Source organism: Hermetia illucens, chromosome 5 (assembly GCF_905115235.1).
Source record: "Hermetia illucens chromosome 5, iHerIll2.2.curated.20191125, whole genome shotgun sequence".
NCBI classification, from domain to species: Eukaryota; Metazoa; Arthropoda; class Insecta; order Diptera; family Stratiomyidae; genus Hermetia; species Hermetia illucens.
Window position 1 is genome coordinate 93,951,515 of NC_051853.1, and position 144,179 is coordinate 94,095,693.

At 37.9% G+C, this 144,179-nt stretch overlaps 1 protein-coding gene across 1 annotated transcript; it reads right to left on the reverse strand.

Moving 5' to 3' along the window:
- Positions 1-14,556: 14,556 nt before the first annotated feature.
- On the reverse strand, positions 14,557-115,333 carry LOC119657818 (protein hedgehog). The gene is made up of 3 exons (XM_038064932.1): positions 113,680-115,333; positions 50,500-50,761; positions 14,557-16,554 (listed from the first exon to the last, which is right to left on the reverse strand). Exons 1-3 carry the CDS (start codon positions 114,037-114,039, stop codon positions 15,914-15,916), a joined length of 1,263 nt encoding a protein of 420 aa, XP_037920860.1. The 5' UTR covers positions 114,040-115,333; the 3' UTR covers positions 14,557-15,913.
- Between the last annotated feature and the right edge of the window lie 28,846 nt (positions 115,334-144,179).

Sequence of the window (144,179 nt, forward strand, 5' to 3'; positions counted from 1 at the left end):
TTAGATTTATTTATTGACTTTCTGAAAAAAAGCATCCAGGAGAATCATCAGTTGTTTACAAGTTTAAAAAAGTAAAAATGTACACGATAGGTTCTCCCACCAACACAAAGCAGCCCCTTCGAGACTCTGGTCGAATAATGTGCATTGAACCGGTATTAGTAGACCGCGTTCCCCAAGCGATCGCTAATCCGTCCGCGAGTTCCGGGACCAGCGTTGATCAGGCCTCAGGGAATTGGGAATTCCTCACTATTGCGGCGCGCTCCCTTGCACGTATCGTGGTAAAAAATGAAATGGAGAATAAAGGCAATATAAATGGGGAGACGGTGGGAATGGAAAATGAGTTGACTGCGTTTGTACGCAGCACGGAAATGCGTCGTTCGCCGCAGCGTCCAGAAAAGAACTGAAATGCCCGACGAGGCATCGGGATGTGCAAACAAAGAAGAAGACTCGCAAAGTAATGCGGCACCTTGAACAGAGACGGTAGCCCAGAGAGTCCCACGCATAGTGGAAACTACTGAAATTGACCACATGGCTTCAAATGTAAGTGGGGTGGGTGCCCAGTCGAATATTCTTGCGAAAGCCCAAGAGGAAAGGCCTATCGCAAAATACACGTCAGTTATGAAGCGCATGCGGTCTGCGACGGTCCTCCAGAAAAATGCAAGCAAAGATGTGAAAAACCTGCTGGGCTGATGAAACATGTAGCTGGAGGAGCTCCTAGAATCAATTTCGTACTACAGGCGGACATTGAGAGTAACAGAAAATGCGTGAAAAGCAGAAGCGCGACGAAGACGGCAAGCGCCAAACCAAGCGCAGACAGCCTGTTGCAGACCGAACTAGGAAACAAGTCGGGAAACCGGAAACTGGCCGCTTCAGGTATGAAAGGTTTTGTTTGCTTCTTGTATGAGTATATTTAAGTGTAGAACTATCCCATTTGCACGTAGCCCGTTAAGAATATGCATTTAGCATATCAGATTTAGTACTTCGGGTTGTAAATTTACACGGTAAAGACAACTTTGAGCTACGGTAACTTCGTTACTAATAGTATGATTTTGATCAAACTTAGAGATAATATGTTTCATATTATATTTTATACCACTATTAACTTTTATAACTCTGAGATAAACTTGAGGGGGTTACACTCAATTTTCACAAAAATATGGTAATATACTATTATTAACTTAATTTGAACAGATATCGATATGGAGAGTATTTTGATGCCTGGGCACCGTATAGGGGCAGCTTCATGATTTTTTTCAGATTTTTCGGTTGGGTAGTTTCTGAGAATGGGTCCGTTAAAGGAACCATCACTTTGCACCCCTCTCACTCCCCGCCTTTTCAACAGCCACCGTAAATCTCAACGTAGGAGGATATCACTCACTGCATGTCTGGTGGTCCACAGGTCCCACCTTCTCACAAAATTTCATGTCAATCGGTATAGCCGTTTCAGAGAGAGGTGCCTGTGACAGACAGGCAGACAGACAGACATTGAACCGATTTTAATAAGGTTTTGTTTTACAAACAAAACCTTAAAAAACGAAAGGAGGAAGAGACATCTGGCGTTTTGGTTTTGGTTTACAAACAAAACCTTAAAAAACGAAAGGAGGAAGTGGCATCTGGCGTTTTATGCAGGGATCTTGGCGCGTCTGATAAGAGCGGCATGCTCGGGATGGTGTTCAGGGGAGAGATAGAAACACCTAAGACACGGTTAACGTGACCCGCATCTTAGAGATAAGTGCATACATATACACCGGAGTGCAACCGCTCACTAGTTGATAGCGCAGTTTCTGCGGAGGTAAAAGCTGATCTAATGTTCACCAGTGAACAACACCCAAAGGAAGACTCATCTCCATGCCATACCATTTGGGTGCAGGACGACACCCACCTTAGCGTTTTTGTCCAACGCTGAGAGGACCCGCTTTGTGTGGATTCGGTATTTATGGGTAAGATTTTGCAGTGTCTATCTGACACCAAATGAGACAATGCCATACTTTCGACGCAGGTTTGATGCTCTGGAGGATAATATCTTGCACGGAGGCGACTTGAATGCCAGGATACTCGGATAACGCATGCATCACCCAGACTCCAAAGGGAAACGAATTCTCGAAATGGTGGTGAGAATAGGACTCGTAATTTTAAACGCCGTATCCCTCCCAACGTTTCGGCGCCCAGGCTACGGCACTGGTGTCGGATGGATGGCGAGTTCTAGAAGACTTCTCGGTAAGTCACATCAACTCTCGCTGTGTGCCGCCTCGACCCTCTTTCTGTACGTGGAACGTCGCGAAGGTGAACACCGGAAAATTTGTCAAAGCTCTTAGGACAGATGGGGCCGCGCTGCAGGGTACTCCTGAAGATGGTAGCGCTGCAGTTGGCACTGTGAAATTCAGCTATGAACCTAACAACGGCGGGCTGAGAAGCTCTCAAGCCTAGGAGGGCATCGAGACATGGCAAGACTTCTATGTATTCGTGGACGGCAGAAATTCCGCCGCTTGACACAACGTCTAAACGACCGATAGGAAGCCTGTACCATTATATTAGAAGACAGATCACAGCAAACTCAACAGCGCAATAATCAAGAGACTGCTAACAGAACCTGGTCGATGAGGTGAATGGTGATCCGTGAGGCTGAATTACAAACTGGCACCCTGAAAAATCGGAGCTCTGCAGAAACCCTATTCAGAGCAGATAGACAGCATTGTACGACTACTATTCCCTACACACCCGGAACGGGATGATGATGGCCATGCGGAGAGCGCCGAGGGCTGCCCACTTTTCTATACAAAAGAGTTGGAAGGGCCAGTTCTTTCTATGAAAAACATGAAGGTGCCCATAACCGATGGTATCCCGGCAGGATTATACAATCTGGTGCTTCCACATCGATCAGAACTATGGCGCGCTTAACCAAAAAAAAATTCTTAATTTCGTTTATGATTCGATTCTGACGAATGTACGAAAGTTCCTCGACACAAGCTGAATATTCTGTGGTTAAGCCAAATAAAAGGGGTGGGCCTCTAGAAAGCATCCTTCCCATACTTCTTTCCTAAGGTCTGCGGAAGTATAGGCGAATCCGGTATTTAATTAAAGATTCCGCTATCTACTAGTTGCGCACTTATGTATATGCTCGGTATCCGGTATCAAACAGAATATACCGGTCCAGATGGAGAATATTTGAATAATGCAGTGTTGCGTACCAATTGAGGCACTCAACGCAGGAAAAGAAAGACTTCTTGACGGTCACATTGTGATCGGACGGATGATCTGAATGTGAAGGTGGGCTCCGATAACACATTTCTCGGGCATCTGATGGAGAAACATAATTATGGGGACCGTAATGAATAGTTTGTGGCTTTTTCAACTCATACCGTCTCGTTATTTGCGATTCATTGTTAAAGCACATAGTCTGCAATAAAGCAGGCCACGTTCCGAAGGACGGCCGTAAGATCCGCATGACAATATGAGTTGATCAAAAAGCATAGTGAACTGAAGATTCTTATTGCCGTTGTGAGTGGGAGCGAATATGAGGTCCGATACCACGTAAATATCGGAAAGTGCAGCCTAGCGTATGTCCTGCCAAAAAGGGAGTTGCTATTGCGATTTTGCAACCTAGTCCAGCATCACAAAAGAGCTTGCATTCAGTGTCGACTCCTAATCGTTGATAACGAGCAGCTTCAGAGGCGAAGAGAACAATCGGTGAAGTTCCTCCTTTTGTGGATAAAATCGCTAATTACCATACCATATACATACGAACAACTCCCTACAGCAAAAGTAAAACCATCTCTCCATCTGTCTTGACGGTCTCCCACCAGAAATATGGAATCTTACTCATTGAGTCATAGAAAGAAGGGATGGTTAAGATTCCGAACAAAGGCACCCGTCTTGAGTGTGTCAATCAGAGGGGTATTTGCCCGTTTCCTGCTGTCGCGAAGATACGAGTGGAAATCCACGAACGCATCAAGGGATATCTCGAAAGTTTATCGCCTGAAAGTAGATTGGTTTTCGCTTTAGATCCTCCTGTAGCTACCACATTAACATCCTTCAAATTGTTGTGGAACATTCCGAAGGATTTAATAGTTATTATCAGAGCGACATGCATCGAGGTAAAATCGCAGAACAATTTGAAATCGAATGTGGAATCCACCAAGGTTACATTTTTGTCACTGATCCTTGTTATCAGTTTGGTCGAAGGACCTGAAGGACCTCAATAGATAATACCAGCTTTCCTCAAATACCTTGACTACACTAACGACATCTGTTCTCTCTGTCCAGCTCTATGGAAGTAGCACATGAAAAGTGGCTGCCAATATTACTCAAAAGCTTCAAGTTTGCAGCAATTCATGTCAAAGTCGGTTCAATGGGGTATTCTCGAAAAATCATCGAAGCAGCTAAAATACAATAGAGGGAACCGACCACAGCGTGATGTATACGTAGTTGACACAATATGCCACACATAGAAGCTTACGCCAACCATTATAAAGAAAGCTACAGGATTACAGGACAACTAGGATATGTTTGGTGAAATAATAAAAGTTACAATTCCAAAACACTGGATTTCGTGCTTTAGAAATTTTGTCTGATAACGCGCTAAATCTAGCAGTTGGAGCGTTACGAAAATTAGGAATTAAAACATCTAAGAGCTGTTAGCATTCAACCAATGGAGCGGTAGAAAAGACGCAATATAACCCGCTGTATATTTAGAGAGCACGAGCTAAAATGTAACATAGACTGGGAGATTAACTTAAATCTAGCCTATTTTATAATCAAACCAAGGTATAAAATCTTATGTATTTAGTTTTTTGTAGGGAGGCAAGTGCTTTTGTTCGGAAAGTAGCGCCGATTGCAGTTCGAAGTCAGAGGTATTCACAGAAAGCTTCTACTTCCGCTTGTCATTTAAAGACTACCTCGCAATTGTAGTAGTTCCCCATTGATGACATCAGCCCTGTCCTGAGGGTTGGATCCATTTCGAGAAAGCTCCTTTTTCGCAGGACAAAGCTAGTTAACACTGGGGTCACCTGGTACTTACAGTTCACCGGGCGCGATCGCAACTTAGCCTCTGTGACAATTCAGCCCTCGCACAGTTATCAGTGGGCTTGGGGCCTGGTTATACCTTAGTTTCAGGTTTCCCCTATAAATTCCAGGAGAATCTTCCTTGCTGACCTTCATCCTTATGGTAAGTTTGGAGGTCAAGGAAGATATTCAGCATAAATTATTACAACACCCAGACTGATCGAGTTTATCAAGAGTAAGCATACTACACCCCAAACCATGGAAAATATAATGAGAGTTATTAGGATTCATCTGTAATATATCCTGAAATGAAGTCGGGCAGTTCACGTAATAAACAACTAAAAGCGATAAATGCGGGTCACTGTTCCGTGGAACCAAACTTAATAGTCAAATGCTGGAAAACTACTTTCGCAGCGCATATCGTCAAGAACATGACCCAACAATCCAATTGGAGCAATGACTTGAAAAGAGCACTTTATTCAAAACCGTAACGGTACCCTACCGCACTATGTTGCATTGTGGGAGGTACTGTGGCCAACATTGCGATCGCTCGAGATTATTACCCTGATTCATTCACAGCTGAGTCGACTGGTGTCCGAGAGGTTTGAACCGAGACCTTCCGTACGGCCTTGTGCCCCAACCACTCAGCTATCCGGACACATACTAAAATAAAATAATTTAAGTCAACACCTTGCACTGATTTCCTAAAACAGATTAGTGTATCTGAGTGAAATTATGCGGTGTTTCCAACGATTAATTATCTGAAATAATAAAAACTTTTTGTTTCTTTTTCGCTGGTGTGAATATTTATTCTTGCAAAAACCGATATTTCGGGAACCACTTGTTCATATTCACACCAACGAAAAAGAAACAACAAATTTTTATTATTTCAGATTTGGGTAGTTGGAGATATACTCAGACACTCAGAACCCCATACGGTTTTTTAAACGTTTGTTGTACAGTAAACCTGGAAAACCTAAACAGGAATAAAATACAATACAAAATGTAATCTGGCTATCCCCATAAATCTCCAATAACAAAGGTCCAGATTTCTGATTGAGTTTCAACGCAAACCATTGTCCTCTTGATTGCGCCAGTGTAAAAACTTTTTGATTACTCAAATGTATGCAAATGAAACGCTGTGTACGAATTCCAAATGAACTCCTAAAAGGAACGACCCAACCCCCGCATACAGGAAATATCTATGCATAAAAATATTTTATCACCAATCATTTTCAAAGCATCCCTTCGCAGAACAAAGTGTCCAGAATAGCTTTATTTAAAAGATAAAAGTACCTGTCCCTTGCTATCTTACTATCATATAATACATACATGTCAAACACGTCGCCTTATTTTCAAATAAACAAACTCTTCGTCAAATTGCTGACCATTTCTAAGCAAATAAAAACATTTGGATATCGGCATGTGGATATGTAACTTAGGCACATGTTAGGGAAGGGACAACCTGAAAGACCGACATCCATGTTTCTGTATGTACTCAGAAACTACTAAAAGCTTGTTGGAATTTTCATCGCTATGTAGTCGGGGAATATGCTAAATTGGAAAAGCAAACTATTTTTTCCGTCCTTTAGGTCCGCTCACGCATGTACATACTCGTATATGCATTCTTCCTGAATATGAATACCTTTTAAGTTTCACACCCACACACTTTTTAGAGCATTATACGGAAAAACTTTCCATTTTCGCATAATTCAGACTCACCGCTCTTTTGAACATCAAAACCAAATATTCAAACGTTAGAGCTTTCCGGAAAGGAAAATTAAAGGCTAAAAGGACACTCGTTTCTGGAGTACAAAAGTTGAAAATTCATGCTCGTGGTTCACATTAAATACACTTTTCCACTTAGTCATCCAAAATAAATAGAATGAACCAAGTATGCTATTTCAGTAGGTAGGTATATGCATAGGTATATATGTATGTATATCCGCGCCCAGTCAAATATGTTTTCATTATGCTAGCAGGAATTTACTTGAGCCAAGTGAGAATAGAATGGAGAGGGTGAACACCTGATGCAAAGCGCCTCCGTTCAAAATGAATCAATCTACATAATTGGAGATGATCGTCAACTATTATGTCAGATGAATGTAGATTTAGTATTCATCAAAGAAAGTGGTTTAATGGAGAATTTTGACAAGAAGTTATATATGTTAAGTTTTCAGTTTCAGAATACTACTGAGCAGCTTATAGCGGTTGGGGCTATGGTAGCTTAACAAACAGCATAGCTCCTCTACTATCTCCACAATTATGTATATAATATTGTGCAATTAGGTCTAGTTAGGTAAGAATAATCTCCAACTGCTATAAATAAATATACTCCCCGATCTTCGCGGTTGAAATGCTGTGTATTGCCACTTTGACAATTGAATAGATTAGGGATAATTACGGATGATTGGTTGGCTATGCAATTGGCAATGTTTGCGAGGGGATAAGAGAAAACAGGACACGACAGTGAAAAAGTGGAAATATGTGAAAATTATGTGGTCGTAATACGGAAAGTATTCGATTCCTAAACGATTTTTAGATGAAAACAACACCATTATATGCAAGAAATACAATTCCCAACCCCAAATACGGACTGATAGATCGAAGACAGGAAGCTCAACACTTCAGATATGGAGGATTTTTGTGAATTTTTTATATAAAAATATTATTGGGTGTCCATTGCTTTCATTTGTACAAAGCTCTGCATTATGCAAGTCAGACTTCTCAATTTAATGTGAAGCTATATTTGATGTACATTTGATCAACAACGGTCTACAACAAGGGGATGCCCTATCATGCGTATGCTGGCGATATCGACATCATGGAAAGAACAACCTGAGACGTACATGCTGTCTTCATCCAGATCATGCAGGCGGCACGAGATCTTGGACTGCACATCAACGAAGGTAAGACAAAATATATGGTGGTAACGTCAGCAAGGAAAACCAACTAACAACAACATCAAATTGCACTGGTCAAATGAGAAGAATAAAGATAAGAGATTACAACTTTGAGACAGTTGATAATTTATCCTATGTAGGATCGAAAATCACAACCGATAACAGCTACGATGATGAAATCCGCGCACGGGTATTGGGAGCCAACAGAGTCTATTTCAGTTTTAAAACAAGTCGGGAAACCGGAAGCTAGACGCTTCAGGTATGAAAGGTTTTGTGTATTTCGTTTATAAGGAGATTTGGGCGTGCATTTGTCCCATTAGCATGTAGCACGTAAAATATGCATATATTATGTGAAAAAAGGCACTTTCAAGTGATATTGACATTCATAGTCTTGCAGAGGAGCGCAGATTTGACCTAGTATAACTTTGTTAGTAATAGTGCGATTTTCACGAAATTTGGCAGGATTATGATCTATACTATAGCCTACATTGCTGCAAAATTTTGTGATTCTAGGGTGAACTTAAGGCAGGTTTTCCTGTCATTTACTAAAAATTATAGTAATATACTATTATTAACTTTATTTGAACAGGTATCGATATGGAGGGTATTTCGGAGCCTAGCAACCATATAGTGGCAGCCCCCTGATTTTTTTCAGATTTTTCGGTTGAGTAGTTCCTGAGAATGGGTTCGTTAAAGAAATGACCACTTTCAACCCCCCGCACTCCCCACCTTTTCAGCAAAAGTCAAAACTAATACCGGCTTCGAAAAGTACTAACCGAGACCTTTAATTTGATACCCCACATGACTATATTTGATGAAAAACAAATGTACACCCCCCTTTTGCATGTAACTCACTATATGCGTGAGCGTTCACAGTTCCCACCTTTCCACCAAATTTGGTGTCAATCGCTATAACCATCTCCGAGAAAAATGCGTGTGACGGACAGACAGACAGACAGACAGACAGACGGACAGACAGACAGACAGTAAACCGATTTTAATAAGATTTTGTTTTACAAACAAAACCTTAAAAAACTGTTCCGCTCTTTCTTGGCCGCATTCAAAAGATGAATCCTCCGAAGAATTTTTGGCCCCTTACATGAAGGTTGACGATTCCGTAGCCTACATAACGACGGTTGTAGGTAAAATCCAGGTCAACAGGTTACGATGGCGTAAGCCAGGGTGTCAGACACTTTTAGGGATGTCGAATTGATAGACCACGGCGCAAATCCGGGATGTTTGGAGTTCCTTATTAAGGAAGGCCAAGACCGGATATCGGGTGTTGCGCCTTTGATGATGATGTTGATAATTTTAAATTTTAATTTCATTTTAAAATATTTTTTTTAAGTAAAAAAAATAAAAATACAACACCTCGGTATAATTACTTACACTGTTTACAATATGGGTGCAATTGCATTGAGAAATGTCCTCATATCCGAAAGGCAACTTTCCAAACAAATTTTTTTTAAACCTCAAAATGACCTTTTACATTTGAAGAAATTCTAACACAAAAAGTAATAAACCGATCATTATTAATTTTGGATTCTTTACAAAATTATGAAGAACATGAACCAACATTGGGGATATATTCAGAGTGCACTTTTTCCTTAAATAATGAAAGGAAATGGTAAAAATTGAATTTTTTTTTTTTGGAAACCTTCCAAGTTTCTAATTGGGACTATTACCCATTCACCTGCATTTGAGTTAAAGCCTTTTTGGTTTCAGATAAATATTGGAGTCGCTAAATCTCCCGCAGTCGGAGAACTCTAGTTACGACCTTTGGCGAACTAATGCCGCGTAACTTTGTTATTTTAGGCTTAAATTATTTCAAAAAATTCTCTGCTCGAACTATGACTAATATAATGAATTTGAATTTGATTGAATTCCAATTAATTGTTCTCACTAAACAAAAATCCAAAAAAAGTGTCCCTACTCGCCAGTTAAAATTTCCATGTTCGATTTTGATATCATACCTGGGGTAGACTTTGAAGGTTCGTTCCACTGCCTCGTAGAAGGTATCCTTCTCGGACTATGTAGTCCTCTCTGTGAACATTATTGAAGCTTACATTTCAAAATTTGCCTCACAGGGCGAGGAATGCCAAGCACATAGCATTGCATAACAGTATAGCATAATATTGTAGTATGTATCACTTTTGACTAAGAAGGAAAATTTGATTTACTAGATTTACTGGCCGCTATAATATCTGTTTTATTGAGACTCCTCTCCAGGAAAACAGATCTCTATCCAACGTATCCCTTGTAACATTATAACGCCCGCTTTTTATTGGGACAGAGTATCGGCTAACTGCTAAGCAGCTAATCTGTACAGGAGACGCTCCTAATCAACCAGGATGGAGAACCAGTTGTCACCTTTTGTCTTGTTTTCAAATGTAGGAGACTCACCTCCATCATGCTCCATCTGTAGTTTTTCGTTAAGGATGAGGACTTGGTAAAAAAGCTGTTTACGTTGGTTAGACAACTGTTTCCCAGGTGTTATGCTTCATCGTGAATACCAATTCATGCTTGTAAATATCTATTTGATTATGAATGTCATTCTAAACATTGTCGTGAAGTTGTGTTCAAAATATATAGACGCGGATGTCTTTATGACATGTACAACATTTCATTCGCCTTGTCCAGTGATAACTTTATGAAACAGTGTATTTGCCAATATTCAACATTTCTCCCTTTTTCTCCCGTTTCAGCCCCATTAGGTTCTCCAAAATGCTCCTTCCAATTTTCTAATTCCACTAATTGCCAAGCATTGAGGTTCGGACGACCCTACCTACTAAAAAATAAATATAAAGTGGCCCTGATGTCGAGAGTCCCAGGACATCAATTTGTGCACAATTCCAATAGATGACAATATTATAGGCACTATAACCACCCTTTTGAAATGCCAAATTTCTTCGGTTTCCTGAGCCAGTGTCTCATATGGGGATAGCAACATCAATAATATACGCGGAGCGACCCATCTTGTCAACTAACAGCACGAAAGGCTTGTTGTGCGCTGTATGGCGATGAGCTATACCTGGTCGATCCCAATACATTCAACTATCAAGTACTGCACGCGGGCCACATCGATAAACCAGTCATTTTCCCGTGATCATCACTTAACATACAGCATAATGCCTGTTCACGCAAGAGATTGTTTAGCGTCTCCAACACTCTAACTACATATTATTTGACTATTTATGTCTTTTTAAGGTTTTGTGTAAAACAAACCGTATTATTTCTCCAGAACAGCTACACCGATTCAAACGAAATTTGCTTGGCATATAGTAACTATGAAATGTCAGGCACAAATTGAGCGACCTAAATTTACGTCAAGTTTAAAGGACATGCAAAGAACGATGTGAAATTTTTTCACCGAATATAATCATGTAAGGTATCAAATCAAAGGGTGAAAATATGGATATCTGAAGTGAAAATGGACTCATTTTGGAGAACTACCTATCCCGGAAATCTGAAAAACTCGGAGTAATGCGCTTATATGATGCCCCAAAATATGTCCCATTGCAATATCTGCTCAAATAGATTTACTAATAGTATATTGCCAATTTTTTAAATTTATTAAAAAACTCCCCTTAAGTTCACCCGCATATTGCACATAATACTGCTAATTTTCATGGAAATCCGGCTATTAGTATAAAAATTACAGCACTTCAAACTTATTAATTTACCGCGAATTCACTGCATCTTCAGCTTTGCAAATAAGATGCTGACGTCATAATTAACGAGAATAATTGAGATTCAAACCGAATATTAAAATTCTATTTATCAAGAATCCACTTCTCCTCGGTCCTTTTTTAAGGTTTTGTGTAAAACAAAACCTTATTAAAATCGGTTTACTACATGTCCGTCTATTTTTTTTTTTCACGTTGGAAGGTGGAAAGGTGAAAAGGTTCATAACTTACCGCTGCCTTCTCCCATGCAGTTATGCGCAACTTTTCCTCACTAAAACCTCCTTCGCTTACCCCGCGGGACAACCATTTTGGTATTACGTCGCGGGGCAGGATCAGTTATGAATTGCGGCTCCTGTCGTTATTTGTAACTTTCCTCTGGAACTCCTGCCTCCTCAACAGATTGAGGATCGCCTTCATTAATGTTCCAATATCCCCAGGTGTCAACTGTGCCCCGGCGTCAATTTCCGTTCTGTGTGTGGCGAACCGCGGGCAGTTAAAAACAACATGCTCCGCATCCTACGAAATAATCACGCATGTCGGACAATACGGGGAGTCATCACGCCAGAAACTATAAAGGTATGCACAGTACCCTGCGTGTCCGCTTAAGAATTAAGTTAGGTGGCAACTAACCTCACCGTGCCATTTAGAGACATCTGGAATAATCCTGTGTGTCCAACGTCCTTTAAGTGAATCATCCCATGTTTTTTGCCATTCCAAAATAGATTCACTTCCTACCAATGGCCGATGATAAGTATAGGATTCGCCGATTGCAAATGATAGGTCATAGAGGCGTCGACCCTCGTTCGCCATAATGTGCCTGCTATCACACAAGCTGTTTTGTCTGATGTTGTCCGGTAAGCGCACGACGTTCGCAATGCACTAAATCGATATGGGGCTGCGATTTTTCTCTATTTGCTTCCAACTTCTAAGACGGTGCCCAGACTGAACTCGAAATCAAGAACCACGGCTTTGCCTAGGACCATCTATATTTGGGAAATTCTTGCTAACAATGTAGCCACTCCGGAAGCTTTGGTTGCTAAATTTTCAAAATGGGACTTGAATTTCAGTCTTTGGTCAACCATGACTCCTAGGTATTTTGGCGTTGACTGCGATTTTATGATGTGTTCACCAATCCTGATCTTTATCGGGATCTGCTTCCTTCGCTTGGTAATAAAAACTACCTCGGTTTTATGCTTCGCGAGTGTCAAACAAGCTTCCTCTAGCCAAGACCTGATTTCAAAAATTGCCTTATTTGTGAGTACCTCAATCTCATCAATATCTTGTGTTACGATAGTCTCACCGATGTCGTCTGCGAAGCTAATGATTGTCACTCCTTTGAGTATTTGCAACGTTAAAATTCCGTCATACATTATTATCCACAGATAATCTGTCTGTCTGTCCATCACACGCTTTTTACTCGGAGATTATTGTAGCGATTCACACCAAATTTGGTGGGAAGGTGGGAACTGTGAACGCTCACGCATACATTATATACATTACATAATTCTATATTGACTTTAAGGGGGGGGGGGATTTTTTTTCGTCAAATATAGTCACGTGGGGAATCAAATGGAAGGCCTCGGTTAGTATTTTCCGAAGCCGGTATTAGTTTTGACATTTGTTGGAAAGGTGGGGAGTGCAGGGGTCGAAAGTGATCATTTCTTTAACGGACCCATTCTCAGAAACTACCCAACCGAAAAATCCGAAAAAAATTCAGGAGGTTGCCGCTATATAGTGCCTAGGCTCCAAAATACTCTCCATACAGATATTTGTTCAAATAAAGTTAATAATAGTATATTAGTATAATTTTTAGTAATTGCAATGCAAGGAAGGTTTCCTTGGGTTCATCCTAGCATCACGAAATTTTGTAACAATGTAGGGCATAACAGGAAGCATAATCCTACCAAGTTTGGTGCGCTATGACTAACAAAATTATAATGGGTCAAAGTTGTCGCTTCTTTGCAAATTCAAGACTTTGAACGTCAATATCACCTGAATGTGGATATTCTCGTATAACATTTGCATGCATGTATTACATGGTAAGTACCCATATGCATACTTAAATATCTTTATAAAAGAAATACACAAAACCTTCCGTACTTGAAGCGTCCAGCTTCCGGTTTCCCGATTTCTTTTGTTTTCAATTGATTATCCTTCAGCATTAATTTTGCAGTTTGCTGCTATGCGTAAAATTTTGTTAGAATTATATTCAAATGAATCTCAGTTAAACACTGATTGTCTTGAGGGTTTCCTCTTCCCCTCCTTCTCTCTAACCCTGCAAAGCCCACCATTATACCGGGGCATCCTCCTGTTCTTATGGACTGGAGATTCCACAGCTGAATATGAACAACAAAGGCCGCTCCTCACTACATATCTAAAGCAGAAGAAGCAACGATTGAAGTTTAGATCCTTTGAGGATCTTTCCTCTCGATCGCGGCACTCGGATCTGAAGTTTTACAGCTCCACGCGTGCAATGTAGGCGTCAATTTTTTTCAATTTATTTTCCCAGGATTATCCCGCGTATTGATCCGTCATTAGGTTCATGAGATCCACACATCGGTTATGGTCACGTGAAGTTTTTATAAAATGACACGTGATAGACTGAAGTATTCAAAAGACCCCTTCCTCCCTCACATTGCTGAACCTCGCTAGCATAGAGGCAAATGGTAAGCTTATATTTGCTAGTAGACATACACGGTCAATTTCGTCAACTGTTTTAAGTTTTGAGATTGCCGTGCCTCTTGGTCGTCTCCAGCCGCTAAGGATAATCTTTTGTCCGGCGACCAATGACTTTATATCTTTACAAATAGTATTCCAGGATTGTGTAACCCATAGTTAGGCCCTCTAAGCAGATTCATTAAACTATAGATGAAAAAACTTTTCCATCCTTCAAACCGGCGCTGGATTGTTGATAAACATTCCTTTATATTCATTTGTATGTGAAGAAAAACAGTAAATTTCTGGGACAAATTTTTTTAATAGTCGTTTCTTTTGATTTTTTTTCCATATTCAATTACACAATATTATAAATTATAACAAAACACTTAAAAAGTTATTATGGATTTATGCATAATGTGTCTTTTCCGCTTTCTTATCTAAAATATTTACAAGAAATGTCTTTCATGGAAAATGTAACTAATTTGTTCTTGCGTTCATGCATTGTCTTGCTTACGTCGACTCCTTTTGAAAAGTTATATTTTTCAAACTTTTCTAAATCTGGATCGAAAATGGCATAGGCATCGCATGAAATAATACATTATTTTTTGTTCGATGTAAAAACTAGATAAAATATACAAGTGTATATCTAACCACTAGGAATTTCATGATTAAGTTTAATTTTTACATAAAAATATATCACTTTCACTTATCAGTAATTTCGCTCCAAACTACAAACTCGCAACAAATATATTACGATTTTTCGCCAAAAATTTTAGAAAATGTTTTAAATATTGTCTACTCTCTAGTATATATAAATCGATGTATTTGAAATTATATATAAAATATATAAAAACAAAAGATAATACAGTAGAACATTTACAGTCTGAACTTTCCCATTTGGATGCGGAAAATTGTTTTATTATACACACCGCATTAGAGTTTTTTTTCGAATAAATATGAACAAATAAATTCTTGAGCCGAAACAATCTAAGAAACAGTCCATTCATAACTACAAAATAAATTAAGAATTTTTTACAAAAAATTTTTCAAATTTTTGACACTGGCCAACAAGGAATTAAACAACAAAATTTTTTTTCCATTTCAGTATTTTGTTATTTTTTGCAGTTTTCGTATAAATACATTAAATAAGTAATAATTATTTTAAATAATTTTCCTATTTAGTATCTAACTAGAGTTTAAAAGTAAACATTAAATTACATGTTCTCTTTTTGAAAAGAAATTTATTGTCTTTGTCCTACTTACTAACTAAACGACGCACGTCTCGATTTCATGACTCAAGTTCGCATTCAAAAGGATTCGACCATTACGCCAATCGCCTTGAATGCTAGATCGTTAATTTAGTGATTTAAACGTTCGCTTGAAAAAATATGGTGGATGTTCGGTGGAAATAAGCACATTGGGCTGAAAGTTACTTCCACTGAGCATTTAATACATTGTCATATATTGGTCTCTGCCCCGTTGAAATATAGAACCTTCGTGTTATCGAAGGACACCGAAATCCTTTAAGTAATTATTTGTAATTTTCCCGAAAATGTGGGGTCATAAATAGAGACAGCACGAAGCCACTCTTCCAAACAATGCGTGTTTATCGAACGAATTCAAAATTAACAAAAAATCGAGCAAACTACGTCCAATTAGTTGTCGCTAATGATAAATCCAGTCGCTGGGCAGAACATAGTCCTTCATTTTGTAGAGAGCGTTCGCGTACCAATGGACCCCACTTTGCCGCGATTCTTCTAGTGAATTGTCGCTGAACCAATCCTTAATGTAGTTCACGATTCGGAAGGGCACGAAGCCCCAATGGGCCAAAGACTGGCTATTTACAAGGGCATAGCACGAAGCTACCACCGAATCTACAACAATTGTACCCTCCCTCGTTAAAGGCGCATAGACGCCTCTCGATCTTGTCGTCGCAATGTGTCTCACTTTTCTAGGCACTAGTGTACTATTCATGTTAACTAGCACATAGTCGCCCTCTTCGATTTCCGCGGCGAAAATAAATTTCGAAAGCTCCTTGTCGGGGTTCCAAACCATGATCAGATGCGCTGGCGTCACACTAAGCACAGCGCCACCATCGGTCGTTATTCGCACAAAGTCGCGAACCTGTGCGTCGTTGCGGTCGAGAAACATGATAACTTCGCTGAACACTGCATTGCCGGTAGCAGTCATGCTCAACACCTTTTCGCCCAGCCTTAATTCATTCAGCCGGCGATGTATTCCAGTCGAGGTAAGAACCGTGCTGTTCGCCGTGAAGCATCCACTCAGATGCGATGTGTGGTGTGAATCTGAAAGAGGAAAGAAAGCTTTTAGTTTCGCCCGTCATAATGCTTCCTATCTAATTAAATAACTAGAAGTGAATATAAGTTTATTTGACGTTAATACACCTGAGTGGAAAATAGCAGGAACATATTACTAAGTATCTAATAATGAAGATTCCTTTTAATTGTTTAGAAAGTAGTAGTGTCATAAAATTTTTAGAAAAGAATTAATCAAGACAAGGGAAAATTACATTTAATAGAAATGGTTCAAACTATACAGAAGTACAGCATTCTACAAACGTCCTCAATGTTGCGGGGAGTGTTCTACGGATCTTTCCCACCAAATCACCATCAAACGCTACCTATATCTTTTAAGCAGGCAGTATAGTCAGAATCTAACTATTGAGAATTAATGCTTGTGTTAGGTAAAATCCGGAATCTGCCGAGATTGTGACAACTCGAAAATACGATGTCGCACCAATCCAATTTCGATCTAGACCTTGATGGGAGTTGGAGTTCTTCATCCAAGATCGTAGTGGTACGCTGGGAAGCAATGTAGTTAACATTGCGCTCGCTCATAGCTACTACCCTGATTTAGCTCAGATACTCATTTACAGATAAATCCGTTAATATTTCGCATCCAGTCAACGCAAATCCCTCTGCCCTTAGCGAATTCGAGCCGCGACTTTCCATACCCGTGCTCCAATCACTGAACTGGCCACTTTGATTTGATTCAGGTTCGCTATTCAGTCTACCCTCTGTCACCAGTGACATTTGACATTTGAGCAAAAGCTTAAATAAAATGTGCAGAAAAGAAGTATCCAAATTATGGGATGTATCGCAACCTCGCCTAGGTACCATCGTTGATGGTATCTGATAATGTACTTTACCTTCCTTCATAACTTCCTGAGAAATCTAAACTATTTCTCGAGTTTCTGAATTGTCAACTCTTTGTTAATGTTATTTTTTTTGTTATCCTAATACAAGATTCCTTGATGTTATTATACATCGAAAACAAATGTTGATAAAAGACTGAAACTAACAAATGACAAAAGCGAAGACATTTCATGATCTGCACTCATATAGCAACACAAACTGATCATTAATGCAGAATGGACCTTTGATACTATTCAAGTACGTACATTTTTAGGTATCGGTCAAAATGACAAGGAGGGATTTAGCGCTGTGACTATGTTGGCATCGATAATCTGAGTACCTTGTTTCATTTGATGTGATGGAACTGACACACTATATGTCGCGATAGTCATGGACAAACCCAGACAGGAGTGCTTGTAGTCTTCAATTCGACCCTGTTTGCTTTTTTTCCAGATCGAAAGCCCCTTGGTTGAGGCGTAAGACTCGCAAAAAAGCCAGCATGATATCGATGTGGCCAGGGCAGTATTCTTCTGTCAAAGTCTGATTCTTATCAATGAAGCTTACCAGATATTCGTTCATGCGTTCCGGAGCAATTTCAGCTACTATCTTCCCGCCAGAAGAGAGCAAATAATTACGCTTCCGATTATTACATATTTGGCAATTGTCTTTCGTCGAAATCTTATTGATCATCCAATTCTTGCGAAAGATCATTGTTTTCTAGATTTGAAATTCTAACTACTAAGGTGAAGTAGCAATTCGGTTCAACCTACTTTGGGACACTTGAATCCGTCAATGGAAGGAATGATTTCGTATAATATTTGTTTAAAGGGCTAGCGACTAACCATTTTGTTTATTTATTCAATTTAACGAACAACAAACAGAGAAAACTCCAATTAATTATTGTCCTCAGGACGAGGAGAAGGCAAAAAACTTATCCCACGTTTAAAACTATTTAAAGCAGAGAAGTTCAAAGGACCAAGCTGTTCTGCATTGTAATTTTGGCAAAGCCTAGAAATGGGGGAATGAAGGTAGACTTCGAGGATACGTTGAAAATGTCTGCGCTACATGTGTTATAAGACGCAGGACGGCAGGTGATGTCGTCAGCGGCGGAGCAGTCCATCAGACCAGAGGAAAGTTTAAAAAATGCACATAGTTCAGAAAGCGGAGGCGAGAGGAGTAGTCCACATGAGGGAAGCTTTTCTTAAAGAAAAGGGAACGGGTGAATTTACGTTGCACATTTTCAAGGGCAAGAATATCACAGTTACGGGAGGGAGACCAGATCACGGAGCAATACTCGAGGTATTCCTCCCGAGGGAATTGAAGAGAGCTAAGGAAGGTTGGATGGAGTCAAAATCAGAGGAGGAGCGAAGTATAAAACCTGACAATTTTACAGCTCGATTGATGACATCCAGGCAATGGGTGTCAAAGCGAAGCTTATTGTCGAAAGTGACTCCGAGGTCTTGAGTGGAATTTAAGCAGGATAAGGAATGCCCGTTAAGAGAGTAGGAGAAAGAAGTGGGTGAGGATTTTAGGGAGTAGCACATAGAATGACACTTTCTGACATTTAGCGCTAAACCATTAGTCGAGCGCCAACAAATCAGAGTGTCCAGGTTAGATTGAAGGCAAACGCAGTCCATAGGCGACAATATAGCGGAAAACAGCTTAAGGTCGTCTGCATAGAGCAAACAGGGACAAGTGAGGAAGGAAGGAAGGTCGTTAATAAAAAATAAAAATAACAAGAGACCCAGAACAGATCCAGAACGCCAGAGGAGGGGGTGAAGGAGCGAGAAGTACAGCCGTCAAAAGAGAGGCGGCAGGATCGGTTGGAAAGGTAAGAGGCAAGCCATAAAACAAGTGGTATGGGAACGTTTAGAGACGAGAGTTTGGATAGAAGTATCTTGCACATCTTGGCGTGAATAGACATTTGGCGAAAAAGTTGGTAAAGTCAAACAGGTTGGAGGTAGTGGACCTACATTTAATGAAGCCATGTTGCTCTTTCACTATGTGCTGGCCAAAGTGGGCGGACAACCAGTCGCTGACATATCTTTCAAGTTTTTTTGAACAGGAGGAGAGGAGAGAAATGGAACGGTAATTCTCGAGAAGCGTACGATCGCCACTTTTGTGTATGGGGATAATGAAAGCCTCTTTCCACAAACCGGGATGATTGGGTCGGGCGATGATGTACTGATTGTAGCTTCTGCTTTGCTCTCGCCCTGTGTTCAAATCCCGGTCACATTCATAGATATTTATGCGATTGTCTAAAGGGAACAAATGATAGCAAAAAGGCTCTTCCCCAATCACTTGCTGAAGAAGCATTTAGTTGAGGCGTTTTTAAAGTTAGTATGGTTTGGTAATTCATCATGAATAGACGGACACTGGACGAACATTTATAAATTGTTCAAATTTACAGTGAAAAATATAGTTCAATTCGAAAAATTGGTCTGGAATCACCTGCTCTTTATGAAGCTCACAATCGTCCATCAGAGCAACTAATTCGAGAAACTATGTTATAATTTCGCAATGTGGTCACTCTTAACTATAATATGCATCCTTTAAGGTGTCATATAATGCATACACCACAAGTGGGTGATGGTGCTGTGCGTAACATTGGTGATGATCCAAATGTGTTAATTCTATATCTTGTCAACAATTAAACTGTGTTCATCCCCATTATGGAAAGTTTTGCTTAAAGATCTCGGTTTACGTCCTTTCGGCATTCAACTTATCCACAAATTGAAGCCTCAGGATCATCCTTAGTTCCGTACATTTTGTGAATGAGCCGAGCGAAACATAGTTACTAATCCGCAATAAAATTTGCAAATTTTGTTCAATGAAAACAGTATTGCCGCATTTGAAACGACAGTCTTCCACAAGGCACTATTTATACACCTTAACATCCAGAAGTCGCCGCCGTTAGATGCGTTTTATGAGGTGATGTAACGGCCTCTAAAAAACAGTCTAAATTATTGTTTGTATCTCCATGAGTGCAGAAATTCTGACTTAACACTCTTGTCTTTAAATAAATGGACCCTTTTTGGCTGATATTCACCCAAAATTATTATTACATGAATACGCAAGATACCCTTGCTAAAATTCGAATCGCTGACTGCCAGAACCATCTCTATCATAGGTTATAGGTTGATAGATGAGCGGGTGGGTAAGGAACGACTAGATACTAGAAGTCAATTCTTATTGTTCTAAGGGTAAAATTAGTGAAAGCAATACACAAATAAAGAAAGCCACCACCATTAACCAAAGATGTAGACGCACTATGGTAGCTAGTCCGAGAAGAGTCTGGCAGAGTACTTGGCACTTTATCATTTTAACAAAACTTCAAGTGCTGATCTGCTAACTTTGGATCTTGATACTTGAAACTACCAAAATCTACGAACATATCGTTAGTAAAATGCGCGTGTAGAAATGACCTACTCCAAAATCCAATAAGTGCTACCAAACGAAAAGCTTAACACTCTCTTGAGCATTCGACAGGCACGTTTTTTTCTTTATATTTCTACGATCAACTTGAGGGGGCTTTTTGATAAATTTTTAAAATATAGTAATATTTGGAAACATATCGAAACGGAATATATTTTGAAGGTTATGATGTATAAGTACGTCATTGCGGCTTTTTCCAGTTCTTTTAGATGGGTGGATTTTGGGAATGTAACCTACTGCACAAAATGGTGCGTATAATTTAAAACTCCTTTATTTCCCAGCCCGTACTGAAAATAAAACGAAAGCACTTTTTGACCCCCTCGTTTGATGTAAGTATATTTTTGCATAAATGAAAAGCCCCTCCCCCTGAAACTCAATACAAAGTAGTGCCACTCTTCAGCAGCTTCCGAATAAACTTAGTAGTCAGTATCAAATTTTCATACCTTGAGATGTAGTAAATGAAAAATGTGATCTACTACTATTTGTTAATAATAGTAAGATTTCCACAACACTTCCCAGTATTACGTAACATTCTATTCTTTATGCTGCTAAGAAGAATTTTAGGGAGATTTTTGCGGGAAATTCTAAACTTTAGTGGAATTACATAACCTTTATACAAATTTGAATAAGATTTTGTAGAAATTTTATATGGGATCTTTCGGTTGGGTGGTTTCTTTGAGCTTGATCTTCCGTTCCCTTAATCCCTAATTTTGCAATCTATATCTGTTTGGAAAAGTACGAAGCAAGTCCAGGAAAAATACAATCAATTTGCGTAAACTTTGCAAGAATTTATTTAAAAAATAAATTACATGGATACATTTGTACAGATGCAAGTTATTTTCCAACATAGTCGTCATCTCGTTTGACGGAGGTGGTGAGCCGAGGCAGCAATTTTTTTTAACCCTACCTAGAATAACTCAACTGAAAACCTTTTCCAACTTCCCGGATAAGCTGAAGGGGCTAGATAAGGGTAATGGAACCACTCCCATTACCCCATTCTAAATAGGATGGAAAAGTGTCTTGTTGGCATTGAGGTCATAAGTTCGACGATTTTTCCCTAACATGAATTGAGGCTTTTTAAGCTAGCTCCGGGGGCTTTCTTTTCTAGATTGAATTTTTCAAAGGTCCACTTCTCTGCCACTAGACGGCAGTGATAGCGACTTCAATATCTTCTTTATTCCTTTGGAGAATCATCTGAAAATAACTAACTCCTTAAATCCATGCCTTGTATGCTGCCTATACTTAGAGAATGCTATTTTCTGAGAATTTTGAAATTACAGGAAGAATGTTAACCCTGAAAGGGGCTTCAAGTTCTTAAAAATGTCATAGCAAAAGTTTTCGAGGAAAATCATTTCTAATTTTGACACAACTCGTCTCAATGTATTTTTCGAGTACTTTTTGAGATCACTGCACAAATATGAAGGACTCTTATCAATACTCGTGTAATGAAAATGCAAAGAACGTCTGTTCTGTTCATTTAAGTTGTTAAAATCGATCTAGTCCGCAGGACATTTTGCTTCGTTGTATGTGTTTAACATCGGAAAATTAATTGCAACATGGCATCATTATAGACAACGGTATTCGCGAAATCGTTCAAATAAGCGTGAATAAAACCGGATTTGCCAAAAACTACGGAACTACTGACGCAATACACGCTGCGCGGTTACTCATGGAAAAAGACTGTGAGAAGCATCGCCCTCTTTACATTGCATTTCTGGATGTAGATAAAGCGTTTGATCGTGTGCCATACGAACTCATCTGGTATGCCTTATGATAGCACTTAGTGCCAGAAGAACTCGTGCGCTGGATTCAATTGCTCTACCACGATCCGAAAAGTAAAGTTCCGCTTCGTGTCTCTGTTGGTGTTCATCAAGGAAGCACCCTCCCACCACTCCTCTTTGTTCTTGTTATGGACACCGTCACACGGGATATCCAACGTCCAGCGCCCTATACACTGCTTTATGCAGATTATGTTTTCCTAGCATCTGATAGCAAAAATGGTCTCGAGCAACTTGTCTAAAAATGGCATGATCGCCTCATGCAACACGGTCTCAGATCGAATCTAAACAAAACTGAATTTTTGACGACCGATCCCCATGAAACAGGCACAATCACTGTCAGCGACAGCGATCTGCCCAGAGCCCCTGAGCGATTTAAATATTTCGCGTCAATGCTATCAGCCAATGGAGAACTGCGTTATGAAATTGCTTCACGTATTAACGCCGTCTGGAAGAAGCGACTTTTCACAGCTGATATTCTTTGTGATCGACGTATCAACGAACGTCTCAAATCGAAAATTTACCGCAATGTCGTCCGTCTTGTCGCCCTCTATGGTTCTGAATGATGGTCAACTATAAAAGACAATGAACCGCGTCTTGCGGTAATGGAGACGAAGATGTTGAGTTGGACCAATGGCGTGACACGTTTTGATCACATCCGAAATGAGGATATCCGCGATCGTTATGGGGTTGCACCGATCGTGGAAAAATTACGAGGGAGAAGTCTTCGATGGTATGGTCACGCAATTCGCTAACGAGAATTCACTTGCCAAGATTGATCTGAACATCGAAGTCGATGGTAAACGACCAAAAGGCAGACCGAAATAATGGTGGCTTGATACGCTGGATAGGGATTTAAAGGCCTCGAGATTGCACCCAGATCAGGCATTCATTAGAACCAAATGGCGAAACCGATCATGACGATCTGACCGCACTTGTGAACGCGACAAAGGCTGAAGAAAAAGAAGATCATTATAGAAATGATATATTCAACGGCGGATCTAAGGCGTCCTCGGATGATCCAAAAAATTCAAAAAGTTATATCTAATGGCAGAACAAAATTAGTCATTGCAGCAGATATTACCTCTTGTCCGTTTAATAACTGATTTTAGGAATTTAATGTGCTCAGAAATTTACCTACCTAGCTTTAAACTATGCCTAGCGATGGGGTGAAGCCAATTGATGATATAACCGTGGCAGCCACGGACGAACCTAAAAACGTTGAGACAGAGAAAAAGGAAAAGGAAAGTCCAATGGAACCCTATCCCATGGTGCAACTGGGGATTAAAGGTATAAAAGAATGCCAAATGATTTTATAAGGCTAACATTTTAACTTTTAGAAGCACTTAAGAATTTAGTAAACTTAAAGGTACCCAGGATGAAATTGCTGTCTCGAAGCATCTAGAACAACATACATGACATCAACTTTTCGATTACAAGATTATTAGAAATGCACGGAGGCAACCCTCAGCTAAACTTTTCACAATTTTTTCTAAATATTGACCAAAGAAAATCGTGTGAACATGAATATCGCTCCACCCATTCAAATGCCAAGTGCGTCATTCCATAATACATCATTCACCTCATCTAGATTCTCCAGAAATATGACTACCAGAAAAAAACAAACAAACGCAATAAAAAGCACGTTTATTAATTCTTTGTGTTAACCACTTACTACCATGCCATCATTACGCTTACACCTTTCCTGTTTACTCTCCTTAGCCATAAAATATTGCTTAAAACGCTGCTAATGGCTGACAACAACCGACAAGATCTTTAGAATAATCACCTATGAGTAATTATAGTAAGCTAGTAAATGGGTTCACCTCTGTACGAGCAACGTACGCCTTTGGTTGGTCGCCGAGTTCGGCTAATGGATACCAACGGGCTGGCAGTAGTCTGGTCACGTAGTCTTCATTTCAAACATTTCAAACGAGAGCCTCTTCTTCAGAAGCTCCATTTTACGATACCATATAAATAAAATCTTAACGAAAAAGCAAATGGACCCGATTGCTTTGCAATGATGTACTATCCATGGCGTAACCATAATTTTAATTTCTTAAATGCACTGGGGATGCAGCATTTTATATACTCCTGCATCGGTTTCCAATTCTTTGGCATTTCTTGGAGATTTCAAGAAGGCACTGGCTGGATCAAGATGAACATAATCACAAGCCATACGGGCTGGGACTGGTGCGCTCTTGCAGGGGGCGAAGAGAAAAAGAGGCGACCAAATATTTTTTACGATTATTTTTATCTTATTGCATGTATTTAAAAAAGTTACCTCCAAAGGTTGTCGGAGTCATTAATTTCCAGATAAGATCTTCCTTCTTCGGATGGGTCTTATTCGTTTCTTTGCTGAGCGGCTCTGTGTGCCGATCTCAAGCGTCGGCTCAAGCAGCAGCAGCAACACCAACTCGACAGCAAAAGGAACGGCGGCAACAATACCGGCACCCGGGTATCAATGCTGGGTACCGGTATCGATATCAGCATGAACATAGGTCCATGCACGATGAGGTATCATCAAAAGTCTGGAGATATGGATGTGGTCTGTCTTTCAGTGGGTGATAGTTGGGTATTTGCGAACTGTACGCTTTCTCCTATCAAGTGCGAAAGTTTGATAATATTACCTTCCTCACTGCACGTTAGCGGTACTAAATTAGAAATTGATGGACCGATTGCCTCACAATCACATGTCACATCATTCAAACTCAGTAAAATGTTATTCACGCTCTACCGCTCTTGAGAAGTTATCTTCAGTATAGTATACTCAGTGGTAGCAAAGGAAAGTAAAGCCTTTTTGCAGTGAAAACAAGTCCAACATTCTATCCGGACAAGTCATCGATAATGTCCAAATGAAATTGTAGATTTTCTCCTTTTCATTCCTCTTTTCTTAACAGCTCCTTGTATTTGAACAAGTGCTCAGGAGGAGATGGAATTGATATGAGCGGAGACAGTTTTGAGTCAGGAGCCACCACAGCTTGCCGTCCGAAGTATTTCTTTAAAAATGGGGGTACACTGTGCCGTAAAGGGGCAAGTTAGATGCTTCAGGTCTCTTGGTTCTTTCATACATATAATAACTTAATAAGGACAACTTCAGGGCATGTACCTAGGCAGAAATACTATTAGTCATTACTCGTAAGGGGCTTCTAAAGGGCCACCTCTAACTGGAACTTTATTGTAATTTAAGATAAATAAAATTATTTGTTCTTAAAAAGTACCTTCTAAAATCCTCATCAGTACTGTACCGAAATGGTAAATATCCAAAATTCGACCCTTTTATAACTACAGGACCAGATTCAGAAGCAACAAATGTTTCATTGGATAATATATCTCTACTAGAAAAAGAAACGACGGCAGATTCCTTCTCGGATGAAGTGATGGCAGTTGCGTCTGATATCGAATTGGTGGACCCCAGCCTAAAACGTATTTAATGTTTGGAGTTTTTTATTAAGGCAGGCCCAAACAGTTCGGAAGCTGAGTAGTTAGACCACAAGGCTATCGTACGGAAGGTCGCAGTTCAAATCTTACTAGTGGTACTGGGATTTGTATCGTGATATGACCTCGGATACCAGTCGACTCAGCTGTGAAGAGAGTACCTGAACCAAATCAGGGTAATAATCTCGTCCGAGCGCAATCCTGACCACATTGCCTCCTATAGGGTACTATAATCCTGTAGTGTACGGTGACGGTCTTGAATGAAGTGCTCTAACACGCTTCAAGGCCTTGATCCAATTGGATTGTTGCGTCAACAATTATTCTTATTATTTCCGAGTTGTCACAAACTCGGTAGATGCCACATTTTACCTAATACTAGCACTAAGTACCAAGCATTTAGGCTCGGACGATCCTACCTACTTAAAAACTAAAGGGGCACTGGTTGTGGCGGCCGTTGGTAGGTTAATGCGAGAATCTGTCGAGAACTCCCCGCAACATCGAGTACGTATGCAGAATGGTGCACTTTTGCATGGTTTCAACCAGATGTGCGAAAGTCCCAGGACATCAAGGGAACCGGTTAGGGATTTAGGGACAATGCCTGTTGCCGACAATAATATGGGAACTACAACCACCCGCTATAGGTAAGCAGTTAATGCGCTATGCCCTAGATGGGAGCTTTTCGCAAACATGTAGACAACAAATTAAGTTGTTATTCATTCCCCAAAGTACAGTCAACCCATCCATACCAATAAGGCCACATAGAAAGGTCTACCATTTATATCTCTCCACCAACACCCTTAACAACATTGTGATTTACTAGGGACTCCAAACCCTGTAAAGAGCTATGGCACTCAAAAGCATTCGAGTTGACAGCTGTCTACCTTACGTCCACCACCAAAATTGATATGAAATGGGAATAGACTACAAGTAAGAAAACAGGATCAGACGAGTATAAGGAAAACACCTTCAAAACTGGAAATCAATTCGCGAAAATTCAGATAACGAGATGAGCACCTGAAGATGAAAAAGATACTGCATAGTTCAATTGCCTGCGTATTGGATTATGACTTGTTTACAGTTAATCCAAACAAGCCGAATACAGAACGTAATACTGTTTACATCCAGTTCCACTTTCGCCAAATAAAATACGACCTTTAGAATTAAACACCAGAATTTCATAAGCGCACCAAGAAAAAACCTCACAAGGGCCTTACCAATAGCTGAAGCAAAAGAAGTAACCGTCGTTAAGTTTGCCTTCTTCATTCGTTAGATTCACGGCTACACATAGGCGGTAGAAGTCTGTTCTTTTCGGAGTTATGATGCCTATGCTGATGCAAACCACAACTGAACTAGGCCTAAGACATGTGACTACTTTTAGAAGGTAGGAATCACGGTTCAACGAGTGCTTCGTTTTAACCGCATTTAGGCGCTTGCAGGACTAAAGCAATCCAACTTCGTCACTCTTTTAGTTTGACAAGTTTTTCGCTTGTCGCTAACAATAGGCATTTGGATGACCATTTTGGCCAACCCCATCCAATCAAAATTTTGTTTTGTTTGATTGAAATAGTTCTTTCCTTGTAGTTGGTAATAGACAACTGGATGACCATTTACACAATCCCTAAAATGAACCAACCTTTCATGGTTTCATAGTTTTTTTTTCAAATTATAAAAAATAAATAATTAAAAAAAAAATGTCGTCACCTAAACGTCTACGTTTGCAAAAGAATTACGCTAGTATGCGGTGATAGCGGTACATGGACTAGTAGGATACAATAATGAATGCATGAATAGACATCAACATTGAGGGGACGACCGCAAGTTCTTTATGTATTAGAAATAAACCATAAACAAAGCAAAGCATCATTAGCAAGATTGGTAAAATTAGATTTGAAATTGTGGAACCAAACTGAACTAATACTAAGCTTATATTCTACAAATTCTAGACACCTAAGTTTGCGAAATACATTGTCTGGTCTCAATAAGTATTGGGGGCACGATTTTCACTTATTGGGGCTTGTCATATGTCCTTATGAGCCCAATGTTCAATTGTCTTGTTGTTGCTAGACCGATATCCTCCTCGCTATTAATCGGAGAACACGAACTGTAGCCTGTGTCCTAGACCTAAGGAAAGCTTTCGTCTCCGTATGGTAATAGGAACTCGCCCTAAGCATTCCGAGATCCTCAATTCTTAGCTTTCTAGACGGGCGGAAATCCACAGTCAATATCCAACAACATCTTTCCCCTTCCTATACTTGCCCAGCCAGCATCTCTCAGGGTTCAATCCTTTCTGCAACCCTTTCTCGCTGATATGCTCAAACTAACTCCACAACAGTGTCCTATCCGAATACTTCAATACGCGGATGACTTCATCCTTTATACTTTCAACGAAGATATTTCCCGGGGTGAAGTTCGTCTGATTCCTTATTCAGATGAGCTTTACATATATTTCGACCTTTGGAAACTTTTCTTAAATTTCGGGAAATGTGAAATCATCGTATCCCATAGAAACATGAGAATGACGCCGAAAATTTGGAATGACATCAGGACTTTGTCACTCAAAACCCACGACGATCCTAACTCCCCAGTGAAAGAAGTCACATACCCTGAAGTGACAATGAACGGTGATCTTTCCCACCCCCTCACATAGCGAAGGCACTAAACCGTGCAAGCAAATTAAGTTGTTTTGGTATAAGTAGCTGATCCGACCAGTTTCGGGTTTATTTTTTGGTCCGATAGCCCCATCCCAAATTGAACAACTTCGCCTTAAGGCGCGCAGAATCCTTCGCCATTGCACCAACATTTTCAGAAATGAAGACCGCTTTAAATACATCTCCAACCTGATGCTTTATGAGTTCTGCCAAACCACACATATTGACCCGTCCTTGCCGGTTATGCCCTCAACTTCCTGGCCAAATGTGAATCCCATCCAAATCCTCTCGATTCTAAGGCCATGCAGATCGAGATCGTTGAAGATCATTTTCTTCGGGCTCATCTGTTTCTCCAGTTCCTCCAGTTCCCTCCAATCATAAAACCGAGATGAAGCTGGAGGACATCGAATACAGAAAAATCCGTGATGATTCAAAAATTGTTCGAAGTTTTCAATATTCGTTTTACGTTACTAAAAAAAGCCCCAAATGCCGTCAGGAAATATTCGCTTTGAACTTTATTTCGACTCATTTTCTCCAGATTGATCCATTTGGCTGAGAGCCATGACTTGACGGAGAGAGCTAGCAAATGTTATCAGCTTAACCCAGCTCTTCTTATACACTGCATGATACAAATGGTATACGAATCACGTTTGTGAACAACATGTACATATGTGGATTTCTAAAACTTCATTTTGAAGGATCCCTGTTGGCCAAAGTTGCAAAGTTTAAAATTGAAAACAAATGAAAATGGTACTTAAAAACAATTTTGTACGCTTCAGGAAATTCTTGAACAACACTGACCAAATATGCTTATATATCGCATATATTTTCACAAAATCCTGTTGCTTTTCCGCCAACAACAGCAGCAAATGCAATATAACAAACGCCTCGAAATGTAGTCGATTTGTTCGGCTCTGTACCTCTACAGGCACCTCTGCTCCTCTTCAGGCACCTCTTTCGGAAAGAATCGTGTCTTTTTGGGGATTGTCTTCGAAAGCATAAATATCTCGCGTGTTCTATGTACGTAAAGATTTTTTTCTTTGCTTTATGCTCGTAGCTTTTATTTTTTCTCAATGAAAAAAAACTTGGAATCCATAGCTCGATGGACTTGGATGCGTTGGTTGGTTACCATCTCGTACTTCATTGTTACCCATATAGGTATAACCTCCTTGCGAGCCGGAGTCTTGTTTTAAAGGCCACTCGATAGATACTAATCTTAGTTGGTTCGTTCAAGTTTTTTAGATTTCCTTTTTCAAGAAGAAAACGAAGAAGACAAATCGATTGTTGTTCAATATAAGCATGAGCATTGAAAGATCTTTTTTTATCGCATTCATTTAATATTGTTGGTGGCCTATATACTGCTAGAACGGAAATTCTGATGTGTAGATATAGAGAGATGCTCTATTCCTCGGATTTTAATATATGTATATAACTTGATGTCTCGTTTGTGTCGACAACAATTGCCATTAGATAGAGTCGACCTACTTAAGTTTCCGGAACAGATTACGGATTCGTTGGAGCTTAAACTTGGCTCCGCAAAAAAATTTCGCGTATTCATTGAATCTTTTCAACGTACAAAAAAATGCAAACACTCGTATGTGCCTTACACACAGGTTTAGACATAACTTCAGAATTTCCCTAAAATGCCTTTCTCCGAACCATAATTTCATCCATGCATAAGTAAAATAAGAAAAATATGCAATTATCAAGTTTTGTAAACATATAACCCAAAACTTATCCAGTCAGGTATACATCACCAACCTACTCCTTACAGGTTAACCATCATTCGGTCACTTCATACGAATCCACTAGGATTATCTTCTGGATTGGCTTGAGTTGTATACGTTGCTGAAGAGGGCTTATTGGGAAAATACTTGTTGGCATCCCGACCATAATGCCAAGCATATTTTGATATTATCTCCTTGACTTGACTTGAATATAAGACCGGATAAGAAGAAGGAAAAAGATAGAAATGTCTAGAATTAAATTCCCTTAGCTATAAGAGATGCAAGCAAAACCATAATCCTAAAAGGATCAATATATGAGAGACAACGACCTTTTTCACGTTTACGTTCGTGTAGCTGGCAAAAGGCAAAAAAGCAATTATTTTGTGAAAGGACTAAATCGCACGAAGGTCTTAGTGAACAGGTGAAGGAGAAAATTTGAGAATGTACTTATCTTTGAGTTGCTATCGTTTACTTGTTGAAAAGACCTGGAATGCAATGGAACATCTAATTTGGCAAATTAGATTAGTTGCCGTAAACCGTGCCTTTTGATCGAAATTTGAGATAAAACTGGAAACAGATTTGAGTGCACGTTGCAGAGGATGACCCGGCTGCGGGGAACATCAGCTCATGATCTTACATGATAAATATCTTTGATATGATATCACCGATAGCACAATATTGCTACTGTGGGTACCCATATTATATGTGTTATCGAATTTCAACGCTCCTGTTCTGTATCGCAGCAAAAGTGGCTCCATAGGTTTGTAGAGAAGAAGTGACACAGGTAATAAGTAAAAGGTACAAATTTTTTTGTCTTATCTTAAAACGAACATTAATCATGATTTCTATCAACCAATACAATATTTAACCACAGTTTTATGAATACAAAATTCATCACATTTATTGAGTCGTTATTATATTCGGATTATCACGTTTAATGAATAGTTGACAGTGAACTTCCTTGAATAGAATACAGGCGGTTAATCAATCTCTTCTCTTTTAATATTAGCTTCATTTGCTGAATGAATTGCATTTTAAATCGCTAACCTCCAATGTTTTTTGTCATACTTAGTTCAAAATTAGAAATAGTCCTTGATATATGTATTTTCAAACACCAACTCCACCGTTTATATGAGTTCACTTTATATGACAATGGCGTCATACATGTCTTAGCGTGCGATAAATTCACGGGAAATACACACTTTTGACCTTCTATAACTTTGTTAATAATAATTAATCTTTTTAAACCCCCCAGAATTGTGTATTATATTATTATTTATGACTGTACCGAAGTATGTACTTCTAGGATGAACGTAAGGAGAGCTTTTAGGGAAAAAGTTTAAAATATGGTAATATAATATTATTGACTTTATTTTAGCAAATATCGAATGGGAATGAGATTTTTTGGCTGAAAACGAGACATGTTATACTTTTCGAGTCACACTTCCCCATGTTTCACCCAGTATCAGAAATAAGTTCAGTTTCTGAAAGTACTAATTGAGGTCTTTCATTTCATATCCCACATAACCATATTGCGTAGAAAAATTGGACTCCCCTCCTTTGCATGCATGGGGAGCCCCCGCCCCTTAAACTCAGTGTAAAATTATGCCACTCGCAGTATGTAAAGGGATTCATCAACCACACCAGATTTGATGACAATAGCTTCAGCCACTTCCAAATAATCGGATGTGACAGATAGACAGATATTGAATCGATGCATGATGCCTATATTGGAGGACCCAAACCACCGAAGAGGCCGTTGCTAGCCAGAGTGCGTTCATCTTATAGGAGAAAATTATCTTCAACATATCGTCTGAGCGCTTTCTGAACAACATTAGACGAAGCAGCTTTCGTAGTCGCGGAAATGGTGCCTATCGACATTTTGGTAGAGGATATGCGAAAGTTATACAAATAGCAAACATGCAGCGACCATAATGCCGCAGAAGAATAGCGGGAAGAAAGAACACAATCAGGGTGTGGCAAGAACGTTGGGATAATACCCACAAGAGGAGGTGGACGCTCAGGCTAATTCCAAATATTCAGCTTGGGATTATGCGCAGCCACAAAAATGTCTACTCTCAATTGACATAGTTTCTGACTGGTCATGGTGGATACCGTAAGTTTCTACATCGTTTTGAACATGACGATTCTCCCTTCTGTCCTGAATGTCAAATTGAATACGAGGGTAGGGTTTTAACCTGCACCACGATGTGACGTCTCTAGATAGTTCCGCGGAGAATAGCGAATGGGAAGAGGTGTAAAGTCTCACACTGTGGCTTTCGATGCTTTCAACCTCTATAAAAAAACAAAAGAAACATTGAATCGATTCTAATCAGGTTTTGTTTCACATAAACCATTCAAAATACTGTGAGGTTAGTCTGGAGCGAACTAAGGGAACTTCAAGCGAAAGACTGCTTCGGAGTACCGGTCAAGCGTCGGTAGACGTGATGAGAAAGCGGAAGTGGTACTGGATGGGTCACTCTTCATGAAAGGGTGTCAAATCTGTTGCCTATATCCTATATCCTATAATTTAACTGATTTCCTTTACCCCAGCTTCTTAGCTCTTCCATTTGCTGCCCAAATTCACAATACCTTTTTTTGAAGTTTTCGCCTAAAAAAAGGCTACCTTACCAAAAACGGTCTACTGTTTGCTAAAACTCTGCGCTGTCGGTTTCCAATTTATTTATATTTATCTAAAAAATTTAGCTTTTCATAAAAGTTATTTATTTGCACTTTATTTCAGTTGCTATTATTGGTATGCTATGTTTTGCTGAAACTATTAGCAACTAGATGGATTAAGTGAGCAAATCGATTCGACTTGCTCACCTAATTCACCATCAGCTGCTAGGCTAGAAATAGATTGTTAGGAACAGCTGAAGGTCACTACAGCTAAGTGAAGAGATTTGCACCTGGCAGAATTAGCCCCAGTGTGTATTACACAACATGCGTGGCCCATATGTAAACGGGACCAGAGGAGGAGTAATTTGACCGTGAATGCGGATGGAATTTTTTGATGATATAGTGACTTTTTAACATCAATTTGGATCAATATTAATCAGAAAGTAAATTCAATATATCTTCTTATTTCAGTCTAAAAACAGGCGAATAACTGCCAACATTTGGAACTTGTATTCGTTTAGCTCGACTTGATAATCAGGTGCAATTTGCTCTTCTCAATGGTCCGGGGAAACCTTTTTGATAACTTATGTAATTGGTGGATATGACGCAGCTCCTCAGGGGGTAGCACCTATTGAGTTTCTCGTCAGTGAAGAGAAGCGCCAGTTAAAGTACTTTTCACTGAATCTCTTACTATAAATGAAACAAATTGAAAACAGAAAGTACGGTACCTTAGGTCGAAAAGCTGCTGTACATTTCTTATGTAGGAATAAGCGAGTGCATGACGATTCCACATATGCATAGCTCATTAAGAATATGAAACTATGCACTTTCAATTGATATTCTACACATTCTACAAAAAGTATATTAGAATGCAGTAAATTTACGCGATCCTACTATCCTACCGTAACTTTGTTAACTATAATAGGATTTCCACTAAACTTTTCAGTTTCATATTTCATATTATCATCAACATCGCCAACCAAAGCGAGGTTCGAAGTAATTTTCTAAAATATATTAATATTCTTTATTTTAAGCCGTTATCGTAGTGGAGAGTATTTTGAGGGCTAGTTGTTATAAATAGATGAATAGTTTTTGATTATGGGTCCTTGAGAGTAATGTCAAAACTTACATCTACTTGCGCCTGCGCATTTATCAATGACAAATCCACTTTTTTGTGCGTTAGTAAGAAATTTCTAAATCCATGCAGAGTCTGTTTGGTTTCTATTGTGTTGCTTTTGTTGTATTTTTTATTTGATGCCCGGACAATCCGCAAGCTGTCGTATTCGCATTCTTCACGAAGTGTCAGTTATTATTATTTCTTTATGTTCTTGTGCGAAGCTGGTGCAGAGATTCATTTAATTTTATGAAGCATTCCACTTTTCCCCTGCTACATAATCTTCTGCAGAGGCAAAAGGGAGGCAACCGCAGTTCCAGCACACAGGCCTTTAGCAATCAGATTGTACTATATTTATATCTACCTCCTTTAAAGGTTCACCAACATCCATGACCGTGGACTTATCTGAAAACCGGGGCACAAGGTCAAGATTTTAAAACTGACACCCTAACCATCTCGGCCGTCACACTACCCGAAATCCTATTTAGTAATTATATAATTATATACATTTTAGTATAGAAATAATTATTGATTCTTTTTTTAATGTTCAACTTCAAAATGCTATCTACATGTTTATGTCGAGTGCAATTGAATGCATTTTACCTAAAAGATCGATGCAGACAATGAACAAATCTCATTATATGTTAGTTTCTGACTCTGGGAATAAGTTCGGCAATATTTGCCAGTAACAGAGGCGGCTCAAGTTGTTGTTGCAGGGCATGGGAATCGCAATATTTTTCGTTTCGATTACGAGCGACCGATAATGTGAAATAAAGAGAAATAAGTTTCTTTCTTACTAATCTTGGGGAACGTGCGATTACCTTATCGGAGATTCAACTTCGGAGGAGATAATTTTAGATTGGAAAGAGGATCATTTGGTCAAATTTTAATGCCGAGTGCTATTTCCAATTAATTTTTATCAGAAAAATCATCAAAAAAAGACCGAAATCGGTTATAAACTGCATGCCCATCTATGACATGATAAGCTTAAAAATTGTGTACAAAGGCGTGGGTTGTAACATACCGAACAATTCCTCTAATTTTGGCTTAATTTGTAAGTCTCAAACTACCAAAACTTAAATTTTGACATTAACATAACAAATTAAATAATATTTTACAAAATTAAATCTACTCTCCACTACCCTTGACCTACCCATTTTGAGTTCCATTTGAAATCTATTGCAGACGTAAAACATGCTTCATCAGCAAAGAAACTGCGGGTTCAACTTTTCAATTTTTCCAAAAATCGCCCCTAATACAATCTGAAACAAAATTGCCTAGGCAAGACCATGAGAAACTCACTGGGTGTCGTATCATCAATTAGTTTAATTTGACAAGCGCAACCTAAACATGTCAAAACAAGCCGCGTGCGCCTTCCTATCTTCTATACTGGGCTCCGTACATTGCAGCATCTCGCATCTCCTTAAGATTTATCTGAATAGGCATCTACTCGTTATCTGCGTACGTTCTCTTTTTCCTCTTCTTCGAACGTAGTCCTTTAGGCTGCATGCATTAGCGTTTAGCGATTGTGGCTTCGATTTTGCTGGTCTTCGCTGGGCATTTTGAATCATCGTTGGATTTTTCTCAGTTCTGGTTAGTTTTCAAATAGTATTTTTAGGGATACAGAAACTTCACAAAGATGATACATCCATCTATCTGTAAATTCACAAGCGAACGGTTGAGCATTTTAGGAGCCCTGAGCATATCGTTGTTGGTTCCATATCATCTTCCAGTTATATTTCTTTTCTACCTGATTCTTCCTCCACATTCATTCTTCTTTCTTTACTTCTTTAGGTTACGTTTTAATGAACGAAACACGAAAATGGGTTTTCATGTTTTTGTTTCGGGAATTTCGTGGTCGGGGTCGTTTGGGAGGTGGAAAAATTAAAGGCATTTAGATAGGCCCCAGGTTTCGGTATCTTTTGATATTATCCCCAATGTGTACGACGAGAACATGGTCATTTGAGATTAGGTCTTCTGACGAGGTTGCGGGAGCAATGGGAAAATACAAAAATTAAATAGCGCCCTGTTAAGCTTTTCGCTTGCTGAGCTGCTCCTCGTTGTTTATTGTTGTTTTTTTGTTGAACATCATCGTCCATTCACCATAGTCTTGTGTTGTTCTTTCTGTTAGTACTGTTGACTTCTTGCAGAGATAATGGATACCAAAGTCTTGTTTTCAAGGTGTTGTAGACTCACACGGTTCAAAGTCATTATGCAAAAAGGGCTGTCGTTTCGTCATCACTTACTTGTTCATGAATGTTCATTCGCATTTCATCGTTTTCATAAGCATGTGAGAAAATTACTATATGGAACTTGAAATGGGGCCTCTTTCCACATCTTTGTTGGCCATCCAATTTTTAGTGCTCCTCATATGACACTTTAGTGAGAATAAACACTAATGCGTGCCTTAAATTTAGATTCACGTATACACATTCGCAAGGCTTATAAAAATAAAAGAAAGAGGGTAAAACTTCGTTCTCAGAATAGCAAAAGATTTAAGTCAGAAACTTTCATTTCCATGGATCAGATTAACATGAAGCACTGCCACCAAAAAAAATTACGGAAAACAGCTCCTGCACATTTGTACCGAAACACGCGGCCGGGCGAACAACCTCTTTTTAGCCAAGAATTATTAAATATTGAACAAAAGCGGATGATACAAAGTTGCCATAAGAATATTTGGAGGAACGGAAGAGTTCGCTTACGTAATTGTATATTTAGTACGCTTTTCCTTGCAACCAAATTAACGTTCTAAGTGTAAATGTAGGCAAACTAAGCGACCGGGAAGCACAATTTTTGAAAAACCAAAAATATTTAGAAAATATTTCCAGAAAAGTTTTTTTAAGTTAGAATTTATTCAAATGCATTTGAACTTGGCTATGACTCAGACAGGAAAGCCTTGTGAAAAGGCCGCGCCTACATTTTTTAAGTTGAAGGCCAAAGGAATGAAAATGCATGTGCGAAGAATATTATTGACTTACAAACAAATGTGGCAGGAATATAACAAGCTGGGTCTGAAACTTAAAATCTAAGTCAATGTGTTGTTCACAGATGAATGCAGAGATTTTTCTTATGGCTAGCGGCAAAAAATTTGTGAGACTCAAGCATTGTAACACGCTCTCAGAGTAAAAAACGAAGATTCTTTTTGGATAGATTCGATTCTATCACTTTCTGTCTCGTAAACGCACTGAAACCAGAGACAGTGTGCAAAGTCTCAATAGAGTCATCAACGCATATGAGGCCAGGTGTGCGGCTAAGACAATCACGTCATCAACGGATATACTCTCATGAAACATGAACCTAGCCAGAATGAGAGGTCCAAAGGGTGTATAGCAACGCAATCAAAAAAGCAAAGCAAACAACTGCAGAAAATGATGTGAAGGGATTGAACAGACCAGAAAAGCATCCAGGCTACAGCCAAGAATAGGGCAATATCCTCTGCCTGTCTGGAAAGGAAGATAGAGCATATCTCTTTCAAAAATCACTTTCCGGAGTCCAATCCCCTGGCGAATGACAACAACACTCTGCCTGACACCCCAATAACAGACGGAATAAGGAAGCAATGAGGAGGAGAAGGAAAATTAAAAAATAATAAAAGAGGTATGCTTAGAAACTAGAGGAAACCTCTAAACCACTGCAATGACCCGGAGTGGGTGGCATTTTCCCAGCACTACTTCAGAGGTGGCTAAAAATAATATTAGGATCTTCTCCTAAAAGGACAGCATAGCCTCGAAATCTATACCAAAGGCTTAGGGGCGGCCAAAAGTGGTCTTCATTCCGAAACTGAGTAGACCCTTTCCAACTTAAATCTTAAATCACAATACATATCCATGTCAACGTGCTTTCCGAGGAGGAAGGTCAGCCAAAACTGCCCTGTATCAACTGGCAGATGAATGTTGCGGCGCTATAGAAACCGAAGAGATATATATATGTGTACTTTGGACTTCGAGGTGACTCTCAACAAGAAACTGTATGCAGAACTACGAACTACCTAATCGATAAAGAAGTCGTTAAATAGGAGAGTTTTTAAGTGATTTTTGGTTGATAAGTAAGTCAATGACAAAAATGAGTTTATCGCGAACTAGGTTCTCGCGGAGTTTAGGGGCTAGTGGACATATAGCTCATATGCCTGGTGGAACTGAATTCCCTGAAAGTTCATCATGTTGTCTCCCTTTAGATCTTCACTAATGTTGTATCTTTTAAGATCCGCTTATTGTCTGTCTGTCTGTTTTTCCGTCCATTTTTACTACAGAAGAAACCTGTCGAGCCATCTAGATCCAACGCTAACAGGAAACAGGTCCTACCAAAAGTAATAAAGGGAGTAAGAGGAAAGTTGGATAGTTGCACCAACCATCATTTCACATTGAGACATTGGTGAAGATTTACCATTTCGATCTGGAGTTAGAATAACTCTCCGTATTGGCGTAAGCGGAGCTTCTTCTTCTTCAGCCTTTTCCCTATTTACAAGCGAGCTCGGTTCATTTTGATCAATTGCGTCATTTTACTCGATTTAAAGTCTTTCTCATTGAATTTGATGTTCAGATCAATCTTGGCAAGTGAGTTCTCATCAGTAAGAATCACAACTCCATGCCATAAAAAATATCTTTCACCAATTTTTCCACGATCGACGCAACCCCATGTTAAGCGGGGATGTCTTCAGATCGGATATGATCATGGTATTTTACGCCGCTTGTACAACGTAACTTCTTCTTCTCCATTACTGCGAGGCACCGTTCATCGCGTTTTATAGTCACCCAGCAGTCAGAACCATAGAAGGGGACAGGACGATCATTTTGGATTTAAGAATTTCGTTGATGTGTCGATCACAGAAAACACCAGTGGTGGAACGCCACTTCACCCAATTTGCTTTGATCATGCATCAGCGCAGTTCACAGTTCAGGCAGATGGTATTGGTCTGAGATATTTAAATCGCTCAGTTCGTTACAGTGCTAATGACTGTTCCATTGGAGTCGGTTATGAAAAATTCGGATGAAGTTGAAATAAACGGGGCCAAGAAAGGTGCCAAAGAGGAAATGGCCACCATTTTGATTTTTGTGTGATTGAATGGAAGGAATAATATCAGTTACTGCAATATAGGGAGATTCATCAGAGCAAGGAGGGTGGACATAGAGGTAAAAGGGAGCTTGCCTTCTCCTGGATACGCAAGTATTACCGCAACGGTTAGCTCTACTATCCATTTACTATCATGGATTTCTTTGTTGTTATATAAATCATTCATCCAGGTCCAAAGATAGTAAGTGCATGAAAGTGGCAAGATTTTCCGTCTAGAAAAAGTTGATTCACTTTACTTCTTACGCCTTGTAGTTGTGCAGATCTTACGGGGGTCTTCTTAGCAGTTTAAAGATTAGTTTTCTTTTTGGAAGTAATACCTGCTTTGGTCTTCATGCTACTTTTGTAAGCAAAAATATTCTAGAGTTCAGAAAAAGGCTATAAATTTCGAAGTCGCGTTGGACTTGGTTTTTTGTGATGACAAGGTCTTCGTGGTAACTATTGCAGAAAACTCGTAGAAAATTAACATCACTGAGTAGCCCCTCTTGGATCATTGTACTGAGGTTGCCTTCAGTTTTCCCCTGAAGCACCTGCTTTTCTGTGTATCATGCGTAAACCCAACACTGTCGTTCATCTGAAAGCCCTTGGATCTAGACATAAGAAATCTGGTTTCGAGTAGTGGGTTTAACAACTGGTGGCACCAGCCAATCAGAAAATTTTGGACGGGATGATTTACAAACGTAAGGATTAGGAAAATAAACTGAATCTGAACTGACAAAGTCTGCTTGCTACCGTGAACCAAATTACGATACTTGAAAGTCAAGGCAGTATTTGCCTTTCTTAAATTTTTAGATGAGATATCAGGTGGAGTTTCCTTGTTGTGGTTTCTATCTAAAGCTAAATTAGTTGTTGGATGCAGAAAGGTCCAGTGCCTTCTTTTTTTGCTTTCTCAGTTCGAGGCTAAGAAGGTACAGCTTTACAGTTGCAGTCTATTTTCCATAACCTCTGTTTCAGTTACAAAATTGGAAGCTCCATTCATATCGAAGATGACAATGCTTCATTCGTCATGGCCAGAACTGTTAGCTCTTTGGTCATTCAATCAGTCATCAACTGATTAAATCCATCGAGCGTTTTATCCATTTAGAGCCCAAGAAGTGCTAAATCTTGAAATTGTTGGCTGGGCAAATCAGTAACCACCGGGAATGAATGTGGACGCACACCCATCTAGGCTTGCAAGAGGTGCAACACTATCTGTTAAAACCACATGTTTTTCAGGAATAGTCGGTCTAGGACAGCTATTTCAGATAATGATAATGATGAGATTCCAAGCTAAATGCTCTCACTCGCCTGGGTCAACCTTTGCGGTTGTAGTTATAGTGATAATTCATTTTTGCATTTTCATTTTTTGAGAAAACTGTCGTAACTTTTTTCGAATCCCTTGATTTTTTGTAGATTTTTTTATTAAGAAGTTCCGTACTTACGCGGATGACTCGACAAAATCGTCTATTTGATTGTCTAAAATTTTTTCCCATTTCTGCAAAACTAGCACGGTTAGCCCTATTCATCAATTTGTCCTACTGCAATATTGTCCTTGCCTGCATTTAGATTGCTTAGCATTTTTTTTTTGTTTTGGTAGTGGAAGCAGACTAAGTGCCCTTCAAGGTAAGGCGAGTCCAGTCTCTTGAAGCATCCAGACTCGCTCTATACAGCTTAAGCGGACAAAATTTCTTGCAAATTACTGACTTAGATTTATTGTCAAAACCATTCAGTTAGCTATTATAGATAGCACTTGTGAACACAGTGCTTCATATTGGAAAAACTAATTAGCAAGCAAATTAAAAAAATCCTGTTCAATTATTTTTTGATTTCTTAACCCTCTGATTCGAAATCAGAGTGAAACTAATAACCTGTTTCAAAATCATTAACGGAGGCCTTTCATTTCATACCCCACACCCACAATATTCAAAAAAAGAATGTGAAACCCCATCTCGCGCTTATAGGAAGCCCCTCTTAAGCTCCCATATGCCCATAAAACTTCATGTCCATAGATCAGATTGCTTCTGAATAAAGTAAGTGTAAGAGGCAGACATACGGACAACCAATTTTCAACAATCGTTTGTTTCACACAAAAACTAGAAACGATCCTGATATATTTGAAAGTGTAACGCGTTATCGATAATGAACGATAAATAGTGAAAATAGAGGATGCAAGCGATACCGATAAGGATACCTTGCACGCGGCCGACCGACATAGAGGCAAGGAACGGAAAAAAGTGGAATAAAAAATAAGAAATACAATAGACACTCTTCAGGTGATAGTAGTGAGTCGACAATAGGACCACACATACTGACAGGGCTTATTGTGAGAATAACAGCCAAAAGCCAGCGAACTGAATACCTTGAGGAAGCATTCACTTCTGATCAGCAAGGCTCGGCTGACAAGATAGGTTTGAATAATACATAGCCCCGCATGCATGGAAAACAAGAAAAAGGAAAAAAGAGCAACCACGTTTTTGAAATCTGAGATAACGGAAATGAAATGGTCTGCAAAGGAAGACCGAAATTTATTGTTGCGCCCTGGAAAAAGGGATACAATACATAATGTGCGGTCAACGTTAACGCATACTTCATTGCGCGTGAATGTTATCGAAGTAGCAGCGGCAGCCAAACACGAAATCAATTCCTCCGGCTTCAAATTTTTCGAGTTCAGGGTCAGCAGGAGGATATCGTAAATCTTATGTTCACTTTTTGAAATCATCGTTTTTGTAATGGCGCCATTATTGCCACTATTTCAGTATGTTATTAGTGAGACTTGTGGCTAGTTTATCGTTTCGGCTATTGAGTATAGGGTTTTTGAACAATTGCGTAGGATTTATACCTATCGAATTAATTTTTTGCTCCTGGACATGAAGTTTGGAGAACCAAAGGATGGTTATTAAAAGTTAGGCCCTAAATGAAGCCCAGCTTTCTAAACATCGCTCAAAAAATCCAACCATTTGTGCTTCTTGGAAACCCACTTGTTATTTGTAAATCCATTTCCTAAAAATATGAATGATGGATAAGACGAAGTGATCCAAATTATATAATCAACTATTCGCATTTTTCATATTTCTATTCAAAGAAGCAAAGAATAAGCATTAAGTGCAAGAACTGAATCTCACTGTGCACTTCATCAAATCAGCATTCTTTTATTTGAATACAACTCCTCACTTCTCTTTGTGGGGTTTCCCAATGTCGATCAGCCGGAACTAGCCGGCTAATGCTATCTACGGCAAAGAGAGCCGGCTATTAACTTTTGGTAAATAAATTGGGGACTTATCGAATTGCATGCAAATGTCCTCACATTTCTATAAATATCCGAATAAAAAAGTGACAATTCAAAAGAAGGCGACTAATCGTCTGACACAAACTATAAATAAATATTTAATAAAAAACAAGTATTCAGCAAAAAAGCTCGATGTGAACATTTCTCGCCTGACCAAATGTGGGGGGACAGCAATATAACTATCTTGATGACGGAGAGTACATATGCGATGAACGAAAGAGGAAGCCGCACAGCAAACATATTATCATACAAGCGGAAATATGCATTTTATCTTTTGGTACATTTTTAATATTTCAGACAACTTTTTGCGCGAATTAAAGCAAATATTATTCAAGTAAATTCTGAAGAAAAGCACAGCAATCGACAACTAGCTAATTTTAACAACTAACAGCACTTGCCGGCCTAACTGTGAGCATTATATTTCATAAAAAGTCGTTTCAAGCAATATTCCATCTTGGGGTGTTGAAGGCGTCAAGTCAACGGTCATTGCTATCCAATGAATAATCGACCTTAATTAGAATAGAGATACAGTAAAAGATATTTCAAGACAAATTGATTTTCCCAAGCCACATCCACGAAATTCTGCCTCCTACTATGCTAATGTCCGTAACAACTCGCAAGTTGTTCTCCACCCAATTCTAAGCATTCTGGGCCTCTTATTTGTATCTAAACGATTAGTCGAACATCATGCGAAATAACCGAGACAATAATTTGCATATCGAAGCGATAGGGGTATTAGAATTAAATTAAAATTTTGTTGCCTGTTCAAAACCGGAGTTAATACATGTGCATATGTGTACACGTTTGTGTAGGAGCCGAGCTTCGAAGCAGTTTTTGTAGAAAAAGGTTTTGAATTAGATTTTCGATTGGCAAAGCACACATTAACACGTTTTGAAATGGAAATGATTTTGGAAAGAATGCATAACGCTATGGAGCATAGTAACTGGATGCTTCCGTGATTCATAAAGAGATAAAGACGGTAATCATAAAACACAAATTGAGTGGATAATTCAATTCAAGTGCAAAGTGGTGGATTAGATGGAAATAATAAAGGCTATCCAGAGTACCTTCCTGAATTAAAAGAACTCCAATGCCAATCAAGCAAAATTTGGAATTTCGACACAATTTTTTCAAAATGAATTAGATTTCCAATTACTTTGTCATTTGTCTGAATTTCGGTGACGTTTATAAGTTTTTGGTTTGTAATAAAAGTTTAATCTTCAAACAAAAAATACACCCCACAAGTTTATTTTTTTAAAACTTAGGATTCGATTTTATCATTTTATTGACCGAATTTTATAAAAGTGGCAGCGCGATGGTCGAGCGGGTGAAGCGTCATCTTTCCAATCCTGCTGCTCTGGGTTCAATACCAATCGTCATGGGTGTCTGTGTTTGCCTTGTGTTTGTCTCGCCACTGTGAGCTTATCAATTGCAAAGCGTTAAGTGTGATATGACAGTGAATGATAGTGAAATTTAAATACAATCTGACTGTATAGACTCCACTCTATCAAAGAGTGGACAGGAAAGACTAAAAAGGCTTAGAACTGGTTAACATCCAAAGCAAATCGGCTTAATAAAAAAAAGAGACGACTCGCGGATTCATCCAGGGCAGAAGTAATTCATTAGATGAAACAGCCAATGACGTGGATGTAAAGGATATTGAAGGCGGAAGTCGGCCAAAGCAGAACAAATTTCTATTTTAAGATTAAAGAAGTATTGAGCCTCCCATTCGCTTGATGACGGACACGACTAATTGGAAAAAAGTTATCTCCCACTTTGATTGACCGCGGACTCCGCTAAGCACCCAACGTTTGAAAAAAGCACGACTTGCAAATTCGTCTAGGACAGAGGCAGCACACTAAATGCTACCCCACCCCCTCACCCCGGAGCAACGTGACAGAAAGTGGTTCCCAGTTCATGCTACTCCTAGGGCAGAAGTGAAGCAATGTCTGATGAGGTACGTCTGTCCTGGACGAAAATGGCTTTTTTCTCAAATGCCTGTGTGAGGAACGAATTAGTTCGACCAGGCGGCTAATTGACTCAAATATAAGACAATAGCAGCATATGATAGCAGATCTCATGAAAGTAACGATGTACTCCGTGATCCTTCTGAGAAACAATTCTTTTTATTCCCATATTAAGACCTAGATATTATTATCCCTTGTAACTGAAAGGTATGTATTGTATGTATATATTTTTTAATTTGGATTTTCAGTTTAGGCAAAAAAAACTAGATAAAATAAATTACCTGGGCTACTATTAAAAGAAAGGAGGAGAAAAGATAAAGTGACCGCGAGTACTCAATATGATGATATATGATCAATATTTAGTACCAAAACGATCAAAATAAGATACATGCCCTATTGAGGCACTAAGCATTTTCCCCACAAATTTCGATCACTTGTCAAAAATTTCCCTAATATAAACAAGTTCAGTACTTCAAGGTATGAAAGGTTTTGTGTATTTTGTATGTAAGGATATTTTGGTACACGACAGTAACATTTATATGTTTAGAAGCTATACTATTTACAGCTTATTCACTTTAACGTGATAATGGTTTTTACATATAATGGCGTAAAAATGCAAAATTTGAACTACTCTCGTTGTTTTACTAATATATAATACGATTTCCATCGAACTTCTCAGTAATGAGCTTTCTATTATAACCTATGTTACTGGAATATTCAATATGCATTTTATATTCTTAAGATGAATTAAATTAGTTAAATTCCCAAAATATAAAAATATGCCAATATTATTTGGAACAGATATCGGGATAAGATATTTTGATGCTTAAATGTAGTATTGAAATTTTTTTGAGATTTTTCGTTGAGGTAGTTTTTGAGCATGAATCTTTGATTTGTGTTTACACTTTTTGATGTTCTATTGAAGTGTGCATAGAAGTCCCCACATTCACGATGGTCATCAACTGTTGCAATGGAACCCTTTACCATGCTGTGAGTTCTCACTCATCATGGGTAATATACCGACAAACATTCCTCCTCTAGACAAAATGAAATCACATCTCCTATTAGACTAAAGACACATGACAACATTGATCATCAATTGAACACCCTCATTTATACAATTACTGGAAAAGCAGAAAGACACACACCTACAATGCCAATAAGGGCAGAATATTCAACCATTAATAAAGGAATCCTTGAGTTGCTATAAGAGGCGAACAGGATGCCAGAAATCATGTTCACCAACACACAAAATAGCGTTCAATAAAGGCTTCCAGAACTTGAAAGGAGAAGTATACATAGACAGGATAAAAAACAAAATTTAAGACTTCCCTCATGAATGCTAACTACTCGATCGAGAATTAAAGAATTAAAAAGCCAATTGCATTTGGAAATTCAGTAAAAGACACCTAGGTCAAATCTTCTGCCTGGAAGGTGATAATTGATACACAAAAGAACCAGGCTACACAAAGGAGAAGAAAACTAAAAACTAAAGCCAACACAATGAAAGTCTAAAAACTAAACTAAAATTATTACGTCAAATTAGGAGGGCCGAGTTACACAAGAAACGAAATTATACAACACGATATGGAAGCCCCTTTAGTCTCTGTAGAACCGCTTAAAATCATGGAAGGCTGATATCTTATTCGAGGAGTAGAGGCGATAACCATTAATATCCCCACGAAAATAACCGTCTTGAGTACAATAAAAGGTGATTTGTTGGTTTCTGCCACATAAGGAATAACTATAATATATAATTCCAGAAAGCTACAAAACTTAAAATGTCTGAAAATTGTTGAGTAATACGTGAAGTTCAGATCGCTATTCCACCCGCTACACATTGGTTCTGAGGCCTTCGACCGAGTCAACTGCAGCACATATGATATGTTATACTGAGGAACTAATAGTGGCGTAACATATGAAGATGCAAAATGTAACATGCTGCATTGAAGTAAATGTCGGTCTGTTTGAAAGTTCAAAGTAAAGTTGTATTCGGGCTCCGATACTTTCCTCTCTCGCTCTCTTCTCGTTATCACAAACTGTCTTTACTAAAAAGCATGAAAGAATTCAGTAGACTATATTACCTTTTCTCAAATACCTTGATTACGCTCTTAATATCTACGTGCTCTTTCTCCAAATCGTAGATCTTGGCCAAGTGACAGGTTCGAATATAGAGGCAGAGACGCTTGAACTGAAGGTAAATACCAAGAGAATTCAGTTCCCCGGTCTGTAATCACTATTCACACGTAAGTTCACAAAGTATTCTCAACCTACATTTAATATTCTACAGAGAAGCATTTTTTATTGAAAATAGAGATTTTATATTGCCTTTAATTTCTTAATTAGGAACTGCTCTGCACCAAACTTTCTACTTTCTATTTCTATTACGCTTACATTTGAGTATTATTTTACATTTATGATTCCTTTTTGTAATTGGAGAATTACATTTTATGTAAAGGCAACGCAATGGTTTTCGGGAAGTCCTTCCGATTAAATAATACAAAGCGGAAGTTTAAAACAATTAATCTCATTTTCAATAAGTAGCAGGACTTATATAACAAGGAAGTTGTGAACCGTTATGAACAAAAATTTGGTTGATAAAATTTTTTTAATTCCTTCACATGTATGATACCAATAGTCCAATTCGGTTGCATTGATTGCATTACATTAGTAATAGTTTAATTGCTTTTAATTGGATTGCGTGTAAGATTGAAAATTTCTACCATAAGCTCAGTCAGTTGGATGTTCTGTAGATCTTGATCAGGCGGATCAGGATTAGGATCAACAAGGCGGAAAGCTGCCAAGACCTAAGAAAGATGACTTTTTATAGATTGGTTTCATAGGGAATTTGAAACATAATTCGACAACAAAGCGGACCGCGGTAGTATAGCAATGAAATCCTGTTCGAGCCAACAATTGGTAACTTTATACAGCGCTGCAATTCTAGCTGATAGCCTAGAAACTATGGTTCAACCATTTAAACTCCGATCATGTATACGAATATCTGTATAAATTAAATACAGTTTGAAAGTGCAATAGAGTCGGGATACTCTGTGCTCCAGGCCAGGCTGCATAAAATAGTAATGAGGCAGTGGATGAGGTTTAGAAACGTCGCTCAATGAATCAGATCCCTTTTGTAAATGGTTTTCCTCTAAACCACATTTTTTCAACTGATGAGAAGCACAACTAAAATTCAATTGAATCGATTGTGCATGACATTTTTACATAGTATTCTACACATCAGTAGTTCTGGTCCGAACCACGACTATGTATTTTCGTAAAAATTTCTTATTTTTTAAGATATTTCTTTACAACTATGCGACCAGCCACCTACCTTTTCTAAAAGGACCCAATTTGACCACAGAAAACAAATACAAACAATTATCGAATTCGTTAATTAAAAATCTTGTATCATAACTCAGGACCCCAATAATAAAATATGAAAAGATTGAAAAGATTAGATTAGATTTTCTATTCCCAAAAAATTCGAAATAAAGGTTGAAATATGGAGCATCACACAGCACAATCCACTTAATCGACGCGTTATATTAACGCTAATAAATAAGAAAGATATGCTATTTTACCTAAAAAATTTACACGAATAACTTATAACAAATTTTTCTTTATAATTTTCACCACAAATGATGAATAATTTAATGTAACATATAAATTTTGAAATTAATTTCGTTTCCCTTCCTCGTCAACACTCTGTATTGAAATTGCCTATGTTTATTGCCATTTTATTACCTCTCTCGATAGAATACGACGCTGTTAGTTATAAATTATTGTACACGATGAACAACCATAAAACTGATCATTGCCTGTTAATGATAGGACGGCAAATTCATCAATTTTACTATAGCCATTCCGAATAAATTAACATTTCTTCCAATATTCCCAACACTGTGATTGACTGGTGAGTAATTCAGTATATTATTTGAAAGACGATAAAAATGTGGTAATAATTCATATTGATTTTCACCGAAGTTGAAATGAATTTGTGTAGAGAGTAGTTAAAGCGGCAAATAACAAGGATAGTGTAGGTGAAATATGGCCCATTGCATCACATTTGACTATAATTTAATATTGTTTAAATAATTCAAAATTAATTAATAGGTAATCCCACTCCATCTTCTCCATAATGGTAAACATCGGTACCGAAAATATACATATTTGGATACTATCAGCTAACTAGGCCGAAAACATTCATCCTTCCCCTTCTCATCTCAAGTTTATGTTTCTTTAATTGAACCACCAGATAGATAGCTATGTGAATCTACCTTCTAAAAAGATCAAATATAACTCCGTCCAGCTCAAAAATGGCCACTCAACGAACTTCAATACATCGTTCTTTTTTATGACCTTGTACATAACTACAATTCCTACCTTATCATCCAACCTCTCTTTAACTTGTTCAAATCAGATACCATTCCATGCGTGTAGCCAAACTGCAGGTACCATCGAAGTATTGCAGCTATAATATCTGGAGGCCATGAAAATCCTGGCTTCGTTTTATACGTGTACAAATCCACATACTCGTCCATTTGTTTAGTGTATGCAGTTCAGATCACCTTTATCCATTTTTACGGAATCATACTTTTGTTAGGGGCACATGCCAATTCCGAATTCCTATAGGCAATTTGTGAACTCTATAAAAAACTTGTGCAACGTTTTATTGGAATATTTGTAGCTAACAAAGAAGCCGACAACAGCCGAAAAACAAAATGGCCACAAAACTTGTTCCTTTCTGGAATACGAATGAAAAATTGGAATTGTCTTCAAATTATAGAACGTTACCTTGGAGGACTAAGTTTTTCGAATTTAGATGACTTCTGTTAGTTCCAGGATATCTTTTTATTTACAAATAAAAAGCGTCACAATAAATGTGAAATTTAAGAAACAATAAAAGGGAAAAGGCTTTGGAAACTGAGAATAATTTGTTCTAGTTGAAAAGTTATTCAGTATTCTTGTTCGAAACTAACACTCTCATGCACTTTCATTTCTGTACACACAGTTATTCAATTGGATGAGAAAAACTAATAAATTAGGAAACTTGTTTACCATTTCCTCCATTTCCTCTTCCTTAATATAATTTTCAAAAGCTCTACGACAAAAATAGAAAACAAGTTCGCTCGAAACTCACTGATAACATCTGCACTTTACCACCTCAAGCGAAATTCCAAAATCAATCAACAACTCCCCACTACCTTGAAATGTTCCCATTATACATTCCACACCAACCACCGATCATTATCATTCATCGTTATCTTAAATAATCAGTTCCATTATCATCTTCATCTTTCCTGGTCCTTTTTCAACATCATTTAAATTCTCTTCCAATTATCAGGGTCGGTGCAAAAATGACACCTTACACTTCGTCTCAACCTCATATTACTATGTTGTATGATAGGTGTGAGTGGTCTTTTGTAAGTGCTAAGCCGACAACAGCCTGTGTCCTTCTACATTGCACTAATTTGCATTTTAACTCGGTACACGCAGAACAGTTCATTTTTTTCGTCGATTATTTCGCTCAACGCTGAAAAGCCCTCGAGGGATTTCATGTTACTCAGAACGTACACGGAAAGATATGAGATTTGGACGAGACTAAGGTCTAGAGTGATGTCGGTCTAATTGAAAAATTTAAGGAGATAATTGATTGAAAACGGATGTATAATGGGATGTGTGGAGTAAAACATTGCACATGTACTCATATGTCAGAGAATGAAAATTTTTTTTTAGCTATGCAACATGGTTCACATTTTTGATAAAAATGTTAAGAAATCATCTCCGAACAAAATAAAGTCACAAATTCCCAAGTAATAAATTCCAAAACTTTTGCTCAGAACAAAATAATCAACTGTAACAAAATTCTGTTGAGGATTTTGAATGGTTGAAGAAGGGAAATCGAAAGATTTAAGCGAGAAACCCTCATTCGGATTTTGATAGTTCAACTACTGCTTTGAAGAAATCTATATATAAATATAGATCAATTCGTTATTGCACACATTCAAACAAAAATTTTAAAATATCCTTACCTGATCGAACAGAGCAATGTATATGGGCACGGCTTTCATAGTAGACCCAATCGAAGCCAGCTTCCACTGCGAGTCTTGCTAACATCCCATATTTACTACGATCACGATCCGATGTTGTGATATCCACAGCTCGACCTTCATAGTGTAATGATTCGTTGCCATGCACATTATCCTCATCCCAACTTTCCGTGACCCGTAATCTTACACCGGGCCATTGATTCATTACAGATACCGCTAATGTGTTAAGTCTGTCCTTACATCGCTGCAAGAAGTAATAAAAATATGGAAAAAATTAAAATCGGTTACTATGAAAGTTAAGGCATGGTAAATTGAATAGGATGCTAGGATAGCAGTGTGTGAAGCAATAAGCGAGGTATAGGACACGATAAGACAACTAATGGGGAAAAAGATTTATCAAGAACAATAGCTCTACTTCAAATACTACGAGTAGCATTGTTACCGGGAATTGATAGCCTAACAAACGCTACAAAAAAATAAAATAAATATACATGAATCTGCGCTTGCTGAACTAAATTCCACGAATCGCTCTCAGTTTGCTAATTGTTTTTGCTCATTTACATGTCTAAATCTAGTCATTTTTCACTACACATTGTACGCGTTTGGTTTATTTTTCATTATTTAATAACGTAAGAAACTGAAAATGGTAAAGATTGTATAATCTCATCACCAATTACGAAATTATTATGATGCATTACAGTCATAAACGTAACGAACGTAATGTATCTTGTATCCTGTTGCATAGTGCAATGCGAGCAGTCTTTGTATGACTTGTATTTACACAAAATTACATATAATTACAATGTTGGTAATATAAACGCGACACAGATAATGTCATGAGTACGATAATGATGAGCATTACAGCAACTTTGCAATATATTATGTTATACGTGTACGCAGGTACCTAAGAGTGCACATTCTGATATGAGATACAAAGCCTGAAAGGCAGTAATCATGATACCAGCTATTAGATTGGCGCAAATTGCACAAATAGGCACTAAGTACTTCCGAAAGGTATTATTAACCACAATCTATGCAGGAATTTTCCAACAAGTTTCAAACGAATTATACAAACGATTAAAGATTTGGCGGAAGACAGTTGGCTTGATTAATTTTATGGTGTTCAATAAGGAGCATTTGAGATCCTTATGATACGGCATATTTTTTAAATAGAAATAAAGTTTCAACATAGTTACTTTATGCAACAGAATATACAAAGTTGCAGCGGAAGCGAGGATTGAAACGCCCGTGACTTAATTAGACTAAAGCGAATGTGGACTAGATAATCGGACCCGGAGTTTTTGTTGTTGTTCTACATAAATACTAAGCAGACTTGCAGAGTCTAACACCTTTCTAAGCAACTTTTGAATTTTGCAAACGTACTTCAGACGCTTTGACACATTTTTCAAATTTTCAAAATTTACTTCAAAATACTCCAAACAAATTTCGATTGTTTTCCTTTGAAAATCAAATTTTTTAATTTCAATTTCAAACTTTGCGTGAGATACACAGCGCAGATCGTTTTTCTAATAGTGATTTAAGTATTGATAATTATCACTTAAATTTTTTATTTCAGATAAAGCTTTCTCTACTGGATTTACTTGCGGGGAGCGCAGGAGCAGGTATTTGATCGACACATATTGTCAATGAAACCAAGAACCTCTATATTGAGCTTTCTTCAATGTCGACCACCTCCTTCAGTCTCCTTCAGGAGGCTGTCAGCCAGCTGATTGTCTGTTTGTCTAATAAAAAACCTCATTATCCCTCTGTCTGCCTATCTGTCCGTCGAACCCTCTGTCTGTTTTTTTGGATAGGAAAAATTCATATTGAATACATATCTAGAATTGAGGTCGTGCTTACCGACTAAAACTTCCCAAATTTTCTCTACGCTCTTCTCACTGGACTTTCGTGCTAATATTGCTTACCAGATTTTCCACCGTAAAGTGTGACTCTAATGCAAACTGGCGCGCGTCATCGGCTAAAATATCCCCTGGAATCATCCCCGGAATTACGCATGTTATCTCGTATATATCGCAAATATGCAAAAATTGAAACCTCCAACGGATGAAGTGGGCAATAGGTCTAAATGTCGTAATAGTCCGGGACTAGGGTATAGATTGGGGTCATCAACCCCTTCACTGTCGCTGTCAAAGTATATACGTGTACATAATCGGTTTATTGCAAAAAAGAAGACTTAGTTGAAACGAACTGCGTTCCATGAAGAAAGCAGAGTAGTGACGGACTCCCATCAAGACAGTCGGCATTAAACTAATATTAGCCAGGTATCTCAAATAAAATTACTATTTTATCAGCAAATCCTTAATCGTTATTTCCTTTTAATATTTGCTGTTAATGAATATTGTTCAGAGAACGGTGTCCTTATACTCGTACATTCTACATTCATTAGAGCCTTTATTTGTTTTGTTGATTTGAAATTGTATTTATCACTTACATGACTTCCGTTATCAAAAAGCATTAAATTCCTCTCCTTTCTGTTTGCTACAGATCTACCTTTTTCCTCCTAGTCTCCACCATTATCTTCGTCAGGACCAATAAATTAGTGATCAATAAACACTTTGATGGTCAAGCTTTCAGTTCCCCGATCGAGGAGGTCGCTGGATTGGTGAAGCCTTTGTAATTTCAAAAACCGATATCTTGCTAGGAATGTTCTAAGATGTGCTTATCAATCGTTATATTTAATCTTTCCGTGTATTTTCACTTTTGGACTCATAGAGCAGCGTGCCTTTTGTGTCCACTGGTAATTTTCGTATAAACTGGTCTTTTGTCAGATGGAACAGTAGAGGTACCAGCCCATCTCCTTACTTTAATTCGACGTTTGTCTCGGTCGCACCTGTCAGGCTATTATTGACTCTGGCCTGCGCTGTTGTGTGGAACATTGTCATTCTAGTAAGGCTTACTAGTTTTGCTGGAATTTCCAAATCAAGCATTACTTTTCACAGTACATTTTCGTCAATACTCTCATATTTCATGGATATTTGATGCACATCGACGTTGAAACCCCATTATTTTTTCCAAAACCTGTTTAGTATTCACCAATGATCTTGTCACGGTACAGTCTGATTCTTCTCTCTAGAATTTTTCTGAAGGTTCTATAGTACAAAGTAATGATACATACTTCTGCAATTATCACATGTTAACTTGTCACCTTTTTTGTGGATAGGGCATACCACACCACCCTTGCGTGATCTGTTCATGGTTCCAGATAGAAAGATCTAAATTATGTAATGGCGGCCTAGCGATATTCTGTTCAGAGTTTGTGTCGTTTGCGCAACAAAACAGTTTTTTGGAGCTGGCCCCGGGAGAGCCCCTTTCGAAGCTGATGTCAACACTCCTTTTGTTGCAGATGTGGTGGATTTGATTAAATATTCGTTGCTGGTGGAAGCACCTTATTGGTGCAAGATAAGCCCCCACAAATTTCAATTTTGAGGATCTCTGCCAATGCTGCATAAAATGCAAACTTGCCCCTAATCCCCTTAGAATGCTAGTTGATAATCTCTCGATGCAAAATGGAAGTAACACAAAGGAATCTGCTCGTGAATACTTATATAATACTCACTCACATAGTTAAGAAAGTTGTCTACCTGTATGTCACTATTGCTATCAACCTATTCCACAAATTAACATGGCAATTGATGGTGAGAACGTCCCATTATCCAAAACTGCACCACAACCCTACAATGAATCAACATTTTCTCTTTAATCAGCCCATAAAACCACTAATTACTTTCGTTTTTAGTCAAATGGTCGTTTTTGGTCAAAGATAAATTGACCAAAATCTACATACATATTTTAAAGTGAGGGTGACTACAAATCAATATCGATTTGAGACCCTTTAACAAAACTTCATTGACCTCATATTGGCTAAATACACTGAGAAATTCTCAAAAAATTGTCAATCCCTCAAGTCCCTCAGTTAGATAATGGTCAGCGAAGAAGAGCTCTGCTTTCAAATCGAATCATTTGTTGCGTTCAAAAGCTATTTATAAAAAAATAGAGTAGTTGCCACTCCTTTATCAAATATCTAACCATACAAAATGGCTCACGTTGTTTCTAATCCACACACTCAACCCCATTACCACATAGAACTTTTTTAGGAATTGACAAACGCTGCGGTTTTACATACGGTTTTAAAGTTAGCTCATCACCTTGTAATTGGTGTAATCATCAACCGAGGGCGTGGATATATTGTATATTCTTATCACTGTCAATGGCAGTGACCTAACCATAATTGATTGATTTAAATATCACGGGTTAATGCTATCTGCTTCACGGATTAGCGTAACTTGCATAAGATGGCGTTCCACAACTGGCGTTCTTTGTGATCGACGTATCGTATAATTTACCGCAGTGTCTCTGGTTCTGAGTGTTGGCCGACTATAAAAGTCCTCGAGATAATGAAGACGAAGATGTAGCGTTGGAATAATGATTATGTCCGAAATGAAAATTCCACGATCGATATGGAGTTGCACCGATCGTGGAAAATTGCGCGAGAGACGTCTTCGATGTTATGGTCACGTAATTTGCTCTAACGAGAATTATTGGTCAGAACGCCGAACAAAGCCGGCCCAAACAATGGTGACTTGATACGCTGGAAGTAGATTTGAAAGCCTTGCGATTGCACCCAGATCAGGACTTCGATATAACAAAATGACACAACCGAATCCAGACCAACCCGACTTCTGAACGGGACAACGACTGAAGGAGAACAAGAAGAAGATGTGATGGCCCAAATTACCACAAATTTTATGATTTAGGAGAAGGTATTGTTAGGCTTAGATGTCCTCTTTTCTCAAATTTTTCTGCCGGTTTCTTTCTTTTAATCCACTTCACTCCTTTACTATCGACGCCGAAATTGGAACCTTCTTCAGAAGGTACTAATCGAAGCCTTTCATTTCATTTCCACCTCATTTTGTATGAATAGGTGCTGGAAGCCGCATGTAAGCATGCAAGCAGGTAGACAGAAAAGCCAAGGCACAATAAATTAATTTTTTTCAATTGATTTTTATTTCTTTATTTTTGATTCGCACAAATTCTTGAAAGTACCATTGCGATTACCAAAATAATTCATGTTGACATCATATTTTCACCTCTAATGGCAGTAATTTCATTGTATAGTTTACAAAGCACCGAATCCCAATAAAATATTCTTAGTTATCATAAATGACTCCCGAATAATGTATACGGCAGCTACATTTCAAGTTAATTGTGATATAAACCAGTTTCTTAGCAGTCACAGTATCCACTAACATACATTTGTCGCGTTAGCTTAGCTTCTTAAGAAAAAAATGGAAAGTATGCAAGCTTTCCGGTCTGAATTATTCTCATCCACTTCCCTTGTTTTGAAAGGGGTTCCTAAGGCTTTTATCTAACGTTGCATACTGATCAGGATTAGGCTTGTCAGTCCTACTAATTTTGTCAATGTACCGAATTTATTCATAGCCCCATAAAGTTACATTCTGGTCAGGCTATGATAAGAATATCCTGGAATAAGGTATCCCAATGTAGTTTTGGAAGTATAGAGCTATCCAATCTAGTGAAATATTGGAGAACATCTAAGAGATAATACTAAGCAATATGATACCTCTATAACTAATACACAGAGTGATATCTTCTGTTTCCTATCTCACATTCCAGTAAAGGAAATATTACCCCATTAGTTCTGCTCTAGCAATTCAAATCCACTCAGTAAGGCTTATTCTGACATCCAAATTTGGCCAAGTTCCGTTAAGCTACTGTTAAAACTTTATCATTAACATGTAAGGTTCTTGAGTTAATGAGAATTTATGAAGTAGATTACCTGTCAAGTGGGATATCTTCAACGAAACGTTCACTGCATTGCACCACGCACCCAATATGTAACCCTGCAATGAGACAATGAAGTTTGCTTTAATCCCACTTGACAAACAGAGTTACATAATATATTTTTCTTGTACTTAAAAAAGTGTTTAGAGAATGCCACTGAATTGTTGATTCAGCAAAAATGTACAGTGAAATGAGGATAGAGACTCTGGTTGTAACTCACTTATAGTTAGGTCAATTTCCATCACAAAAATAATACATCCATCCGCATTATTAGCAAAATAACTCCGGAATTTACTTTACCTATTCAATCTTATCCTTCGTTCAAAAAAAGCAACTTGGCAAACACAGCAAGAATAATACGTGATTCCTTTCAAAAAAAAAACTAGCGTATCTGAATTTCGTCACAGATATCAAATTTGCTGAAAACATTTTCACGCTTGTCAATTATATTCGGACCATATCACATGTCCACTTCTTTTCACTCCCAATTTCATTCGAGTCCATTTCTTGGAAACCGAAAAAAAGTAAAACCTTAGCCGATATCGAGAAGTCAAGAAGATCAAGATCGAGAGACACATTTTCAAAACGTTCGTTAAAGTCCATCCTTTAATATGCCCAAACCTATTTGTATAGAATTTGTTTCCTCCTAGGGATTAAAAGACCTTCGGCCGAATGTTTGTAATGTTTTGTGACGCTATTTAACCGACAATTGTCCCCGTTTTTGTGTAGGGACAAAAATGACATTAAAGTGAGAAGTAATCGTGTCGCCCTTTTTCTTTTACTTGATGTTAGTTAGGGTTCCAAGCTGATGGGATTTTTTTTCCTCCGATGTTTTCTTGTAGGGAGTTTGGTTTTTAGGCAACAAGAGTGCGAATGAAAGAAAATAAAGAGGCTACCGTAACTGATCGATTTCTCTTGAGAAAATTGATTCGATACAGTGTCAAAATATTTGGATAATGTTTTCGGCTATTGAGGTAAATTCTTTCAAAACAAAGGAGAAGATGCAATCATGCGTAGTTAAACTGTTCAGATGCAAATGTGTCAAGTAATTTTGCAGAATACCTGAAGAGAATATAGATTTCAAAAGTATAAAGTTTAGTTTTATATAATTCAAATGTGCAACTAAAGTAAAAATATGAAATTGTAATTTAATATTTTAGTTTTAATGATTTTCTAATGAGCTACATGGATCATAGAACAGATGATGAAGATAACCCACACACTTTTCAATAAATGCAACAAATACATGCAAAACAAATGCAAACTATTAAAACAATTTTCCAGGTCATTTACAAAAAAATCATAAAATTTAGACAACAATCATTTTTAGATTGATTATGTCTACTCATGATTATCTTTCAAATAAACTGAATTGCTCTTTAGTCCGAAATCCGTTGTGTCAGGAGTAACCCATAATTTAAAAACCCATTTCTATTTCAAATATCGAGGAAACAAGACGTTAAAACAGTCGAAAGCTCAGGTCAGCCCTTCAGATATGGAAGTTTTTATAAATTGTTAATGTATAATACCTTCTTACACTTTGCGTAGACCAATGGCACTCATTGCAGCCATGGCGTTCACAGTTCCAACTTTGCCTTCAAATTTCTTGTCAACAGGTGTAACCGTTTCAGAGTGTGTGTTTATGAGAAGCAGACACCGGCATGTCAGCGAAGATTATATGCGCAGTAATTGTAAAGTCACGAAGTGAAGAAGGACACCAAAGTATGAAGTACCACTCCCCAAGTATTAATACACTCCTAAAACGTTACAAGGAACCACTGTGGCAAATTTCCGCATATTATTCCTGGAAAGATGAAGTAGATAATAATGACACTGATTCCCGAGCATTAGCGGTCACAACAAATGTCGAAGATATTACGCTTGTAACTGAAGACGTTCTGGAAGTTGTGGAAGCAGCGAAAAGAATCCGAGATAACAACTCCTTGTACCAATCGAGTCCTTAACAAAACGTTGATGCTGATAATTAGAACGGTACCAAGTATCACAGCTTGTCAAAAAACGTTCTTTCCTTGCAATATGGATACACCGAGGACTTATACACTGAACCTGAAGCAGGGTGCACCATTAGCTAGGTCTTACTCACAGATCCGGCTCAATAGTTTGCGGTGGGCGGGTCACTTAATCCGCATAGGGAAAGGATGATCCACCCCGGAGAGTCTATAAGGATAATCTCTACGATAGAAAAACAAGAGGTGGCAGATCCTGGCTCAGATGTAGCGGTGGCGAAGGTCAAGACATCAGACAGCTTTTAGGGCGCAGGGCAAAACTAGAATGGCTGGAATTCCTTACTAAGACTGCCGGCTGTTGCGCTGTTGAAGATGATAATCACAGAAATTCCCGAGTGAATTATTTATAACTGGTTATACCAAATAACTGATAGCGATTTGGCTTCCGAATGGATCGATCAGTTGATGCATCTAAAGTATCGATAGCGCAAGATAATGTTCGATTCGGACGAAAAGTCGAAGATACATAATATTGCGGCAGGTATACAACAGGGTTGTATTCTCGGTTCTCTGCTATGGATCATAGTGTATGAGAGCGTCTTGTTATCAGACTCGGAAGTTGACGTGGGAGTGGTCATAACATTCCGTCACACCGACGACTATCTGGACGATAAAGTATTAACTTGAAGACTTCGGGTTAGAGCTTGACAAATATAAAACTGAGATGATGTTTATAACCAAACGGTGCAACCAGAAAACTGCTCAAGTCTGCATAAACGAACATTTCATTCATTCTCAATTATCACTGACATGTCACTCGATTTGAAACTGATCTTTCAGCCTTGATTGCTTCTGCTATCAATAGTTAATTCAGATCTTGTATATGCGGCACCAATGCAGGCAATAGTAGTCAATATTGTAGAAAATCACAAACAACTTCAATTCGTGCACTGCCTTAGTTCTCTACAAACATACTGCACCTACCGGAAAACATCGTATGGGACAACACGCATAAATGCAGTCTTGATCCTGGTTGATGTTCCAGCCGCTAAAGTTCACCGTTTGTATCAAAATCAACAAAAAAAGATAAATAAATTAGCCAAATGAACGAGGTGGCTGTGTATCAGATATAAACATGTAGACACGGTAGATGCAGGAAATACCTCTACCGATTCGGTTTGAATGGCTGACCTGATTGTCCACCTACATGAATAGCTAAAAAAAAAACGAAGCTGAACAGAAGTCTATAAGATAAATTGCCGAAAATAGCAATACGCCAAGTAGTACGAACTCGAACCCAACCACCCATAATCCTGCCAGCCTCTATAGAAAGTGAAATGCTGAAATATTGGTCAAAACAAGCGAGAAGTTTAGCACATTCATAGCTGCAAACGCTGGACATGCAATCTTCCATCATTAATAGTATTCAATATGCTTTAACCCAGAATAAAAATTTCAACAATATCTCAAACCGTTCATATTTTATTGAAAAATTGAAATGCAGTGCTCGTAATGAAAAGATCGGTAGTCATAGATGGCTTATCGCAGGGTGGTGAAATCTATCTATCTATACGCAACCTCTGGGCGGCTGAATTGGAAAACACTGTGAACCGGAAGAGAAAGAAGACAGCGTGTCCACGTTGCGAAAATGATCCCTTTGAATCTTCTTGCCAATGCAGCTCACAAGGGCGAATTCGTGCAAGGCAACTGTAGATTTCTAAAAAGCCACTAAAAGAGAGCTCTACAGATGCAATGAAAGCGAGGTAATTCTGGGAAAGGGAAGTGCATAAGCGTACCAACCACTGGTCCGAATATCTGCTGGTCTACAGCAAAGTGCAAAACTGAATCAATTTTGTCAATTTTGCAGCTTTATACGTTTTTCGTCAAAATGGTATCGGTTTTTTGAGACGAGTTGTGTGTTTTAGTTAAATTAGCTTAAATCGACTTAACACAAAATAAGGGCAAATTAATTTATAAAAAGCGTAAATATATTTTTTATGATTTTTATGAAGTTCTTTTATTGTAAAGTCATAAGCCAATTAATCCAGTCCAGAGTCCCTTCGATTTCATGAAATTCACTATTTTTTTGCAGTATATTTTTATGCTGATACTGGTCTATTTCTATGAAGCGTAATTCTCCAACTCCGAACGCACTAAAACATCCCCATAACATTATTGAGCCACCTCCGTACTTTGTAGTTACTTTAAGGCGGCTTGCCTTCAAGGATTCACCTTCCCGGTTGAGTTTAGTTTTTAAAACCGTAATTGCCATTATTTAATAATCTATATGGTAGCTTTTAATGTAAAAGGCATTTTCTTACTTTCCCCGAAAGTCTATCGAAATATATGTTAACAATTTGGGGCACTTGTATGCTACTGAATAATGCCAATTCGTGATCCAAGCCTTCTTATAGCATTTATGTACGTTCTCAAGTAAAGGTTCGACTATCCAAGTCTATATGCAAACGAAAGATTTAAGCGAGTAACTCCATAAAGGAATGTGTGATAAAACGATTGCCAAAATAGTTCAAGACATTTGAATAATACGTATTATTTGTGCTATGAGAATCATACCCCAATTTTAAGCAAAAATGGAAAATTACGAAATATCCTGCCAATTATTAAACAGGATTTTCAAGCTTCCACCACTTTTTATTCTTTGACCTGTTCGTTCGCTGAAAGTGTCACACATATCACCCTAACTAATGTCGTATATCACCACAAGTAGCCAATTATTTAACCACACAAGTCAGATACAACAACGAAAAATCGGTTCTCTCCAAACCACACTAAATAATCTGATAAAACACTTAATGCAAATAAGATAAAATCAAATTTCACAATATAATACAATACAATGGACTGACAAGCTTTATTATTTCCAACCACTCATTAGGATTTAATTTGCTTGCAGGTTCTGTCCATTAGAATAAGATTAGTGGAGTTGATCGGATGGAATTGGGTGAAGCAAAAAGTGGGGGTCTACCTACTCGGAATTGTTGTCTACTAAACGTACGGCGGACACCAGAATAAATGCAAAAGTTCATAGCTATCTAAGAAGGAAAGGAGGAACAGATAAAGATCGAAATTTTTGATATGCCAAATAAATTCTTGGCTGTCTAGAAAGATCTACGGTGTGATTATTTTGGCATATTTCTCTTTAATTTGGGTGTAATGATCGAGATGTCGAACAGTAGTTTAGGCGCCATCCGCATTCGAGTAGGTTAACGTTTAGTTCAGTTCAGTGGATTAGTATTAAAGTAACTAAATCCTGCCTCTATAACTTACTTCATTCGCAACGCTTTCGACCTACTCTCTTCTACCTCATATACAGAAACCTCTGTTAGGATTAAAAAAAATTAGGAATTTCTCAAAGCTTCTCCTAATCATTTCTTTTAGAACTACAATTTCCAAACAGCTGATGACATATCCAAATGACATTACGGAAGATTGATTAACCATCCTAAAAACATTCGTTTGGATGGGATTAAAATTAAAAGTGTTTAAGCCGCATCCGATATATTTTGGCGGATGGTATGTTGCATATCGCAATTTGACATAATTACCAACTGAACGAATTGATTTAAATTATACTTGCGGCAAAAAATGATATCATGTAGTCAATTTGTTCATTTCATGGGGTGCCTCTTGTTGGAATTGTTATAAATTTACGTGTCGGAAAGCATTTTGCCTTGGGTTCGGGCTTTAACCCTGCATCTAGTTTCGTTAAAATATTCCAAGAAAAATGTTCATAAGTAACACAAACCATAAGTTTTGTGCTAATTTTGTATGTATGGAGCTTTCCAGTTTTCAGTACTACCCTTGCCAATAGTAAAAATCAATTACATTGACTAGGAAATAGAATATGTCCATTAAAATCATCAATATTGATAATTTATCGTAAGAACAAAACCAACATTTTTGCACTTTTTCATGCTTTCAGGGTTAAGGCGCAGATAAAATTCATAATCCATCCTGAGGTTTTAACATAAATCCGATCCGCGTATCGTGCATGCCTCACATCAATTAGCTCATCTTTCATGGGAGATACTCCTTCTTAAGCCAAGAGCAGTTTATGTCACAATCTCTGGATTAAAACACTTTAAGCAAAAGATACATATTACCCTATAGAGTGAAGTGACTTAAAATTGCGCCACCGACTCCGACAGCAGTCTCATGCATCGCACAAGATACATGAAGTTTATTGGCAATGAGAAAAGATATAATTTTATAAGAAAATATCCACGTTATTACATATGAATTTTACATTGCAAATAATACAGAGTATGAAGGCTGTGGATTGTTTTGCAGCTGGTAGGGACAGTATAATTTCTTCTGGAAGAGGAAGGTGAAGGGGAAAGACAGTTTTTTTACTAGAAACGATAATGGTTTCTATGACCATCATGCAAATTGTATATATAACACCTATGTCATATCACTAGCAATCTATTAGGACTGTACAGGTGTTATCTTACATTGCATGCAGACCTGGCTTTCAGATTATCCACAACCAATGTTCACTCTTATTTGCTTGTCGTCTTCATTATTATTACTGCGGTTAACTATTTGTCTTCTGCACTTAATGGCATTAAGCCTAGACTCTCTAGCTCTTTCTATTTAATAGAAAACAAGTATTTTTGTACACCCATCCTATGAAACGTATGAAGAATAATCAAAATGTAACATGACCAATAAACAGAAACAGTTTGGAGAGCAAAAGATCCCTTATATCTTAACATATAATATATGCCAACATTTGGAGGTATATAACGCACCCCATTTAGTTTCCATACACGTAGGAATGTAAGTAGAATGGGGTAGTAAAAACTTATTTCTAGTTCTATGTAAAAAGATAAGTTCTTGTTCCTTAAAATCACTAAAATTATTAAAGGGATCCGAAGGCCTATTTAAAGGCCGAATAGACCATGATCCGTCAAAGTAATTCTTCAATGCGTCGTCCGATTTCAATAAAATTTGAATAGGTTGGTCGCTCAGTGAATCAATTGAAAAATACTTCTCCATCTATTTGTGGCTAGATAACAAGGTCTTTTAGTTAAATAAAATGAGTGTTTTTTAATATCTATTCGAAGGAATATTATCTGAATATTACATCAAAGTTTTCTCTAGAAAACGGAACAAATATGTCGAATAATGTTAAGTTTAAGAAGTATAGTTTGCCACAAAAGCAAGCGTTTAAAATGTTGCTCTCAGAAAGCGGCAAAATTCATTGGTTGTTCCGACATTTTTGATGTCGATTTTAAATATCGATACATTGAATCAAAAACATTGATTAACTTGTAAACAATCTTAACTAATTATCATAACAATTCAAATTGTTGAAGTTTTATTCTTTTATTTGTTATGGATGATATGATATATTTAGTTCGAGTTTTTTTTGTTATTTCCAAGCTACTGTTTTGTGTTTTTAAATACGTTTGATTTACATAAATGCTGAAAACAAAAGAAGTCTTCAAGAAAAAGAAGAAGATGCTGATGGAGTATGATGAAGCAGCTTCTTCCCAATGAAAACACGAAACACACAGCGCTGGTTTAGCAAGCTTGTTGCAGAAGCTGGGGCCTTTGTCGAAAACCGGGTGGCTTGGCGCTTAAGATATAAAAGATTTTGCGCTTCTTTTATGTATGTAAAGTATTACTGGGTGCACTAACTTGCCTACTTTGCTTTAATTTTATGCTGGCATTATACCAATTGTTGCGGTAAGTTCTTCTTTCAGAGGTTAAAATTTTATTTTAAAAGAGGCTTCTTCTTTTGGGGAGTTCGAAATTAAGATTGAATACAGCCTTAGTTAATATAAAATACGCTAAAATGTCCCTGCCCCCTCCCCCTCGTCGACCAACATGGACAGCTTTGACGGTAGCTTTCCTTAATGAATCCAAATTGGGGCTCAGATGAACGGCTTCAACTTAACCTAGAGCTAGAATCACTCTTCCGCTGTAATGAAGTTAGGCACATTCTCGGCAAACCACACCTGGCGTTCTTTTGCTTTGTGGGCAGGAGCCTAGTTTTATTGAGAATACCAGTCGACTTCGTGGAAGAAGCCCCAACCACGATGCCCTACATATCCCGATAGACACTCGCATTTTGAATAAAATGCATTTGAGGCAGGCAAGCAGGTTGATCGGCCAAAAGACATGATTTTAATAAGATTTTGTTTTACGAAAAACGTGAAACAGAGAGTTGATAATACGGTTATGATACACCGAAGGCTGTAGATGTACTATGTTATCGAAGTATTCTGACTGTAGAGCCAAGATTGGCGTTGGTTTGTTTGCTTGGTCTGGTTGGCATCGAGTTCCCAAGACCCCTTCTATCACATAACGTAGTTTATGTTTTGATCTTTAAGATGCTGTTAAAGCATTCAGTTTGCTGTTGTAGGTTTATCACTTACACAGCATTAAATTTGACGAAAACGGACCTGAAGCCAGTATCTTCGAAAGCTTCCACAAGGGAGTAAGGAGACCAAGGACAATAAGTTCCAGGAACCGTTACATATTGACGGTAGAGTTTTATTTTGACTCCTGTAGTCAGGATCTGGAAACCGAACGAAATGTAGAGAGGACGGTTACGACCGTGTATCATAAAATAAATGTTTTAGCATTCACCTCTTGGTGGGGTACAGCGCGTCAACCAAACCCACGCACCATCGTTCCTGATTACCTTGATTGCGCTTCTGCTCCCCCGTGATTTCCTAAGATTACTGTACTCCCTCTCTACAGTTCTGCGCCAAGTGCTTTTGGGATCGACACAACCATCGGCCATGTTGGGAGAGTGGATTCCACTGCATGGCATAGCCAGCATTGCAATTGTCGGCCATCCTTAATGTGTGACGTATCTACTGACCGAACAAGTTCTTTATTTGTGATAGTATTGGGTCAGCACGCGACGATCATTCGACGCAGACAGAAGAAGAAATATCTAGGTTTAAAAAAGAAACGAAAGCTTATTGGTGAAAAATTTCCAAATTGGCAGGTTCCTTTAAAATTATTTCTTCATAGCAAAATTGGTTTTGCTGTCTCCTTTTTTGTAATGGTATAGTTATCTCAGTTACCCTAAACTATTTCTCTTTATCCTGTTTTCTTAAATTTTTTCTCGAAACCTTATTATATTCACTAACGGTTGTTGAGCAGGAATGGGGAAATGGCTTTAGGTGACCAGTTAGGACCCCCCTGAAGCTTCAGTAGCAAGTAAACTATCCTCAAGAGAGTCAACCCGAAACTCAAGACGGACAAGAAAACATTTGCCCAGGATGGAAGTAAGTGTACTATGCCAGCGGTCCGCGCAAATCTTACATATATAGTGTGCCGGCGTGTCAACAGAGTCTGGAGTCACCATAAATATGTGCATCTGTGCATTCGACTTCACTGGGCTTCATTAGGTTGTTATGGCACTTGTATACAAGACCTCATGACCACGTGATTGCACACATGAAAATCAATATTTCTACAAGAAGACGCGTAGAAAATATATACACTGACGAACGGGTCTAGCTCCAACATAAAATGAAATTGAAACCTTGCGGTATTAAACCTCCTATATACAGTCTTCTTGCTTAGCAGCTATTACACGCAGGTCTGACGAGAGAGAGTTGGAAAATGGGACGCACGGGGCCCGGAATAGAAATTTCAGTGGAGAAAAGGAATGATAGGGAGCCCGCAGAATTTTTATCCCGGACCCACATAATTTTCGCCCCACGCCTCGTTTTTCCGCACAATTTTTACCCCGTGTGTGAATTTCCTCTCTACCACCGTGATTATACCGGCAATATAAGTGTGCAGCGTGTGGTAAAGCTGTTTTCCTAGCATCCAATTTCCCTCTTCCCTACAGCACAGCCTTGGCGGGGAAGAAGGAAGTTAGGCATTGGAATGGGGAAAGGGTTGAGTGTAAAGGAAGTGGCGATACACTTCTTGCCTAAACATCTGCATGTTCTAATCAGACGGGAAGACAGAAGATGGTAGTCTGTCCCCCATTCGCATAGCTCGAGATAAGAAGGATTCGCGGTATTTCACCGTGCAACTAGCACTGACCCTTAAATTGTGGGGATGGGAGCGACTACTTAGCCGGGTGTTTCGTTTGGGAGAGACACCACAAGGGATAAGATCTGATATTTCCTGAGAGCAGTGACCGTTTTAACAACGATAGAGGAGAGAAAGACATCCAACATTTCGTCTATCTCAAGGGAGTCAATTTGTGGTGTAATGCTCACATCACCAATGAGATAAAAAGCTCTTCACTGAACTTTATCAAGAACAAATAGTACACTTAAACCTGCCCTCGCCCAAATGTGACAATTGTATTCGAGTCTAGGTCTAACGTAAGTCTTATAGACCTGCGCTAGGTCGAATGGTGAAAAATATTTTTTGCAACGATTCAGAAACCCCAAATATATCATCGCATTTTTCGCAATGCCGAAGATGTGGTCGGTCCAGCTGAGCTTACTACTACCAGTGTGTTGGAGGGAGTTGGAGATATTCCCACTATCGACAAGAATAGATTGTAAGGAAGGGGAGCACATAGTTTATTCAAAATAAGACAGCATTGGGCTTTAGAAGCATTGAACTGAACACGATTTTCTTTGCCCCAAGTAATAATAAACGATATGTGCTCATTCAATTATTCTAACATCGGCACTGAAGAGAAAATCTAAATCATTTGCTTCCAAATCCATCTGAAAGGAAGCTAACAGTCGGAAAACCATTGTGAGTAGATCAAAATTGACCAAATGCCTAGCAGTTAACTTCCTGAAAGTCGCTAGAAGAATATGAAGAAGAGCGGAAGACTAGTCCGACTAAAGAACTTGGCTCAAACTGCTAGTTTCGTTGAGAATATCATTATTGTTGACTAGCCGCAGTATGTTATTGGGATGAAATCACAGATTACAACAAAGAAAATGTGAAAGTACTCGTCCAAAGTGATGATTTTTTTAAACATTCACGGAATTGTGTATCATGAGTTTGGGATTCAAGGACAGAAAATAATTAATGCCTTCTATAGGGAAGTTCTTAAGCGATTGGGGCATCACATTCGGCATACACGAGCAATAAAGATGAACCATAAAGTCACGAATACACAAAAACCCATTCAGCGGTGTTTCTCCCCAATTTTTTGCTGTTTCTTAATTTGAACACCTCATTAAATCATCGATCTAGTCAACCAGAGGTATAGAAGCCACAACGCCAAGTATATACTAGTGCCAAATATTCAAAAAAAAAAACAAACCGAAAAGAATCGTCTCATTAGAAAATCCTTTTCTTAGTGAGCAAAGTCCGTATTTACGTCATTTCGAACTTACCTCATTCAACCCAAATCATCTAAACTTTACATGATTAAATTATATTACCTTCACTAAGCCGTGTTGTCTCAAGCAAAAAATAAACACGATTTGTGTGCAATTTACCCTTAATTGCATTAGTGATTCGAAATAAGCAGGTGCAAATCAAAAACATGTTAGCAAACATATTAGAAGAAAATACCAATGCAAATATTACATGTGGTCATTGGCGGCTAAATATAATAATTGAATCTGCGGAAAAATTAACAGATACCGACATTAGTGTGATTAAAGTGTTAATAGCTATCCATATCTTAAATGCATTTTTAATGGAGAGAAAAGTTGTTGGAATTTTAATATAATTTTACAGCAGTCAAGTCATGATTTAGCTTGACATTTATATATAATTCAATTAGGGAAGACTCCCCGGAAATAGTATAACCACATTAACAAAGATTCATTTATTCGAATGTGCTTTTCCTTCATGCATTTGAAGGTTCGTTTTTTTTCAAATATTACCTTCAATTAAATTCTATCGCCGACCTTCTAATACTATAAAGGAAGTTTACTGCCCAACATCTACAAGTTCGTAAATATCAAAAGGAATTGTTCGTATTTCGCTAGTCCTGTAACTCATGACATCCACTATCCCCTTGAAATTCAGTTTTTTCCCAAATTTTTTTATGCTGTGCAATAGTATTAAGATACAATGAACCAAGGTAACTACTAATTTTTGACCAACCGTATAATTCAATTTAGGCAGGAGCATATTTTTGACGGGAAGCCTATTCCAACTCGAAAAGGAAGCTATGCAACATGATACTTACGAGTATTTATTACATCATCCAAAGAAATTATGATTCTTATCTTCTCTCCTCTGCAAGAAGAAGATAGAAGTTATTTTTCCTCCAGTTTCGGGATACTCATTCAGAGAATGGGAATTCATATGTATTATTCAAGCGAGTACCTTTCTTCGCGTCCGTTTCTGCTTTTGTGCAAACGGTTAATCAAATGAGAAGCATCTGGAAGCTACTTTTCTTGTAATAACCACCAATGTTGAACATGCCTACCGGGTATATGCAGAAGAAGAAAAGAAAATGACCACAGCAACCAGAAAAAGACCTTTCAGTTGAAATTGTATTTGTAGTTATTGCACTCCTTATGTAATTTAATACTATTGAGAAATCTCACCTTATACTTTGACAACGCTGCTCGTCTTTTCGTCCGTCCATCCGACCAGTCGTTCTCAGGTTCCGTCATCAATTTCTTGAGGTGCGTTGCGCACCTCATAAACATACAAACGTGTGTGTATGGAACAACGTGGTCGATCCATATTTGGTTTATTGTTATTTGGTACCTTTCTGTAATATCTACCGTTACCCACATTATATCGTAAAGGTAGGAACAATGTCCATTCGAGTAGCTCAATGGAAATGAAATTGAAATGAACAACAACAAGACAATAAAAAGGTGCACAAAATTGACGGCAGAAACTAAAAGCAAAAACAAGAAATGAGTATCAGAAATATTAATTTACAAAATCGGTTTCTTTAGCTTTGTCTCGATGCTGAACTCGGGACAGTTTCAGTCAGCACAATGTGGTTTATCTTAATGTGGTGCGGTCGAATGTCGTGATGATGGACTTTGCCTCTAATGGTTGTTGCCTTTAAGATACTTTTGGACATGGACAAGAAATGTCGAGAGAACAAGATCATCCGGCATGGATTTGCTGAGTGAAGAAGAATGACAGTCATGTAATATGCAGGTTACTGCGCATGATGCAATCAGTGAGTATTATCAGATACATCTTACATGAGCAGCTGGTGCTAAACCAACAAAGTGGCAAGCTTAGCTCACTTTGCAGATTCTAAGAACAATGCACTCTTATCGACACTAAAAGATCATCCACATCATCCGCTTCGTATCCAGGAAAAACTACCACTTCAACTTCGGAAATTGCGGATCAAAGAACACGCGACAAGACTTCTCTAGAAAAACGAACAAACATTCACTGATCGACTTCCAAACGACCACACGAATATGTGATGCGTTTCCCGATAAAAATACACTTGAAGCTCGCATGTCGAGTCTTCCTTCGTCACGAATCAATTGCACACAACATCCTAAATATAACAGGTGTACAGATCAAATTACTCCAGGAATGCATCCCTTCCAGAGGGTGGATCAGACAAAAAGTGGTAAGATATCAATATCCGGATGAACATCTTTTTTCGAAGCCAAACAAATAAAAGATCAAATGGTCACTTGCTCCAATCAATTTGTGTTCGCTTTTTATAGAAAAAAAGATACTTTATGTGCGGTTGTATCTGCAATATTTGCAATGGTAAAAGTGCACGATATACATTTTAGACGAAATATGCAAGCATTTTCCGACTTCATTTGGTATCTTGCTGCAAACAACCGACAAAGTTATTATCCTCAAAGAGCCTTGGACCTATTGTTTTAAAACATACTTCTTAAACATGTAATCCGTTCACCTGAGTTTCCTGCCACATTCTTGCGGTCTACGCAACCATACCTACGACGAGGAAACTTCTTTAACACTGAGACTATTTGCCAAGTAATTGAAATAATTTTCTTAAGTGCTACTTTACATTGGAACCATCAAGTACTTAATGCCTGAATGTCGATACTCGATATCATTCATTTTTCATTGTTCTTCGTATGGCATAGGAACGGGAGCTTCGCCGGGACCCTATCGGTGGTGATGTATTGACGTAGGTAAAGTGGTTTAATATGACAAAGTGCACATATTTAGTACTTACATAGCTGCAGTTTACTAATTTCAAGAAGTATCTGAAACCACACTGAATGGGTAGACACAATGGAAGAGAATGTATAATCGAATTGTTGGGAACGGGATGGGGTTGCCAACAACACGTTATATGTATTTTTTCCTAGATGTTAGGTGCGCGCCCTTTAAGCCGCTTATTCGTAATTAACTCCTTACTTAATATTATGGCGTGTGCGGGAAGTGTTAGCATCCTTTAAAACACAAACAAATTACAACCAAAAGCCATTGGTTACTTATCGTGAAAGTGTTCATCAGTTAGAACGCATCAACGGTAGTTCCTGCGTATTAAAGTAAAATTAGTTGACTTTGACGTGAAGGATAAACATCGTCCTGGACAGTCGAAAAAGTTCCAACATAAAGATATGGAGGGGTTACTTCGGGAAGACTCTAGCTAAGCTCAAGAAGAACTTGCATTTTCATTGGAAGAAACCGTTTCTAAGTGGTTGCATTCGTTAGGCATGATCCAAAGACAAAAATGGGATACCGCATGAATTGAAGCCAAGGGACGAGAAAAGGCAATAACTCATGTGTGAACTGCTGTCAGAGCGACATAGTCGGAAGGGGTTTTTGCGTCATATTGGTACTGCATGAATGAATGTGTTGTGATAATCAAAAACGAAAAAATCGTGCGATAAGTCAGCCATCAGCAATGTTTGCCAAGTCAAATATCCATTTTTTCGAAGCTCATACTTTACATTTCGAGGAGTGTGTTGGATGTGGTGTACTACGAGCGGAAATCTGACGAGTCTATCACCGGAGATCGATATCAACTGCAATTGATCAGATTGAATGAAGCCTCAATTCAAAAACGACCGCAGTACGAAAGAAGAGACGACAAAGTTTCCCTCCAACATGATAACGCTCGATTGCATGTTGTGATAACAGTGAAAATATACTTGCAAACACTGAAATGGGAAGTCTTACACTATTCGCCGCATTCACCAGATATCAGTACTTTGAATATCCATGTGTTTCGATCGAAAACGCGTGACTAGCTAGGCAGAACTTCTATATATAAGAACAAAATGAAAAATTAAATCAATTCAAGAATAACTTCAAAGGATCAAGCCTTTTTTCAAAGTAGCATCCGTATCCTGCCAGAAAAACAGGAAAATATAGTAACTAGTGATGGAAAATACTTTGTCCATTTGTAACTATTTTTATAAAATAAAAAATTAAAAAATGCTGAGTTTTTATGTCGCACGATTACGGTTTTATCAAAGAAAGTAACTCTTCAGACGTTCCGTCTTTTCTAGCCTAGATTGTGGGCAGCCATATATGGGTTTTACACTTTTCATTATTTCGGAAACACAAAAAAGGCAAAAACAGGAGAAACTTCGATTCTCCGCAAAATTTTTTTATTTGGTCTTCATAAATGCTGTGTTTCGGGAACCAACTCTCCCTTTATACAGAGACTGTACTCTTTTTGGAAATTCAAACTTCAAAATTTTTAGGAGAAGTGAAAAAGTGAACTGCGGTTTCACCCAGAGCAGACATACCTACTTCCAGCAAAATTCCTAGAATAAGGAATTCAGAGATTAAATTTGTTGCTGCATATACAGGAGGTTTTGTTGCTTCCCATTATTTAAGAAAAAATATCTTTCATAATTTCAAGCTAACACAAACATTATTCCTTCCTTGCACTACTTGTTAATCGTCACCCTTTTTTGTAATGCATTTCCCATACGACGTTTGACAGATTGCCACCCAATGGCCCGTCAATACTTGCATCCCTCTGTACTAGCCAGATGTCAGTTCCACACACATCGTCCACAGAAACTTCACGTACCCTTCCTTAGTGCGTTGGGATTGCAGCGGCATTTGAAAACTTACATGAAAAATGGGAAAATCGCATTTCGAAACAAGGCTTCGTGAAACTGGAAATAGTACAACAATGAAAGCTCAACTGCTCGCGAATCGGAGTGATAACAGCGGTGGAATCCATAATGGATTGCATCCGCAACCGCATGCTTTTTCAAGACCCATCAATTAATGAGGCCTAACCTGTGCCATTTGATATCCCTTGCGCATTGTGTTACTATATATTCAAAGCTACTAAAAACGAAAGGGAAGTTCATACTAGAGAACGGAGGACACCCCAAAAATTAAAGCCATACTTAGCTCATGCTCTTAATACAAAAGAAAACATAAACTCAACAGTACGGCTTGCGAAGTTTAACTATTCAATGGAAATAATCTCCACACTACAAAAAGATGACTTGGAAAATTGCCACAGTAGGAGGTGAATTTCTCTTTGAAAAATCCCGTAGTGAACAGACCTTCATATTCCCCCACCGTGTCCCTCCATCAGATACGAGAAACCTACGTTCTATTAAAATCTCCACCATCTCCAGAATCTTTCACTTCACTTCCTTGGACATCCAACATCACTTTCTCTGTTCTACCATAATTCACTTTTTTATTCTAAAGCGTATAAGCACTTTTTCTTCTTCGCACCCAAGTAATTCAATAAATCAACGATTTGATTGCCTTCAAATTAGTTGTACTACCAAAATCATGTCTTCTCTTACGCACAATTCAACGTCCAATCCCATCACTACCTCGTCCTGCAAAACTTAACCTTCAAATTTTTCTTATACAAGAATGTTTCCGCTCCTCCGTAGGAAATGTCTTTTCAAAAAAGAATGCTTCGGATTTGTTGTTCAAGACTGCCCCCACGCTTCCGCACATACATGACTGGAGTTGTTGGCAACGAGAAGTGATGCAAACGACTAAATTCATCCGCCCAATCTGATGGACCAAAGCAGCTAAATAATTTCTTTTCGCCATATTGGATACTTCCACGCGGAGTAATCTAGTGACCGGCAGGGCGGTGAGTGTCACCCCTGTTATTACGATTGGGGCGGAATTATGCTCTGAACGCTACTCTCGTATGGAACCCGCACAATCTTATTTCTAAGAACTCGCAGACGGTATTCTTACAAAAGATTTGTATCTTCATACATACAAAGTGCAATTGACCCAAGAACTGCAATCTATTGACCATGCACGAAAAGTTCACCAAAAGAAAGTTGCAATGCGTCTGTGATTATCAAAAAGGGGATTTTTGAACGAAGGCATCATCGAGCTATTGTCTTTCAAAAATGTGACTATCGAAGTAATAACAGTTGGTGGTGCTCGCTATTGCACCATGCAAATATAGTTTTTGTGCTTAAATCCCAATATATGTACGGGAACGAAATGGCGTCACGTTGCATATAGCCTGATCTACACGATCAGGAAGTTTTTATGGTAATCAGAATTAATTTATTTTTAGTGTTTTTTAAGTGGAAAGAAATTACGCTGAAAAAACTCACAACCACCGCGCCTAAAAGTGTCAATTTGAGAGACCCTGCTGCACAAGTATTCGTCAAGAATTACCTACAAATTATAAGAAGGTTGTTCAAACCGGCGAAAGACAAGCTCAAAACGAAAAACCGATAACATTTCAAATTAGAAATCGCAAGTATATATAACAGGCTTCAGGAGGACAACAAGAACCACAGCAAACCAGTCTTTTACAGAACGAGATAGAAAGAATTATTATAAAAGTGGGTGACTAAAATTGGCCCGAAATTACAGCGAAAGCGCTAGAAATGTTCAAATGGAAATATTTTTGGAGTGTCCATTCTCCAGTTAGAAATACACCCACATTTAAGCAAGGTGGTAAACGAAAATTTTGACAAAAATAGTGGATATGTACCAGTAAATCTATCTGGGCCATTTTCACCCGATACGCTATTCTATGCATAAACTAATAAATATCTCAAACGATACAACAGAAAATCAAAACTGCTTTCTCAGTCCATTAATGCTAATAATATTGTAAAGAGTAAACCCTGCTGTATACAGGCAAATGGTTGATTTATCTTCAAAATACAAAACCACCACAGAATCACCTCTGCAAACAGAAATGTACCAAACCAATACGGCAACACCAGCTACAGCCATACGCAATAAATACAACAAACCCTGCGGGCTCATCAAAAGTGCAAGAAACAAGAAGTACTTTACCACCTCCACCATATTAGTTACCATATCTCAGGCGTCTTTATGAAAATTTATTACCGACAACTTGGCAGCTTCATCTCGACTCCATTGCTGCAGTAGTTCAACTTTTGCTCCTCTCGGTCCACGAAAGGTACTTCTTGCGTTTACATGAAAAGCTAGAAGATACTAAGCCTTTTAAGAGATCGTGTTGCTTTTTAGTTGTTTTTCTCCAACGACAAAACACAGATCAAGGAATGTGTTTGAGGTATTCCGATGAATAAGATGGATTAAGACTAGATGCCTGGGAACTATTTGTAGATGATTGCCCTAATGTCGTTTGCATGCCTTTTGATCAAGGATTCCAAGGCTTGTGAGCGATAATTGCTTTTGAAATGACCGATCGCCAACCAATGTGTATCAAATCCGATAAAACTTTCAATAGACGAACAAACCGTTTGTGAATCGAGTAAAAAGTGTAATTCTTGTTAATATTGGCGTTTTTCGTTTTGATGGTTAAGTAATCATACCTCATGATGGCCTTGTTTGGTGGAATTGAGCGAATTTCAATAGAAATGTGTGGTAATCTACTAAATCATTTGCTATTGATCCATTCTTACCACCTTTTAGTTCAATGATGAATGGCTTACTGAGAATTATCTAACAATTAAAGGTGGTGGAGTCAACCCCTGGTAATTCCAGGAAACACGAGGTAAATATCTGATGGTTCTAGTGGTTCTAAAGTAGTTCTTTTCGGAATCCATATGGTAAAAGAAAATAAATACAATATCTATGGGCAAATGATGCCTGCCACTTTAATCTCTCCCAAAAAATTAACATCATGTGTAATTTATTTCGTTAAACAGAAAACTAATCACCGAAAAATGTATCATCAGTAGACGCCGCCGCCAAATGTAAATACACCAAAGTATAGACTGTTTCTCCTGGTAACGCATTACCTTACCTCTTACCTGTTACCTTGATCGAGTCGAGAAATGCGCTCAAAAATCCCTGTCGAAAGGACAATATTTACCTTTCCTTTCATGTGTACATTCAACGTTTTGTTTAAGCAAATAGTATTAATTTATTCTGTTAAAAGCATAAGTGATGGATGATGATGCGGCATCTAAATGTTTCCTTTTGTCCAGACCTTTTCAGACGATCTTCTCCGAGCTAAGTTTAGAGATTGTGTTAAGGGGGTATTTAGGTGGATACATTTTAAAATTTCTATGAGCAAGACCTTCAAGGGAAATAGTTGAAGCCCGAGGTGTTACTAGGTCACATTCTATTTTAGATAACAATTGCCTAATGACATTCGAATGGACTCTCCACCTTAGTCGCAATATGAATCGCCACACCAAGTTTACTCTAGTCACCTTGTCAGCTTGAATTAAATACCTTCAATCTGTTTAAACTTCTTGTGGAAACAATGTCTCGGTAAAAACATCCAAGTCCCATATGAAGGTTGGTCTTCTCTCCAGACTTGAATGGAAGCCCTCGCGCCTTCCGATGCGATATAAACGTGCTGCCAAACAGGTAACAAGTATGTAAGGTGGAGCGTAAGCCACCTCTTTTCTGCCGGTGTACCGGTGTAGTATACCCAGTATGTGTGTCGACCAAGATGCACATCGACACGTACGAAAACACAAGCATTTAGAGTAACAGATTCATCATCAACTCAGTTAAATTTACATTGGATGCGTATAATGGTGCTATAATGGCTTTCAGATAGTTCGGAATCAAGTGTTTGATAATCAAACAAAAATGGGAAATCACCAAGAGTCTGGACCTCTCTCTGAAGTCTCAGTGGACATGAGCATCGTTTGTTTTTGCCTATATTTGATTTTCATCATTTTCAATAATTATTTGCCTTGACGGTGAATTTTTGATAGTGAGACGGTGAAAAAGATGGACTGGAGCTCTTTCGATATATGCACGTATGCGCGTGATGATTGATTTATGATGATGTTTATTTTACGAGTAGATCAATATTATGTATGTTTGCCTACAATTTGATTATTGTACAGAGTGTCGAAATGATGACAAATGTTTTATGAGATTTTTAATCGAGTTCTCGGTTTCGTTAATCTTTTGAGGGTATCGAAGAAGTCCTTCTCTATTTCAATATTGATCTGAAATGTGTGAAGCACTCCTAAGAAGCAATAAATGAAGTTCGACGAAGCGTCTCGAATCATGAATGTTATTGTAATAGCAACACATCAGTCGAAAATATCGCCAAACTTAAACGGATATAAGCAAGTCAAAGACAGTAAGGGCTCCACGTCTATTTTACTTTGTGAGAAACTTGCATCATAGTTGCCCTTCGGATTTTCCGATTGGGTCGTTTCTGAGAATAAATCCTGTCTCAGCCCATGTTTGTACTTTAAGTTAAAATTAACATTTGTTTCAGAACCTACTTGTCAAAGTCCTTCATTTGATACCCAAACCAGCTATGTTAGAAGAAACAAAATATCGCAACCTCTTGCTTTCTTTTCAACTCAGCTTAGGTTAGCAATTCGCCAGACTTCATATCAATTGCTCCAACCATTGTCCTACACACCCCACTAAGCTGTCCTAGAATTGGTATTACCAGCCGTTTACCAAAAAGTAATGGATTTTATGAACAAAATCATGTTTAGGTTCTATTGTTGTTGTTCTTATTACAAGGAGCCATCTCTTAAGTCAACGAAGAATACATGCATAGTCATCACTAGACAATATATCACAATTGGCAATTACTTAAGCCAAAGATCTGACAAGATCATCAAGAAATTTCTACAGAAAACCGATTTAACTAAAACGGCTGCAAATAAATAGTTGAAAATTGTCCATCCCGCTTACGGGGTTATATCACCTTATTTGCAATAAATGGAGTAGTGAAAGACACGATCAATTTGTATTAGCGGTGGCTCGATACGCTAGAAAGGGATTTGAAAACTCTGCGATTGCATCCAGATCAGCTGAACGGGACAAAGGCTGAAGATAAAGAAAATATCAATTTGAACTTTTCTGACCACTAAAAAATTTCTGACCATTTCTTACCTCTGCCATGGGACCATCGTGACCGAAAATGATTGCCGGATGCCTATTATATAAATTCACAAACACGACATGGTTCACGCCCATGTCGTTGTATGCAAGAGGAAGACTGCCTAGTTCAGACCCAAGTCGGACGAAACAGGACTAACTTTTTGTATGGGGACTGAAGGAACCTTAAGTTCGGATGCGCTTGATGACGGGTCAAATCAATTTGCAAGAAACTGTCTCCAACTTTTTTTATCCACCGGACCTTCATTTAAGGCAGAGGAACCATGATTTCATATAAAAGAAAGTCTGAACTAAAACTCAGCAAGGAAGGTCTTAGCAAACAAGGTCGTTTAAGGCAGCAGCAACTGGCTACCTCGAACTGGGCGCTAGAAAGAGCAGTGTCGAGACTGGATCAATCCCGGGAGCAATGAAATAGTAATAGCTCTGCGAAGCTCTGAGTGTGGAAAAACAATAAAATTGAAACCTCATCTAATTAAATGGTAAACAACTATTCTTGTCGCATTCAAAAGCCAGCGCTAGCATCAAAAACTCGGATTTTACATTTGGGAATGGACGCTGTATAGTTCATACTCATTAGGCTACGTTTTAAAAGCATACCCAGGGACAAGTACTTTTTTATTTTATTGGTAGTTTCCATGGAGAAGAACAATAAAGTCAGTGATGACGTCTTTAAAAATTCACAGACAAGATTCAGGCAGCAGTGATGAAAATTGCTGGGAAAGCTGATATCAGCATCATCGAGTAAATGGCCCCACTCAATCGCCATACAAGCTTTTGAGAGCACGTTCTTAGAGAGCCAAGTCAAAATACGTTTTATCAGTCAATGTGAAAGTCTCAGTATACCTCGAAGTAAATGGCACTATAAAGTTGGTCGGGCGGTCCAAGTGAAAGTTAGTAATAAGGAAGGAATATTTACTTCGCGCTAACAGCGTCTACCAAACACAAATTTCAGGTTTGACGCTGAACTGAATCAAGAAAAGAAATAAGGAATGATAAATAGCACCATCACGTTGGCTCTTCATCCATACTGCAAAGTCATTCCCTTAAAAAAATATATATATTCTAAGCCGTAAAAGGCGCTCATGTTTAGGTGCCTAAATAATAAATATTAGCAAGCAAACATGTGCGAAGTGGATCAACATAACCTATCTTATGATACGGCTCCTCAAAGTTTTTTGGGGCATGTGGATATTGATTACGTTAACAGTTATTTGACTGACAAGAAAGGTTATGATAAGTTACGGAAGCAGCAAGAAAGCAGGATGGAGTGACCATATTTTAAAATGACAGTTGCTTTATTCTCAGTACAAGCAAGTTATGGCATTTACCTTCGCATCGTAAGCGATAAAAATTACTCCTTGCAGGTCTTTGGAGCCATGCATTTTGACTTTTTTGATTTTTAATTAATTTGGAGCATACTACTTCAAAGAGATCTCCGTTTCTAGGGTTGATTAGCCACTATCCTTCGTAAATACAAAGGGCTGTGTCCAAAGATTTGAGCCGACAAGATTCCGCTCCTTTTGTCTTTCCCACAGCAGTGACGGTCTTAGGAGTTTTTGGCTTCAAAGCTGCACAAAACAGCGTTAATTGAGCGACAACTACTACCCACCCTTCCTGTTTCCAAGGCTTTGTACACAACCCTATTAAAATCGGTGTACTATGCGTCTCTCTATCTATTTGTCTGTCTGTCTCGCATGGACTTTTCTTAGAAACGGTTATTCCTATTGATATTAAAATAGCTAGAAAGGTGGAAACTGTGAACCCCGACGAATAGCATGAGTAATATCATTCTAAGCTGAGTTTAGGGGCGTCCTCGTACATGCAAAGGGAAAGCCTACAATTTTTTTTATCGAATGTAACTATGTAGTCCATTAAATGAATTTTATTGATATTTGAAACAAAAGGAGCTGAAAAATGATAACTATTTTCACAAATCCATTCTTCAAAGCAAATCAAGTGAAAATTCGGAAAAAAATCAAGAAAAAGTATTCAGACTGTACTATTGGAATATGGAATCCAATTCAGTGTTCTTTGGATAAATTAACAGTTGCGATGAGCCGACCTTACGAAATAGGCTCCGCTTTACCATGAAAAGTCAAATTCTTTGTAAATGTTACTTTAGTAGTTATTCTGGATACTAAAACTGAAGAGAAAAAGAATTTGACGGTTTTTCACGAAAATGTATCTACATCCAACTACACAATTTCTAAACTTTCAATAAAAAATAAAAAAAATGACACAACGAAAAGCAAACATAAGTGAATTTTAGTGTTCACTGATTCTATTTATATTACTGCACTATTTCATTAAATCATATATAATGACATTTCAGAAGAAATTGTCCCAATGATTACTCTTCGAAGATTCAATCGTCATCAAGGGAGTTCAAGAACATAAAAACTAGTAGCACCTGGTATCCTTTCACAAATTTTACTAACTTCCAGTAAGAAACGTGAAATTTTTTTGCCTCCTCTATTATTGACCGGCCAGTGGCAATAATGTGGTAAGGCATGTGTCATAACATCATTAATCAATGTGATATATATACCCCTTGTGAGAGCCAAAAACCTTTGTAACTAAATTTTCGAAAAAGAAATACCGCACGGAAACCACGGAAAGTTTGCAAACAAATTCGATTTCAGCATAGTCCAAAACGGATGAATACCGCTCCGGTGTTGCAAAGTCATATTCCTTTCATAAACTCAACAAACGAACACAATAGTGATATTTTCTCTAAAGAAGGCAATATTTGTAACTGCCTCATATTCACAAACCTACATGGTATTTAATTGTCCGAGGACACCTTTCCAACAAAGAGCCTCACTCACGCAGGAAGGATCGGATCAAAGGATGTGCCGCAAAAATACCGACATGCAGTTTTGACTCTGCTGGAGACAAGTTTTCCGCTCTGTGGAAAAGAAAACATAGACCGATAAATTCTGTTATGAAAAACATTTAGAAAATTTCTTTCAATTTTCAAACATTTGGCATTTCAATTTTTTATTATTAAAATTTATAGTTTTCAAAGTGAGTGGCCACGCACATCGAAAAATCCAGCCATTTATGTGACGTTCGGAACATGGTCTATGCCATTTACAAAAATTGACTGCTTATCAGGATTTATTTGACTGTTGTGCATTTTCACTTGCACTTATGCACTATCATAGATAAAATTCAATTTGAACAAATAGAAGACTTATCGATGAGCCTTTCTATAAAGGGGTGATCGCTTTGACTGCAAACGAAAAAAGAAAACAACTCTTTCAACAAGTGTTGCAATGACAAAAAGATACATCTGTTCAAAATAGATTGGTTAAAATTCCAAATAGGTTATCTTCGGTTACACCAAATATTTTGGACAGTAAAAAATCGTGATGATTGAAAAATGTTCAGTCTGACTCTATAAACCGAAACCTATTATAATGCTGATGCAGATTAATGAACTATGCAAATTATAATTGTAAGTCAACAGTAACACGATATCTACATATACCACATTCCAGAGTCGTCTCACAATTTCTCGTATAGTTAGCCTTGATAACTAACACCTTTAATTTAAACCGTATAGAATCAGTAAAAAGCTACACAAACGAACACTCGCTTCAGGTAAATGCTCAGCACTCCCTGAATTCATAACACATCATACGCGTGAATGTATAGCGTGTTGAAAGTATCTGACGTATTTCCTGCCAGTTCCACTTAAAACCAACTGCATTTAATCGCCTTAAAGAGTTCGCTTCTTAATGATAATGACAACGATATTCATTTACCCAGCAAGGATTTTTATAAGAAGCTGATGTTGGGTGTATTACCAACGAAAGTATCAAGAGATCATGCTTGCCTGGCCGCGCATATATCTCCATGTAGAATAAACGAACATCACATGGAAGGGCATATCTGCAGATAAATTGAAACTCCTTTTGCTCCACGAAGAGCACAGCGTTGTTACTCAAAGGAAAAATAGTAGACGCATTGCAATCAACCTCTTTGTGGTTAATTTATGATTGTGCACCACAGAAATTTAATCTGCCTTTCCCACTGATCCACACTCATCATCTTCCTCTACACCTTGATGCCATATAAAGAGTCTAACACGCTTCCCTAAGTGGTGCAGCAATGGTATGAGTTTTTCATCACCGCAGCTACAGACATCCGTATGTAATCGCACTGGTTATCGGAGTGATCACATTTAATATCCAGATCATGTTCGACTTAATTCACTCTTAATGATTTCCAAAAAAAAATCTTAAAAAACATATAAAAGTGGAGTGCATGGAACCTAAGAATTATCCTGATTAGCTTTTGTTGTTCAGCTTCAGCGGAGACATCAGGAGAACAAAATTCAGGACAATTTGTGATTCATAAAAATTTCCAAAAATTTTTTTTTTTAATTATTTTCTGGACAGAAAAATATACAAACCATAAAAGGCATATAAAAATGTACTCCTTCTGATCGTTTAAAGGCTTTTCATGAAAATTTACTGACAATATTTGGGGCAAAATTTCAAATCAATAAAATGCGCGTTCCTCTTTTTTCGACCAAGATTTGGAACAAATTCGACGGGAGATGAATATCTTTTTATAAAATTACTAATCATAGGCTGGGATTCTATATCGAAACCAGGAATACCTGTCGAACAATTATTGCTTGACCCGCAAAATTGAAAAATAAAACCGGCTGGCACAGGTGATGTGAATGATCGTTACTAGCCACGCCCCCATTTGAGGTGGAGCCACTATTGATCACTTTTTGAAGAATCACGATCAAAGCGCAGGTGATCTTCAAATTATTCCATATCACCATCTAACAAGTCAAATTCCTTCTCTATTCAAAGACATGATTTAAGATTCTTCAAATCGTCTGGTCGTTTGCTCCCTTATCTTAAATTTATATTTGTGTGCAGCAGAAAAAGTGAAAATATATTATTTATAATAACAATAAGAGATCTTGTTTTGTTCCTTAGTCATCTCCTCTTACAATGTATCTGACTTTTTAAACCTTTTATATTATCTCTCGTGTAGTAACTACCTCCTTAACGAATTCACATAATAAGATTAAAATGGAATTAAATTATAGATGGGTCGCCAGATGAAACATCGCGGATGAAAGAAGAAAAAGAGGAGAATTATTAGCGTTTTTTAATGGAGGATCAGTTTGAGATCAGAGATGATCGGTTTTTGTGAATGCAAGAAGATCAGGTGTAACAGGTATTACACGTTTGAAATGAATTTTATGAATGAAATGGATATTCTCAGGCTTATACATCTAAATGGAATGTAATATCATTTAGGTTGAATGATTTAATGGAATAATAATTGGGTGCAAAAGGGTAATACCACTGTGATTATGAATAAAATGTTTTGAATACAATGAGACTACTCTAGTCAGCTTTTGAATTGATCGTACAGATCTATTTCACTACAAACTGCATAATTTTCTTGCAGTGTACGGAAATATACTATAAATATAAAATAGATTTTCAATTTTTCCACTAATCTACTACTTTATTTGCTACTATGTTATGCGAAAGTCCGTACATACATATGTAGATAACTACATTTTTTTAAGTAACTCCAACTCCAACAATTCTGGAAGTTCGCCGCTTCAGATATGATATACATATGTTAGTGTATTTCGTTGCACGGCAGTTCCATTTGTTCACAACTAATAGGTCATAGTGTTTATGAATTTACCTGTTAAAGTATTCATTTTAATATGATATGGACGTGGGGTATAGTATATTCACACGAATTAGGTAATTTTGACTTATTCTAATTACGTTAGTTATAGCATGATTCCCTTCAAACTTTCCAATATTATGAGCCATATCATTTTTGTAATCTTAGGATGAATTCAAAGGAGCGTGATAAACTTTTCCCGATTTTTTTGGTTAGGGAAGTTCTCATTTTCCTATTTCTCTATCTATGTAAAATCTACGATCTATTTCGTAAAGTACTAGTCGAGATCTTTCATTTGATATTCCATTCGCCTATGTTTGGAGAAGAAAATTTTACCTTCCCCTCAAAATCCACATAAAATCGTGTCATTCCTGTCAATTTCAGCAAAACTTAATGTGACAGGCGGAGAAACAATAACAAGTGCTTCTTCCTGGTATATATATATCGGTATTTGCAAAATAAAAACCAACACACACAGCGAATAGTAAAAACAAGTTTTATTATTCCAAAAAATGTGTCCCATTTTGAAAATGAATGTGTTGGGCTAGAGAATTCGTGGTATTTTGAAGTTTTTATCCGTGAAAGCCAAAAATGCTTCGCAAGCCCTCCAAAATGATTTTCATGCGGTTTCCTTCGGGAAATTTCGATATCAATTATGCACCTCGTTCTGAACCGTCAATTAGGGAAAATGTCGACGAAATAATTAAAAAGGTCTATGAAAATACACATTTGACCACTAATGAGATTACTCAGGAGCTAAACAAAATGAAATGAAAATGCACAGTGAAAACGGTCGTGGAAGAAGCGATCAGAAGCTCCAGAAGCTCCAGAAACAATCGCAAAACCAGGATTGATAAATAAGAAAGTGATGCTAAGGGTGTGGAGTGGAACTAGAAAGAAATCATCCACCATGAGCACTTCGAGCCTGGCTGATTCAAATCTCTACTGTCCACAACTAACAAGACTAAGTGAAGTAATTAAGAAAAAGAGATTAGAATCGACAAAATTTTGGCCACCCGACAAAAGCTGGAGGAGCTTGCCTGGGAAGTTTTGACTCAGTCACCATGCAGCCCCGACCTCCCGCTTTCAGATTATCATTTATTCCGTTCTCCTCAAAACTCTCTATATAGAAAAAAATTGGTACTGCTGATTACCGCATTGATAGTAGTTGGAGGAAGCAACTTAGCACATCATCCAAAAGTAATCACCATTCTATCACTCTGTGAACAGAACAATGTTTTGATAGTGATTCCTATTACATCAATAAAATATTGTATCTGAAGTAAAGAAAATCAACTCTGGTTACCGGCAAATTTGTACGAATTACCCGCAACTACGGATAAATGAAATACCAATTATCGGAATCGAGTGTATACCCTTTTGTTAGTGTATAATAGCATTTTATTTCACTAATTACCCAAGGAAGGTTTCTAGAACTGAAAAATATCTTTAATTAAATACTAACCAGCATTAGTGATCATCAGTTTTCCGGATTTTAATGATATTTATAAAATTACTAAGAAATTCAAATGAAGCATTAATAAAAGATGATTATTATCATCAGTTGAAAAACGAAACTTTGCATCTTCGTTAAGCATTCAAATATTAGTAGTAACTATTTAACTGCGAAACGGGGCAAAACCCATGCATAAAGAGCCTAAGGAGTAGACATGGTTCTAAAATGCTTATCAATGGTTAGTTAGAAAAATCGTTAACATCCACACAAACTTCAGTGAACAAAAAAAAGTCTGCACCAATACCCCCTAATGTTATGACGCCAATATCAAAAATGATACCACCAACAGCCAGACAAATCACATCCAGTTCAATTTCCTTCCTATTCCTCACAAAAAAATATAGATTCGCATAACGTGTGCTAAGCCACCAAGCGAACGTTTCGGCAAATAACTACAAAAAACCGGGTCAAAATTCCGGCCACAACAGTTTGCCAACTGAGGTATCAAATTATTAAGTAACATTGATACCTCCGCAATCTGTCAACATGATATGGTATATCCCTTACGATACTCTGATTGTGTGCAATCCTTATATCCGCATAAAAATCACAGACTATATGTTGCGGGCGTTGTGCATACAACAGTGCAGTGAACCGATACCTTAGTGACACACATATTACGTATACAGGTACTTGGGCATACCGCCTTTTTATAGCCATGCGAGTATCTGCTTCGTTTGAATTCCGGCTGAGCCACTCAGTATATGACAGACGAATGGTAAAGGGGCTCTGACTGAATTGTCGTAGACCACAATCTATCTGATCATATTTCACGCGACATCCCGAATAGTTTCAGAGCTCAAGACGTTCTTTAATAAATGGAAGTGCCAACCAGTATCAAAATTCCAAAGTAACTTATTGAATCTGACATTTCGAGCCATACATGAACGCGCGCATCACACGGTCAGAATGAATGGACCAGCGGCAGATTGATTCGACATCTTTCTTTGTCTTCATTTATCTTTTCATGCGAAAGTTATAGTTGACCTTCATATGTGCGGAAAATATGAGTAGTGCGAATCGGTGAGCTGGATGGAATGCAATCCTAATTTGGGTGGGAAAGAACTTTTTCAAATTGCAACCCAGCGTGCGTAAGTTAGCACTGCTAAGGCTTGAACCCCAGAAAAAGATATTTAACATTATACCTGTGAATTTTTATAGACTGGACCAATTAAGCAAAGTGATCTATTTAATTGCGTTAAACGATCTTAAGTACATGGAACGATAGCTAAACCAGCAAGATACCCTAAACTAAATAGAACTAAAATAGATTATCTCAAATGTAACCCAGTTGTCCAAACAACAACAGTGCTATCCACCGATATCAGCTTAACCAACGTGCAATCCTCAAAACTTCAAATCCGTTGTGATCTCCATTTATCAACAATGTCGACGACATCTAGAATAAGAGAACCACCAAACAAATTACAACGATACCACCTTAGTGAGGCTGTGCTTGAGTGTTGCTCTTTATGTGGGACAGGCACATGTAAACCCACTTCTTAAGAAGTCCTGTGAATTTCCAAGTCAGTCAGATGTGATAAATTATGACAAATTAATTATAAATGTGAAACGACACTAAATGGCACTATTTCGATATATCAACGAGCAACATACAAATGAGGGGGGTTCCGCTGAAACAACTTGGAATTGTTTGTTTTTAGGCTCCTTCAATTTTCCACCGTTTACTCGGTTTGCCGGTAGTTTTTTGTTTCGCTTTGTACGGGGATCTGTTTGTGTTTGCTTGCTATCTTTTTAACATTAATAGGAAGTTTATTAATGATTTGTACGTTGATGCAATTAATCATCGAGGTGAGCAACTGACTGACTTGGCTCGTTGGAGCTGCAAATGATTTGAACGGTTGGAGAACTGAATGGTGTGGAGATTAACACTGCAAGAACGGAATCGTTCGGCAGAGAATGTAATCCAGCGTCGAACATTGGAATCCAGCAAAGAAGCTGGCAAGATTCGATGTATGAGATAAGTTTGCACTTTAACGGTAAGCTTCTACCACTATGGTCTAATCAATGTGTAATAGAATTCAAGTGAACTAATATGGATTATGCTTGACCAACAGAAATTTATATATCGTCCATTGCAGGGCATAAGTGGCACTTCACCTTTGCAGGGTTAAATTTTACAAACTCCATCATTTTCCCTGCCTTATAATTTTGCAGAGATAGCAAACAAATAGTGAATTCCTACGAAGGATTCTCAATCATTAATCATTTACTTGATTGTACATACCAGGATTTCAACTTAGTTTTTGAACAAATTGATTTTATTCAGAATTGAATAAACTCGTGGTTTATTGTTCCCATTCAAGATGATTGACTACGATATCATCGGAAGCTTGCATGATCGGTTTCACTGAATCAACTTAGTGAATAATTGAATCAACACTAAATCAAATGCATAAAATCTAGAAATAGCAACAAAAATAGTTCATGAATAATGATAAATTGTATCCATATCGTAACATAGTTGAGTTGAAGTCCGTAACCGATCAAATGATTTATCGAGGGTTATTTATGTACATATGTATACATTTTCACTCACTTTCTTTTACCGTGCAAGCCACTTTTCATACCACTATATGAACGTATACGTATTTTATCAATGATTCAGCCTCAAAGATTTTTTTCCAGGGGGAGGCAGCATTTGTAGGAATCATTCTAGATGTCAATTAAAATGTCAAAATTTTGTGATCGAGAAGGCGCACGACTTGATAAATAGTTTACATTAGTAATATATAATTCAAATAGATCTTCCATAATAGAATCGTTTAGGGGAATTTCTCATCAATCGATTAAATGAATTAGTTCCATTACTCCAAAACATTACATCGAAAGGCGCCTTCAAATATAAAATAAAAATTAATTTTTACAATCAACACTTTTTGCCAGAGAAATCGGAAAAGTTAAATGCTAGATCGATGGATAAGAACTAAGGAATTCGACTTTGAACGTTCAATTATAGTTTGTAATTGTCTAATTTTGTTCATCAATAAAGTGAAATTCAAGTGAAAATGGCACACTCCCTTCTTGGTATATACCAAGAGACAAGGAACCTTGAGAACGCCTTCGATGGGAAAGCTGCAGCAATTTTAACAGAGAATAAACCTAAGCTAATGCAGTCCCCATTAATTATAACGCATTCAAGCTAATGAAAATATAACTGGAGCAGGTACCATCAAATGAGCTATCTACACAAGTCAGCAAAACGAACGCTAGAAAACTATACTAAAATTCCTTCACATCCTTTTTATTTAAGAATTTAGGGGGTCCTGAGTCCACATCCACAAAGAACACGAGCAGACCCTGCATGAGATGGAAAGATGTCGTAGGTCAAGACGCCAGACAGCTTTTAAGGATATCACATTGGTGGACCTCGGCGGGTCTGGAGTTCCTTATTAAGGCAGGCCTAGACTGGATACCGGTTGTTACGCCGTTGATGATGATGATGAGCCCACACCAACTTCAACATCTTTTTGAAAAGTTAAGTGCCCATAGACCAAAAAATATAAATGAAATTTTCTTTTTAATTAATGTGATCTATCACAACTTCAAGTGGAAGCGGGTTCAGAACACATTCAATCCTTAAAAAAAATTTGCTTTGACCACCCTAGGAATTATCTTTGGGGTTTTCGCCCCGTTGAACTCAAATTGGGTTTGGAAATGTATATAAGATCAAACCGAACACCTGAGAATCATTCTCGATCACACGGCTTCAAGTAGAGGTGAGGCTGCATCTGATAAGTTTCCTCTGCCCTGAATGAAACTGGTAGTCGACCTCTGTAAGTATGATAATTACTATAGACAGATTAGTGTCCGGTTTTATTACCACCCACAGAAAAAAGGCGTTGACCCGTTGCCCCTTAGAAATAATATTTTAAGGTTTCTCATTCCTCTCTTTTATATATTTTATATAAATTTTCAGTTTATTATTCCTTCTAAATCCAATAATCCTCAGTCTTTTGTAATAAATATTTTAATTCATTTGCTCTTGTTATTGTGATATTGCTGTCACTATGTACAACTAAATCTGACATTGAAGAGAGTGAATGCAAGTTGGTAGTTTGCGGCTAAGGAGACTCAGCTATGTACTATCAAAATTGCAGGCAACTTAGGTGAGAAACTGAGGTTGGTGGGGATTGAAAAGTTTATGCGGATAACAGATGCAGCATATTTTATTAAGGTTGAGTAGAGGTTTTGTCAAACAATTCTAAGGATCTTCCAGATAATTGAAGAATTGAAATTCGTGTGGAAGTAATTATGGAAACAATTATCAATAGGAGACAAACGGCAATCCAGATGACGACCATGCGAAAAATTCATATAGTGAATTCGTAAATGTTAGCAACAGAATATATGCCGCTTGTACTACCAGCGATAATTCCTAGATCGGTCAACAGAGGCAAAAAGCACCTTTAGAACATGTTTTTATTCATGCTCTAGTGCTTGCCCGACGTATTCTTGGAGACGCCATATGAGCAGACAACGCAAAAAGTGATGGCATACACGTGCACGTCTTTGTTATTATCGAGGTCCCTGAAGCAACTAAGATTCGTACCTTGGACACGGCATCAAAGGATTGACGCTTTAGCATTCACATTTATTATCAATTTTTACTTAAGGGGTAACACCATTATAGCCAACTAAAATGAAGTAAATATGTAGATATGCAAATAGATAATTAAAAAAGTATTTTGACAATTTGAATTTTAGTTTGAAATTGAACCCTGAGTCCGCTATCAAGGGAACGAAAAATTGTCTCCCACTTTTCTCCTCCATGGGCTCCTCTTTTTAGGCTAATGCCCAAAGTTAAACATTTTATAGACGACTACGGTTTTGTCTAGTGCAGGAGTAACTCATCAGATGCTGCCTCTGCCCTATGAGCAGCGTGACTGAAGTGGTTATCAGATGTAGTTAGTTCGCTCCTTGATATCAATCTGTAAACACGTTACCTCTGCCCTAGACAAAACCACAGTCGTTTGTGAAATGTTTAAAAATTTTGTAATTTTATCTGTTAGCCCAACAAGAGAAGCCCACGGATCAAAACAGGAGGAGCCAGTTTCTCTCCAATTGATTCAGTTTGCTATCAAGGGGATGGCAGACTCAGTAATTTTCTAATATATATAAAATAACAATCCATTTACAAAAGAAATCTCGTATATTGAAATATTTTATATCCTAATTTAAAGAATTGTCACATGTAAAATTTGTTAAAGTTATGCTGCGTGCCTTTTTAAAAAATCGAGTTTCGAGAAAAAGTTTTAAACTGTCCTATAAACATGAACAAATGGCTTCTCAACGGCGTTTTACTAATCTGCTTTTGCAACACCACCACCAATTTTCCTTCGCGGTCCTCTATTGCCTCATCTGTCAAAGGCTACCCGGGATGCTTTTTTGTTTGCATATGTTTAGAGTGATTTTATTTCGCTGGAATTAATTTTACTTTGATTCCGTTTTCTCTCCCTCTTTCCTCTCGACTCCGCTCGGACTAAGCCTATGACCGAGAAAAACTGGAAACAGGATTCAGTCAAGCTGCCCCGTTATTGAACGAGGCAAAAGCTAAAGAAAAAGAAGAATTTAAGGATTGAGTGAGTGGCGAGTGCGCATCCACTTGATGTTGGACGGAAGTAATCAAGAAAAGACTTCCTCCAAGTTTTTTGGTCCTCTCTTTTTGAGCTAAACAACCAACTTTTGAAAAATGGGGCTTTCAGCTAGGACGGATGGAACTCATCAGACCTTGCATAACTTGTGTCCTGGAAGCAGCGTGACCAAAAGTGGCTCCAGATATTGATCGCTTCATTATGGGCGTGACAACTAGGGCGAAAACTGAGCTGAAGCAACATTTTGTTTAAAAATTGACTGCAGTCCTGAGTCTGCGCCTACTTGATGATGGACCATATTAATTGGAGAGAACCTATCTTCCACACTTCTCGGTATGCACACGCCTCTTTTTGAAATAAGTACCTAACTTTTTAAAAAGGGCGACTCACGTTTTCATGTTCGGTAGAGGCAACTCATTAGCAGAAAAACAAAATACTTCACAAAACTTTAGGCCTCAACGCTTTGATTCTAGTTCTCATGCCATCATAAGCAGTATATAAGGAACCGATGAACGCCTGCAGCCACTTTTTGTCACACTGCTCGCAAAGTAACAGTGAGGCGACATTTGATGAAATACCTCTGGCTTGGACGAAGCGAGTTTTATGAATTTATTTTAATTTAATTATGTTATTTCATTTATATTTCTCTTTCTATTATTGCCATTAGTTTTATTGCTACTACATTTCATTATGTTCTCTTGCTGATCTTTTCTGGACATGAATTTATGAATTTGTGTAGCTTTTCCTCTCTTCCAAACTTCCATTAGAACTGCCTCCAATAAAAGTGACATCTCAAATGTTCTAGACCGAACGACACCAAGCTAGATTGGGAATCGTAAATATCGCCGTCCAGTTTTACCTTAGATGAAAGGGAGTGTCGAATAAAGATCCAATCCCTCGTTATTTTCCCAGATCCTGTTCGCGATATTCATTTAGTGAGATGTCCGCCTCTGTATGTATTCTTCTTATTATTATTATTCTTCAATTTGTGTTACTCGTTAGCGTTTTTCATTTCAGTTTTTCATTTTTTAAGATCCAGGATGTAGTCGGCATAAGATACAGGACCGAAGTACTAAGGCTCCCGGCCACGTTCCGACAGACACTTTGGTAGACCAACACTTATATACGGCCACTAATAAATATGCATATTAGGAACGGAACAGCCCACAATATTTAAAGATCACGTTTCAAAAAATCCCTCAGCAACAGAATGCCTTCCAATCAAACTAATCAGAAGCACTTCAACACGGTCAAAGGTCTATCGCATTTTATTACTGTGTTATTTTCCAATGAATAGACAGAAACAGTTACAATTCCCCATCTAATCTACTCTCATTTACAAATTTATTCAAATCTCAATTGTCTGATTGACCGTCAATCAATTGAAATACCCCCTTGCCGACAATTGTGCCAAGTGAAGTAAATTTTTTTTGGCAGCAAGAATTTTATCTAAAGACTTGGCTTTTTGTATTAAAATATCTATGATCGATGATAACTGCACTCGCTCGCCAGGCACACTTCTGCGTAACATTATTTTCACACTCCCCGCGCCTCCCACTCCACTTTCACAGCCGTTATCGTCAATTATTTGGCAAACCTTCTAATCGATTGCGTATCAGCGAACTAAAAACAAGGTTATTGCTTTCTTGATAAATTAATTTTTTCCAAGGAATTTTTTATAAGTGGAAATAATTTTCCTTTGATATATTATTCACTGATATAATTTATAGATGATAATAAAATATTTTCTGGGCCACGCGAATTCACATACAGGAATCAGGTGCATTATGCCGGTCAAATCTCATTCGATCTTTTCGTATTTTTGTATTACTTTTATTTTCGAATTTGTCAAAGATCATAATCATGATGAATTCGTTCTGCTATAAAATAACGAGTGCATATAAATATATACATATATATCGACCTGAAATTTTATTATATCGGGAAGAGGTAAAATGGAGAGTGTTGTTCAGAGATTAAATTTGATGGTTGAGCATTTTCAGGAAATCTACAATGAATGGATCGTCTACGAATCCAAATTTGACCATAGATATAATTCTTGTCATGAAGATTATTTAAAGTTTTATAGTTATGGCTTTCGCAGTGTTCCCCAACAGTGCAACCGGCAGTGATCACACACTTTTCTTGTTCGACAATAGCAATTTGATTGACTTTAAACGGCTCAACAGTGACACTATAGTCATCTTCCGCCGAATATATAATTCCTTTTCGTTAATCATGATGCATCAGTGGAATAAATGATGTATCAGGAAGCCGATGAGTTTCCCTTAATGGGAAAGTCTAAAAAGTCCCTAATCAGCTGCCATACTTCATATTTTAAGAACGTTTTCCACTTTCCCTATAGTTAAAACCTCGAGTCTGTAAGTATCATCCACCTCCGTCAATTAAGATTTTTGTTACCATGAAATAACTTCGAGTTTCAAAGTAGGACACCCACCTTTTATTTATTTCGTCATTATGACTGATGATGCCTCTACCTTTGCCTTTCATTGATGTTGTTTTCAACTGCAAACTATTCCTAAATAGTCGATATATGATAAAATAGATATAATTAGAAAAGATAGTCACAGGCCAGTACTCCAAATATATTCTAGAATATATAGCGTTTTTCAATACTGAATACTAATATCCCTGGGCACAAGCTGGTATTCTTTAAGAATATTTATACAATGTGTAAATCCGTTATTGCCTACAATAGTTCTGGAAGGAGCGAACAATAAAATATAACAGCTATCAAATTACCTTGGTAGTCTAGTCCGTTTGTAATAGTGAATACGAAAAAAGGTCATTCTAGTCAATAACAAGATCATAAAACTACGATTTACTACTTTAACTGCTCAATAAAATTCGAAAAAATTTCTCAAATATTCCTCTCAGTAGCTTATTGTAAATAGGCAATAGCCCAAGGTTCGGTTCTTAATAAAACGTTAAATAGTTATAAACGTTTTAAGGTAAAATAGAAGCCAACAAGTCCAACCAACCAACATAGAGGCAAAGAAATACAAATCATTGTTAATATTACTTTCTGCATAGTATCTTGTATCTGAAACTGGAGGACTTCAATAAAACTTCTGCGACTGTAAATAATCACGTGTACTTGAATAAATGCTCCTCGCATGCATTGAAAAGGTAGCGAAACAGTAAACTTATAACACTTTTATAATACTCATAAATCTCTCTTCAGCGAGGACAGATTTCCCATCATGCATGCCAGTCCTTTCCGGGTCAGCGTGAATGAATCTACGAGATATATTACAAATAACATCAAAGGTTGACGATTTACACAAAAGTCACCCATTGCGACTGTTTCGCTACAAATGGTTTACACATCTACCACCGCTATCTAGATGTATCTCTAGACATTCGGCTGTACACCTCAAATAGACTAAATGTCCTTGCCCAGCACCACATGTCTCTTGTTCCCGAAATGTTTGAAAATATAAAAATTGTTCACAAATGTGCCAACCGACTTTTACCCTCAAGGAATACTTTTTATTGTTCTCTCAGATATTTTCAAAATTATAATTTTCTCATCACTGAATCGTGCCTGGCATGATATCACTATGTATCTCCATATCTCTTCGTTGCATCTTGTGTTAAAAAAAAAAAATAATAATCAAAAACTGCATAACTATAAAAACACATTAAAATGTGCTGTCCGAAATGTAATCTTTTATTCGGTCAGACGTTTGTGTTAATATTTGCAGTCTTAATGATATGGTCTTTATGCATTTTGACGAACAAATTGCTTTTGACCTGATGTATTTCGTTTACGTGTATCTTTTTTGATTAATTTGTTAATTATTTCGCTGAAATGACTGTGACTTTACAAGGTTGTCGGCTATTATGCAAGTTCTTATGGTATGTGGTATAGGATGGGATGCTTAGATATGATTTATTGCAAGTGAAGTGAAGTGTTGATAGTATGTTAGTTCGGAGCATCGTATATGCGATCTTTTAAGCTTTTGTTTCTTATAAAGAAAAGGAATTATTGCGTATTATTTCAGTCTTTATAAACTCTGAATATTTAGAATTCTCAAATTGGTTGTTAGGCTTTGTTTATCAATTATATAATGGATTAATGCTCCGGCAGACAAATTCAAAACGACCCCACAAGCGGATGCTGGACTATTCCGTTGGATCCTGGAATCCTTATACAGACCTCGAATACTAAATACCCTCCTTAAACAGCCGCCATCGCTTCACTTTTTTGAGGTCGCTCAGTACAAAATAGATCAGTTCATGCCCAAAATAAACCAGTTCATGCCCATCGACAGAAGACTGTGTGATCCGTATATGGACGAAAATCCCTCCTCCTGAACGGAAAGATTAGGTAACTAAAGATGACTTTTGCAGTCGTCTTAAAACTTTTTACAACGACGTTTCTAACGCCCAAATTAAAAATCGGGATAAAATAGTAAGATCCGCATGCTTCTCGCATAGGCAACCTAAACATCTCCAAATCGCCAGACTTACAACGACCAGATGCTTATTCAGCAACAACGGACGTCTGGCGTCCTTGATATCCGTTTATTTTTAAAAGTAAACTTCGACTCTGATCACTATTTAGTGAAAGCCATCTATTTGGGTCGGCAATCGCCACGAAGGCAGCATATGAAATAGAATTTGTGAAAAGAAAAAATGATTGATTCAACGCGGAGTGCCAATAAGTAAGGGATAGGAAGACCTATACTTGCGGACAATAAAACGACCTAGAAGAGAAAGAGAAAAGATGTGTTCAAGGCATTCATGACAAATTTCCAAACATCCGCATAAAAAATAGAGAAAGGGATGAAGACTGGGCTCCAGGCAAAAATAAGTATGAATAGACATTAAGACATTAGTATTTCCAGGCACAATAATAACGGGTATGTTGCAGGACGAATATTACATAAAAGAGGCAATATACTAGCAAATATAAAAGGAAAAAAGCCCCGCCAGAATGACATAAAAACATAGTCTGTCCAATGTTCAAAACAGTGGGAAATAATAAAGTGCATATCAGCAATAATTACAGAAGCATCTTATTGATTTGTTCGACTTACAAAGTATTCAACAAAATCCTGGAAAATAGATTAGCCCTTCGTAGAAAAGTAATCGAAGGGTACTAGCGCGGCTTCATAGGTGGCTAAGCTCTAGAGATAACTACTCGAGAAGTATTGGGACTTCAACATCGACACCTACCAAATATTTGCCAATTTCAAACAAGCATATCACGGTATGCTCGTAAGTACCGTGCAATGCTCCAGTTTGGCATCCGAGCAAAAAAAACCGGCCAATGAACAGAAGCCCAAGTCCATGGCCCAAACTAGAAATCAGACAAAATATCATAATTGGTGAGTAAAACTTGAAGAATGTTGATAACTTGCCAAAATGAGGGAGCAGGTTATTGATGGACACATACAAAGCACATGAAATAAAAAAGGAAATTCACCTATAAAACAACTCTGATACCTACTATGGACGTTATGATGCAAAACTTGGACTTTCACTCAGATTTCTGAAAAATTTGCTAAACCGCTCTGAAAGTGGAAAGTGTTAAGGAAAATCTTTGGAGTAGTTTGAGAGCTATGCGGTATAGGCGCAATATATAGATATGCTGCTAGGCGGAGTTAGCAGTGGTTTGCGCGTACCAATCGGCCTCAGTTTGTAGGCTATTGTTACAAGAACAAAGAGTGTATTTGAAATTTGATCCGTTGCTGAAAAATCGGCAACAAACCGAAAGCTTCAATAGGAACTGAAGGAAATCCAACAAAAATTTAATGAGAGCCAACGTTTTACTATCAGTGTGATTTCAGAAAAGACAGGTCTGGGTTGGAGCTCGTGCCAGGAGATTTTGACCAAGTAGTTGCAAATAGGGTGTTCTGCCGCAAAATTTGTTTCACTCCTTCTCAGGCAAGATAAAGAATCACTCGACTAAATTTGAGCCGGGACTTGGAAAAAGAAGGGTGATCCAAATCTTTTTGGTTCAGTCATTGCAGGCAATGACTATTGATGTTGCGAGTATAACCCAGAAACCAACCAAATCGGTGGCAACTTGACTAGATCAAAAAGGCAAGAGAGGTCGAATGTGAAGAAGATGGTCATTGTCTTCTTTGATGTTCATAGAATTGTGCATTGCAAATTTGTTTCCCCTGGCCAGCACTTTTATTTTGAAGTTTGAAGACGTCTGCGAGAGGGTGTGCGGTGGAAACGCCCGAAAAATTGAGTATCCCTCAGTCAACACTCTGGCAGGCGCAGTCACTGAATTAGGAGGAATGAGGCAATGCATTCCAAACGAACCGTACAAAGAAGAACAACCTGTCGAATATTTGTAAATTTCCTATTTTTAGCAATTGACAAACCTAACTTCAACAATACCAAAATACCAACTAGCACTCAAAGTGCTCAACGCAACTAAAATGTATTTGCTTTGTTCGTCAGCCTTTATTGGAATTAGCGCTTATATCATATAACACACCCTTTCAACTCACATTCACTCATAGTAATATCAATTGATATAAAGTATCTACTTCAATGATCCATGATTTGTGGCTTATCTCAATAGTCAAAGTAAGTCATTCTATGAAATTTCCGGTGAAACTTCTCACTTCTGAACGACAATGTAATTGCTCAAAAGATGATGGAATCTTGATATAAATATAATGTGTGCACATATTGAAAGATAAATATAAACAATGCCTGGTGCTTCCCCTTGGATATCGCATAGTGGAGGTGTTTTTTTCTCGAATTCAACTTTACTCTATTCATCAATATGGACAATTAAGGGGTAATATCACTTGTAGTTTTTTAAAGCTTTTTTTTATTGGCTCCAATATATCCAAAAAGGAAATAAAAAATTAACCATTGGGAGATGGGAGGAGGAATAATAATTTTCATTTAAGAGGACAATTATATGATGCAAACCTTAATTTTACTAGTCAGAAACTTTACACGCATTTATCTTGACACAATGTCTCTCGATTCCGGTAAATTGAATTAAAATTTGAGGTAGTTTCAGAATAATATTTTTTAATGAAAATGAAAGATAAAGAAAGTTCCAAATCGTTGCATTTTAAAAAAAAAGATATCTATTAGGGAAATCGTTAAGTTTTGGGACATACTTTCAGAAAGTTTTCAATATTTGTTCAATGCAAAATATTGCAAACTGTGTGCAACAATATAGGTCATCATATGAAACACCATATTGAAAAGTTTGGGGCAAATTGTACTGTTACTAGCAAAGTAAAAATAAGTTCAAATACGAGTGAAATTACTGCATCCTAAGAGATCAATACACGAATAGCCGGTCATACTCAATGCATATATGCGTGTATTTAGACACTACGAGTTATGTACAATTGAAACCATTAAGCTGCCAAATTCTTGCACCAAAATCCGGTAAACCTTTCATACCTTTAGCGCCGAGCTCCAGCGTTTGGAAAAAAAATATTCTTAATTTAATGCACACAAAGACTACTACCCCTTATAATATATAATATAATTCGCATTCATTAGAACTTTCCAAAATTTTGCATATGATAATTAGAACTCACATTTCTTGCTTAAATACATTACGATTTATCCCACGAGTTTCTTTTGAAACTCATTGGAAGACCGATATCTCTAAAATACAATACAAAGTCCAAAGTCAGGCATAACCTGTCAGTTTCAGTTAGTCGCATTGCCCGGAATAGAATATTCTTTATCGAAATCGCACCTAAGTACTAATTTATTGTAATTAGAAAGCAATAAAGTTTCTATATACATATGCAAATATTAAACTAATTTACGATCATGTAAAAATGATTTTATTATGCTTTAGGTGAAATATTTTATGGGACCCGAAACGTTGGCACAATTAATTTTGAAAGAGTGTCTAAGTGTATATTTTGTGCCGATTTACGTCAAAAATCTATTTATGTAACGAAACATTTCGCGAGTCATTTTTTAAACAAGTCAATTCTTCGCTAATTATTAGGTTTTTACTTGTTGAAAAGGAGGTTTTTATATTTCATCACAACTGGAGACAACAGTGAGTAATAATGACTGTCCGTAAATTCTGTAGTTTGGTAATAATTGAAAGTATGCAAACATCCGTCTCACGGTTCAAGCTGCAATTGTTAATTATCCCTCCCATCCTATGAAAATTAAATATTAGATAAACTAAAGTAAGCACAAGCAAAGACTTTTTACGAAACCATTTAATAAATGGCTTCCCTATCTGTTATAGTGAATAGAGATTCATATAAGTCATGAAGCAGATAAATTCCCCATTTCAAAATCTAAACAGTTGGGTTAAAATGTCACTATATTCAAAATGCATGCAAGAATCACCTCATCTTAAACAATAAACGGTATGCTAATGCACTTAGCTCTTGGCCCTAGTCGAGCCGGTCTTATCTAGGTATTTTTATTAATCTTTCAAATACAGGAAGCATTGCATAGAATTGTAAGATGATTTAAGATTTTCTCCTAATCTCAATAAAAACCGAAACCAAACAAGAGAAAAGTTTGTGTATTGGTATGGATATATAAATATTAAATTTTTAACAACATCTGGTTCCAGTCTACTGAATTTATCAAATTTTCACATTTTTCCGCAAATAGGCCACAATACCAAACAGCTTCCACTAGTTTTTGCGGCAATTATTAAGTGATAAAAATGTTAAGTTCTTATGCCAACTCTGAGTAAAACCTACTCATATGAAAATAAACATTTGCATATATTTTTGGAATCGATTTATATAATTTTCAAAACTGATAATTATTTTATTTAGCAATTTTCTCTTTGAAGGACATTAGAAGGATTGGACGCCACCATATATCCATAATATATTTTATACAAATATATAGTTACTGAAAAGGGACTACATTAATCCATAAACTTAAAAATTAAAATTAGGATTTCAGCCTAAACTACCTTTAATGATTGCATTTTAGTAGCAGTTTTAGCGGAATTCTAAAGAGAGGAGAAAACTCTTTAGAATGCAGCTAAATTATAGTTTGTCCAAATTTATTAGGCTAGCTATGAACTTCCCTTGCTTCTATAGAACCAAACAATCCATAAGATATGGATTTCCTAATTGGGCAGATAGAGAAATGACTATTATTGCCCATAAAATGAATGATTTCCATAAAATTTTCTCTAATCCTAGAAATTGTCTTCGTCTTGTCAAATCTTCCGAAAAAGTTTCAAACTACTTGCACTTTAGTCCAAAAAGGTAAATCAATTCTAAATAATTTATATGTCAATGACAAAGCAAAAATAATCTGCAACCACACATCTTGCTTTAAAATATGTATCTTCTTTTGATAATAAGATTATAAACTTTATGGTGTCCCTATATTGTTATTTAGAACTCAGTAAAATACCATATAAAATAAAATTGTTAGGCTGCTATTTAGTTAATTAAATGAGAAGTTGCAGCAAACTTTTCAATATTTTATTATTTTAGCAAGGAGAGGAGAGATAAAGGAGAGGATTAATAAATTTTCCATAAGAGTGATATTTTAAATATTCCTCCTCGTTCCTACATTGCCTTATCAATTTACTGATAATAATGAAAATAATTTAACGTTGCCAGAATTATGTAACAATCGCTCATGGTTTCAAATTTGCAAGGCTGTTGATATTTTGTGCGCGAATATTTGGTTGCATAATGGTTGAGTTCGTACCTGGCTCGTATCATAAATCCATTGAATATATCCGGCTAGGGGCGTCAAAACTTTTATGGCTTACAATACATCCGCCACACGAAAAATTCATTTTTGGGCTCTTATAACTTTGTTGATAATAGCAGCATTTCCACCAAATTTTTTAATTAATTGCTCCGTATTACGTCCTACATTATAGAATATTTGTATGGTTCTAGGTTGAATTTGTGAACCGAAGAGGTGTTTGTGAAGATGTCGGAATGGACAATATTTTAGGGTTTTGTCGTCATATATATACATAACGATGATTATTTTCGGCCGTGTAATTTCTGGGAATGATTCCCTGAAATAAGTAATCACTTTCTAACTCCCGTACTCACAGCTTTACTACTGATGTGTAAAGCAAGACCTGTTCAGGACAGTAGTAATCAAAATCTTTCAGTTGATACCCCATATGGCTAAATTATGAGAAAGAAAATATTTACAAATCCTTTCGCATATTTGGGACCCGCCCCTTAAACTCAACCTAGAATCATAACATTCGTTGCACCCGTGGGGGTCCACAGAACTAACCTTCTCATCAAATTTCGTCTCAACACGTATTACTGTTTCTGCGAACAGGTAAACAGTAAACCGATTTTAATAAGATTTTGTTTGTTTCTTGATCACCCAACAGAATCCCAGAGCGAAAACCCGATCGTTAGCTTATGGCCACGCCTACGAGATGATCTCTCAGGTGCTTGCGTGCTAATTTAGACAGTATCTTTTCGACTACCAAAAACATTCACTTCCTGCTTCACATTCAAAGAGGCTTGCTTTTTTGAAAGGGTTAACGGATAGTCGTTTCGTTTATTCTTCGACTTTATCAGAAAGCAGTCTGCTTTTGAACAATTTGACCTTCCAAGAGGCACTCCATGAGCTGAATGGAATAATTCAGCAATAAGACTACCAATTTTATTTCACTTGAAATCATTTTCATACAAATAACATTTTCAATATTTTCATATAAATATAACGCCATACATCTGAACTTCCATAAATAAGTATGTATTTCTTCTTATTGGCTGTTATGACTGGATTTAAATTTGTCATTTTATTACATCGCTGTTGGGGTGCAACCTTCTGACATTTCTTTCAATTACAAATGTTTATAGTCCTTAAGATGTGACAATCGAATTTATTGTAGTTTGGGAGCTATTAGTTACATTTATATTTTAAATACTGCTCCTGAACCAAGTAAGAAAAGGGGCGCCTCTTATTAGTGATTTTAACGGATATGCAAATTTAAATGCAAAGGAGTTAAAATAAAAGTTAAATATGACTCTTTTTTGTCACGATTATACCACTAGCTCCTCAGGTTTTATTATAAATGCAGAAATGATTTTCATTCAACTGAATTTATTTATTGGAAACTATGATATATTGTAGTATATACAGATTATATTACCTAAATCAACCATGAGAACGTATCTAATATAATGTGTATTAGATAATGACTTAGAAATTTTTGTGCAGACATAATATTTAGGCACTTTCGGTCAATTTTCACACTTGCCGAAAACAATTATGAATTGTTGAAGGATTGATGGAGCCATGAGGATTGATGAAGCCATGCACCCACTTGTTTACTGCCCGGACCACTTGAGTAGGCCACACTAGTCATTTTTGTGTGATATTGACTTTTCATGTCTGGGGTTACAGTAAGCACAAAACAGACAACCTTGACCTACCATAACTTTATCAATGTTTTCGGGGAAACAATTATCTACCCATTCAAAAAATGACGGCGATTTTAACAAAATACAGTACCAGCTCGTAAATTGAAAATAAAAACTTTTGGCAAATTTCTCTTATAATTTATAATTTCCAAACGTTTTTGAAAATTACCAAAGCAAGATCTGTGATCACATTTCAAAAGAGTTTCATGTCAATTATGTTGTATTTATTCAAAGAATTTAGAACGGATAAGATAATAAGAAACTAAAACCCAAAAATTATGTGAAAAAATCCTACATTTGAGATTGCCTTTTGCCAGTTTTTTCAGACAAGTTTGACTTCAACACTTAGTTCTGCTTAGTCGTTCTAAGTAAACCATTATTAAAATTAATTGCTTCTGCCTGGGAAACCCTCATGTTCAATAGTCGATGAATTTAATTTCAAATCAATAATTTCGTGATTCTAATTTTCGACGTGAGTTCCCTTGAGTTCCTGCCATGTTGAGGAATCTTTCATTGTGTATTGTTCCATTCGAAAAACTCATGACCTACCGGATCCAAAAGTTTTAACATTTCCGTATTGGGCAAGAGTAATGCCTCATAACAGTGGCCAGAACAAGGCTCTTATTTTAAACATCGGATCTACGCCAACGTTTCGATGCCAAACTTTGCATCGGAATCAATGGTGTCGTTGAATGGAATGGGGCACCGGGACCGGACCAAATGAAGAGCAACTTACTCTAACATTTTTGGGCCACAGAACCCTCGTTTGGGGCATAAAACCAACCAAGTATACAAAAAGAAAGACTAAAAGTTTCCTCCAGGGCAGAGGCAACCCATCAGAGGCTGCTTCACCTCTGCCCTGGGAGCAGCGTAAAGAAAGTTTATAGTTGGGTGCTATGCTCCAAACGAGAGGCCCGTGGACCAAAAAACGTGGGAGAAAGTTGCTCTCCATTTGGTCCGGTCCAATATCAAGTGGATGTGGACTTAGGATCCATCATAACCCAAACAAAAATCTAGCTTTGGCCTAACTTAGGCTCAAACTATTGGCGATTTAAACTTAAACTTAATCCGCACCCTTGTCGTATTTTTTCGATTATCCACAGGAGCATTTTCCCCCTGTTTCCACTTGTTATCACGGAGGAGAGGCAGTATCTGATGAGTTACTTCTGCCCTGGTCGAAATCGTTAGTCTTTCTTCTTCTTGGGAAACTCGTAATGCAAAATGTTTATCTAAGCACTATCGAAAACTTAATTTAAATATAAATTTATTGTGGCACTGAACCCTAAATATCAGCAAATCAACTTGATCCCTTTGCTCATATTCATTTTATGCTGACCTTTCTTACCGCAACAAATTGCTTTCGTCAAGAATACTTCCTCATTGCATTCAAACTCAACCAACTCGGTCGATATGCATATGTTAGTTGGGTTCAAAAAACTTCTAACCACAAAATCGATCAACATTTTTGACCTTCAAGAACAAGATTCAGGCATCTATTCTTACACACTTTGCTCTTAGAGCCAATTCGTATTCAATATTCGCTCAATTTCAAAGATCAACGTTCTATACGTTTTGTGTCGCATTTACTCAACATTGACGAATCCATGAACAACATAGATTTCCGGATTTTGAAATCAAAAACAATTTAGTTTTGAATCGATCACGCCCAATGTCATTGATCTAGAAACTAATTGATTCGATATGCTTGCAACGTTGTCCCACTAAAATATTACAGGCGTTTGATATAAATCTCGGTTTTTTATTTCTTCTCTTTCGCTGCGTAGTGAAGATAAATCTAATATTCAGCTGATTTGATTAATCAGTATGAATGGGTCTCATATTTGTTTCTAAGTACGCCCACGAGAATACCTGATCGTAATCAAAATTTCTTTGTTTCCTTGACATACAGGAAAGGAGTTTGCTGATGCCTTCAAAAAACGGAGGCAATTGTTGGAGAAATATTTAATCTATCTGAGGCTGATAGCAACAATTACCCATGGCAAGATATGGATAAAGCTAGAATGTGCATGCTGCAAGATCCAACTCAGTCTAGCTCAAGTGTTAAATTACCCAGAGCTTATCGAAAAAAGTTTGGTTGTAAACAAAACACGCAATTGGGGGATTTTCTAAAATTTTTCACTTCAGTTTTTTCAGTTTTTATTACGAAACCCCGCGCTAAATGCATTTCGAAGGCACGCGCCAATAAAACGTTATAAATTCCAAATGAGGATAGATTAGAAATTATGACAAACCGAAATGTTAATAATAGACGCAAAACAGTGATAAGATCAGTACATTGTTGTTTAATGTGCTACTTGATTAAGTAAGGCATTTGACGAGCAAACAACATTGCATATTTCATTGATTTATTGCTATTGACTTTATATATAGGATTGTGCGCTTAATGGAAGAAAGCTGATCAAGAACAGGTGCGTTGGCTTATGGGTTACAGACCTAATACAGAGAAGAGGTTTCGCGAATGCACTGATTCAATCCCTGTAGGTACTGTAAGTATGTAGTAGCTTAACTCCTGGAAATCTCCTTCATTCACATTCCAACCAACTGAAACCTGCTTCCAAACAAAACTTTCACAGCAAATAAGTGGCCCGTTTTTATCGTAAGCATTCTTCCCCTATCACTTTTGAAGTTTGTAGCAAACAACTATTCCCAGAATTTCCCCCATATGCATACTTTCATCAATTTCAACTAATCCACATGTCTACAACGGGAAAATCAATATTTGCCCAGAAAACGACATGACTATATCCACAAATGTAACTACCTTGATATAAATATATTGAAGGCTAATCAACTTAGCTTTAGTTAGTTATCTAACTAATTCACATCGAAGATGATACACACATGAATTCTTATCATAAAACAATATTTTCACGGCAAACGATGAGTAAATGCCGGGACTTTTCCTTCTCCCCCGTGAAGAAACTTTCATATTTTCACATACCTCCTTATTGTTACACCCATGATCGGGGGTATGGATGGAAACGCTCCATGTACAATATGATCTTACATATTGGAAATGAATATATACGTATATCAGACAATGTCTCGTGCTTGAAAAACTGAATCTTAAGTATTTATTTACGACGCATACGTATCTAGATAGCAGAAAATTTTTAATGAATACCAGAGCGTTAGCAGATAAGAATGTGCACTTTGTCGTTATCTACTCGCACCGTTGTCGTCCGGTCGAATCTCTAAATAATACAGTGTGCACTTTATGAATAACTTGTTGTTGATATTGTTACCAATTATTTTATTTTTATTTTGGCGGATGTGTATTATTTTATTTCTCGTTGAGCTTCCTGAGTAAACCGAAATTGACGCCTCAAAATAAAATACCACTATGAAAACAAAGACACATGAAGTATTTATGAATGTCCCGACAACTCACTAATTATCCACAAGAAAAAAAACTTTTACATTTCAACAATCTTAAAATAATCCCTGCAATCAACTTTTGAAGTTATTTTAAAAATAACATGGGGATTTAGTAGCGCCTCATGTGATAATCTGGTGTTGAATTTGTTGACCGAATACTAACTACGATTAGATACTGATATTTTCCATTGATCTGACTGCACGTTAGTTACTGAGCTGGGGAATGATTTATGAGCCAGTTGCATGTTATTTGCTTTTATAGGAAATGTTTCGTGGTTACTATCAAGATTTACTAGATATCAGTAGAAATGTGGAAAACATGTGTTCATTTTTCTCGTTCACTTAGTAAATTTCGAGCATTTGAAAATACCTTGATTGGGCAGAATTACGCATTGCTTTATGGTATGCAACCCTATATTTTCCACTTGAAAACTGGCAAACTTGCTTGTATTTTCAAAATAAAACATTGTTTAGAGTTATAGGAGAAATACGATTACATTTATTGTGGGTGTACCGCTGTCCCAGTTAAATCCTTCTTCCTACCAAAATTCGTATTGTCCTAACAAAATTTGTATTTTAGTCGATCAAATTCGCACTTTTTCCAATCAAATTCGTTTTTTTTTTCTAGGCATTTTGAAATTTTTAAAATGATCTGAAGCAGTCAACCACTAGGACACAGCTATCACAAAACCTAAGAAAGGCAGCGGTGTACCAAAGTTCAGTCCTACTGTCGCTTGCACGTTTCTATTCTAGTCAGGCTCGAGAATGTAGGTAGGGAGTCCTTTTGACCACTTTGGTCGCTCACATGTTATTAACAAAATTTCCGCCAGAATCCAGAACATCATGTTAGGGCAAATTGTAAGAATCTTCCGACAAACATACATGAAGGAGAAGTCTGATTTCCACACAGCTATATTACCGCAAAACTTCTAGTAATTCTGGCAAGATCTTAAGTGTAGTTTCACAGTAAATTCTCAAAATATATTAATATACTATTACTAACTTTATTTGAACAGGTGTCATATAGAGACAACACCATGAGTTCTTCAGATTTTTCGGTTGAGTAGTTTCTAACAGTGATCATTTTCAAACCCCCGTACTCCCCCTTTGACAACTAAGTCAAAACAGGCTTGATTCCAAAATTACTAATCGAAATTTACAACCCAGTCTTGCATGCATGGCAATCTCCCTCGTCTCCTCCCTGAAACTGAAAAATATAATATACCATCCATGCGTGGAGAGTCACAGTTTCTACCTTTCCACCAAATATCGTGTCAATAGATTTAAATGTTTCTGCAAATGACGACGCGCTTGGAGTTGGAAAACTCTTGACGCGAGTGCCGAGAGGAGAGAGAATCTGCAACGGGTGCATTGTCAATTGATAGCTCTCCAGCCTCAGACCTTAATGAAGCATTACCTTTGAAGTCCTTCCCGTGAAGATGAACCCTTAATGTGTTGAAAGTTTTCCAAGGTGAGGAATAGGAGAAGGGATCTTCAAATAGAAGAAATACCTCAGCAAACCCATACTGATTTGTTTAAAAATGAAAACAAAATCCCATATTACCAACAAAATAGAAAGTAAGCAAGTTAAAACATAATAAAAATAAAATAGTAACGATATATGTACAGGGTGACAAGAAATAAGTATATAAAATTTTCAACGGTTACTGGTATTTTATGATTCTTGTGTGTATACTGAAGTGCGTTAAAAATTAAATAATTTTATTTTATCCTGTTCATAAAACTTCGTTCAGCGATTTCAAGCAATCGCTCAGCTATCATAGCCTTGCATCGGTAAATAAACGCAACTGCCAAATAGCACGTAAACTTCATTGGTTTTTCTTGCAATCAAACGACTTAAGCAGCTTGAAGGTCATAACCCTGATAGAGGAAGAAAACTCATTGTAAACGCTTTAACAACCACGAAAATATAGAAAAGAGAGGGGAGGGAAATTCTATGGCCTCCATGAGGAAAATTGCTCAGAAGATAGGTATCAATTATGAATCAATACGTCTCATAGCAAAAAATGAACTTTGGCTCAAGACATACAAGCTACAAAAGTGCCAGCTGCTCACGGACGAACACAAAAAAATAAGGCTTGAAAGATGTCGCTTGATCCAACGTCGTGCCGCAGGTACCGGCTGGAAAAATCGTCTTCATGTGAAGCTGCTGGATAAGCCCCAATTGTCCAAACGACGAAAATTATTCAACAGAAGCTTCCCGATCGTCATCCGTCATTCAATATTGCCAAAATCCGCAATCCATTATGGTATGTGATGGAATTTGCGCCAATAGCAAGATATCTCTGATTTTCATTGAACAAAGAGTCAAAATTAATAAAGATGTTTACTGCCAGGACATTTTAGAAACTTTTGCCCTTTCCTGGTCCCAATAGCACTTTGGCGATGGCGGATCACAGAGCAAAAACAACACCAGGGTAGTGCAAAGCAAATTTTCCAAATTTCATAACATCACAAGGCTAGCCGCCATTCTCTCCGGATCTGAACCCGATGGATTACAATTGTCAATTGTCTAGAGCGTAAGTCTAGGTGTAACATGCCACGGAAGTGTGGTGTTCATGAACCGAACATTATTGCTTCAAGAGTAGGCTAAAACAACCACAGAGGAGCTGTGGCCCATAGCCCAGAATTTCGTAAAGCGTTTAACGTTATGTATTCGTGCTAAGGATTGCCACTCTGAAACCGGTTGAATATATTATGACTTAGACATTATATAATAACTTTTTATAGTTTATTTTAAATTTATGCTAATAGTATTTTGTTTTACTAAAAAATGTTGGCAATATAATCCTTTTGTTTGTCACCCTGTATATATAAAACGATAAAAAAATGCAGTTTTAAATGAATAAAAATAAAATAATCAAGAAATAAGTTTTATCGAACAATCGATTACGCCGGCGATTCGAATTGGCCAATTATGTATCCATTTTCAGCAGTAAAAGCAGTAGAGGCCATCAATTATTCTAGCGCTGGAAAATTTCCCAAAAATGAGCAACTGATAGGCTATCGGCGACTATGGGTATTATTCCCTGACTACGGTATGGTTGAGCGAACATTTCGAATTGCTCTGTCGATCTCTTGGCGACTTTTTTTTTATTTCCTGTCACTAATCAACCTATTAACCTGCTGCAAAGACGATTTATACTCCCGGTTATTCGATGAAGCCTTTCAGAAGCTACCTATAACTTCAGCCACTATGTTTTTCCAGGCAGCTTCGAGAAATTTTTAATAATAAGTTAAAAGTTAGCACACCATGTATGACTAAAACACTTGGCACATGGATCCAAGGAAATTGAATTTTTAAATTTATTATTGGAAATGTAGTAACAAAATCAAAAGAACTTTCATTACACCACCATCAAAAGTGTTTGAGATTTCCTACTGCTAATTTATGTCGCCTCAATCCCTCTCACGCGAGACCTCACCTTCCTTATGCCCCAAAACATTTTTCCATAGTCAGGTGATCATTGGCTTTAACCGAGATAAAGGGAAATTTGGTACACCTTTTTTTAACAATATCCTAAAAATATATTTTATATGCGCACAATAGCAATAGCTTGCCTATTGCCTGCACGGATCCGTTAGGTAAAATACATATTATTGCATACTGGCATGAACATAGTTTTCTTGTGCTAAATATTAGAAAAATCGGTTGATGATTAATTCGAACTTAAAAATGTATATATATACATAATTCTATGATTAATAAATTGAGTTTCGGGAAATTTTAATATTGGGGTGTTTTGTGTAAAAATTTAAAAATGAAATTGACATGATAATAGAAGCTAAATTCACCATTGAAAATTATCGGAAAGATTTTAGATTTTTCAATCGATTTAGTATTTTTAGAAACTAAATGTCGGGATGGCTTACTGGTTGGGCTGTCGCGAAACAAGGTTCAAATCGCGCTGGTGTCAGAGGGACGATGTAAATCCATCTGAAGGATATTTCATACTAAACAGCTCAGCTGTGAAAGAGTGCGTCAAACCAGAGTAATAATCACGAACGAGTGCAATGCTGACAACATTACCTAATAGCATATCATTACGGCCTTCAATATAACGTTCTAACACGCTTCATATTCTATTGTCACCTCATCAATTATTATTATTATTATCAATAATATAAAAAATATTTTCAAATGGAATCAACCGTGTTAATCACCAGCAATCAGAACTGATCGTTAATTGTAAACAAGTTTAAAATTGACTGTGGTTAATATTTCAATTCATATTCCAGGAAGCAATAGTTCGAAATATTGAACATTTCACCAAGTAAATTACAAATAACGTTGTTAAGAGTAGTGTCACCCATATAGCAATTTGTCAAATAGAATATCATGACAACCATATTGTACAAAAAACAGCGGCGTGCTTATAATTATACCCCTCGCTTCACTTCCGAAATTTCATTCATCAACCTTCAAATACCATACCATCCACACCTAAGTTGATAAACATATATTCATACAAATGCCTATTGTGTGAGAGTTTTTATTGAACTTTGAAATTAGCGATATCGTTTGACGCACCCATAATTTGCAATTTGTGAATTTTTGAATTAATTTCATTTCACTTAGCAGAATTTACAACGCAGCTTACGGTCGGCTACAATAGTTTTTCAATAAATTTTTGGCTTGATATTTCCTGCAGAAATCGTGCTGATGTATAATTCATATGTTTTGCACGCTGGCATTGTTGCATATATTCACTTGTACAAGAGAAGTTTTCAAACATGTGAGAAAATATTTATTTAATTTATAATCGAACTTAGGAATAACTGTAGCTGCTCGTTCTAATGTTATGAGAAGCCTTCAAGTTAGACCATTGTCAGGCAAATTTTTTAAAGCAATTATTGAATTTTCTACTGAAAAGGTCACAAGTTCTTCCGGTTAAAGAGAATCTAATTCAAAAACCAATCGGTGAATAGGGGTAGAGGTATCCATAACCGCTCCGAGGAACCCAATTATCGTACTCCTACCTATTTAACAGACTATTCTCAGAAACTATACAAACAAGAAAACAGAAAAAATCATAACGATATCTCTATACAAAACCTAGTTCTCAAATGCTCTTCATCCCAATATCCGTCCAGATAAAATGTTTATATGTAACTAAATTTTGTAGTTTGTAGTTCAAGCTCCATTACTTAATTCAAGTTAGAGCCACAAAATGCGTTAATATAGGGCATAACATAGAAGTCCATACTGGAAAGTTCGGTGTAAATCATGCTGATATTAACAAAGTCCCACTTCGCTAGAAATTACTGACCTCTAAAACATGAAATGCATCATATTAAAACGGGTCGTCGGATATATTCAATGCTGGTAGTGTATATACGAACTATATTTGAAGGGAACCATAGAGCACTCAAATATTCTTACATAAAAATCACCTAGCCTGACTTGTATTATTCAATACTCAAATAATTGGCACATTTCCGTTTAGAGAAAAGAGTACAATCTTCAGGCTGAAACTAATTTGGTGTCGTCTTTGAAATTCCTTGTAAAATAAAAAGGAAGAATATCCATTATCCTTTAACCTTATCACTTGATAAATTGCATAGTTCTCCAACTGCTGTTCGATGTATTATGTCTTGCCAAACTGTTTATCGGAATGTATGATATCTGAGCATATATAAAATGCCACTCTTCTAAAAAAATTCCGATAAGTGGTTTCGTAAAGCTATGAGTTAATGGAATCTTTGAAATGACCATTTTTCACCTAATCAGATCCAAAAACGAAGAAAAAGATTGATTTTCTCATCGACAAAGCAAAAAACAAATCTCTAAAGAGAAAACGGTAGAAACACGGTAAAGGAGTCAGGAAACCATTCGGAAACTTCAATTATTCAACCAAGTGCGATATATAAAATCAGTAATTATTGTTAAGATTATTAAGATTTAGTCAAAAATATCTCCCCACAACAACAAAGTAGAGTAGACTTCTGCTCTTCTAAACTAAAGTTTGGCGAGGGGCTAGCTATTCCTCCCGTTAATATAATATTTTGATGTTCTGTTGGCTGAAAAACCAGATTTCATAAATTTTGATAACACATTTTGCCTAATTGTACAGTTCCCTTAAGGAAAATCATTGAATGTTATTATAATCTTTTTATGTGCAAACTGTTATCAAGACCATTAAAAAAAATTACAAAAACCCTGAACGCAATTAAAAACAATATTTTGACCTCAACCACATTTTTCATGTCTCTTGCCTAAATATATTACACGGCGATCGCATGTCCTTCATACAACTGATAATACAAATGAAATTTATAAAACCTCTAGATAGCAATTTTATGCAGTCTTTTCAATAAGTAAAATATCTCCAATAAATTTAATTCAAACTCGCAAAAACAAGGATTTTACAAGTGGCAAAGAAACTCAGGAATCTAATAAATTAGTGTGGCAGATCATTTGCAATTGCATTGCAAGGGTATGAATGTGGCATGCCTGCTTTAGAAGAATCTCAAACGACTGTAGAAAATCATATTTTAACTTTTAATGAAATAGATCTTTCGTCTGTTGTCACAAAGTTCAACATATTCATAAAGGTTTTCTTATTTTTCCTGACAATATTGCCCGAGCAAGTGACTTGAATTCTTATTGAATATAATCTTCTTCTCTGACAAAAAGTAATGAAGCTGAATAGTTGGCTCTTTACAATAGTGGCCAAAACTTTAGCGACTTTTGACTTAAAAAGAATGAAATGGTTCTGAAATTTTTATTTTTCGGTATATTTTGGAACGGTCTCTTTCGCATGGTTATGAACGCTTGCAATTAAAAAAAAGTACTCAAAATTGAAATTGCGAATCATTCATGCGTCAAAATATTTGATTTGTTTTGCATTTTCAAAAAGAAGCCAACTATTAAAACATGTGAAAAAGCTCTTTTATGGATTGGATACAATACAAAGCATTGGTAAGGGTAGGAGAAAGCGGTTGAAAAGTTAACCACTGTATCTTATCGATTTATTATATTTAATTTAAATTGAAAGCAATCAGATTTATTTGAAAGAAAATAAAACAAATGCCAAAACAAAGCATGAATGTTTAAAAATACGAAAAATATATATTTTACAAGCATTTAATTCACTTTGCAAAGCTTTGACCATTATTGTATAACACTCTTGTAAATTCGAGTTAATACTAGGATACTAGGATATTTCAAATCCAATTAAAACATCATTGTACTCACTGAACTGTAAATTAAATTCATATTATGCCTCCAAATGCACTAAGCAATTACAAAAATACCAGTTTCCACACCACCTGTGTCTTAAAAGGACCAACTAAATCCTTTCATTCAAAGTGTCAAATCTCACTGTGTGAATCATTTTAAAATTGAAAATTATGATTTTCCAAGAATGGAAAAAATTAAGAATTTCAATGAAAAATAATATACAAGCAACTGTTATTACTACAACAATACTCTTTCTGATTTCATTTGCCATTATAAAACAGCTTCAATAAGTAACAATTAGAACTTAATGGTTTACGTTTGGCTTATTCCATTTTTGAAGCTTGTTTAAGAAAAATATTTATTCTCCCGACACATCCCTCATGGGCGATGCCTAGTCAACTATACGAAACGTCGAAGGAGTGAATAAATATATTATTATTGAATTCTTAAATTTTTCTTCTTCTTCTTTTTCATTATGTTTTTTAGTCTAAACTCACACCCGTAGAAATTGCAAGTTGCCAAATTCTAGAAAAAATTATAATATTATGTAAATAATGTAAATTGATCTTTTACTTGAAACCAAATATGATATTCATTTAAATATTCATTCTCATATTCAAATTATCTATCTGTTGACATTTAAATTTTAGAATTACTAAATTAATAACCTTTCAATATCAAGAAGAACATATATTATATATTATACGCCCAGAATGAATAATTTCCCATTTGCATTCATTCCCGCATAGTTTTGAAAATGTGAAACATACATTATCTAACTATCACACAAGAGAAACCGATATGTAGAATTTGGTAATATTTCATGAACATGGTGTCCAAAAACATAAATATTTTCCACAATACACATATATTTGATGAATTAGCCACTGATTAAGCCCCCAAATTTTAATGAGAGGTCAATCCATTCAATTTAACCTACTTTATTGTAAATAATGAACAATAAATATTTCCATTTTTCAATTAAATCTTCAGCTACTGCGTAATTCATTTTGAAATTTTCCAATTTCTATCAAAAAAATTGAAAAATATAATATGGAAGTACCGATTCAGGGAGAAGATAACCTATTAATGAAAAAGTCAACGACTTCTCTGCTTAGTCTAGACTTTTTCGCTTTACCTACTGCAGGACTTCCTTGAAATGTATTAATGTGAGTGAAATTAGGAAACCCTTATGTTCGGTTTTAGAGCTAGAGCTTAGATTTTGTTGGTTCTTTGCACCAGGAGTATTTATGCAACCTCATTCCATCTATAACCCAGCCACTTATCCAGTTATTTTTCTAATATTAATATTTTGGCCACTGATGAAAATGGAATGAGTCGCTAATTGTAGTGATCCCTCCTATGTATTTTCTTATTAACAATCAACATGAAACTAAATCTAGCATCCACAAAATGTTAAAACTTCAATGGTAATATTTCTACTTACCGTTGACATTACACGATCTGCTCCCGTCCCTTCGTCATCCTTAAATATAATATCCTTATTGTAATTTGGCACTAAATCTTTAAATTTCGGATGAGTACGTTCGATTCTTCCTTCTCTTAACCCCGACGCACCTAACATATTTTCGGACATATTCGGAACGTGTTGTTTAAAAACTAAAGGTGTTAATTTACGATTTTTTCGCGGCCCACCAATACCCCGTCCTGGACCGCACGAATGCACCGTTATGAACAAGGATAACAGCAATAATACACTGAAGATATTCTGAAACATCATGTTTCTAAACGGTTTGTGTAATGTCGTTTTACTGCTAATCTGATTTGTGTGTGAATGCATTATCATTAAATTTAGAATTAAGATTAATTAAATTTTATCAAATGAAGGCAAGTAAAGAGCCCTTACAGTTAATGAAGTGACTTTAATTGTTCATTAATTTTATTCACAGAATCTTTCAGGATTCATTCCACAGTGAAATTAAGTAAAACTCAGAACTTGAATTATAGTCACACATTTTGCACCGAAAAACAAAGATGCATTATTTTACAGTGAACCAGCGCAACATGAAATATCTGTTCCTCGCGTTTATCTCGAAATTGCAAAAACCGTAAGTTTAACATTCAACATTTCAAGCCATCAACTGATGTTTCACCTGCATGAGCAATATTCTTTCATAAATTCGATTGATAAACAAAACCATTAAATATTTGACGAATAAAATCTGCTAAGCACATGTTTCTCCAGCACTACATCCACTATACGGCATCCATGTATGTTTTCAAAGGAAAGTTATTATATAAACCACAATTACTGATCTTCTATATTTTAATGATTTTATAAAGGTAATATACAATGCACTTTGGGAGGAAACTTCATAAATCACTTTTTATCCGTGAATAACATTCACCGCAGAATAAACAATAAAACAAACTTCAAACCGCTGCATTCATGTGCATACTGCAATTTTTTGTTATTATTCGTTTGAATATTGATAAAAATTTTCATTGCTTTTTTACATTTATATCTCTTTGATGATAGAACGGCTGTCGCACTTCCAATGAAAATTGCACATAAAACAGTACCGTGTAGGCGCGATTTATATACGCACGGCGGGTGGGTATAGCGTAATCATGACCGGCTCAAGAGTTATCGCAGATTATATATAGGTACGAGTATATCATAAATAAAAATTATTATTAGCAGAAACAATAAATTATGAATTACTTTCGTACTGGCGATGGGAAAGTGTGGACACATTCACCTCTGCGCGGATCCACGAAAAAGGAGCGACCATACTCAATGGGAGAACAGTATTGGACGTTCTAGGGATCTCTGCGGTGAGCCACTTGCGACGTCATTTACCATGACGCTTCGATCTGATTCATTCATGCTTCACTGTAAGACACTTGTGCTGATAAAACTCTGTACTATCACCGGGAAATTTCACTTGCAATCATAGTAATGAAGTCACACAGAACCGATCCACATATGATTGATTAGGCAAAGGGTAGTGATACCTTCTTGGAACTAGACTGTGTGTTAGATTTAATGAATGAAGTCAGTCCGCACCCGGTCTATATTGATCTGATCATTTCACTGTTATCCTTTTCGGAGCCCGGTCTAATATACAACTGATTGACAGAATTGTCATATGGGAAGGTAGATGCTGCTAAAATTTATCAGCTAACTAAAATACGAGTAGGCATATTGTATACAGAGTATCTACAGCGTTCAGAACGCATGTATGGCGTCACATCACATACACTCGAACGAGCTAAGCTCATCGACCACTGCTCGGTCTCTACCCAGCCGCTAGTTACCTATCAGGTGAGTATATAAGAAAGTGATCGTAAGTCGATTGCACCGACTGATACCGGCTGGCTTGGTATGGATTGGCGTGCAGCACTAAACTCGTGTAGATCATCCCCTAAGCCGTCTCGCGTGTGTTAGTAGCCGCGCACACGAGGACTTGAAATCCTTGTTCCTGAAGATATTTTAAGGGATGGTAATATATGAGAGGCGAGGGAGGATTGAATGGAAAACTTAACGAAACATTGCACACCTCAATGCTGCCAAAAAGTTTTGGTCCAGAAGAGATAAAGATACAAGATAACTTCGCTTTGATTGTTTAGTTTTTGGGAGATAAACGAATTTATGAAAATGCAGTTAGAAACGATGGGATACACGATATGTATGTAATTTCGTATAATTTTTATTATAATTAACATTTTTAGTAACGGAAAAAATACACAAGATTATTCATTATTTATATTTATTTATGGATTTCTACGGTATTTATTGAAAGAATGTTTAACATTGAAAGTAATGAGGAAAGTTTTTGTTTTTTTTTTAATCATTTAATTTTCAACAAATAACAATGATACATGGATTGGAAAAATAAAAAACAATCTTATAAACTAATAAACATAACTTAAACTTAAATGGCGACAATGGGTGCTCCACATTTATTATATATTATATTTGTTTCCGTAGTACTTTACTAACTATGATTGATATTAACAATTGTAAAACAATTTTAAAATAAGTTATCGAGAAATGTTGGAAAAACTCTACAAAATTCTCTTGAAATAAATATAAAAGAAGAAAGTATTAATAAAACCTAGAAAAATGTATTCACTTCAAAAATATACAGCTTAGGAGGATATTAAAGTGTTAAATTCTTTTTCGATTTTTTTTTTCACTTCTTTTGGTAGAAAATAAATTCAAAAATAACGGCCTACAACATTATATTAATACTTACTTTCGTTTTGATTATAAAAGAATTTTTCAAGGCGCTGGTGATGCTTCGCGCAGAAAAATCAACAACAAAAATTTATTCTCAAAATATGTTTTTCTAGTTCACGGGATAGCACAGAGAAAAATCTGTTCATTCTATTCCAATTTTTTTTTTTTTCAGACTTATGGCATAAGTAACGATGTACCAATAAAAAAACGACAGAAGAGTATTTTACGTTTCACAGCTTTTTAAATTACCAAAGTTCATAATGTATGGCCAAGTTTAGGTACTTGCTATAAATTTTCATCAAAACTCAAGAAATATTTTTGCTAATCAACTGGCTATCGGTCACTTGAAAAAAATAAGTACTATCCCCGGCGATTCACGCTTTTTGAATTCTAAAGATACAATATCTGGAAATTGCTGCAGGCGTTTTGTTTCTTTTTTATAACAATGAAATTTAATTGTAAGAACTCAAGAAAGAAATTTGCAAAAAACAATCATTGTATGCACTTTGAGATGATATAATAATCGTTGTTGCGCTACAAGCGGGGTTAACACCATAACGGGATTTTCAAAGTGACAGTTTCCAGAAATCGATTTTTTGTTCTATATACATTTTGAAAGCAGGATAAGTTGGGAGTATACTAAAGAAATTTCAATTTTAATTTTAATATTTCGCAAGGTAAAATGGTTCGGACGATAGAAGCAAGTATACAGAATAAGAAAACGTTTGAATTTTTGGTTCCAGAATACCGCAAACTGAGAAGTGCTTTCCCCCATGCTCTCACCTTTTTTAGAGGAATCCGTTCCAGCGAGTGGCAGACCAATACCGCTTTATTACTCGCAGCGACACAATCCCAGCCACCATCAGGAAGCGTGTTCGACTTGAAGTCATCGGGGAAACTAGTGACCGAGAGTCGATGGGGGCAGAGGCGGCGGCATCAACAACACCACGCGGCACTGCAGGCCTAAGCACTCTTCTTCACCGTCTAGCTGAGGCTTCCGCTTTGGTTCGGGACGAATTTCAAAGAGCGTGTATAGAATTCTCCGATATGGGCTCTATGCTCTATGCATATCCAGCAACTCCGGGAATTCTATCTCAAATCAATTATAAGATTGCATCTCGGCTGTGTGCTGATATGTCGCTGCTGCAACTACAATCACTTGTGCATTGTGATACAGTTGCGGCTATCAGATTGCGCGAACAGAAGATTGTTTTGAGTAACCAAAGAGATCCACCATGGAAAATTCGCCTGGAACGTCGGCGGGACTCAATAAGGCAGGACATTGCTAGACTGATTCAGATCAGCACTGCAATGCCAGCAGACGGGTGAGAAATAAAGTGCAGAGGGTTTATCGGAACTATGCCTTCCCCAGTGAGATGCCCGTAGTTGAAATTCTAGAAACACTAAAGCAGAAACTTTCTGTCATAGGCAGTCGATTACGACGGTATGGTCCAGAATACAACATACGCGAGGAATCAACGGATCCCAACAAAGCGTCCAGACGGTTCGGTGATAGAAGCGAAAGAATACGGTGGTGGCCTTTTGAGTTAGTCACCCAGCATGCTGCGCATGCTGAATGGATCACCGCTGAAGGCACCCGCCATGTCAATACGCCTGGCATTTGTTTTGCGAATGTTACTGAAAAGGACGACAAGCTATAAACAGCTCGAAGAACTGGAGGGACCTAGCTCTGGATCGGGTGCAGAATTTCTGGTATAAGAAATCTACCAGCGTACACAGTTGGTTGGCATACAGCATAAACCAGGTCATGAGAATTTTCACCCTTCCTAACTGTGGTGATTACCTACCTTATCCGTAAGAAGGACAAGATGCAGGACCCCGCAGACACAAGACCGATTACTTGCTTACCAACCCTCTACAAATTCGCTACGTCCCTTATTAATGAAAGGGTCAACCAACAACATTCTGTCCGAGGAGCAGAAGGACTGCCGAGTTGGGTCAAGGGGTTGTAAAGAGCAACTCGTTATCGACTCGGCAGTTGTAGGCCAAAGAAACCTCTTTAGTTGATGTATCGATTATGCCAAGGCTTTCGATACCGTCCCGCATACCTGGCTAATCGATGTCCTACATCTGTATCGCATTGATCCGAAACTAATAAACTTTTTGGCGAAAATCATGGAAGGATGGCATACTACCTTATCAGTGCGTACATTTGAGAGTACTGATGCCTCAGAGCCCATTCGAATACGGAGGGGCATCTTCTAGGGGGCTTCGTTGAGTCCCCTTTGGTTTTGCATGGCACTGAACCCCATTTCATGGCTACTGAATGATGCTAGAAGGCATGGTTTTGCAATTGTATATGGCCTAGGTGCTAAGTGCAAACTGATACATTGGGATTCTGCAAGGCACCCATGCTCGAGTTGATGATCTGAAGGGTGCTTGCTGGCCGAATTCCTGCGACGTGTAAAGCTGGTACTGAAATCTCATCTGTCGGGGAAAAATAAAATAAGCGCGTTGAATATATTCGCTATCGGCCATCTTCAAGTTGCAAATTCGACAAAGTGTAAACCAAGAAACCCAATAAAGTTACTCAAGGAAGAGTAGTCCAAGAAAGCGCCGCGCTACTCAAGATGAAGGTCCATATATCAAATTTGCAGCCTCTTGTCCAGAAAGAGACCAGGGTATGTAGGGGATAAGCGACGAGTTTTATTGGATAGTAAACAATAAGTTTGGAATCTAAAGGAGCGTCCGGAAAGTCGGTCAACTGTAGTGGAAGTGAAATGGAAGGCCAAAGTAACCATAAAAGCACTATCTTAACGTTCTAAAATGGAATATGGCGAGACCTACTCTCCTTGCCAGAGAGCAAAGTGTATCATCTAAGTAGGGTCCCACGTTTGCACGAAGATTTACACTTTTCTGGAACAGAATCAACTTTCAGGAACGCCCTACGACGAAGGCAGCAACTTACTTATAATCATCATCAACCTGAATAACCTTAATATGCTTCCAATAAACTAGAGATGAATCGGCAAGTTCTACAAGTTCCTACAAAAAATTATTTCTGGTAGATGGCTGAGGTGACACCATATAGCTTGAGAGTCGAGTATTTTCCCAATACGTCAATAATCACCATGGGTCAACGAGGATGCAAGTTAGACATATTTGATCGATTCAGAATGTGACGATTAACGTATAAACGAACCTGTCGAAGACAGACGTTCGGACCTTGAAAGATTTACACATGGAAGGGCTTACATATTAATCAGTTGCGATTCACTCTAACATAGCGCATGCCACCAATGGGTTTTAAGCCAATTCAGTGACTGTTTTAGGACTAGTCGCTGGCAAGCTGGGACGCGTGTATTACGTTATCTTAAAGGCACACTGGACTTAGGACTTGAAGAGAGAGGGTGTACCCTACCAAGCTACGTCGATGCTAATTGGGCTGCGTGCATGCATGACAAAAAATCATGCACCGTGTATATTTTCCCAATGAGTGGAGGTTCCATTTCTGGGGAATCAAGGAAACGATTAATTGGAGAACAAAGAGCAAGGCAATTGGCAAAAAACTACGTGTACCACTCACGCGTGAAACACATTCGAGTCATAATCACTTTGGGAGAAAAGCCCTGTCTGCAGAGGAAATCCAGATGACAGAGATAATGTCTGCAGATGCCGGACTCAAGCAGTGGAAATATCAATATAACCTTGAAATAAAGTTGTGAATTCGCGTCACTTTAAAAGGAGGAAGTAAAGAAATCATCAATCTATTTCAAAAACCCATCTATCAGATCCAGAAGTTTCAGGAGTTCGATTTTTCTCTGTCCAAGCCTTCTGAACATTGTCTTCTGCCACTGTCCTCAGTTATAGTCCTAATAGTGCCATTGGCGCATTGACTCACGGATTTTTTCCAAATCGATACATCATAAGAAATTGACTCTCAAGTTCACCTTGAAACCAGAATTATTGCGCGGATTGCAGCTTGCTTCAATATACTGGCACAGCCCACATTTTTATACATAAGAATTTTTATCGATGTAACAGTTTCTTTCCCTTTGTTTAAAAAGCGACTCATATACGGAAGATTCTCCTCCACCATTCTAAGCAGGCAAAGTAAAAATGTTCATTCTCGTCGGATGTAGATAAATTGTTTGCCCAAATTTTCTGGTTTCTTTCTTCTGATTTCTAGTTTTCAAGCGGCTACTGTACTTACTGTTTAAATCGTTTAAATATACATATCATATGCTCTATTTTGTTGATAAAGACAACATTTAGAATAACACCGGATTTCATTGGAAATTATAATAAACCTAACAGCAGTCAAATCAGATACTAGTTAATTCCGCCGCGTCCTTACTGAATCCACCCCTTCATACGGAAATCAGAGTCTGGGAGTCATTCCAACATTGCTGTCCCTTTTTCAGTGACTCCTGTCTGCCTATCTTTCCAAATAGATTCGTTCTGCTCTTCTGGTACACACAGCGTTCCTCACTTACCAGGATGTCCATCTGGACGTCTAAGGTCTTGATCGTTGAATGAGCTTGATAAAAACCAAACTGGCGCTTCGATAGGCCATCCCTATATTCTATGATAGGAAGAAGTCTATTGCAGATGACCTTTCTAGCATCCAATGAAGGACTTCGGTAGCAAAATTAGTTTCTGCCTCTTTTACTGATAGGGAAAACTGCATCCACCATATATCCTTCAAATACACTCGCAAACAAGTCGGATTTGGGCTTATAAAATGGTTAAGGGCTTCATTGTGGAGGACATCCAAACCGGGAGGTTTATTACAACCAGTTCTCAGCTACCAATGCTTATCTATGCTTTTTGTGGGGGTAGACAGGCACATCCAGCATTCGGTCCATCATTTTCTTTATAACAACCCTGTACTCTGTTCTCCACGGATTTTGGTCTACCCATTCACAAAGTTATTTAACTCGTTCCCGTCTTCTGTTACGAATAGCCTGCTTAGGTCTGCTTAAGCCTGGTTCGAAGATTAACGTATACTTCTCATTTCTTGTCGAAGTCTAGCCTTCCTATCGAAACATGCAACTCGTAACCAACTAGTCTAGATAGTCTGATAGCTGCTTCAGCAGTTAAACGGATAATTCCCGTTTGAGTGCCTTCATGTGCAACCGTGATTTCATCAATATCTTTATATTGTATTACGACCTTCTGCTTTTTGGCCCGTGTCTGATCCTCTTCCTCTAATTCCGGAATTAGTTGACCTTACTAATGATATAAGAAAATGCCATATTTAACTTTTTTTGAAGATAATAATAATCAATTCGAATTCTCGAAGCTTTACCTCCTTTGAGTTCATTGAAGCCGGCGCCACTGGTTCCACAGTTTTGGTTATTTGAGAAGTCTTTTTGTCATTTAGCGCCCTGCAAAGGTCCAAAATAATTGCTCGTTCCCTCTCTTCCCCTTTTTTTTAAGTTTACCGCTCTTTAGGTTTACTTGTGTTGTCTGAGTAACGTTCGATTTCTCCGGGGCATGTTATAGTCATTTTCGCCCTTTATACAAAACGCTAATGACTCTGACCATATTTTTAACCACTTCTACGAATTCGGATAATTTTTTTTTTTCCAAGTAGGGCAGACGTTGATTCGACCATATTCGGGCCCTGTCCTGCGGAAGCTTCCTTCTTTCACCAACATTGGGACCGACAAGTTTTATTCACCCCACTGTGAGCAGACGAATGCCCAGTCTGTGAAGCATCGTTACCTGTCACACCTTTCAATTGCTAGTAACATTAAATGCAACAGTTTCCAAGTAATCCTCCATCGAAGCAGTCGAGGATCGGGAGCCTGTTTCCGCACTTCCAGAAGACGTCGCCACTGGGGTTCCCATCTTCCTCGATATTGGTTTCCTGTTCGAGGTGTGCCTCCCACAGCCAATTTTGTCTGCGGGAGGGATTTTTCTCCCACCTACCAAACCTGTCCGTAAACGTTCTCATGCAGGCAAGAAATTTTGTCGAGAGGTTGGATCTGTGATGGCATTGTGTTACATTGAGTTTAAGGTGGGGTCTCCATAGGAAAGGGGACCATAACATTTTTTTTTTCACCAAATATAGACATACGGAGTATCAAATGAAGGATCTCGATTTTGGGACATTAATTGTAAAAGACGGAAATGGGGGACCAGAAAGTGATCACTTGTTTCACGTGCCCACTCTCAGAAAGTACCCGAGCCTTAAAATAGCCTACAAAACGACATCTGTCAAATACAGCAATAGAGCAGTGATTTTTCGAAAATTGACTGGAAACACTCTTTAAATACATTCTCAAAATGGTGCAATATTATTTACTATGATGATGATTTGGTGAAAATTTCACTATTGCCTGGAAAGTTATAGTAGCTCGAATTTACCTCTTTTGTATAATTTTACTGCAACCGAAGATGCTGAATACCAATAACACATTGATGTGCATAATAGGACACACAAAATGCATATATACGAATGTCTTACAACTAGAACAGTTCTGCGCTCAAGTATTCCAGTTTCTGACTTGTTTATTTGTTTTATTTAATTTAGTTTTTATTTATAACTCTATCCACGTGATTAACCATAATTAATTCCGATGATCAATGTGACCATGTTTAACATCCACATTGTATATTGTTAATTTTTTTCTGAGATTCGAAACTAATATTTCTTAAGAATTTTTTCCCAAAGGGTGGACATTTTATGCTATATCTTATTTTGATCTTCTAAGGCGCTTCCGTGATTTAGCTCCGTATTATTTCTACCAAAATAATCTAACCATCAACATACTAGGTTCAATAAAAATCATTACTGGTGCCATTTGCACTTATGATTGTCATATACTGTTTAAAATCTAACGGTTTAACATTAGAAAAATAGAAAAATTCCCTTACATAAAAAAAGGGTGAGAAATTTTCTGACGCCATAGATGCAAAATACAACCTTGCTGTGTTGTATTTTGCATCTATGGCGTGTTGGATGGGAGAAGATTAAAAATAATTTTGATTTGACTACATAATAATGATAATGAATTATTCTATGTTTATGTAAAATTCTGAGAAGTAAATTGTTTTGATTGATAACAATTTCGGGTTTTTCAAAAACGTCACTCATTGTTTCGTGTTTTTACGACCAAAAGTTGAATAATCTCGAAAGGTCTCGTTTTTTACTTGACTACGACGAAAAACTGCACCGGTATTGGTGATTGGTATGGAAGCAGGCGCTTACGATATGTTAGTGAATTCTAAAAATAGCAGGAATATTAACTCCCTAGTACCGACTTTGTCATATGTCACCTCTTAGTGCAAGGTCTATGCATTTATATTGGCAACATGATTCCGCTTTGATACTGTATTTTCTGACCATTTGATCAGCAACATTACGCTATTATGTGAAATGTAATGTCTTTTGATTCTATTAACAACTTAAATTTCCGCCTGTAATGTGCTAAGTACAGTTTTGATAAATAAATAGTCAAGGAACACTGATCATCGTCACTCATTGACACATTTCCTCCTTCCAAGGCAATCTTTCATTTTTAGACTTCGACTAACAAATTACCTCCTAATTCAAACCAGGAGACATTAAACTGATGCAAAAAGCTTGAAATATTTTTTCCTATAAAAGCGTTAGTAATCTACTAAACCCTACAAATTTCAAATCGAATTTCGAAATGACTTTGAAGTTATGGCCTTCGAAGTGTCCGTGCCCCTGCTTGAGGGAGAGCATCAACCTTCTCATAAGCTGTTTGGTTCTGGACCGTTTGGACAATTTAGGGCGGTGAGTCTATTAGATAGATTGAACAAATCTGTTATCCAGAAACACACGGGGTTCGTCAATTTTAAAGGCGTTGTTTTTCACCAAGGCAACACGTCTGGATAGCTCAGTGGTTAGAGCACTAGGCTGCCATACGGAAGGTCGTGGTTCAGATCTCACTGGTGGCAGTGGAATGTGCATCGTGATTTGACGTCGGATACCAGTCGACTCAGCTGTGAATGAGTACCTGAGTCAAATCAGGATAATAATCTCGGGCGAGCGCAATGCTGACCACATTGCCTCATACAGACTATTCTGTTGTGTGCCGTTACGGTCTTGAATGAAGTGCTCTAACACACTTCAAGGCCCTGATCCAATATGGATTGTTGCGCCAACGATTATTAACACGACACCAGACACATTTTCAGCCTACAGTAAATAATTATTAGAACTTGGATGAAATAGTTTGCCCCACCCAACAAACTCCCCTAACCTTGCGCCATCAGACTTATACTTGTTTCATTCTCTTCAAAACGTCTTGAAAAATAACGTTGCAATCGTTCGGAAAGCGAAACGAAAAATATTCCATTAATTGATCTTTGATCTTTATATAAATAAACGACTTTGAAAAACGTACAAAAAATACACAATGACTTTTTACTCAACCTAATACTTTATTTTCACAAACGATCTAAAGTATTTGTCCGGCAGGTATGCTTACCTATTTTTGTCTTCTTCTTCTTTAGCAATTGTCCCATGCAGGAGCGGGGTGGGCTCATCTTGGTCGAATTCGCCAATTTTCTCGGTCATAGGTTTGGTCCGGGTGGAGGCGACAAGCTATCACATCATCATCTAGTGTATCAAGCTGCCATTGGTTGGTCATTTGGTCGTCGCTCATCAACTTCGATATTCAGGCCAATCTAAGGTAGTGAATCATCATCATCATCATAGATACCTCTCTCTCAATTTTTCCGCAACCCCATATTGATCATGGATGTCTTCACTCGGATGTACCACTAGATGTTGACACAATGCCAAGAAAGTAATGTAGTGAGAAGAACACTTTTCGTAGCTTGGGTTGGTTCACAGTTCCTCAGAAATCTTATTGGTGGCAGAACTGCACTCTTTTTCCATATTTGAACGACTGTGCTTTCTTCTTATTCAGATGGCGTTTCCCTCCTATGATTGAGAAACTCACAGTCAGAGTGTTCGATCTCAGCTCTGCGCTTTGGCAAGGTAAGTTGCCATATCGTGAGGCCCTAATGCTTTTACTTGTTTGATTGCCTCTTTAACTTCTATCGCGCTAATAACGGAACACACTACAATTGTCGGCAGTGCTTGCGGAAGTGGTTTCATACCGAATTCTTCCATTGAAATTTACCTGAAACATTCGCACTTCTCTTCAACAGCTTATCAGTCGATGAGCAAAGTACCATTCATAAAGATTTTTGCAATAAGCTGGCCAAGTAAAAGCGATTCCTTTCTTTACTAGAAGGATTGTATTCTTGTAAATTTGCTAATTGGCCTGCGTTTTATTCACAAGAAACTTTGAGGAATTGTTTCTCACAGACGTTCATTTGCACTTTGGTTGTTTTGTCGGTTTTACCGATTCTTCCCCAAGTTTGTTTGCTTGCTCACCAGCCAAACCATCCCGTCATCAAGGAGGTATTAACTTACGCTAGGGCTATCATCAAAATTAACTCTTTCCCATAAAAAGTGGGTAACATTTCCGCACTTGGCTAGGTTTTGCTCTGAAGTGTTCCCTACGCCCTACGATCTGAAATCTCCTGAATGATTTATTAAAGAAAATATAGAATAGTCTGATTTTTTTCACAATGTATAGCGCGGCTCCATGATGCAGTCCTAAATGATATGTCCCCTTTCTTCCCACTTCCTGAACATATTCGATGTGTCCTGATCGCTATTGAATGCCGCTGCACAGTGACTGGCAAATTAATGATTTGTGTTCCTACCCAAGCCTGTATTGGACCGTTATTTTTTAAATTTGCTCTAGCCTTAACCTGTTAACCCAACAAATTATGAACTTCACCGAGAAAAATACTCGTTTCGCTGAAAGTCGGGTACCATTCGTTGTGAGCCAAATCAGGGTCACGAGCGAACGCGATCCTGACCACGTAGCCACTTAGTATACCGTGCCTGTCTTGAACGAAGTTCTCTAATGTACTTCAAGGCCTACATCATACATACTTATAGATCATACAGATTTCCGACCGATAGTCGGCATCAGAACTCGACAGTCGCCCCGGCCTCTTCGGCTAAGAAATATTATGTAGACCACACACACATCTATCAGCAGCTGATATTCATTATTTCCAACCGACTTTACTTACTTACTTAAAGTCAAGAATCTACATCCCCATATTTACGTCCACCCGAAATCATCTAACCCAAAGGCAACCACTTGCGGTGTCGGCATAAGTTCGGCACTCGATAACTGCCACTGCCACTTATACTATAATACTATGATGATGTCATGTGATTTTTTGTAATGTAATATCACATTACCTATAGCAGAAATAATACTTTCTGTATTGCGGTGATTTTAGGCAATGTTGCGATGTTAAGTAATGGGGTGATGTTAGGTTATGCGGTGATGTTAGGTAATACGGTAATGTTAAGTCATGTACATGTACATGTATTACAATCTAAGTAATATTACATACATAAACTACCCATCTCTAATATCCATTTTTTAAACAAGGTTTCTCGCTACTTCCAGATGTAATGTATATTGTATTGTTGTATTGTAAGTTGACCGCAACTAGGTCCTACGAACAAAACTGTCTCACCACAGTTGCCTCTAATACTTTTACAGTAGGACGCCGGCTCTCGGTCTCTGGGATCTCTCATCATAAAAGATCCTAGTTCCATTTACTGATCCAACACCGAATATTTTTTTAAAAGAAACCCATAACTCTTGTGCCAGAAACGACATTCCTGCAACTTTGAGAGCCTCGCTGCCAGTAGATAGGAAGAGGCTTCGACGTGGTCCAGGTTCATTTGACTAAACTTTATGTTTGTAGGCACAAGTGTAGTCTAATGTAAAAAAGTGTAATCTAATGTGAAAAAGTGTAGTCTACTGTGAAAAGCCGCTCACTGATGAGCCGACTGCGTCCAGTGTAGATCTAACTGGGATTACCATTTCGTCCTCACCTTCTGCTGAAAGTTCTGCTTTCTTGCGTTCGATTTCTCTGGATATCGTTACACGTGGTGGTATAGCAACGCCCATATCTTCATTCCCAAAAAAACTTCACCTTCATTCGCAGTGCCTTCCGTTGTCGTCAGCTAAGAAGTTCAGGTTCACGATGTCCGGGTAGCATAGATCTGTTTCCACATTTCGGAATTAGAGAAGTTGCGTCCACATCACCAACTTCCCTTTCTTTTGCTTTTCCTGGTAGTGGCGGAAGAGAAATTTCTGACGGGCTGAAATTTCCACCCGCCGACCCTTCTTCTTCCATTTTCTGGAAGAATTAGGCAACAGTTTCACCGCCAGGCCGGCCGAAGTCAAGTTTCCAGTTCCCATTCAGGGAGTTGCTGCACTATCCTTTCTGGCTGACCGCGCCGTAGACATTGAGTGCAAGTTTTCCACTGAAGTGGAGAGCCTATCTTCCACAAATTTCTCCGTGGGTGAACATGAATCAGGTGAGGCCTCCAGAATCCGTGCCTCGGCCGCGACCAGACCTCAAACTTCAGGGTGTAAAGGTAGTAAACTATTACAGGCTCTCCCACCACGTCATGGTGGTTCCCAGAGGGGAGGGAATAATGTTTACTAGAATCTATCAATCGGAAGATTTACTCAATAAATATCATATATTAATAGCATCGTTGACACTTCAAATTTTCCCAAGCCTCATAGAACAGGGGAAACTATATTGGGATTTCAAAAATACCGCTCTTGGAAGGTGAGTATCAAAGCTTTATTTATATTATGTACAACGAAACTCAGTTTTTCTTTCTTGCTTCGTGTTGATCTTTATAGTCTTATGGAAAATAAGAGCTTATAAGAATCGGTTTATTTTCTGTCTGTTACACGCACTTTTCTCAGAAACGATGGTAGGAACTATGAATAGCGTCGTTCTAAGTTGAGCTCGAGACAAAAGGGAGTGGAGTTATTTTTATAGAATATAGCCATGTTTCCAATAGTAGTTTCCTTTCAGTTCCGACACCAGTTGCAAATTAGAGGAATGGAGGGAGATTAGAAAGAGGTCAGAATCTACCCAACTGAAAAAATCGTGATGCTGGCCTTATATAACATCTAGGCATCAAAATAACGCCCCTACCAATATCTTTCCTATAAAATAAAGATGATATCATACTATAATATTATAGGCTGGAAACCGCCCTTAACCTAAGGGTACAAAATTGTACAACAACATAGGTAATCATTTATATTGGGACCATCATTATTAACAAATTTTGAGTAGCTCGAAATTTTCTGCTATTGCACTTTAATATATCATATATATGTACATAGAAAGTTAATATTTAATATGATACTGACATTTTATGGTTAGTCTAACTCACACTACACTACGAGCTTCGTCCAAATGGAACCACCGAACAGGCAAATATTCTTACATAAAACCTCCCATATCTGAAGCGCGGAGCTTCTGATTGCAGACCCTTTTCAAGATTTGTAAGAAATTGTTTTCTAGCTTTTCTCCCGACTGCTCTTGATAAATCGTTGATTCTTATCATCACCTTTAAAATTATAATGAAATTTACAATACAAATGAAGAGCGCAGTAATTACTATGAAAGAAGCTGGGGATGGACCGTCCAACGATTTTTTCTCAACACTGTATGCCATGTGTACATACTTTTCCTGCAATATTTACACTCACACACTTTGCAGACACTTTCGTTAAGTTTTTTCTTCTTGAGAATCCAACTTCCCAACAAACCCAAGATCCAAGGCAACCTGTTGAACTGCGGCATCCGCAACCATGTACGCATACGTGTGTGCATTGCAGATAGTCAAGATTTGTGCTAAAGATGTTTGGGGGCGGAGTTAACCGAATTGAACCTGAAGATCTCTTCAACTCTGAATGGTACCTTGGGAAGTATATAAGAAGCGAGTCAAAAGAAGCAACTGAAGAATTTCTTTCACGAGGCTCGGCGAGGAGCGCAGACCTCAGCTCGTGGAGCGGAGATATCGCGATGCCCATGATGCCTACGGTGCCTACAGTGATCATGCCTATAGTGATTATGCCTAAGACCTGATCTTTGCTGGTGTATGTCAAGACCACGGTGATGATGATGGGAACTGGAAACCATGTTCCCAGCACCGTGTCTACCAGCCAGGGAACTTCGGCATAGATGATGATCATCATCATCAGCGGCGCGATTTATTGTTTCTTTTCTTCTTATTGAAGACGTTGTTCTTTTGAAGCTGTTGCGTCTACCGATTATGACCCGACCGGTATTAAAACCAGCGACTTCTCGCGGACCCCGGCTTGGCCGATCTTCTCATCGATTCCTCTTTTTGCTGTTGTTGGCTCGCTTCAATGATGATCATCATCTTCGGAATATACACTTTTCCAGAAAATATTATCCACTCCCAAAAACTTGTTAGTAGTTTGGTATAGTTATGATTCTTGGGTTTTGTTTCGAGCTGGATCTGAATTAATGTTTTTTGCTGCTGCGGCGGAGCGAGATTCCTCATTCTTCTCGTTTCTTCGAAGGAGAAGATAAAGATTACGAAAAAGAGAACTACAAAAATGTGAAAAACGAGTCCCAGTCAACTCTGAAGAATTTTTATAAAAATGCTGCATCCAGAAGAAATACTGTTGGCTATCGGTTAATGATGGTTAACAAGGTATCGATTTGAATGGGAGTTGTCGGCTGGTAGCCGCCAGTGGAAGGGACTGAATCTTCGGAAACTTCACAGATGCTAGCTATGCTCGCTCAATGGCCGCGCGGCCGACTGTGGAATGTACTTTGCAAAAAGGATTTGATTATTCATTATCGACATCCCTAGAATTTCTGTCGCATCCATTGCAAATTGAATTCGGTACCGGCAAAAACTCGAACACTATGCTGGGATATGGTAAACGTTATCCATATCGCAAACGCTTTTATACCATACGAGCTTGGAGGTGACCCTGACTTTGATACCAATGCAGATAGAAGAAGACTTACTGGTTCCATGAGTTCACCTGGACGAAACAAGCTTACATTGTCTGAAGTTATCCATTTCTGGACTCAATTAGGAACTTTTTGTACAATTCTGATCTTGTTCAATATGCTTCACATTACATTTTCGACTAAACGCATACCAATATGTGCACACAGCTACGAATATGTATCTTAAGTCGTTATCAGTAAGCAGCTCTATAACTTAGGAAACACAAAGCAACCCTCGAAACTCTAATAAAAGAAATTATTCGTTTTCGATTAGTCTTTCATTCAACACAAATTTAGATTCGTGCTAGAAGCTAAACTAAGAGCTGAAATTAAAAGTTGATACGAAAAAAGATGATTCGTAGCTAGAGGCGCTAGCCTAAAACATTCGTAATTTTTCATATAGAAACGAATGCTGTTAATGGACGTCAATTCATGTGATGTTCAAATAGCTCCATTTAGGATATTTTCAGTCAGTTCACAAATTAAGGCTGATCGGTTTCTCCGCATCTGGTTTTATGTTTTGTTTTCAAAATCACTTTTATTCAGAACAAATAACGAACAGTAACTTGAAGAATAAAAAAACATTCTTAACTTCTTCTTTTTCGTCAACCTTTGTCCCGTTAAAAAGCAGCGCCATGATCGGTTTGGCCATTTGGTTCCATCAAAAGCCTGATTTGGATGCAATTTCGAGGCTTTTACATCCCCATCCAACGGTTATCATTGACTTGTTCAGACCAATCTTGGCAAGTGAATTTTCGTTAGCGCGTATTACGTGATCGTACCATCGAAGACGCCTCTATCAATTTTTCCACAATCCCTATATCGATCGCGAATATCTTCATTTCAATCCAACGCAACATCTTCGTCTTCATCACCCCAAAACGCCTTTCATTGTCTTTAATAGTTAGCCAACACGCAGAACCACAGAAAGCGACAGGACGGGCGAATTGCGGTAAATTTTAGATTTGAGACTTCGTTGATACGATCATCACAAAAAACACCAGTTGCGGAACTTCGCCTCTTCCAGATGGCGTTAATGCGTGAAGCAATTTCATAACGCAGTTCTCTATTGGCTGATAGCATTGACGCAAGATATTTAAATCGCTCACTTATTGGCAGCTCACTGCCGCTGACAGTGATTGTCCCTGTTTCATTGGGATCGGTTGTCACAAACTCAGTTTTACTCAGATTCAATCTGAAATCGTGTTGCATGAGGCATTTTTGGACAAGTTGCTCGAGATCATTTTTGCTATTAGACGCTAGGAAATCATCATCTGCATAAAGTAGTGTATAGGAAGCTGGACGTTGGATGTCTCGTGCGACGGTGCCCATAACAAGAACAAAGAGAAGTGGTGGGAGGGCGCTTCTTTGATGACCACCAACAACAACAACAACGAATCGGTTTTGATACACCCGCCATACTTCGAACTTTACTTGTCGGATCATGTTAAAGCAGTTGAACCCAGCGCACGAGTTCTTCTGACACTAAGTGTTGTCGTAAAGCATACCAGATGAGTTTGTGTAGTAGACGGTCAAAAACATTCTCCAGATTCAGAAATGCAATGTAAAGAGGGCATGTTTCTCCCGGCGTTTCTCCATGAGTAACCGCGCAGCGGGTATTGCATGAATAGTTCCACAGTTCTTGACAAATCCGGCTTGATTTACGTTGTTCGACATCGTAATGGTTGGTAATCGCGTAAATGAGATCATTTCTTCTTTCTTCTTATGAGACCACCACCATTCAATTTGCGGCGGGCCAGTGCGTTCTTCACGCTGTTTTATCGGTGGCTTAATTCACAGGACGGTAACCAACGGCCAATGTTGAGATGCGATGTTCTCATAGGGGACAGCTTAGCAATCAGTGACGGTGGTAAAATGTCGATATCTTATGAGAATATAGTCGATTTGCGTTTTACTGTTCCCACTATAAAATGTAGGAAAATGAAACAATCGTTTCATGAGCCATGTTTTCATAACTGCAAGGTCATGGGTGTCAGTAAAATCGATTATACACCCGCCACCCATATTACACACTCCACCTGTTACCGTCTGCCTTTTCACCCACATGGCCATTAAGGTCACCGACAAAGATGATATACTCAACAGCAGGCACGTTACAGGTTTTTTTCACCCAGAAGTTGCCAGAAAGTATCTTTCTCTGCATCATGTCGACCTGCCTGCGCGATTAGCTGATATATTGGTGAGCTTCATCAGTCGGTGATCAAATCAGTCGAATTCATTAATGGTATCACGGAAACCCTCTGAGATGGCAATGCCCACAGCATATTGAGTGTGTGGGCTACTAAAATACAGAAGTTGATAGTCATTTTTACCATGTTTGTGTTCTATGTCACAGTTTTTGGCACCAGACCATCGGTGCCAACATTTAGCGCGAAGACACGTGTTTGTTTTGCTCGGACTAACTTACGTACGTCCTTACACCGTCCATGCGTCAAGAACCCTTGCCCATTTCTCGACAGGACCGGGTCCATCTTGCCGCGTCGACTGAGGTGGACGCCTTAGCATTTTTCCGAGGTTTGTTACTCGATCCGATCATCTTGTTTCTAATGACATTAGATGCATTTTCTTGGTCGACCTGTCACAGGACCTGTCACCAAGAGAGATCAAGTAGAATTTAGCATAGTGGATTAACTCCAACCATACTTTGTTTATCTCTTTCCCTGATCTTAGCATTTTATTTTTGTTTTACTGAGATTTCCATACGCAGCGTCAAACCCTCCTCCTTTACCTGGGTTCGTTAATAGGATGACGGGGTTAAAAAAAAAACAAGCGTATAATCTAACCAAAAGTCATGGTCACCGTGGACATTCAAAGTTTACGAAACACTACTAAATTACAAAATAATATGTAAGTTGTCGGTAAATGGTAAAAAATCTTACAAAGTTAATGGTCTTATTGACGAATGAAAAGTAAAAAAGAAGCATTCTAACCTAATTCTGTACTTTATCAAATATAAAGTACAGAAAAAAAGTTCTGAGCTTATTTCTAATTTGATTAGAATTAGTGTTTCTTAGAACTGGGTACCATCATCATCATCAACGGCGCAACAACCGGTATCCGGTGTAGGCCTGCCTTAATAAGGAACTCCAGAGATCCCGGTTTTGCGCCGAGGTCCACCAATTCGATATCCCTAAAAGCTGTCTGGCGTCCTGACCTACGCCATCGCTCCAGCTTGGGCAGGGTCTGCCTCGTCCTCTTTTTCTACCATAAATATTGCCCTTATAGACTTTCCGGGTGGGATCATCCTCATCCATACGGATTAAGTGACCCGCCCACCGTAATCTATTGAGTTGGATTTTATCTACAACCGGACAGTCACGATATCGCTCATAGATTTCGTCATTGTGCAGACTACGGAATTGTCCATCCTAATGTAGAGGGCCAAAAACTCTCCGGAGGATTCTGGGTATACAAATTTAAATTTAAATCTAATAGAAAAATATTGTTTCCTTCTTAGCCTAAAAATTTAAATTTATTGTTAAGGCTAATATAAAAATATACAATTTATTTATTCGTTAAGCTAATAAAAATATATTATTTATATGTATTTAAAGTTATCATTAATTTTACAGATTACAATTGTTTACTTCTTTTTGACGAATGAAAAGCGAAATGTGCACACAACAATATAATAGAATTTCTAATTCATAATAACCGGAGGTGAACGCAGCCAAATAATATACCACCAGTACCAGGATTTCTCCTTTTCATCCCGTTTGACATCAATTGCTCTCGCTCTGGGTTATCTCCAGTCTCCTCATAATATTCAAAATTTGACGAAGCACTCCTGGTAAGACCCGCACAAGCACTCATAAATTTCTTTTCAAAGATAATTATTTTCTCCATCTGGCTAACCCTCAAGCTAGACCAAATAGGATACCCGATTAGAATATGGTAGTAAAGATCTTTCGGTTAAGGTGTGAAATATAAAAGAGTCTTCCAAGAGATATGAATGCCTTCTGAGCGCTTTCTAGTACCATTTTAATGTCCACGATAAATTGGAGACATTCGTCAAGACGCACACCCAGCTATCGAACGCATCCTGTGTGAGACACGCTCAGAACCATCATCATTCGTGACAATGTGGAATTCCATTTCAAGTTCCTACTGACGTACGCCAAAGAATTTCAGCCGCCAGCTGTTCGTGAAGAACTTAATGTCGTTGAACATCTTCTGAAGTCCAACTTACACCTCAGTTACCTTCTTATGTGCCGTGTAGGCAATCAGATCGTCAGTGAAGGTAACCAACGACCTTTTCGAAGATTTATTAAATTCGAAAAAGTTAAATGATACGGCGGCAAATACTGCAAAAAGTGTGGTCGCAGTTATTGTTCCTTGCTACAATCCATTCAGCACATGAAATTCTCTATTAGTAACGAAATTTCCATCTGTGATGCCAAAGCATTTGCCGTACAGCATGCCAAACATCATCGCTACGAGCTGATTGGGAATCTCGTTCTTCAAGCGCCTGAGGATCAGGTCATCCGACCAGACGGTATCAAAGGCCTTCTCCCTATCTGTAAGACAAGCACTCACCACTGTTAATCCGCCAGGAAATATCAGACGTTACCTTCGTTATTGCATGTATTGTCCAATATCCAGATCAAAATCCGAATTGCCCATTCGATGATAATTCCTTCTTCTTGATATGCCCGTTCCAAGCTTTCAGTACAAAAACCTCAAACACCCTTGACCCCCCTTAGACAGCAAACTGATTGGATGGTAGCTCTTAGCACGCGATGAATCTTTCCCCCTCTTTAAGATCGGGAACACTCGAGCTTTTTTCCAGTGTCCTAAAAAGAAGGAATTGTTCAATAGATTATTGAACTGGATACAATAATTGCTAACACCAATGTCCGGTAAATACCTAAGAACAACGTTGGCGAATGCCATCCATACCAGATGAAATCTTATTGCTTACCCATTAAATATGGAGGTTAGTTCTTCATTTGAGACAAAGTAATCAAGCAGATTATCACCTGGTATGAAATCAGTCTGCACGGGAAGACTGAACTGGAGAGGAGGCTGCTTTTGAAGTTATGGACATCTCGTTCCGTGATTTCCGAAAGTCGGGTTGGTCCTAAATCCGTTCTTAGCCGATGCACCGATTCAAAGTGTTCTCTTATAAGTTCGAATCTCAGAGTATCATCCATTACGATGTAATTGCCTTGCGCAACAGTAGTTACATTATTAGTGTCCATTCCTGAGTCAATGTGTGTATGTATTTCGCTACCCTCGACTTTGATTCTCTGCACAATTACTCGTGACTTCTTCCGGAATAACACGTTTATCTTTGTAAATATGGTATCCTAATCGATTGTTGAAATGGCCTTGAACTTCTCCCGCCATTCGGAATTCACTTAATTTATGTAATATTGGCGGATAAGATTCTGCACCATCTTAAGGAGTGATTTGAACTCAACCAATATGAAATGATGATAGTCCCCATATCTCCGATAGATTTTGTTGAAGCGAGTGAGCAGAAGGCTTTTTTCAGCTTTTTCCTTCCATATTATTCCGTGGTTTGATCTTGAGAATGACTTGTTCAATTGCCTCCAGCATCAAGTTCTCCAACTTGAGAAGATGTTGAAATACTTCCTCGTTGTTCAAGCTCCTGTCACCCGGCGCAATTGTATTATCGTTTTCCCATCGAAAGGTGGGCATTCCTCTCGATATCCCCGAATTTCTTCCAATCTGTTTGTTTAAAGTTCAGCCTCAAGCAGAACCTCCATAATAATAACGTTATGGTCTCCATCGTAAGAAAAAGTCTGTAGTTTCCGTTGAGGATTCATAAAATTAAAGTTCAGGTGCGCGTCAGCAATGCGCAAATCCAGATAGGAATTTTCTCTGGACCAGGTTGGACTATCTGACCCGTATAATTCGCATTAATACTCTATCTGGTATTGCTCTATCCAAGATTTTGAGAAATACCCCTACTGGATTGTTTGTAGCGCTTAGCCTCGAGGCCTGCTTAACATTCATATCGTTGGCTACAATGTAATAATTATGCAGCCTGTTCAGTTCGAGTATCATAAACAGGTAGTGGAATTCCTCCTTTAACTTGGTTCGGTTGTTTCCCACTGCTGACAGAATATGGTATATAAATTCCCTCCTCTAGGCAGTGAAAACACAATACAAGAGACTTCCATTCGAAAATTTTAAATTCAGGCCTATTAATATGCCTAAACCAATAACGAGTAACCCCCCCCCCCTCCATCGCAATTTCGTCTATCGTTCCACACAAAATTCGAAATCCTTGAATGTTATCTAATACCTCGAACTGAGGTGGGTTTCTGAAATCAATACGATGTCAGGCTGTTGCCTAGCAGTGAAATCAAGGAGTTCCACTCTCCGGAGGATATCTACGACGGAATTCATATTAATCGCGATGATTCAGAGACCATCCAGTGGTATCGCTGTGATCACAGACCTAGTGGCGGGCATGCTGTTTGTGTAAACATTCTGTTATACTGTTCATTTTTGTGTTGTGTGCCTATAGCATACGCTGTATGTTTTTACATATGGTTAGTATTTTATTAAGGATGGAGTTCATCTCGCCACTTACGTCCTGTTGGGCCTTAGTCCCTTAGCACTGACATTTTTAGCGCTGGGCGATTTCGACCCTCAGCAGGCGCTCAAAACGAATTGCCTGTTAATGAGGAATTCCAGACATTCCAGTCTTGCACCGAGGTCTACCAATTCGATATTTCTAATAGCTGTTTGAGGTGCTGGCCTATCTCATGCTTCCGTCCGAGACAGGCTCTGCCACGTCTTCTTTTTATACCGTAGATATTGCCCTTATAAACTTTCGGGGCGGGGACTGCTTACATATACGCATTAAGTGATTCGCCCACTTCAACTCGTTCAACCGGCAAGTCAGACGTGATATCGCTCACAAATTTCGTTGTTATATAGGCTACGGAATTGTTCACCCTTCTGTATATATATATATGGTTACCTTTCACCCCTTGGTGGGATACAGCGCATCAACCACACCACGCGCCATTGTTCGTGGTTACCCGAAAAACCTTTCAGCTATTCTTGCCATAATGTCAATATCGTGAAATAGACTAGTAGATGGGTAGATTTGGACTTACATCAGCATCACGGATTACTTTTCCCAGGGCCAAAGTAGAAAGGATGCATAATAGAGAATACCTTTCTCTTAGACCGATCCTACTGACTTTATCTGGCCTCGCACATTGATCTGGGAGTCAGCCTAGTCAATCGTATCAATTCAATTGCGTACCGAATTTTCTCAAGAGCATGTACACTTTACGGTAAGTATGCTATCACACCCTTTTGGTCATATTCCTACAGTTTCCCATCGCTTGATATAGAGAGAAAATCTGATTTGTTACTGATATGCCTCTTTGGTATGAGCTAATGATGTTCTGGGCGTATCCGTCCCTCTGCAAGATAGCAGAGAATATCTTATAAGTGGTACTCAGCAACGTAAACCATTTAAAAGGGGATACTATACAAAAATTTCAGAGCGAAGTTCATTCCTTTCGATTTGATTAACTTTTTTTTCATAATTAGTGAAAAAAATGGTGAAAATTGAAATGTCCTTTTAAAAATTTGTAAAGTCGCCCAAATTCTGTTGTTTTTGGCTTAAATTATTATTATTATAATGTCCAAATTTGGTAGAATCCCAAATAATTCTTCCACTAAATCAGGAGATCGCTTTGAGCGCATGAGTAAATTGCACCTCTGCAGTGTTGTCAGGTGGAGAAGAACATGCGACGTGTTCCACCGTCACTGCAGAAGGATAGGAGCATCCGCAATCGTATAGATGCATACCTCCACTCCCGGCCTTTGGTACTACACTTTGTCTTGCCAACAAATACGTCCTTCCAGTCTTTCATTATCATCACCATCAACGGCCTAAGAACCGGTATCCGGTCTAGGTCTAGGGAAACAGTTTTTGCAAGCTGAAATTGGCTGGCAACAACCGGAGCGGATTTCATCATCGTAGCTGTTATCGGTTATGATTTTCGACCCTAGATAGGAGAAATTATCAACGGTCTCAAAGTTTTAGTCTCCTATCCTTATTCTTCCGGTTTGACCAGTGCGGTTTGATGTTGATCGTTCTTTGGTTTTTGGTGCTGACGTTACTACTATGTACCTCGTCTTGCCCGAGATGTCGCGCTCGATCTGGATGAAAGTAGACTGTACATCTCGGGTTGTTCGTGCTATAATGCCAATATCGTCAGCGTAGGCCAGTAGTTGGGTGGATGTGGACGATGGTGCCTCTCGCGTTTACGTCTGCATCGCGAATCACTTTCTCCAGGGTCAGGTTAAAGAGGGCGGATGATAGGGCATCCCCTTCTCTTAGACCGTTGTTGACGTTGAATGGTCTCGAGAGTGATCCTGCTGCTTTTATCTTGTTCGTCGTCTTCCGTCGTCGACCTCCAACTCACCGATATTTTGGTTGTTGAGCAGTTCATCAAAATACTCAACCCATCGCTCCAATATACCCATTCTGTCGGAAATCAGATCAGGCTTCATGCTGCTGACAGTTTGTAAACCTTCCGCGGGTGGTGAGGTTCCTGCCTGTACTTTTCGAGTTCACAGACCTGTTGGTTCTCCCAGACTTCCTTCTTCCGTCTGAGAAGTCACTTCTCCCCTCGATGGAGTTCTTGGTATGTCTCTGCGCGTGCCCGCGTTCTTCGAGAATGCAACATTACTCGGTATGCAGGATTCTTCTATTCCGTTGCTAGCTTACATTCATCGTCAAACCAGCGTTCGGATTTTTCTTGTGACTGGGGCCAAGTATCTTTACGGCGTATCAATGATAACGCTTTTCAGGTGGTTGAGAAGACCATTTATTCGTGCTTGATCTCCAGGACATTTGTTAGCTGCAGTTACAGCGGCATCCACTCCGCCCTTATAGGTGTTGCGGAGGGCTGTGCTGTGAATGGCTTCAGTATTCCCTCTCACTTAATTGTCAGAGGGGATTGTAGGTGGTGTTGTAATTCGAGCCCGGAACACTATGTCAAACAGATAGTAATCCGAGTCTACATTGGCCCCCCGATATGTTCTGCCATTCATCAAGGGTGGTCCCGTCCGGAGAGGCTCACGTATGTTTGTGGACGGCTTTCCACGCAAACCACGTACTTCCAACAACCATTTCGTATGATACTGCTAACTGAATAATCCACAGTCCATTATCATTGGTATTCCTATGTAAGGGTATTTGTGGATTTTAAAGTTGAAAGTTGAAACTTAAAAATTCTACACACCTATTCCTGTAGAACCTCAACAATCTGTAATTTTATAATAATTTTGTTGGCTCTGTAGCATAAAACAATTTTGAAATTTTTTTTTCGGAAATTACCTTTTTAAACAGGTAAGGTGTCATATATCATATGTATGTAATGAAGGATAAATTGACCGGTCGGAACGACGATCGAAAAACTTCTCTAAAAGGGCGCGAACTGAATTGAAGGAGCAATAATTGGCTTTACATTTCTTTCTGTTAAGGGTTTTGGACAAGGTATAGGAGATTAATGGTCAATTCAAATTTTATTGTTAATAATCATATTTTACTTTGTAAGATGAGCAGGGCAACCTCAAGTGTGGCATCCTAAAACATTTTTTTGGAAATAGTTGGAAATAGAAATAGTTTTTTGGAAGATGGGTCGATAAACTGCTGTGTACTTCAATATAAGCGGCCTCACACGTGATAACCCCCTTAAATAATGTTCAACTCTAACTGCGAAGACGGATACTCACGAAAGTGTAAATGTGGTTTGTATCGTTGAACTTTTTGATTGTCCTCAGTGTTTTAATGAAACTAGAAGATTGTTTTTTGATTAGGACCAACCCTATTGTATTTATTTCCAGATATATTCCGGGAGTCAATTGCTCTCTTCCTAAGTGCTTATAATCTGTATATAAATGGTTCTTGAAAATAGTACACAATTGAATGGTCCAACATGTACTAAGGTCGTATGCTCAAGACTCCTCATACAAGGAAATACAAAAACTTTCATACCCGAAGCGTCCAGACATCAACCACAAATATTTGCAGAATTTGATCATTTTTAAGGTTTTGGTTGCAAAACAAAACCTTTTTAAAATCAGTTCAATGTCTGTCTATCTGTCTGTCACAGGCACTTTTCTCAGAAACGGCTATACCGACTGACATGAAATTTGGTGAGAAGGTGGGACCTGTGGACCCCCAGACTTGCAGTGAGCGACATCCTCCTACTTTGAGATTTAGGGGGGTCCCCATACATGTAAAAGGGGGGTGTAAAATTTTTTTTCACCGAATATAGTCAGGTGGGGTATCAAATTAAAGGTCTTAATTAGTACTCTTCGAAGCCGGTCTTAGTTTTGAGATTTGTTAAAAAGGCGGGGAGTGGAAGGGGTGGAAAGTGATGATTTCTTTAACGGACCCATTCTCAGAAACTATCCAACCGAAAAATCTGAAAAAAATCATGAAGCTGCCTCTATATGGTGGCCAGGCCTCAAAATACTCTCCATACCGATATCTGTTCAAATTAAATTAATAATAGTACGAGGGCGGTCCGATAAGTACTTAGCCTCTCCGCCCGATGGCGCTACTATCGCAAGAAGTATTTACTGTCGTGTAGAACATTCTCGTAGACGGCTACTGTCAAAATTTTAGTCGAATAGGACTTGTAGTTTTGTTTTTAGCGCGTGTAGAAGCGGGCGTGCGGGCGAATTTTAGAAAAATGGAAAAAGAACAATATCGGTCGGTGATTCGATTCTTGTTTTTGGAAGGGAAATCGCGCAGCGAAATCAAAGAACGCTTGGATGCTGTTTACGGTGATGCTTCTCCTTCGATGGCGACCGTCAAAAATTGGTTTAATGAATTTCAACGTGGTCGCACGTCAGTTTTTGATGAGCCACACCCCGGTGCCCCGAAAACGGCTACTGCGGAGAAGAACGTTACAAAAATCCATGACCTTGTATTGGCAGACCGCCGATTGAAGGTACGCGAGATAGCCGAGATAGTAGGCATCTCAAAAGACCGCGTGGGTCATATCCTGCACGAAATTTTGGGCATGAGAAAGCTGTCGGCGAGATGGGTGCCGCGTTTGCTCACTCCGGACAACAAGCGCAACCGTGAAACCACTTCAGAGCAGTGTTTGACGCTGTTTAAGCGCAATTCGAAGGAGTTTCTTCGTCGTTTCGTGACCGTCGACGAAACATGGATCCACTGGTACACTCCAGAGACCAAGGAACAGTCGAAACAGTGGACTTTACCCGGCGAACGTGCTCCCAAGAAGGCAAAGACTGTGCAATCGGCAGGAAAGGTGATGGCCGCCGTTTTCTGGGATTCACAAGGTGTGATCTACATCGACTACCTGAAGAAGGCAAAACGATCACAGGGCTGTACTATGCCGAATTATTGAGCCGATTTGACGCCGAATTGCGGAAAAAACGGCCGCATTTGGTGAAGAAAAAAGTGCTCTTCCACCACGATAACGCACCGGCTCACACTTCCGCCGTCGCCACGGCCAAATTGGTCGAATTGGGCTACGAACTGCTGCCCCATCCACCGTATTCCCCAGATTTGGCCCCGTGCGACTATTATTTATTTCCTAACTTGAAAAAGTCACTCGCCGGGCAGAAATTTGAGTCGAATGAGGAGGTTATAGCCGCCACGGAAGCCCACTTTGCAGACCTCGAGAAAACGTATTTTTCAGACGGGTTAAAGAAGTTGGAGCATCGCTGGGAGAAGTGTATCGAGTTAAAAGGAGACTATGTCGAGAAATAATTCGCCACTTTTCAAAAATTTTCGTTTTTTTTTTGGTAGGCTAAGTACTTATCGGACCGCCCTCGTATATTACCATATTTTTGGGAAAATTGAGTAAAACCAACCTTAAGTTTATCTCAGAGTTATAAAAGTTGGTAGTAGTATAAAATATAATATGAAGCATATTATCTCCAAGTTTGATAAAAATCATACTATTAGTAAAGTTACATTAGCTCAAAGTTGTCTTTACCGTGTAAATTTACAACCCGAAGTACTAAATCTGACATGTTAAATACATATACATAACGGGCTATGTACAAATGGGATAGTTCTACACTCAAATATTCTCACACAAGAAGCAAACAAAACCTTTCATACCTGAAGCGCCCAGCTTCCGGTTTCCCGACTTGTTTTCCATTATTTAGTAGAAATGTCACCATGTTTTTCCGAAAACGATTTCTGAATTTTTGTTTCGTTACATTTTTACAGCCTCTAAATGGCTAAAGATTTCGATTTAAGGAAAAAAATTCATTGTTGAGTTTTCGACAATTTCAAACTAACAAAAACTGTTTCCGGAAAACATACCCAACTTAATACTCATTAAAGCACGTTTCATTCTTTTGATTTGAGAGAGCTTAGATGACCGAATTCTTGCCACAAAGTCACCTGTGACGCTTCTGTAGGGATGAATTGAAGGACGCTTCAAGATAGCAGGACTACGTATGCGATCAATTTCCACAAATAGGCTTAAATTTTCGGAACTAACGTAAATGGACCTTAGACGATACAAATCCATGTAATCCCCTCATTACTCACTTCTCATCAATTTATTTCTATGGTATTCACTACTAAGTACTCGGCTTCAAATGGATACATTTTGTTGACATTTTCACTAAAATATAACAAGTCGGGAAACCGGAAGCTAAACGCTTCAGGTGTGAAAGGTTTTGTGTATTTCTTTCATAAAGAGATTTGAGTCTGCATTTGTCCCATTAGCATGTAGCACGTAAAATATGCATATATTATGTGAAAATTTCCACTTTAAAGTGATATTGACATTCATAGTCTTGAATTGCAGAGGAGTGACAGTTTTGACCTAGTATAACTTTGTTAGTAATAGCGCGATTTTCACTAAATTTGGCAGGATCATGCTCTATACTGTAGCCTACACTGCTGCTGTGGTTCTAGGGTGAACTTAAGGGGGGTTTTCCTGTCAATTACTAAAAATTATAGTAATACACTATTATTAACTTTATTTGAACAGGTATCGGTATGGAAGATATTTCGGAGCCTAGGCACCGTATAGTGACAGCCCCCTGGTTTTTTTCAGATTTTTCAGTTTGGTAGTTTCTGAGAATGGGTTCTTTGAAAAAATTATCATTTTCAACCCCCCGCACTCCCCACCTTTTCAACAAGTGTCAAAACGAAGACCGGCTTCGAAAAGTACTAACCGAGACCTTTAATTTGATGCCCCACATGACTATATTTGATGAAAAAAGGCCCCTTTTGCATGTATGGGGAGCCCCCTTAAATTCGACGTAAAAGGATGTAACTCACTATATGCGTGAGCGTTCACAGTTCCCACCTTTCTACCAAATTGTTGCCAATCCCTACAACCGTTTCCGAGAAAAATGCGTGTGACGGACAGACAGACAAACAGTAAACCGATTTTAATAAGGTTTTGTGTTTACACAAAACCTTAAAAAGGTGTATATATATATATATATATATAGAAGGAATCTAAAAAATCTTTTTTCTTTGGCTCCTCTCATTCGTATGAATATTCATATGCAAAGATTACATAACTCTTCTACGTGCTTCTATGACTAACAATTTAACGAACTCGTGTATACTATTCCAGCTTTGCAATTGTTCTTTCTTATGGCGCTAAAGCGGTCAAACTTCAACAATACAGTTGTTCATAGTCTCCAGTACCGAAAATTTTTCAAAAAGACCATGAAACAGAACATCAACCAGAACTGGTATCGAATCGGGCAGACGATAAATGACCATAGTTCATACCATAAAATACAAACAAAACGTGATGAAACAACTTTATACTAATTATGATGACGCGCCCACAACACCGCTTCTCTCCTTATTAGAAGATAAAATTAATTATTAGCCGATATCG

Excerpts from the sequence above, each read along its gene's own strand:
- LOC119657818 (XM_038064932.1), bottom strand. The coding sequence starts at position 114,039 with ATGATAATGCATTCACACACAAATCAGATTAGCAGTAAAACGACATTA. Across the intron at positions 50,762-113,679 it reads CAGATCGTGTAATGTCAACG|CGATGTAAGGACAGACTTAA; the intron begins GTAAGTAGAAAT and ends TACTTCTTGCAG. Across the intron at positions 16,555-50,499 it reads ACATTGCTCTGTTCGATCAG|ATTCACACCACACATCGCAT; the intron begins GTAAGGATATTT and ends TTCCTCTTTCAG.